The sequence below is a fragment of the Lissotriton helveticus genome, chromosome 3_1, assembly GCF_964261635.1.
Source record: "Lissotriton helveticus chromosome 3_1, aLisHel1.1, whole genome shotgun sequence".
Lineage (NCBI taxonomy): Eukaryota > Metazoa > Chordata > Amphibia > Caudata > Salamandridae > Lissotriton > Lissotriton helveticus.
The window spans coordinates 1,147,512,535-1,147,656,713 of NC_136061.1; the positions used below are offsets into that span (position 1 = coordinate 1,147,512,535).

General features: G+C 43.9%; 1 protein-coding gene across 3 annotated transcripts; it reads left to right on the top strand.

Annotated features, from left to right (window-relative positions):
• Nucleotides 1-10,548: 10,548 nt before the first annotated feature.
• Nucleotides 10,549-97,157, top strand: MMADHC (metabolism of cobalamin associated D). 3 transcript variants are annotated; one of them, XM_078681756.1, is made up of 8 exons: nucleotides 10,549-10,619; nucleotides 12,593-12,634; nucleotides 13,186-13,330; nucleotides 16,474-16,691; nucleotides 25,522-25,630; nucleotides 44,602-44,732; nucleotides 68,570-68,656; nucleotides 96,447-97,157. In XM_078681756.1, exons 2-8 carry the CDS (start codon nucleotides 12,626-12,628, stop codon nucleotides 96,639-96,641), a joined length of 894 nt encoding a protein of 297 aa, XP_078537882.1. In that variant the 5' UTR covers nucleotides 10,549-10,619; nucleotides 12,593-12,625; the 3' UTR covers nucleotides 96,642-97,157. The 3 variants fall into 3 exon arrangements, with proteins under 3 accessions (XP_078537882.1, XP_078537884.1, XP_078537883.1); XM_078681758.1 differs by having other exon boundaries at nucleotides 10,550-10,619; nucleotides 44,623-44,732; XM_078681757.1 differs by lacking the exon at nucleotides 10,549-10,619 and adding an exon at nucleotides 10,866-10,887.
• Nucleotides 97,158-144,179: the final 47,022 nt, after the last annotated feature.

A 144,179-nucleotide genomic window follows, 5' to 3' on the forward strand; every position in this document is an offset into this window, starting at 1 on the left:
GTCTGTACGTCAGTTGTGACGACAACGATGTCATCGGCATAAGCTAATGCTCGATAACTTGTATTAGCCAGACAAATTGGTTTAATTCTCTCCTCCAAATTAAAGCGGCAAATTAATGGATCTATATAAAGTGCAAAAAGTAAAGGTGAACAAGGGCACCCTTGTCTGGTGCCCAGAGTGATGGAAAAAAAGGAAGATACTTGAAGATTAATGCGGATAAACGCTTTGGGGGCTGTATACATAGTTTTTATAGCCGTTAAAAACCCAGGACCAAATCCTCTTCTGGCCAAAATATTCCATAAATAGGGCCAGGCAACCCTATCAAAGGCCTTTTCAGCGTCCAATAGCACTACACCAATATTTGATCGGGTTGCCTGGGCCCAATCCAGGAAAGCAATAAGGCGGCGAATATGATCGGCCGTGTCGCGAGCTGGAATAAACCCATGCTGATATTTAGAGACCAATGGAGTAATAACCTTGGAGAGTCGTGAGGCGAGAATCTTGGAAAAAAATTTACTATCTGCATTTATTAATGAGATAGGACGAAAAGAGGATGGGGAAAGGGGAGGTTTATCCTTCTTTAGAAAGACCGTGATAATTGATTCTTCCCAAGAAGAAGGAGCAATGCCCTGTTGAGCCGCGTTAAATAGGGGAACTAAGTCAGGTTTTAGTAAGGATCGGAAAGTTCTAAAAAACTCCAAGGGAATAGCATCGGGCCCTACTGCTTTGCCCAGTGCTAACGATAGAAGCGATAATTCTATTTCTTCCCAAGTGATGGGTGATTCCAATTGCTCCCTCTCCTCTGCTGCCAGGGCTAAATTAATAACAGGGTCAACGAATTCCGCTATCTTAGCGGCAAAGTCCCCCACGGCATCCTCTGTATATAAACTTGAGTAAAAGTCCCTAAAAACCTCCAATATCTCTGTAGTGTTGACAAAGGTTTTCCCTGAGCGATCCGTTATTTTGCCTATATTAGAAAAGGAAGCCTTCTGCCTTAATCTCTTAGCCAAATATTTCCCTGAGTTTTCACCAACTTCGTACACTTCTGATCTAAATACCGCTAGTTGTCGGGCAAGTTGCGTGGCAAACCTCTGGTGAATCTTCACCTTTTGGGCCAATAACGCACTGGAAATATCATCAGTACCCAATCCCGCACTACATGCCTGCATAAATTGTATTTCCAGTGCTCTCAACCTATTCATCTCCTCTGCCTCTCTCCTCCGAGTCTCCTTCTGTTTATTCAAAGAATAACTCAAAGTTTCGCCATGTACCCCACACTTGAACGTATCCCAAACAATCTGGGCTGGGGCAGAGCCCCTGTTATTATAAAAAAACTCAGGGATCCATTTACTCATATGCTCGATGTAACAGGGATCAAAGAGAAGTTTACGTTCGAAAGACCAAGGTTTTGGATTTTGTGGGAACTTTATATCGATACCCATAACAATGGGATTGTGATCAGAGACCACTTTAGGTAAGACATTATACTCTAGATTACCAGAAATATTAAATTAGCCCTGAAGCAGTAAAAAAGTAATCAAGCCTAAAATGCCTTTGATGAGGGGCAGAGAAAAACGTAGCCCCCAATGTGGCCCCTGATCTAGAGTGTCCCACATCTATTAATCCGTAATCTAGAACCATGCCTTTCATAGCTCTAAATACATTTCTCTTCCTACCAGCATAATGAGTACTACTAGCTATGTCAAATGTCCCTTCCAAATGTATATTAAAATCCCCACAGATAATTAGCAGAGGTGACCATGAGGCCAGCTCAATACTTAGTTGGTCTAGGACAGAAGAGTCGTCAACATTAGGGCCGTAAACTGAGCAAATTGTCAATATCACAGTAGCAAGTTTAAGTTCAATTATTACCCAGCGACCCAAAGGGTCTTCTTTAATTCTTCTAACCTGTCCCAGACCAAATCCCTTCAAAATTGCAACACCTCTTATGGTAGAGCTCTGTTGAGAGCATCCCACAACCTCTAACCCAAGATCTTTAAGGCAGCCTCTGTTCTTCCAGGGAAGGTGGGTCTCTTGAATGCATAATATATCCACTCTCATCATTCTCAATATTTGACCCATTATGCCCATTTTTCTTTTATCATTAAGCCCGCACACGTTCCATGAACAAATGCTAATTTTTCCCATTTTCCTGTATCAATAAAAGTTCCCTACACACCCACAGACCATAGATGCCATTAAGTGAGAAAAATACATTAAAGCAATAACTCCCAGAAAGGAGCACCAAGATTTGAATATCAATCTTAGTTTAACACGGTCACAGCCTTTGCTTTTTTTCCTTGCCCCAGAACCACCACCCCTACCCCCCATACTCCCCCTACCCCGCCACCCCTCCCCTTCCTCCCCCCACCCACAAAGAACCCACCCAACAGAGACGTAAGGACAAAGGTCCTCATTGATGGCGAGAAGTCGTGAACCTGGCGTCTCCCACCCGTGCCAACCAGCACCTTATCGTTAACTCACCCATCAGAGCATCAACATCTAAGAGAAAAAAACATAATCAATTACCTAAGCCTGCGACTAACATTTTCCTATGTAAAGATTACATTGAATTGACAAATTCCTGTGCTTTAACTTCGGAAACAAAGAAAGATGTTTTTCCTTTATAAAGAACCTTCAGCTTTGCAGGGTTTAACAGGAACACCTGCCCCCCCTTCGCCTGGATGGGTGACATTAGCTGTCTAAGCCTCCAGCGTTGTTGCACAGTTACCTGGCAAAAATCAGGCCTCACAAAAAATTCACACCCTATACCCTTCCTAGGACATAGAGGTTTGGCCAAATCATACAGAATTTCACGCAATAAATAATTGTGCAAACAAATCAAAATGGCCCTGGGTTTCCCTGCGTCCCCAGCCCGGTCTAGTTTCTGCGAGAAGGGGAACCGATGAGCCCTAATAATCTCCTTATCTCAGTCCCACTACTTGAGATCTGGGAAGGCCGCTGTAAAAAGTTCAACTACAAAACGTTGGGCATCTTTTCCCTCGGAAAGTTCTGGTATGCCCAAAATGCGCAAGTTGTTACGTCGTGCCCGGTTCTCCAAGTCAGTAGGCTTCCAATCAATATCATGGCCCATCTTTTGCAGTTCACTAATTGATGCTTTTTGAGTAACAACCTCATCCTCGACAGTGGAAATCCGTTCTTCCACTTCCTGAACTCTCGTGGTGGCTTCGTTGCAGGACTTGGCTAGTCGACGGACCACGTTTTGTAGTTTGCGGACTGCTCCTTGGGTCCTGAGCCCCTCCGCTTTGGTCTCCTCTCTATGAGCCATGATGATTTTATACATGGATGATTGCAGCGTATAAATTGATTTCAAAGTGATTTCTCCTTCTGCTTCCAAATTATCCAGGACCCCTCCCATGTTGTCCTGCATGGCCGAATCCCCCTCCCATTCAGGTTGATTCATCCTACTTGGGGTGTTGCTACAAAGAGAATTCTGTACTTCTAAGTTCCTCCGAACTGTACTAATAACTTCTAAATTGGCAGGAGTTTCTGAATTTAAAATGTCATCTTCCAATGAAAAATTACCCTCCTCTGCTCAGTCACCTGAGTCATTACCTTCATCGATCTCCCCCTCTGACACTAGAGAGACATCCGACATTGAATAAAACTGGCCCCCCGAGCCTACTGACTCCCCATCATTGAAGGACACCACCGCTGGGTCAGCACCTTTATTTTCCTTGTTGAGATGTTGTTTAATTATGTGCGCAGCTTCATCGGAGCGCACAGGCCCACCAGAAATCCCAGACTCGGTAGCCGGGGGCGATACTCTAACTTCTCCTACGGCTTGACAAAGTTCTACCAACACATCGGCCATATCTTTTCCCTGAGGGGGCCCCAATTCTCCGGATGCATGCATTGCTGGCAGTTGGGGTGAACTCGGGAGTGAACGTTGTTTTGGAATTGCCCCTGGAACTGATAAGTTGACAGCTAAAGCAGAAGCCTTAGGTATGGCTCCTGTCGCAATGTTTTTTTTCTTAAACAGGTCCGGCACTGTCCGCTCCTTAGTACCATTCTGGGTGCGTGAATTGGAGCCAGAGGGCACCGACAAGTTCGCTGTTTGCGTAGTGACTGTAGAAGCTGCGACATTAGATGTATTAGCAGCATTATCGGCAGCGTTAGCAGCATTGACATTTTTTACTTTAACTCCCCTGCCTTTCGGAGCCATGATATCACCAGAAAAAAAAGAGCCATGTCCGATAAGAGCTGATGGTGCAGGTATTATAGATATTGCAAGCGGTCAATGAAAGAGAATATCAAAAGCAAAGGCACGGTCACAGTCTCAGTACACCCCCCAGCTATGAAGTGGTAAGTGGCAGTCTTATCCTATCAATAGCAGAGCTGCATACATGTAGAATAACATCTAAATTTATATATGTCCTCACTACTCAATAGTCTGCAAAAAGTCTGTAACTTTGCATGTAGTGCCACAAAAACCAGCAAAAAAAATAGGCAAGCACTCACGCTCTGCTCACGGGGGTTAAATCATCCAAATATTCACATCGCTGAAGAATCGCGCCTGCACCCAGTCAGTCAATACGCGGTAGCCGCCGAGAACCTCCGCTGCTCTGCTTCGCTCAGCTAAGCTCAACCGCCACTCATCCGCTGGTCCGCTCCGCTGCCTTCCTAACCGCACTTCGCTTCTCTTTCCAAGCCGCCACTATGAAAGCTTCTTTTCGATCACCAGCCGCTCCGCAGAAAGCCGCCGAACGCCACCCACAGAAGAGCGCGAAATCCAGCTCCGCTCCGCTACGAGGCAACAGCTCCGCTCGTTCTGGTCAGCCTCGGGTAGGACACTTCACTCACTCCTCTCACTCGGCCACAGTTGCGGCCGCCATCTTGTCTCATTGTCAACATGTGCGAAAACAATCGGGAGTGTTAATATACGTGATTCAATCTACTGCTGTGCTATAAACAATCATTCACTCAGTGAACATTCTGAAAACAGAATTCATACTCTTCCTTCCTTTTCACACTGATCTCTTGTTGCAATTACTCACTGATTCCTCAGGTCAGGGCATCTGAAGGGCAAATTCAGTGGCCTTGCTCTTCTGCATATGCAAATTTTATCAAAAAGCAAGCCAGCCCTATTTGACTTTGCTAATGCTTGTTTTTTTCTTCCTATAGTTCCTACCTGGGGACCGCTGCCAGCTTCCAAGGCCGCCCCCTGGATCGCTATATGCTTGTGTCCTCACAGGATGCCTTGCCTTACTCCAATATACTCAATACAGTGGTTCTTTCAGGAGTGTTGGGCCCAAAGTCCCGTACCTAGGGAGATATACAAAAAACGAAATATACAATAACATTTTGTTCACTGTATAGTCGTCGTGCTCCTTCTATTGCCCCTAGCACTTGCCTTTGTCATGGGGTGGTGAACACTCCTGTTCAGAGGCAGAGGCCTCCCTGCTGGGCCCTTAGAATAGGATTGGAGGAGACTCCCTGCATGCTGTGCCTGCTCAGCCGATCATTGTCGTTCTATACAGAATGACAATGGCCGGCAAAGAGGTTTTGCTAAGTGGGGAGCCTGGCCCGTCCCTGAAAAACAACATACTACATCTGGCCTCAGGAATCTATCGTCTGGCACCAGCAAATAACCCACCTTACAAATCCGACCCAGACTGAAGGCAGGTTAGCAGGTCAAAAGCAGGGCCAGGATATTTCCATACTCGTTCTGTTTACACGATCTTGTCAGCTTCAGTTTCCCACATTTGTCCGCAGCGCCCCTGGCTTCTCATGGCGGCGCATGGGGGTGCTGCGGCGCACAGTTTGGGAACCACTGCCATAGGTGAAGGCTGTTATCCCTTGGAAATGCAATCCTCCATTTGCTTTAGTATAGGTTCTGAGAAGCCCATAAAAGTTGGGCTAGTAGCATCCCATGAGAAATGGTATTCCAGAACCTACCTTAGTGAAATTACATTTTTGCCTAAGATCACACAATGTCAGCATGGAAGCCATGGTTTTATCCAGATGTTCTGGTTTCACTCTGTAGTGCAGGGAGAGGCCCCCGGGCAGTGAGAGTCAGTGCCCCCTTTGTGGTGGGTCCAAAGGCACTGTTGTGTGGTGAGAGGACCCAGGGCAGTGACAGTCAGTGCCTCCTTTGGTGTGGGACCAGGGGCCCTGGTATGCGGCGAGAGGCCCCCTGACCACCCTTGCAGTGCGACCTTTGTGATTCCGGCTTGCAGGGTTTACTGATCTGTTACGGTTTGTCTTCGAAGATCATTGCACCCCCATGGGCTCGCGCCCGTTTTGCTACCTCCGCCCTTCTTGACACAACAAGGTAGGTTTTGTGGCATGAATATTTCACCTCTATTGACTTCCATGAATTCTCTAGCCATAAACACTCAGTGCTACCCTCAGTGGAAACTCAAAAAGTTGAGAGGTATAGAAAAGTTGAGAGGTAACCAATGTCATGGACGGATCTGAAGGCTTGATGGGCTAATGAATTCTACTACAGTAATTTGGGTTGACCTCAAGATTGTAGGTCTCAACCTTCCGAGGTCAATCAAATGTGTGCCACTAATAAACATAGGTATTTGTCAATGATGGCAAGAGGCCTCCAAGGTGGTGACTATACGCTCTTCCAGTACATTTGCTATGATAGTGCACTGTTCCGAGTGGCACATAGCAATCTCAAGTATACTTGGGGAGGTGGGGAAGCATTCTACATTCTTTGCAAACGATGACAAGAGGCCTCCAAGGTGGTGACTATACGCTCTTCCAGTACATTTGCTATGATAGTGCACTGTTCCGAGTGGCACATAGCAATCTCAAGTATACTTGGGGAGGTGGGGAAAGCATTCTACATTCTTTGCAAACGTTTACACGTGCCTGCCAACCAAAAAACAAATTTCAAAGCCTATCTTATGCATATTCACAGATAAATACATGCATTCTAGTTCATTCCTGCGTTTAGATGTAGAACGGCTCCCAGCCCCCCTGCATGATTTGCTTCAGTTGGAATTAAAACTGTCTCTCTCACTTTATTAAGTGTGACGTTTGACCTCAGAAATACTGTTGGCGGGTTAAGGAATTTCTTCAGGTAAGGTCAGAAATGGGCAGCGAGGAGGCTACTTCGAAAATTAACATTTAATAAGAGCATGCATCATTCAAAGATATCTGTCAGAGCGTGTGTATGCCTACTCACAAACGGCAGCCATCTTGGAATGATTTCAAGATGTCTGCCAGTGCATCCATACTCAGGCGTATGCAGGGACAGCCATCTTGAAGAGGTTTTGGAAATAAACTTTACCAAAATACATAAGAATTGGTTAAGCCAGTAGCTCTATGCCTTATTTTACAAGGCAAGACCTATTGACCGTGCCAATGTTTGCTTACAATTTAGCCTTTTTGATGCTCCCTTGGTTTGGAGTACAGACCAACCTTTTATATAAGAATGCAATGGGGGTAAAAAAATGTCTTGCTCCAGACTCAAATCTTTAAGATATGGCCTTTTTATTTGCATTTGTCATGAAACAACAATTTGTACACCATGTCCCGAAATACCATTGTGTAAACATTAAATAGCACTAAATGCAAAACGCAGCCTTCAATTTTAGGTACGTTTTCAGGCACAGTTAGTCATGATGTGTGTTTCTAGGTATGCTGTAAGCTTATGTTTGTACGCGAGCAGTTAAGAGTTTCACCTTGTCTTTAATTTATTACTGTAAATGTTGATGAGTACAACCAAACAAAAGGAGATCTAATTCATAGCTGCCAAGGTTTCAGATTGCTACGTGTGACATTGTCATAATTTTAGTGTAATTATGAGTGACATTTCAATGACTGTGAGTGACACTTTTTCGGGTGCAAAATCAAATAATGAAGACGAGGCAAACACACACATATATAAATATATATAATATATCAAGGAGGACCACCATTAGGCATTGGATGCCTGCAGTATGGCAAGAATTGCAGCCATACTGCCAAAACCATCACTGTGCCGTGGCTGCTGACAATATGTACAAATAAACAAGAGTAACTGTGGGTCTAGGCAAAGAAAACCAATATTATGTCTCTAAAAGCTGTGTTTAGATACCTAGATGTATCAAGAGATGTGGTATGCAACATGATGTCCGCACAGTGTGACAATATGTGCCTAACCAAAAAATTAATGTGTCCCCTCATGTAACGTAACTGGTGCTATGTAAAGCGCTCTGATACCCGATTTGGGTCAAGTTAGCGCTATATAAAACTCTGCCAAAAAAAAACAAAAAAACTTCTGTTACTTTCTGGTTACAGCTATTCTGCGCTGGAAATTGCCTGACGATTTATCGCAGTTACAACTTAAATACAATGTGTCCTGTGTGTGAAGAAATAAACTGCCAGACTCAGTCTGAAATGAATGGGGTGCAGTAACTGGCATTGCGATCTAGTATTAATAAGCAAATGCTGCAGAGATCGACTTGACAGTACAGTAGTCTGTAGACCCGAAAATGAATGAATGACTAACCTGACTGCTGCTGGTAAACAGGTGCTGTGGATAATGCTCCACACTGAGCGCTTCATCGCTTGGTTTCGTCTTGGGCCTGAACTCTTCGGTTGGCTGGGCACGGGGCCAAGGGGGCACAAGTTGCAACAGCAGACGGCAGTTAAAGAGTGCCTGAACAGACGTCGCTGGAGACTGCCAAGCAGCACTTGTCTTCGCATAGAAGTGCTTTGTTCTACCTGGCTGGCCGGTAGTGGCACTTCATTTTTGCGTGCTGTTCACCGGCTGCTATCTGTGCCAGCCAGAGAGACCTCCACAGCACCGGCGAACCCCCTAAATAAAAGAGCTTACTGCATTGAAATCATTTCTTCGGGCAAGGAGAGACACAGCAAAGATAAAGGGGTCCCTCTTGCACCATTCTGTGTCGTCCTCCGCAGCGGCAGTAAATCTTCCTACGGACCACCTGTGAGCCTGGTGCACTAACAACGGTCAGCACAATCCTCATGGCGCCACTTTGAAGGGCGGCCCGGCACCTGTGACGGCACAACCCTGTACTGGTCTTTTACAGGCGCGAAATCGAAGTGTTTGGGGGCCTTCGGCTTCCACAAGTAGTCACGTGATCAGGTCAGATGTTACACTCCACTGTCTGGCTCTCTTATCAACTGTTGCTGCATCGAGACTCCCTGCCTCCCTGGGCCATTGAATCACTGCGGCCGGGGTCGTATTTACCATAGCTGCTGAGACACGCAGTGGGACACCCAGAGGAAAATGTAACCTGCCGCCCGCCTCCCGAATGGCCTCTGCCTTGCAGCGAAAGGGGCAGTACAGGGTAGCGGCCTTCATAAAAACAACAATGATGAGCTGCAAAATACATCTTGGATGTGCTGTGTTGATTCACCCGGCTGTGCTGCACTCCCGTTCACCATAAGTTGCTGACATCGTCAGACACATGCACGCTTTCCTTACCACAGTGAGCTCGCTATTGCAGCTTCCAAGGCTTCTTGTTACAGCATGCCTGGGGCTGGGCAATCAGGGGGGTCCCTAAATATGCGTGACAAATGCATTTTGTGCGGTGATGCGGACACCAGCACTGAAATGCAATAGCGTCACGCTTGATGCGTGACACTTGGCAGGGCTGCTAATTGAAGCACCATTATGTCCATAATTTATTATATTAATTTAATGCATGATTAATTGATGAGTGTGATTACCAAACAGCACAGAATTTCTTGATGGACCTTATTAATAGCAAACTATTAACTGACAGCAATCGTGTCCTAATGCAACCAATTCAGATTATATACTGACCTTTACCAATCTAAGTCTGAACTCAGGCAGGCAGACATCACCTTCCGATTTCGCGGGCACTTTTGTAAAAATCGCAGCATTTTTCCAAAAGTGCCGATTAAATCGCGAAATCCTGGAGGGTCTATACTGTGGTGATGCAGTCTCACACAGAATGTTATTGTGCTGTTCACTTGCATGGAAGCACTTATCTTTTTATGTCTGTGCAGAAAGCCATGGAATGTGTTCATAAATGTTTCCTGAGGGAAGCATGTATTCCTGAGTCACACTGCATGGCCCAGTGTGTTGTAATTGTATAACTCTTCAATCCCTGCTGGCACAGCACCCACATAATGTGCTGCATAGCTAAACACTTCTAAGGTCCGAAAGGCGCGACCAATTTATTGGCTACGCCAATTGTCATTGGTTGGTAGGCACGGGGAGATGAAGCGATTTGCCAAGAATCACAAGAAGCTGAGCCGACACTGAGGATCGAACCTGGTTCCCTGGCTCCAAAGTCGGAAGCTCTGTTTCGTTAATAACATAAAATTAACAAATTAAAAGGAGTCGCCGTTTTCAGGCTATGAAACTAACAACCTTACATAAAAAAAATACTAACAACCGACCTCTTATCTCTTTCAGGAGAAATACAATAATAAATTAACATAATAAAATAGTCACTGACGTATTTTTCCTCTCCAGCTTCCGTTGGACCAATTGCAAGAAACATTTCAACTTCCAATCCCAAATACGATATACTCAACCAATAGCCATAAGTATTTCATACATTCCTCCAATCACGTTGAAGATAAAGGATAGGTTCTAGCCAATCCGCGTACCAGTTGTACACATCTCTACATATCCAAGATGGTGACAATCAGTTGACAAGGTGAGTGTTGCTAAACTGCAATGTTATCGCTAATCTCGCTAATTGACATGATAGTGGGACCCCGCCCACGACCCCCCCCCTGCGTGCCGCGACTGGCAGGTGCTACGGGACACGAGTTCCTGATTCCCCTCCTCACACTCGAACAGGCACACAACAGTTCATTCAATGGCCAGCTATGCTTATTTGTCCACCCCGCTGTGCGGCTTCACCCAGTTCAGAGTTACTGCAGGGCTGGTTGTGTCGCATGGTTCAGATCGGGTTAGCTGCGGTAAGTGCGGGCCATTATACCGTCCCTCTATAACACCGTGGCTCCGATCCATTGGCTGCCCGTGCGAGGGGCTTTGGGTTGTCCTGAGTGCCTTGGCCCAAACTGTGACGTGCCGGGATATATATTGTTCAGGTCGAGCTCCCGTGAGCATTACCATCAGATGTATTAAATAATGTTTACGCAAAAGCAATGTAGGCCTCGGACTTCACGAAACCTGACAAGTGACACCTCCTTCGTGTTTATTGTAAAGCAGAAACAAGGCAGTCCTAAGGTATCTGCCCGTGCGTGTTTTCATGTTTCCGTGGCCTTCACTGGCGGTGTTTGTTCGGTGTCAGGTCTTTGTCTACTAGTCTGTCTAACAAGTTGTAAACTTTTAGAAGGCACTGTTTATTATCGCAGCCCCTTTAGCTCCTGCAAAATACGTTTAGAGTGTGATATACAGTGAACATACATACATTAAGGGAGAATATAGTTTAAAAAAAACAATTTGTGCACCGGAACTCTGTAAAGCTTAGTTCTGGAGGTAATTGGTGTTGTCCTGTACAGTGTTCCTGTGGAACTTATTTCTATAGCATCTACCCTGGGCACAGTTACAACATTAGGCACCCAGGGAACTCTGTGGCACAGTAGTTGCTTTATGACTTGTTTCTGACTCCTCATGAGCTGTCTGTGGTACAGGAACACACCACACTGGGGCACAAACATGCTCGCTGGATGCACAGGGGTCTCCATGGATGCTGCCTGGAAGCTGTTAGGAGCTTTGAGGGGAAGAGAAGCAACTACCGGAGGCTTAAGTTCCATGTGCCTATTAAGATGGTCGGCCTCGCTCCCAACGCTCGCTCGCCATAGGAACTCCCAACTTTTACGCCCTCACCACTTTCAAATGTCACCAGCCGCCCCTGGGTTTCAATATTTCATGTAAAATCCTAATCAGTATACACGTGTACTGTAATGTAGGTACAATCTACACACTACTCGCAGTTGAGCCGCATAACAAATGAAGAAAGTTCTTTGAAATTAATGCTGCCCCACAATTAAATAATCTGGTCTGGTCTTCGAAAACATCCGTAATGCAGGTACAATCTGCACACTACTCGCAGTTAAGCCGCTTCACAAATAAAGACAATTATTTGAAATTAATGTTGCCCCACAATTAAATAATCTGGTCTAGTCTTCGAAAACATCCGTACTGGGTCCATTTCCTCGTCGCCACTGTTGCCACAAACGTAGGATAATCTTCTAAGTGATGCTTTTTTTCAAGATTGAAGGTAAAATCAGCCTTGGCAAGTATCAAACAGCAACTGTCTAATAAACACTCCAATTGCGCCAGGACCACCACTTCTAGACTATTTAATTTCGAATACCACATAAGCAAACTAAATTTAGTACAGCTAACATGACCGGATGGGTAAAATACATTTTCCAAATTTGAATACCTTAATTTTAAAATACGTCTGTTCCTGGACAATTGTGCTTACAGTACAGCACCGACATCACAAAACCAAACTACAGTAACAATAGTTATTTGTACTTGTACATTTTACAGAAAATATACAAAGGGCGCCTGTCTTATCTAGTTCCTCCTTATGATTGCCTCGCTGAACCTTCTTTTACACGTTGCAAGTAGCGGATTCCTGATTTTTCTAGCCAGAGCGTATAAAATGCATTATATTCTTTAATAAAACAGTTTTCTTCTTTGTTTCAGAATACTGGGTTTCACAAGAAGTAGCCCCTGAGGATGGCCTGTGTGAGTAAATTTAAAAGTAGCTTCGTGGACAAGCACTGTTATTCCCCGATATTTTAGGTTTGTTCTTGCATGCATATGAATGTATGTACATGTTTTAGTTTAGAATACTTCCAGTAGGCAGTTTTCCAATAGGAAAAGGCATTGCCAGTCAAATGATGCTAGGCGAGCATGGAAACTAATTCCTTTAACTATCTCATTCATTTTATAAGGACGTTATGCATTACTTACTTTTTTTGTGTTGACTGAATAGTATTAAAGACATTATGTTAGCTTCTTTGTTTTGAAATACAATTTGAAGATATTGTGTGTGTTCTCATGTTTACTGATATGGTTGGCTGTGTGAGGATTTGTGATTCTTTGAGTATTTCATATGTGTACCTGTAATGCTGGGATGCACCTCTGTGTATGTTCCCTATGCGTGCCTGTAGTGTTTACTTCTCAACATGCACTACAAAAAACCCCTAAAAATAAGACATTGGTTTTGCCAGTGCTTGTTTTAGAAAATATTATCTACGACAAACCATCTATGTCCACTTTCTTCTCTTTTCTAGGTGCTCTGTAATAGAGCCAGGCTGGTGACCTACCTCCCAGGGGTCTACTCCCTTGTTAAAAAACTAGGAACTACCCGTTCATTTTCTACAGCAGGCTCTTCGGGCTCAGATGAGCCCCGTGTTGTAACCGTTCCTCCTGATATAAGTAAGCGACTTTTGAAAAGATATTGGCTTCTTTATATAATACAAACTCAAAAACAGTGAGTGTATCGTTTGTTTTATTATTGAAACTAGAACATTTATATTACACAGCTAAGTGTGTTATTTAACGTTTGTGCTCTTGTCTATCAAAACAATACAAAATGTTTAATGTAAAATATTCAGGTATCTAGAGTACTGTCCTGCCATCAAAAAAACAATGGTGAAATCTTCAGCAGACAGGGATATCACAATTATCGTGGCAGAGGTTGTTGTAGTTAAAGCAAGTTATACAAATCGAATGAAGCGTTGTCCAGTTCTTTTGTCAAGAGTTCCCAATGACTTGGGAACACAGTGAGCAAGGGACCCACGTCCGGACAATCCCATCACACTTAGGGCGAAAAGTGCTACGCAAACAAATGATGGACGGATGGCTGGGTCCAAACTGGGGTGGCGTAGTGGGCAAAAGAACGATGGATTTAACACAGATCTCTTGACTGGGGGAGAGTGTTTGAATCATTCAGCATTCCGTCCATCATTTGTTGCAGTCACACTTTTCGCCCTAAGTGGGATGGGTATGCCCAGATGTGGGTCCCTTGCTCACTGTGCCACTGGATTCAAGCTAGCCTGGCTGATGAAGGGTAAGATACCCTGAAAACGGTCCCGGGATGTTTGTTTCCGGTCCAGGGAGGACCTGGGTTGGCAGTTCGGTCTGGACTGTTCCCATGACTGATTTGCATATGGCTGGGTCCAAACTGGGTTGGCGTAGTGGGCAAAAGAACAATGGATTTAACCCAGATCTCTTGACTAGGGGAATATGTTTGAATCATTCAGCATTCCATCCATCATTTGTCGCGGTTATACTGAATCAGTTACAGTCCAGTTATCTAGTTGAAAAGATATTGATTTTTATGTAATACAAACTCAAAAACAAGTGTTATTCATTTTATTATTGAAACTAGAATGTCTAGATTACTCAGCTGAGTGTTTTATTTAACATTTTCACTCCTGTTGATTAAAACAATACAAAATGTAAAATATGCAGGTACTTAGAGAATTGGCCTGCCATAAAAAAAGCCATGGTTGACTGACAAAGTGCAGATGTTTGCTCTATCTTTACACAAATAAATTGTCGCTACATATCCTTCAGTTAGCTATGCAAGTAATTCTAGTGGAAACATAGAAGCTATTTTTTTCTAAGTTGAATTAAATGGGACACTATTCTGTAAGTACTGACGTATCCAATCAAAAATGTAAAGAAATGTGATCAAATTACATTGGATACATCTTGTAATGTGTCAAAGTAGCTGGTGAGAAGGTCTCTATTGACTTCCCTCTATTCACTTAAAGATAAAGAATATTGTATACAAATGACCCGTTCAGCCTACAACGGATACTGACAGAACCATATCAGGAGAAAATACGTGATAAGGGACTATGGACAAGCCACTGCTGTGTGTCTGAAGTCTGTGGCTCAAGGCCAGGGCCTTGGCAGTTACTGTTTAGTCAGAATGAAGGGCAGAAAATTTGCTGCTTGACACGTAATGGCAGACTTAGACTAGAAGATTAACTTTCTAATGGAGAGCGAAATATTATCTTGCATTATATACGAATAATTAGAGTATGCTTATTCGCTCATGTTTGTTTCAAGTTCTGTGTTCTATTTAAAAGAATGTGCAAAATTGTTGCGAGTTCTTTCCAGGTTCGAAGTCAAAATATTTTGTCCTCTCAAATTTTCTTTTCCAAACTAGATTGATAATACTCTTACAATTATTCTATACTGTGTCGTTTATAGTTAAAGTAGCAGCACTGATTTCTGTAAAGATCACACTTGCAGTACTGAATGCTACGGAGTCCCTCATTATGATTCCGTAAGAAAGTATCCACAAGGGAGGACACTACCATGGCAAACTCTTAGTGGTCTGTTAACAAATCTGAGAGTACCTGTTTTACTGGGTGTGAAAATATACTGTTATAAAAGCATATGCATACCTTCGGCCTTTTTCCTCTTACTCAGAGCAGGTGGATAATGTCAGCATTAAAGGACTCAAAAATAGCAGCTACGTGTAAATAAGCCAATAATTCCACGTTTCAGGGCTTCAACTTGTAATGCCCGGATTTAGGGGGAAGTACAGCTCAGAATTGTTCATTCTGGCCTCACTATTTTAGCCCTATATACAGCTGACTCATAATAACACAAGAGTCGGGAGTTTTCATTAATTATGTTGCTACTTGATATCCGACTGCTCTTAATAATCGGAACACATATCTTTAAACCTCATTACTTGTTGGGTACTGTTAGCATAAACCCTACTGTATTTTCCAGATAGTCCTTGTCGTGGCAGAACAAGTGGTGGTTCCCTACTTGCTTGCTGACTACACTTGTACAGCATAGTTATTTCTTAAATGTGAGGGGCTGTTAGGTGATGGGAGACCCAGGTGATGGGAGACCCAGGATATATGGCACTTTCATTTCATCCATTAAAAAGAAATGGGGAAACCTATGCCTAAAATATCAGTGAGATACTGACAATTCGACTGAAGTTGAAAGTGGTTTGGTAGGAGGTGTTGAGATATTGTACTGCTGACTGAAGTTATGAGGTGGAAATCATACCTGTAATAGTCATGCAGAACGATTTTACTGATGTACATGTACATGAAAAATGCTAAATACAGATCTTTGCTGACTGACTAATAACAAGCAGGATTATTCATTGTGTATCCAGTATTTTCTTAACTTACGAGCTTGCTTCGTGTGGAAGATATGAATTGCCTTAACTAATATTGGAGAAGAAGAAAGGAAACCTCCTGTAAATTGAACCTCCCTCTCATTTCTACAGTAAGGAAATGCAATTTTGTGAGGTTAGATTTAACCTTTTTTCACCTAGATGTTCTTACCAGAGCTGATGCACGGTTTTCTTCTCCTTTGTTAATCAAGTAAGGATAATTGTAGTGTAGATAGCTCAGTCTTTGAATCTGTCAACTAGATATACTTTCACATGTGATGTTCTAAGTTAATGTGTATTTCCAATAAGGTCGATAGGAACATTATCGTTATAATTGCAAAGAATAACTTTTTCATTGGGCAATTTTGTGTGGAAAAAATGTGGTTTCAAAGTGGTATACCAGTCAAACTTTTGTTTTTTTTAGGTCCAAGAACAGTTTGGCCAGATGAGGTTATGGGCCCATTCGGTCCACAAGATCAGAGATTTCAGCTTCCTGGTAATGTTGGTTTTGACTCGCATGTGAATGGCACTGCCTCGCAGAAAAGAAGACAAGGTCATAAATGTTTGCCTGATATTTTAACGGAGCCTGCAGCAAGTGAACGCCATGAGTTTATAATGGCACAGTATGTAAATGAGTTTCAGGTAAGAAAGCCCTTATTTGTGAAAGATGCTTTGCAATAATGATGTTATGCATTGTCCAACCACCAGAGTTTTTGCTGCCACTTTACCCTCTGTTTCATGTGATAATTATGAAAGTTGTGTCCTGTTTTTTAAACTTGCAATGAAATTGAAACCATACATGCAGAGGTCTTCAAACTTTTTTGCTGTGAGCCTCCCCATAAGCTAAATATTTTTAAGTCTTCCCCCCCGCCCCCCCCTCAAAAAACTTCATGGCAGTACTTGGGAGAGTGGAAGGGTCACGGCTAAATGCAGGGAGCAGGAGTATAATTTCAGGGTACTTTTTATGTAGCTCCAATCCACAGCAAATATGAGACTTACAAAAGAGCAAGAATATATTAAGCAAAAGCACTAATATCTAGACTTTGGGTGTCGTGAGCCCCTCGCACTTTGGAACCCTATGCAACTGCACTGGTTGTGCTAATGATAGCCGCAGCTCTGAGTCGCAAACTGTGTGTCCTGTGCCTCTTTCTTCCCTTTCCCTCCATGCCTGACCATCACTCCAATCTTGAAACAGATTTTCTGTCTTTCGGAATGGAATGAAATGATATTCCACATGTTGCCCAGCACTTAGCAGCAAGGGCGCACTCAATCCTAATGCTAACCAGGAAAATGAGCCTCCAATCCTCTTTTATAAAATAAGGCAGTCATAATTGTTATGTGGTGGGCCTCTCAAACTCATGGCCCTGGTGCCATTGCACCTGCTTTAGTAATGAGAGCAACTGACTGACAAAGAGGGCAGTCTACTCTAGACCTTGTTGAAGACATTGGCCTCCATCATGCCCCATTCTCCGCTCTGCCATCTCTCTGAGACTTAAGATAAGAGGTCTCCCCCCTGCTTAAATTTTCCTCTCTTGGGCCGCTGGTCCAAAGCACAAAGCAACACTGGCACAGCAGTGGTGCACTGTGTCCTAAAGTAAGCAAGGAAGGATATTAAAACCTACTAATTGGGGTTTAGAAGGTGCCTCACACGCCTGGACCCCTGTGACACTGCATCTGCTGCACAAATGATACCTACTCCTCTACCCGTGCCACTGGCCATCACTTCTAGGCCTGAGTACCAAAGCTGGCTCCCTCTTGAAAAGGGGAGGAAGCACATAGCTTAGCCTCTGTTGCTTTGGACCTCTGCCCTTTACAGCAAGGGTCAGTTAGCATTATGGCCCAACAGCGAAATAGCATTTCCACCCATATCTTTGCTAGTAGCACAGACATAATTTGGGTGCAGTGGCCTCTCATAGCATGGCCCCATTGTCACTGCACTTGTCACACTGATGCCAGTGATGGCCATTTAAAAATAAATCTCTTCCTTCCTCTGGAGCCATCTCCACGAGGAAGCTGTGTCTGTCTGTTTGTAAATGAAATGGTTAGCCCCCCCGCCCACATAGCACCCTCTCCTCTGGGTCATCTCTTGGATATTATCCATGGCTAGGGAACTAAACCAGAAACGGGCATTCTCAACGGGGTACTTGCTATCTGAAAGAAAGGTAAATGTGTGCAATTGGTTAATCACCATATGCAAAGGCTGCTCGAAACGAGTACAGGGTTTAGTTTATGGAGTCACTAGAATCTTCATTGTGATACAGATTGATTCTTTTTGAGAGTTTACCTAAGGGTATTAAGTTTTGACAAGCCTTCTCTTAATGGGCTTATAAAACATTTCGCACTAGGTACAGTGTATTACCTATTACTAAAAGATATTCTTTGAAAACACTTGTTATAGCTTAAAAACGAAATAATTTTGAGCAGCCTACATAATTATGGATTTGCTGCATAATCAACCATCTGCTGTATAATCTGCAGATTTTAACCCAAAAAAATGATTCTAGCTCAAGCGGATACAGAGATAATAAACCTGCAACAATGCGTCCTGCAGCACAGGCTAAGGCCCATCGCAAAGTTTATCTAATCACCTTTCTGTTGCATATTGCTGTCTTTGGGTGATAAACTGGACTAATGAGGAGAAACCTTTGCCCAGACATTGTTAGCATGTGGAAAACTGGCAAAATAATGAAGTAATTCTGTTCCAAAAAGAGCCACATTTTGAAGACCTCTGCTCTAGAGTCCCATAAAAGCATGTTAGAGTCTCCAAATATTATTAAGCCCAAATGATGTTATGTAATAAATACCTTTTGTATCCAAGTGGGTCTAGATTGAACCTACTGTGTTTTTACTCAATGTGTTACATGAGAACAAGAATCCATTGACACGTGTGTCAGAGCCATGACATCTCAGAAACATGTTTTTTCCAAAAACTTAGTGTTATGATGTACACGAATCTGGGAGTATCCGTTTTACTGAGGGCGAAAAGAAAACTTATAAAAGCTTATGCAAGTCTTATGGCATTTTCCTCCTGCTCAGAGCTGGTGGAACATGTCAGCAGTAAAGGCCCCAAAATAGCAAACTTATGATAAGTAAGCCAGTAATTCCAGAGCTACAACTCAGTTTGTTTCCAAGAATGTCTAGATTGAACCTGCGGTGTTTTCACTCAATGTTTCGTGAGAGGACAGCAATCTATTAGTCTTATGTAAATGTGTGTTTCAGAGCCATGTCGTCTATCTATTTATCTTTTTGTTGTTTTTGTTTGTTTATTTAAAGAGTTTTATATAGCCCTGGCTAGACCTGAAGGTATCGGAGCGCTTTACATTAGTTTCCACAATGTAACCGAAAATGATAACAATTACACATTATGTAAAATATAAGCAATACATTGAGAGAAGGCGTGACATAAATAGAGAGAGGGTGTGGGAAGAGACGACAGGAGAGACAAAAGGACATCACAACCTCCTCAGATGAGCCAAGAGATCATCCTTCAAAAACTACCTGGACAACAACGCCCACGACAGCAAAGAGCTCTTCAGCATCGTGAAGGAACTCTCCAACCCCAGCTCTAACACCGACATACCTCCCTCGCAAGAACTGTGCGACTCGCTGGCCGTCTTCTTCCACCACAAGATCGCTGACATCCATGACAGCGTCAACACCACAACCGCCGCAACAAAGCCAGACTCCTCCAACCGTGCGAACAACCCCCGCACCAACCGCCTGGGCCAACGTCAACGACGACAAAACACGCAAGATCATGAACTCCATCCACTCAGGATCTCCATCAGACCCCTGCCCACACCACATACTCAACAAAGCAGATGCAGCCGTCGCACCCCAACTACGGAAAGTAATCAACATCTCCCTCGAGACAGCCATATTCTCGGAAAGCTGGAAGCACGTCGAGATCTACGCCCTTCTCAAGAAACGAAAGGCAAACCTCAAGAACTTCCGGCCCATCTCCCTGCTCCCGTTTCCGGCGAAGGTCATAGAGAAAGTAGTCAACACGCAACTGACCTGCTACCTCGAGGACAACAACATCCTTGACTCATTCCAGTCCGGATTCCGAAGATACCACAGCACCGAGACAGCCCTCATTGCCACCACGGACGACATCCGAATCCAACTAGACCACGGTGAAACATCAGCCCTCATCCTCTTGGACCTGTCGGCCGCCTTGGACACGGTCTGAAACTGCACACTAAAGATACGCCTCCAAGAAGTCGGAATCCAAGAGAAGGCCCTGGACTGGACCACCTCCTTCCTCTCTGGCAGAACCCAGAGCGTCTGCCTCCCCCCTTACGCTCCAAAGCCACAGACATAATCTGCGGTGTACCCCAGGGCTCATCCCTCAGCCCGACACTGTTCAACGTCTACATGGCCCCCCTCGCCCACGTCGCTCGACAGCACAATCTCAACATCATATACGCCGACGACACCCAGCTGATCCTCTCCCTCACCATAGACCCGCCCACCGCTAAAACCAACCACCACAAGGGAATGAGGGCCGTCACCGAATGGATGAAGAACAGCCGACTGAAGCTGAACTCAGACAAACGGAGGTCCTCATCCTCTTGATCCACTCCTTCAGCCTGGGATAACTCATGGCGGCCAACCGTGCTGGGAACAGCACCGACACCCACCGGCCACACACGCAACCCGGGAATCCTCCTCGACTCCTCCCACTCCATGTCGAAGCAGGTCAACGCCGTCTCCTCTGCCTGCTACAACACGCTCGGCAGAATCTACAAGTGGATCCCCACCGAAACAATAAAAACGGTAACCCAGGCCCTCGTCAGCAGCAGGCTGGACTACGGCAACGCACTCTACGCAGGTATCCCGGCCAAACACTTACGACGATTGCAACGCATTCAAAACTCATCTGCCCGACTGATCCTCAACGTCCCTCACCACAGCACCCCCACCTGAAGAACCTACACTGGCTTCCCGTCGAAAAGAGGATCACTTCAAGCTACTCACCCACGCACACAAAGCCCTCCACATTACCGGACCAGTCTACCTCAACGGCCGACTCGGCTTCTACACCCCCACCCGACAGCTCCGCTCTGCCAGCCTCTCCCTCGCCGCTGTCCCCCGCATCCAAAGTACAACCTTCGGCGGCAGGTCCTTCTCATTCCTCGCCGCCAAGACCTGGAACACCCTCCCCACCCACCTATGACTGACCCAGGACCTGCTCATCTTCAGAAGACACCTCGAGACCTGGCTCTTCGAGCCGTAGCAGCACCCCCCACCCCCACCCACATCGCCTTGGGACCCTCATGGGTAAGTAGTGCGGTTTATAAGTACTATGATTGATTGATTGGGCCCGTCTCCCCTTTAGATAAACCAGGTAGATCCATCAGACAAAATAGCTAGGTCTCAATTGATGGGGGAAAATTCACAGATAAACAGGGTGGGGACTAAGGGCCAGGACAGGTGAGGGCAAAGGTCAGTACCTGGAAAGTGGAAAGGAGTAGAGCAGAGAGGGGTAGGGGGAGGAGGGAGATAAGGTCGGCAGTGACGCAGGAGGGTTTGCTCAAAGACTGTCTGGGTAGGTGATGATCAAAGAGGGAATCCATAACCCATCTCCCCTTTAGCTCGTGAAGTAGCTCCACTGGGCATCAGTCAAAATGGCTTGGTCTTAGCTGTCAATGGAAAGTTCTCAGAGTAAAGGCCTTGGTGGGTGAGCGGGAGTATGGTCGATTGAGAGCTGGTCGAGGTCCGAACGAAGGCCAATGATTTTAGACCTGGGGAGGAAAGAGTATCTCGAAGGGTCTCACTGAGGTGGCCAACTTGAAATCCGGCAGGGGGGACGAGTCCATGAGAGTTAGAAATTCAGTCTGCCCCCATGATTCTCTATAGCCCAGAGGAAAGTGGGAGGGCGGCCATCATGAGATCAGGTCTAAACGTTGGGACAGAGATTGTTGAGCCAGGTCGACGTTCTTAAGATTAGTAAAGATGAGTAAAGCCCTGTGGTGCAAGGGAGGGTGTGTCCGTGGTCTGGGAGGAGGCCCCCTTCATATGGATGGCCCGGGTCACTCTCGTAACTTCGAGTGGTCATAAGTTACCGGGTGGCAGCCATCACTGGGTCCAGCCAATCAAGCAATAGAGTGGTGAACTTTCCTGGATGCGTACCGACTGGCCGTGAGATGAGGGTGAGTTGTTTGACGTTGAAGATATTGAGAGTAAGGTGCAATCCGCGTCTGGTTAAGAGGTCTCAAGGGAGACAGAATCACAGGGGTGGAGGGACCGAGCCGGCCATCTTCGGGTCAGGCAGTCTCAACTTACGAGACGGTGCTCCTCGTAGGTCCAATAGCCAGTGTCTTCAATCAAAGGACTCCTACGGTCTGGGCATAGTGGGAGGAAGTCTGGATTTTCTCCTCTAGGTGTTCCGGTGCGTGGCGGGGCTTATTATGAGCTGTGGGGAGAGCTGCGAGTGCAGCGGGAGTAGCCATTTTGGGGTAAGTCAGTCGTCCCTCTATCGGGACGGCATTCTAGGGAGAACCGGCGGAGAAATGCACTCCGAACCAGGCTCCCAGCAACCTGTGCCCAGGTGTGGCCCACCGTCTGCCTCGCAACTCACCGCAGGTCCAGATCAGTGCTGTCCAGGGGTCGTTTGGCGGGCACCGTCACGACAAAGCCCGCAGACAGGAGCGAGAGCCGTCCTAGATGCATCGGGCACTGAGCTCACTCCGAATACAGGCTCGCTGTCACCCCGGTTCTTCTCCTGATCGGTTCTGATGAGTCCTGATTCTTTTGGTTTTGTGGATGTGGGGGGTCGGTGGGATTTTCAGATTGTTTATGACCCCCAGCTGGGAGCTCGAATTCCGAGCTCCTACCCTGCGGCAATCTTGTAGCTATAGTTAAAAATATATATATATTTTGATAAACCACTGTGTAATTTAATTCCATTTATTGATACTTAAATCCGTGCAGTGACGGTAATGGCAAAGGTTGAGAGAGTTTCTTTTCAGGTACAAAAATAACTTGGCTAATTCAAAACAAGCATTGCCCTTTTTGAATATGTATGCATCTTAAAGTGGCCTTGCGTAAACACTCATATTACGAAACTCTAACTTTTTATTCTCCTGAGATATAGATAGATATTTTTTTTTTCACTTGTTTCAGTATTTTATTTTTCGGACCCTCCCTTTTTTTTAACACTTCCTTATTGTATTTCAGCAAGAACTTCAATAACCACAACATGTGTCTCTATTCTAAGACCATCCCAAACGAGGTGACACAAAGTAGCCCCATCTGATTGATTTTAGGGCACCCATGGTTCCTGTTGTAGACACTCCTATATGGTATTATTGATGTCATGTAGAATCGGGACATTATTTTAAATTGTGCCACTTTAAACCAAGTATTAGAAGTCGCGTTTCTAACCTGCATGCCAATTCTCCCCCATTGCTGTTCAAAGAATTTCGTTGTGTAATCCTCCTTTTAATTTTATTTCAGTTCAGTCTTTGCAATTTTATCTGAGCATCATTTACCAAGTATAGATGTGTGGCTGCCTCTGGTGGTCAGTTCTATCATGCTTGTTAAGATATTAGCCCCACAAATGTATTTCTGAAACTGGGTGCAATGTAATGCTTCTGTTTTAAATCTCCCCGAGGGCACCTTGGCCATTTTCCTACCCCTACCCCATCTGCAAGACCCAGTTGAAGAAGAATGCTCTGATAGTACCCTCCGATGATAGTAGGGACTACCGATGCCTGTGATCATATTCCAAGATCTGTTCCATTCCAGCCTCGTAATTACCTTAAGAGCCATTGAGTACAAAGATTAGCGCCTCTCCTTGGTATTTCTCACGAAATATTAATGAAGCCAAGATCATGTATAGCCATACTCTGACTCCTGCCTGTTAATTTTGCATTCGTTCCAAACACCTACAAAAAAATGACCAATGCATCTTTTGATGTTGTCGCTCTATCTTTTCTATATTTAATGCAGCAGTTTTGGGAAATTGTTTTGGCATTGTGTTTTTTGCTGGCAATCGTGTTTTGTTATGCTGTTAATTGGAAAAAAATGAAAAGAAAAATCTTATGGTAGTTACATTGGTTTATGTTGCTTGTAATATATGCGCACACTCCACGCCCTGTTCACAAAGTAAAATTTACAAATGTCGGTTTATTCATGCGTGAACTTACTGTTGCTCCTGGTGATAACATTACATTTATTTTTTACTATTCACTGTTTCCAAGTGCAATTTTTTTTTAAAACTAGATGCAGACTAAGTTGCCTGTACCCCCTCAAACTAATAACTTTGCACACATAGCCAGAGATATCTGCCACCAGGACTTAGATATCACTATGTTAAACTATAGAGAAAAATAATAAAGTTAAATTATTAAAAAAAAATTGTGCTTATTTTAATGTAAAATAGAAATGTAAATTTTACTTCAAATGGTTAATAACCCAGAACCATTTTTTTATAGTACCACTCATCAAAAGAAGGGTCCCCTTACGTTGTCGACCGGACCGGAGTCCGTCCAACATCTTTGGGAACTGGGTTCGAACGACCTCCTGTCGTTGGTCATAACCCAGCTATTAGGATGCGACCGAAGACCGTTTGGTTGCGTTCCTATTCTTTACTGTGGGAGCATGCATTCTGAACCGAATGCATGCTCTCATTGTAAAGAGTTGAGGTACATTTCATCCCTGTATCCCGTGGCAGGTACCTTGAGGTGCCTGCCATGAGGTGTAGGGATCAACATGGGGGCCCCATAGGTGCCCCCAAGGCTGCCATCCGGAGGCCTTGTACCCATGAGGGCCCTCAAAGTCGGATTTCCAAAGGTTGTTTGAGTCTGCCGTTGTAATCCCTCGGACTGAAAGAGCCACCTGAGGGATTACTGGAGGCTTTCCGAATGGCAGACGTGCTCTTTGAGCCAGTCGAGAGGCTATTCAGAAACCCCGTTTGGATTACTTTCCGAACGACCCCATCAAAATGGTCAGAAAGGAATCCGAACAGCCGATTACGATGGCATAGGAATGGCTCCAACCAAGGGTCGGAGCAGTTTCCGAAGGCACCACAATTGGGCTCTAAATATTTAAAAATATTGATTTTCATTTCTATTCATTATTTCAATAATTTAAAAACCCCTCCCTATCATATTTATATTTAATATTTAGTAAATTGTATTAACATATTAGTTTAATTTTTTATTTTCTTATTTAAAGTTAAGACCTTTGTAAATGGAGAGGAGAGCACCAAATAGAAATGATAGGTGAAGCTTAGGGCTCCACTTAAGTTTGTGAATAGCATTTTGTAGTACATGAGTATTGTGTTATAATTGCATTTATATAGCACTATTTTAGTACTAAAAATGTATTCCAAAGTGCGGTTTGTGAACGGAATAGGCCCTTATGTTCTGTCTTTTGGAGAATGAAGATTAGTGAAATATAGCTGATCTCTGTGATGTATATCTTGAAGTGCCTGTAGTCAAAATTCCTATTTATTTTTCTTTAGGGTAGTGATGTCCCAGTCAGACAGCAGCGGATTAACAGTGTTGCAGCTTACTTTGAGAATGCAAAAGTAGAATGTGCAATACAATCGTGCCCGGAACTCTTACGAAAAGGTACCTTTTTAATTGTACCCAAGCCATCCACATGTAATCTGTTAATTTCATTTAATGTTTAAAAATATGTTTTGCTTGGCCCTCACAAATTGTTTTGCGGGTGAGGGGTGGATTGACCAGATTGATGAAAGAGCATTGGGTGTGTAACATTTAAATTCGGAAAACTTGAAAATAACTTTTAGAAGTCTTAAATGAGTTGCCCATTCTCACTCTCACATTTGTGTAAAATAGTGACAAACAGCAATTTAAATTACACCATTCTAATCACTTAAGTAAAGCATGCAAATATTTAACCCCTTCCATGCTCATGACAAGGTCAGCTCGTCATGCAGTGCACTGATCCTGTGCTAATGACGAGCTGACCTTGTCATGAACAATGGGATTTAGAGAATATCAGCATGCAGCGGGAATTGCCTTAGCACCAATGTGGTTTTAAAGACCACTCCAAAGGATAGATGAGGGGTTTATCTCCCAGGAGTCTTTGTTAAGCATAGTACCCTATGGTGCATATCAGGCAAGTAGTCCTGGCAATGGTATAATGGATTTACACACTGCTTTCCAAGGGTTCTAGATTTCCTCCAAGATTGTTTAAAAATATTGATTGTCAGATTGTGTATGTGTGGGGTACACTGGCAAAACTACAAAGGAATGACGGCCATTTCATTGGCGGCTTGGGGATTACCCCAATGGAACTTTGAAAATGCAGATCGTCCCCACCAAACACCTTGCAACCGTAAACCTGATTGGTCACAAACTTGACTGGAATAAAAAAAAAAAGTTACCGGGGTGTTTGTACCACTAATTAAACTGTGGTGAGATCTAAAGATAACTTTATAGATGGTTATTTAACTAAATAGAATTTTAGAGGCATGATTTGTATTCTTTCCATTTTATTTGTCAACTAAAACCGATATTTGCATTCATCATACCTATGAGCGAGTATGGGCAATTTACAGGAACTGATACAACCAGCTTTCAGGTAGATAGAAATGTGTCCGTTCCCACATGCACAGCAAAGGTTATTTGCATCCTCTACAAGCCTGTGATGGGTGTATTCATCCCCACAGTAAAACATATAAACAGCATCCATGTGATCCGCAATATATGTATGGCCCTCACCCAAACGGTCAACTTTGAAATGCTCGACATCAGATATCGCCATCCTCCACATGTCTATCAGCTTGTATAATGAACTTCCAAATGCTCAGCAACTGGTATCAGAGGCTCCAGTTGCACACTAGGTATTTGCCAGTCTCCACATGCACAGAGGTATTCCCTTTTTTACATGAGTAGTGCTTGTTTGGAAAGCTTCCGCATGCCCAGTGGATTTACTGTTGTGAAAAACTCTGCATTCCCAATAAGTCCTGTTGGCCATGTGTAGGAAACCATCTCTTTGTGATCTATCAGAAATCTTATATTTCATGTAAAGAGTCCAGGGGTCTCCCTTATGAGTGGACAGGGGCCTGCTGTGCAAACCTGAGATGCTCTATTAGAGGTAGTGTGGGCGAGCAACCTAAAGCTTAACACAGATGAGTGCAAGACTGTTGGACTTGGCCCTTTTTGCAAGGTCATCCTTGAACCTTTTGCCTTCCGCCTAGTTTTTTTTCTGACCTGGTGTTGGTGGTTTTAGGACTCTGGGCAGTTTATCACTGCTGTCTAGTATAAAGTGCATGTGCTCTCTATGGTAAAACGTGGTAAGATTGGTCTACATCTGTTTGGCTAATTTAATTTACCAGTCCGTCCCTTGTAAAGTAGTATCCCAGATACCCAGGGCCAGTAAATTAAATGCTACGGGTGGGCTTGCAGCGCTGATTGCACCACCCCGCAAGGAAGCCTTTCAAACCGGTCTCAGGCCTCTGCCATTGAAGGGCCTGTGCATGCAGTTTACTGCCTCTGTGACGTGGCACATAAAATGGGTGCCATGTCTATGACCCCCCTTTTACTACACATCAGTCACCCCCAAGGGAGGCCCTAGCTAGCCCTATGGGCAGGGTGCATTGTAGGTAAAAGGTAGGACATGTGCCTTAAATGTGTGGCATGTCCTGGTAGTGACAAACAGCCATTTTGGTTTGTCACTACTGTGAGGCTGCCCTCTCATAGGAATGCTTCGGGGATTCCCTGATATGTGCTTCAGTGGTAATTCCTGATCTGAGAGTAGAGTGGTCAAGTTTGGTATGTTTGGAATAGTGGTAATAAATGTTGCGCAATGGTGTTTGCAGGTTTATTATCACTATTTTCGAAATGTACTTTTAAAAGTGGGCATTTTGTGCTATGTGTCTTTGTGCCTGCCTGATGTGTATTGCATGTCTGGCTCTGGAGTGACCGGGGCTGGGTGAAGCAGCACTAGGCTGAATAGGCCAATCTGCGTTTGGAGTGGTGGGAGGAGTAGCATCTGGGTCTGAATGAGACTGTGCCTGCCTTCCACAAGGCTGGCTCCGCCCCCCTGTGGTGTGTCTGAGGCCAAAGTCTACACTGACACTGGTGCACCTTTAGAGAAAGGTGTGAGTGCCCTCAGAACTGGTTTGGACCACTCGCACTCGCAGAGCCCTGTGGAAGGGGGAGAACAGAGACAGTAAGTATTGGGGCTGTGACCCCATGAGCTGTGCTACTATGTACCTGTTTGGGACTAGAAGGACTGCTGGGCAAGGAGGAACCACCGTGGGACCCATCTGCTGCTTCCTGGTGGTCCCTACGTGCTTGCCTGCCTGTGCCCTGCCCCTCTGCTTTTGGTACCCGTGTGCCAAGAGCGCGTGATGGGCATTTCTGGATTTATTCCCCTTTGCCCTGAGAGGAGCGTTGTCCGATCTTTGGGTGGCCGACCGGCTGGCTGCAGCTGGGGCCACCAAGAGCATTGTGGCATTGCTGTGCTCCTTGCTCTGTGCCCGTGGATCAAAAGCGCGTTGTGGGAACTTGTCCCATTTTCCTCCTGCAGAATCCAAGCAGGGGACTCGTGTTGCACCGCAGCGAGAAGGAGCCACCAACGCCAACCGAAAGCCAGGCAAGGAGCGCCTGACCTGGGGCGTGGCCGAGTGTGAAGTGCCGCGCCAGAGGAGGAAGTCAGGCAAACCTGCTGCCTGGAGGTGTGCGGGGCTCCTGTGCTGGTGGAAACCCCACGTAATGCCAGAGACTGCTGCGGGAGAAGGTGAGAGGGGATCAACGGAGACTTCGCTCTGTGCTGAGGTGATCCCCCCTGGGTTTTGCCAGAAGGAGCCTCGCGGCAGGAAGTCAGCCAAGCTCGTGCCTGGGAGAGGGTGGGGCTCCCCACGCTGAGGAGGAGAGTCCCGCGTGCCGACAAGTGGAGAAAGATCCTTGCGGGCTCAGTGTCCCAGGAGAGGAGGGCCGGAGCCTTGCAGGTTCCCTCAGTGACCGCCTCCATCCTGCTTCTCGCATCTGCCGCTAGGACAGCCCCGGAGAGTGGGGCTGGGCGGGTGCCTATTTGAGGCGGCAGTTGCACCAAGATGAGCCCCGGGAAGGAGGGGCTCCCTAGGCACTATTGGCGCCGGTGCTGATTCTTCACAGCTGCACCACCAGGGTGCGGGCAGCTGCAACAGTGGTGGCATTCCTTTTTTTTGGGGGGGATTTTTTTTTTTTTTTTTTTTGCCCCACAATAGAAGTCCCGGTGAGTGGGGCTGGAGAGGCACTGTTGGTGCCTAGTATTGTGCACACAGCTGTTCTGCGAGGTTGCGGGCAGCTGCAACAACGGGGCATTTCTTCTTTGGTATCAGGGAAACAAGGGTGAGTTGCACCCTCGCCACATTTAGCTCCGTGACTTTTGTTGACATAGGGCATTGCGGGGAAGGCCTGTTGGCTGGTGAGCACCTGGTGTGCTGGGAGGGAGCAAGGCCCTAAGGTGATGTATGCACCTAGGGAGTATTACTGTGTTACACTTCTAAATGTAATGATGCATAATGTGTTTATGCCTAATGCTCATGCCTAATGATTATGCTTTATGTGATATATGCAAGGAATCGGAACCAGTAGTTTCTGGTGGTTTTTATTACTTACCTGTTGTAATGGTGATGACAGCGGCCTGATTGGCCCTGTCCTTTTTATAATCCCCTGTAAAGTATAACCTAGTGCCAGGTGGCACAGTGTACATTTGTGATCATGTTCTAATGTGTTTACGGATAATACAAAGGCTATTTTATTTATATAACCTTGTTTTCTGTTTCTTTTGTGGTGTGGCTAGTGTGTGTGTGTGTGTGTGTTGCGCAAACGCTTTACACATGGACTCTGGGATAAGCCGGACTGCTCGTGCCAAGCTACCAAGGGGGTGAGCTGGGGTTATCTTTGGTGTGTAACTCCCTTGCCCTGACTAGAGTGGTGGTCTCTGCCTGGCTTAGGCGCATGCCCTAGCCAACCAGAAATCCCACTTCTAACAAAAACATTTGCAAATACAGACCACGATTAATAAATGGCACACACAACTTAAGAAGGAGAGCCACACCAATCTTTAAAAATAGCAAGTATTTTAAAATATGCTTAGGCATCAGAAAAAACGTTCAGGTAAGTACGTTTTTAAATAGCAATTCTTTTCACTTTAAAATGTTGGCACTTATGGCAATTTCTGAGTTCTGCAGTGTTATCCTATGGAAGGAAGAACAAGTTCTGCAAACAGGTAGAGTACAGCGACTTAAAAGACTAATCTCCAGGTGTTAAGGTGAGTGGTGGGCAAGGTCCAAGGCAGCACAAACAGTTCATCACCACTGGCACAGAGGCAGCTGGGTGCAGGGTGCAAATCAGCATCGATAGCTCAATGTATTTCATTGAAGATCGGTCACTGAGGAAAGAGGCTGTAGGCTCTGGCCAGTCTGGCTGAACCAGCAGGGCAACTCGAGCCTCACGATGCTCTCGTACGGAGGAAGATGGGGACACTGTTGGCCCTCTTTTCCAAGGCCCAGGGATGATGAGTTTAGAGATGTCTTTAGGTGTCTGGTTTGTCCTTACTGCAGCAGTCGTGGTAGAGGGGGGGGGGGCATGCGCACAGAGGCTGCAGACTGCGTCTGGGAGTCCAGAAGGGGCGAAACTACGATAGACTCCAGCTCTGGAGGGCTTGGGGAGCTTGTTGACACCAGTGGCCCATTTCAACTCGAGTCAGAGGCAACGTGTGCAGTGGTGACTTAAGGAGTCCGGTTTTGACGTATCCGGAGGCCTTCGAGTCTACCTTTTGGAGCTTTTGCTGAATAGGTCCACTGTTCACAGGAGATCTTGAGTCTTTTTTTTAAGGCAGTCAGTTTACCCAAGTTTCAGGAGCCCCAGCTGCAAGACTAGTCAACTTTGACGCAGTTTTTGACGAGAGATGCAGTCAGACCGACTGGGTTGATACCAGGTCAGCTGCTTCTTCTCTCCTCTTCTGCAGCTCTTTGGTGTCCTCTCTCTTCTGGTCGTTAGGATCTGCTTCTCTGGTGCCAGGGACTCCCCTAAATACTAGAGTAGTAGCCAATGGGCTGCTGACCCTTGGGGTCACTACGACCCTTATATGATCACTTCTTTTAGGAAGTGGACATAACTCTGCCCCAGAATTCCTTAAAAAGCCAATACAAAGATGGCTACCTCTGGAAAAATCGTGTTCAACTCGCAGTTGTCCACCTTGGGGGTGGTACTAGCCTGGAGTTGGCATGCCTACCTGACTAATTTTCCAACCTGTCCAGGTGCCAAGGGAGCTCTGGACAGGGCGAGTGACTTCCACTCCTATGAGGGGAGCCAGATTCTCATTCCAAAAGCAGCAACTTCTTCGAAGCTCGCCAGCCCAAGGAGGCTAATCAGCAAATCATCCTGTGGGAGGGGGTGTTACACTCTCTTCCCAGACAGGCTTTTGTTCTGGGCCTTCTGAGAGCAACGGCTCTCACCCTAGGAGGTCAGAACAGTGTCTTTGGTGGCAGGCTGGCAGAGGCCAGTCAGCAAGCCCATTAGAGGCTGGCATGTTTTCAGGAGGCACATTTAAGGTGCCCTCTGGGTGCATGATTGGTAAATCCAACCCTGGCATCAGGGTGGGTTTACCAATACGATATGTCTGTTACCAAACATCCCTATTTTCAGTGAAGCCATCCTATAGCCAGGGAATTCGTTTTCACCAGTTCATGGTTTAAGATGGCTTCCCTGGTCACTTGCACTGGTAGTAATAGAACTGACCAGTACTGGGGCTTATCTGCTCATGCAGATATGCTCTCACATATAATATTACGCACCCTACTACAGGGATATCAGGCCTAATGTAGGGGTGACTTACATATATCATATACAATGGTAGGTGACATGGCACACATGGGTGTGTGACATATCGTGTTTTCACTTTTGTCAGCACCCAAGATACGCAGCCTGCAATGGCAGACTTACATGTGCTTAGCGAGGGGTCCCTTAGAGTGGCACAATTTGTGCTGCAGCCTTATGGACCCGCTTTAGTACCCCAGCCATCGCCTCCCACACTAGCGCACCATCACTTCGGACAGGTGGGAATTACAAATAGTCCGAAGGGGCTACTCACTCCCCTTCGAGACTACCCCTCCAGCCATGCTGCTTCTGTACCACCGCATTTCGGGTGATCACTTAATTCAAAAATTCTTTATTCGGTTTTCTGATACAAAACCATAAAAGTTCATAGAGCAAGATACATTTCACGATTTCAATTAAAATACATAATACAAGGTACATTGATATTAAAATAGCACATTAAGGAGAGCCTCAATCTGGTGGTTACTTATTCAGTTCTAGGTGTCCAAACATTTTCGATACTTCAATGAGCTTTTTAAAAAACCGGCCACATGGGGTATACAATCCGGTTTTAACAATTGTAAATAAAATAATACAGGACGCACTTGTACAAAATTCAGCCTTTTTAAAATAGGTTTAAGATAAAAAGCCCTGAGGAATTCATAATATTTACAAAAAAACATAGTGCAACAAATCCTGTGGAGATAAGTTGTCGCAGCCACAGGGTGCTAACACTATCCCATTATGACACCCCCTTGGGACTGCTAATAATAGATTAAACAAATTAAACCTAACCTGATTAATAAAAAACGCTCATAAGCTGGTAGTGGCCAAAGTAAATATGGTTCTTCATCAGGCGAGGTTTTGAGCATCAAATGGAGGCGCACATTGGGCTTCAACAGATCCTTTTCCTCCCTTTCCATTTTTTTGCGTGCAATAAAGGACTGTTTAATATAGGTGTTGTCTTTACTGGTGATTCCTGCCGGTTTTAAAAACAATTCCAAGCGTCCCTCCCTGCTAAAGCTAATTTTAAGATATTTAATCCAAGGGATTTTGGTCATACAATCTAGGCTTCAGATCTCTTTTAGGAGGCAATGAGTAAGGCCAAGCTGTTTGTTAAGCCAACATTGTAGCCAAAAAGTGAGGGGTCGCAAGGACAGGGTATCCCTAATAAAAGGCGTGCCAGTCTCTTCATGCACAGACATGTTCAGGGTCCCCTGGGGGACACACAAGAGCTGCTTTAGGAATTTATTTTCGACCACCTGGAGGCCCTCTAGGTTGCAGTATCCCCATAGATCGCTTCCATAGCTGGCTATCGAGATACTCTTTGCACGATAAACCTTCAACATGGCCGCCACTGGTCTGTTACGCATTCTCGCGGCAAAATCGAAGAGCGCTGCATTAGCCCTGGTAACTTCTCCCATTTTCTTATTCAAGAGTGTGGCCCAGTTTAACTGATGATCTAGAAGAATACCCAGGTAGGAGAAAGAAGTACATGTAGGCACCCTGATACCATTAACCTTAAAGGGGTACTGTTTTTTAGCTCCTTTCCCCACCTGCATCACGTAGGATTTTGTGTTTATGGATAGGTCTCGACTAGCCATAAACCCGTGAAAGGCATCGAGTAGGGTTTGTAGCCCTTTCGGGGTGTAGGCTAAAAGGACAGCATTGTCCGCGTACAGCAGAAAGGGCAGTCCCCGTCGTCCCACATAGGGATAGTCAGCCCCTGTCTCAACTAATAGTTCTTCAAGGTCATTTATATAGAGGTTAAAAAGGAAGGGGACCAAAATGCACCCCTGCCTGACCTCCCGGCTGGTAATAAAATTTCTTGTTACCTTAAGATCTATGGTGTATCTAATGTTTGCCTTGGTGTCTCTATGTAGATCTTTTAGGAAGTTAACCAAGTATTGTTCTACCCCCATGGCCTCCATGGACTGCCACAACTTTCCCCGGTTGACAGTCGAAAGCCGAGGACAGGTCCATGAAGGCCATGTAGATAGTCCCCGGACGTGAAAGGGTTTACCAAATAGAGATCAAATCGAGATTTAGGCATTGGGCCATGGTTGAGTGCTCTGTGCGGATCCCGTACTAAATATGAGAAATAATTTTTCTCCTCCGCCCAGGTAGTCAACCTCTTTAATATAACGCCCCCTAGAACTTTTACGATAGAATCAATTAGGGAGATGGGCCTTTAGTTTATAGTACAGTTTAGATCTCCCTTCTTGAATACAGGTACTACTGTTGATACTCCCCAGGAGGTTGGACAACCCTTTTCCGCTGCGGCGTTTCCCGCTGCTGCCAGGATGGGGGCCCACTTGGTACTTCTCCAACAGGAAGTTGCGGCTCTCTTGGCCAAGGGGGCCATCAAGCGCGCTCCGACGCCAGAAGTAGGTTGTGGTTGTTACTCCCACTACTTCCTGGTTTCAAAGAAGGACAAGGGCTTGCGTCCTATCTTAGACCTTCGGAACGTCAATTGCTTCGTCCCGAAGGAGAAGTTCAAGATGCTCACACTTGCTCAGGTCTGGTCTGCCCTAGACCCGCAAGACTGGATGCTTGCGTTGGACTTGCTGGACGCTTATTTTCATATTCCGGTCCTTCCGGCGTTAACTGCAGTTCACGGTAGGTCACAAGCACTTTCAGTTCACCGTGCTCCCTTTCGGCCTTACCAGTGCCCCTCGGGTGTTCACGAAAGTGAATGGCGGTGGTCACAGCTCATCTGACCAGTTCAGGGGTTTCAGTCTTCCCCCTATCTCAACGGCTGGCTGTTGAAGGCGGGCTCGCCCCAGGGAGTAGTCTCCCACCTCCAGACTACGGCCGACCTCCTGCATTTATCGGAGCAGTTCTGGACACGGCGCAGTTTCGGGATTATCCTCCCGAACAGCGAGTCCGGGACATTCAGGCTATAATTCTGATCGTTGGGCCCTTGTCCTGGGTTTCGGTCCAGATGACCTTGAGGCTGCTGGGCCTCATGGCCTCCTGCATCCTGCTGACCAATCATGCCAGATAGCATATGCAGGCTCTGCGGTGGGATCTGAAGTTCCAGATGGCACAGCATCAAGGGTACCTGACAGAGCACGTCCAGATCTCGGAGAGCACTGCACAGCAGTTGCAGTGGTGGCTCACAGACCAGCATTGGGTCAGCGGCAGATCACTCTCCCTTCCCCAACCGGAGCACACTGCGGTGACTGATGCGTCCCTCCTGGGATGGGGCGGCCATTTGGGAGAGGCAGAGCTCAGAGGCCTCTGCTCTCCGGCGGAGTCCAGGCTCCATATCAACTTTCTGGAGCTCCGGGCGATCCTACTTGCACTGAAGGCATTCCTTCCCTGTATCAAGGGGAAAGTAGTGCAGGTGTTCAGACAACTCCACCGCCTTGTGGTATTGCAACAAGCAAGGCGGGGTGGGGTCGTGGACCCTATGTCAGGAGGCTCTGGGTCTCTGGACATGGCTGGAACATCAAGGCATTTCCTTGACGGTTCAACACTTGGCAGTTTCCTTGAATGCCAGGACGGACTCCGCCTCGGGTGCATGATGGATCACGAATGGCGTCTTCACTCGGAGTTGGCACAAGGTCTCTTTCAACAGTGGGGAGAGCCTAGATCTGTTCGCCAACGAAGGGAAACACGCAATGTCCTCTCCAGTGTGTTGGAATTTCCAAGTTGGCATTGCTCGGCGATGCTTTTTGTCACCAGTGAAGCTGCGGTCTATTGTACGCCTTTCTGCCTATACCACTTCTTCCCAGAGTGCTGAAGATCAGGCGCAACCGGGCCCAAGTTATTCTTGTGGTTCCGGACTGGGCTCGAAGAGTTTGGTATCCCGAGCTACTCAAAATGAGCATGGATCCCCCGATCCGACTGCCTCTTCGGGAAGATCTTCTGTCGCAGCAGCAGGGGATGGTTCTCCAACTGAACCTGTCCAGTCTCCACCTACATGTGTGGAGATTGAGCGGCGACAGTTGAGTCCATTTGACTTGCCTCCTGAAGTCTGTAATATAATTCTGGCAGCCAGGCGTCCCTCCACTAAATCGGTGTACGTCTGCAGGTGGAACAAATTTGCGGCATGGTGCACAGAAAAGGCTGTGGATCCTCTTTCACAAGTCCTTTTGTTCCTTTTTTCTCTGGCACAGCAGGGCTGTGCTCTGGGCACTATTAAGGGCTTTCTGCGATTTCAGCCTTTCTCAGGCTTCCTGAACAGCCCTCTCTTTTCAAGTCCACTGTTGTAAATAGATTTCTCAAAGGCATTGCACACCTTTTCCCTCGTATTCCGTTTGTTATGCCGCAGTGGGACTTGAATCTAGTTCTTACTCATTTGAGCCACTTCACAACTGTCCTCTTCGTTTATTGACTATGAAGACTGCCTTCCTGGTTGCCATCACCTCCGTTAGGCACGTGAGTGAGCTCCAGGCTCTTTCCTGTAAACCTCCCTTTCTGTCGGTTCATCCGGATAAGGTTGTGCTTCACATTCCTCCTTCCTTCTTGCCAAAGGTTTTCACTGCCTTCCACATCGGCAAACTATCACCTTGCCCACTTTCTTCCCGCCTCCGCACCCTTCCAGAGAGGAAGAGAGGCTCTATCTACCGTCTAGACCCAAAATGTACGCTCTCATTCTACCTGAATCGCAGACCGTTTCGGGTCGATGACCAGCTCTTTGTTGGCTAAGTAGGCGCCAAGAAAGGCTGGGCTGTACACAAAGAGGATGATCGTCTTGTGTATCGAGGCCTGTTATTCTCTGGCTAAAAAGGAACCTCCAATGGGGTTTGGGCGCCCATTCTACCAGGGCGACAGTTGCTACTACTGCATTGGGACAGTCCAGTCCGGAGAGATGGCTTATTTGACTGTTCTGTTCTCCGTGACTTTTTGATGTGATCTTCGGTTGCAGACATACCACCGGGGTTGGTATTGCTGGGTTATCTATTCTAAGGTAAGGAATCTATCACTAACGTGTTTCTTTCAGATGAACAAGTTACTTAACTTGGGTAACGATATATCTGCAAGAAACATTAGTTAGTGATGGATTCCTTACTTCCCCACCCATCCTCCCCGTTCTGCAAACTGATTTCTAGCGTTAAGGTCATCCCTTTCAGGGTCCTAGTTTCAATGCACCAGTGGTCAGTATCCTGCATGGCTCTCCATTCCTGGCGCCAAAAGTCGCGTACAGAACTGAGGTCAGTCGGCGCGTATAAGTAGCGCGGATGACGTAATCTCGGCGACTACGACGGCAACGACTTACGCGGAGCTGCACAATGACGCCTACCGACGCGCAGGGATACTGCTGACAAACTTTCTGGATCCAGTCTTGCATCTGGGGGTAATTCTAAGGTAAGAAATCTATCACTAACTAATTTTTCTTACAGATATATCGTTACTGAAGGTAAGTAACTTGTTCTTCTCAGCTATTCAGTGCTAAAGTGCAAGTGCTCCTACTGTAAATTGTTATGATTTGGTTTTTCGTGATTGGGACATTTGATTTACTAGTACAGTGCACTGTTTGTGCCCAGGGCCTGTAAAGCAAATGCTACTAGTGGGCTTGCAGCACTAGTTGTGCCACTCCCACAAGTAGCCTTTCAAAGAGATCGACCTGCCTCCACAATATCTGCGAGCACTTTTTACTGCCATGTTGACCCGGCAAGTACTTGCCAGGCTATAACCCCCCCCCCCCCTTTCTTACATGTAAGGTACCCCTCCGGTAGGGTCCAGGTACACCAGTACATGTCCTATCTTTCACATACACTGCACCCTACTAATTGGGGAGATTTACATGTTCTGATAATGAAATACAGTTTTTCATTTTTCATATTGAAAGGCTGTCTGTTCCGTAGGCTATTATTAGAGCTGCCCTGTAACATTTTACAAGCGTACCTTTCCATTGGGACAAGATGGAGAAATTGAGTTTAGGCTTCTAGGACTCAGAATTCAAAAATACATCTTTTAGTAAAGATGATTTTTATATTGTGTTTGAAAATGCCACGCTTGCTTAACCATCCAGTGGCTCTGCATGTTTGTGCATTTACTGTCTGGGTTGAGAGTGACAGGAGCTGGGGGATGTGTATTCACACTATGCAGATACAAGGGGTAAGTTGAGGTGTGTTCTGCTTTTCCTGGGAGACTTATTGCCAGGCTAAATAGACCTAGCTTCATTTAGAGTAGTGGGATGAGTGGTCGCTTGCACCTAAATGGATTGTGGCTACCTCTCACAAAGCTGTCTCCCCCTCCTGGAGTGAACCTGGCCTGAGAGCACGGTTGCCTTTTCGGAAGAGCCACAAAGTACTTCAGATTACAACATGTGGACAATTGAACAAACACGAACAAAAGACCAAGTGGCATAATATAAATAAATAATCAAGAAAAGGACAATTGAAAGAAAGCAGAATAATACTCAGCAAGAGACAGCGACCTGATAATAAAGATTAGGAGCCAGGAACTGCACAATCAAATATAATTACCTTCCAAAAAATTTAAGGAGATCGATTTTATTAATACATAATCGTGTCAGACAGACCCACGCAACGACGAACCGTCAGAGGTCTTTAAAGATTGTTGTGTTTTAATTTGTCCTGAGGAAGGTGGGGCTATCCGCCTGTCCACCGAAACGCGTCGACAAAAAACCCCCTCTGGTTTTAATAAATTGTGTAAACTGTGTGATAAAATTATGATAATGATCAAAGTTTTTATTAACAATTGTATATGAGCATTAGGCATTGTATTAATAATCTATCACTCGTGGGGAAAGAGGTACAAAAGAGAACGTATGTTTGTTATCCCTAATGAGAATAGAGTTATATATATATATATATATATATATATATATATATATATATATATATATATATATATATATATATATTACCTACTGGCGATAGCCAGTAGGTATATATAGTTAGAATTTTCAGAAATCCCATAGAGAAAAAATCCTATGTCTAATAACTTTGGCGTTTGTGGACGGAATTGGCTGAAATTTTCAGGAAAATGGCACATTTAGTTTCTGAGCAGCCCCTGAAAATTCGGGGGGGTTTCGTTCAGGGGGGGCCGAGAAAAAAGGGGGGTCCCAAAACGTGTTTTTAACATTGAGTTTTCCATAGGGCGGTTGGCCTCACTTTTAGCTCGAACGGCTGAATGGATTTCCACAAAACTTGGCAAAATTGTAGGGACTGGTAGCCCGATGTGCCTTTGCTATGTCTCAAGATATATGCTCCAGTGGTTTTTACGAAAATTAACTTTGAAAAATATATATTGGGCTACATTGGGCTATATATATGTTGGAGCCCAAATGTAGCCCAATGTAGCCCAAAGATGGCCACCAGAGACAAAAGAGCCCAAATGTAGCCCAAATATCAGCCAGATGTAGCCCAACTATAGCCCAGTGACAGAATGTCCCAGAGTGTTCTGTAGAACAACTAGAGCGCTAACAGTCTTACTTATGACAAAAGTATGGCACACCTGAAGTCATCTTGATTGGAATAAAGTGTTAACACTTAAAACATTTAATTTGCAAAGGAACAAAATGAGGGGTTTCATTTTGCCATAGAAATGTCATATATATATATATATATTACCTACTGGCGGTCGCCAGTAGGTATATATAGTTAGGATTTTTTTGAATAGGGATTTCTGAAAATTCTATGTTGAATAACTTAGGCGTTGATGGACGGAATTGGCTGAAATTTTCAGGAAAATGGCACATTTTGTTTCTGAGCGTCCCCTGAAAGTTTGGGGGGGTTTCGTCAAGCGGGGGCCGAGAAAAAAGGGGAGTCCCATAACGTGTTTTTAACATTGAGTTTTCCATAGGGCGGTTGGACTCACTTTTAGCTCGAACGGCTAAATGGATTTCTATGAAACTTGGCAAAATTGTAGAGACTGTTTACCGATGTGCCTTTGCTAGGTCTCAAGATATGTGCTCCAGTGGATTTTGAGAAATTAACGTTCAAAAAAAAATATATATCTGTGACAGCGTCCCGGTTAGCGCCCCGGTTCGCGTACCAGACGCGTAACGGAACTTCGCGAGGAGAAGCGGATTGGCTCTCCGGTGACTCAACATTCTAAACAGTCCGGAGCGGCCACCATCTTGTCTCTCGGTAGGATCGAGAGACAATAGGTGGAAATAAACGAAGGGGGAAATGAATGAAAGGGGCAAGGTAGACCCCTCCTGACCCCCTAGGATTGATGTGGGGGCTATTAAAGGGCCCCGCGGGGCAAAAGAATAAAATACATTTTTTTTCGATTTTTCGCGGTGGAAGCGCTACCCGGTACGCGAACCGGGTAGCTCACCGGTAGCGTAACGGGAGTCCGCCATCTTGTGTTTCGGACGAATTTAGTCACAAGATGGAGGATAAACAATGTTGGGAATGGGTATAAGGGGGCACGGGAGACATATCCTGACCCCCTAGGTTTTCTGAGGGTGGCTGAGGAGGCCCATATATGTAAAAAAAAAAACAACCTTTTTTTTCAAATTTTCGCACGGTTAGCGCCCGGACCGCGCACCGGGTAGGGTTCCGGAAAGCGTAACAAGGGGAAAACCAAGGGAAATAGTAAAATAATATTTTAGAGTGCTTTGAGGTAGGGTAGCTCCGAATAGAGCTGTTGTGTTGTGTGGGTGATGTAAGTACTAACAAGTAGGTACCAATGAAGAGTCTAAAATTCAATGTACACCATCTCCTCTGTAGATATTTTGTATGTTCTAATATGGGTTATTTAAATGAAAATGTGTGGAAAAGCACTTCATGCTTTAAAGCAATTGTATTTTTGAACTGATTGTTCTTTCCTCTTAGTCCTCCTCTTTGTTTTTTTTCCCCACACTCTTCTTCAGCATGATAGTTGATAAATTTGTTCCCTCAAAAAATTTATATACATAAAAAAATTATATTAAATAGATATAAAATATATTTTTCCTTTAAAAGAAGAATACATTTTACAGCTTTTGATATTTGCTATTAAAAAACCATTGAAATTCACTGGAAAAAACCATAGGTTATAGACCATATATAGTTAGGAATTAGCATTTACAAAACCTTGAAAATTCACTGAAAAAAACATAGGTTATAGACCATATATAGTTAGGAATTAGCATTTACAAAACCTTATTTTACTCACACAAAACCATTGAAATTCCATATATAGTTAGTTGCACTAACTATATATCGCGCACCCGCAATCCACTGCTGATCATGTCACATATTACATCATTCATGACATGGTCAGTGACATCACTGATGACATCACTGATGACATCTCAAATGACATCACTGATGACATCACTGGTGACAACATCCAGTGACTGTATGTTTCTGTAAAGTTAAAATATGTCTTACATATTGAAGAATGAGTGGATGTATAAGTGTCTGGATGAAGGATTTAGTAGGTGCATGACTGACTGTATGAGTGAGTGATTAAATGTGTCTCACTGAGTGCATGGGTTAGTGACTAAACTGTTTTAATTTGTGCATCATTATGTCTGTTCTGTAAACTGCTGCATGTGTTGATCAGTAGCTATATGAGTAACTATATGGGTTATTGATTGGTTGCCCAAGTATTTGTATGGGAGACTGTGTGTGTGTGTGGGTGGCTGGGAGGTGTATGACTCTGTGCATAGATGTGTGAGCAGTTGATTCACTAGATATATGGGTTCAAAAGTGCATGTGGAAACAGCTGTATGGGCGGTTGACTGTGTGCATGAGTGTATTGGTGAGTGAATGGATATCTCAGTGCTACATGTCAAAGTAAGTACATATGTAAAACACAGTACATGTGAGAGTTGACATATATAAATAACTGTGCATAAGAGCCAGTGAATGTGTGAGTGGCTGTATGGATCATTGTGAACTTGTATCAGGGATTGTATAAGAGAGTAAATATGTGTTAGTATATGTTTGAATAAGTAAGGTGTGTATAACTGTATAGTTGAGGAAATGGAGGTGTGATTGATTCTTTGCATGACTGACTAGGTGTGTGAGTAACTCCATGGATGAGTGACAGTCTGTGAGTGTCTGTTTACACTGAGTGTATCTAAGGTTATATTAGAGTCTGAAGAGGTTCATCGTATTATCACATGAATGATGTCATCAGTGATGTGATCAGTAATGTCAAATGAGATGTCACCAGTGATGTCACCAGTGATGTCACCAGTGATGTCATTTGAGATGTCATCAGTGATGTCATCAGTGATGTCATTTGAGATGTCATCAGTGATGCCATCAGTGATGTCACTGACCATGTCATGAATGATGTAATATGTGACATGATCAGCAGTGGATTGCGGGTGCGCGATATATAGTTAGTGCAACTAACTATATATGCGAATTTCAATGGTTTTGTGTGAGTAAAATAAGGTTTTGTAAATGCTAATTCCTAACTATATATGGTCTATAACCTATGGTTTTTTCAGTGAATTTTCAAGGTTTTGTAAATGCTAATTCCTAACTATATATGGTCTATAACCTATGGTTTTTTCAGTGAATATATATATATATATATATATATATATATATATATATATATATATATTTGTAGATATTGTTTTTAATATAAGAAATAAAGTACAGTGACTTTTTTCAAATTTCAGTGCTTTTGTGGTTCTACTTATATGTAAGGAAAACAAGCAGATTGTGTTAGACTGACATACCCCAGGGGACAACTACGCTGGGAGGAGACTAGTGGGTTAGATTAAGCACAAAGTATAACAATAAAATACCAATAGGAACATTTTTCATTACGTTGAACCTGGCCTGAGCCAGGCAGAACTGGTGTATGTATGCCAGAGGAACTTTGTGCCAACTTCAAAGGGAAATGTGGTATAAATATTGGGTCCCTGACCCCAGAACTTTGGAACTCTTTGGGATCAAGAAACCTGCCAAGAAGAGCCAGATAAGCTGTGAGGAGGGACTACCGCTTTGCTGTGGCCTGTGCTGTGGTGGACTACAGTGGCTGCTTCTGCCTTTGGCAGTGTAAGGACTGGAGTGACCTTTCTACAACTTCTTCTTCTTCCGAGTATCTCCAAGGGCTTGAAGTAGACCTTTACCCCTGTTGAAGAAGACTTAGGAACAGCACAGACTTCGCCTTCCTCTGTTTATTGTTTCTGGGACAGTGGTTCTCAGTTGCCACAGAGGGAAACTGACGCCATCACCTTCCAGCTCCGTGACCTGAATGCACTGCAGAGGGCACCACCACACTTCGCACCGCAACCCTGGTCTCACTGATGACGTCTGCCACTGAGCTGCTTCTTGCATCGTGACCTGTGGGCACCGATCTGTGCACTGCCTTCCTTCACTCTGCCGCCCTGGTCTCCCCGATGCTGCGAGCTGACTTTGCCGCCTCTGATGAAATGAAAATGTTTTGCTATTTTGTTTGTGCTTTGTTCTCGTGTAAGGTTAGCAATCGAGGCACCATTTTATGTTTAGTCGCTATTTTGAATCATGTCATCAGCCATGTATTCCCTGACTCGAGAAGCATGCTGTGGAAATGTTCGTTTCTCCAAGGTTAGGTCCTTCTCTGCTAATGAATACTCTGTTCTTATTAACACATTCCTTTCCCATAGATGGAGGCCTTCTTCCACCTGTCTAGTGGTAGGCACAAACAGAATGACCTTGGTACAGAGATAATGTGTGCCCGGTCTCTGTCGATACTCCTCTTTCTGTACTTCTTTGTCTTCGCTGCACCTGCTAGTAGACTTCCATTATGGGTGGGACTTTCTTGGTTTAGACATGTACATAATGTATCTCTATGTTGGCTGAAGTCAATCCCTCTGCAGCAATCCCAGGATGCGTGTCAGACTGGACTCCGCTCGAGTGTACCTGAATAAAATATACTTGGTTTGTATTCTCTACTGTCTGACCGACTCTACGTTTGTATGGAAGGCTGAGAGGTGGTCGCCATTGACCCAGGTGGCCCTAATCGGGTCACTTCCTTCACCTCTGCCTGCACCATGGTTTTGGGGCACCACTCGTAATTTACACAAAGCACCGCCCCATCCCATACTGCAGTCTCTGCCCACCAGCACCAGCCACATCGATCCCAGATCACCAACCGACGCTGTGGCCTACACCGCTACTGTCTGCACCGCAACCAGCACCGACCCACTTTGCACCACAGCTCTTGTCTCACCAATGCCGATTGGATGACTGCCACCGAGCCACTACCTGCACAGCGACCTGAGGGTGCTTCACATGGCACCACTCTGTTCACATCATAGCCTTGACTTCGCTGCGGTCGCCCGACACAAAAGATATGGTTTGAGGGTCTTTGACACGGCAGCCTGGCCCCACCGCCGCAGTCGGACGGAACCAGGTTGGTTCACACTGCCGTGGCAGCCCCGGATGGAGCTATCCACTTCATGGAACTATTTCTAAAGTCTATTTTTGGGCATTTCGTAACTGATCCACTATTTAATAGTTGTGGGTGCTACATTAGTTCTGTTTCATGTATCTACTAATAATCATTCAAGTACCAAATTCATAACAGGAAAATAATGGAAAATGAATGTGAGTAAAGCTGGCACAATTATGTACAAATCAGGAGTAAGGCAGGCTGCCTCAGTTTTAGATGATTTCTGATGTTAAATCCGTGATCATGAGGTTTATTTGGAGCATAGACTGTATACATTTTCAAGCATCCTATTGAGGCTGTAACATGCGGCTCTAAAGCATTCAAATGTTTTGTATTCTTTTGCAGCAGGATGCTTGCTTACACTTAGTAGTGTATTCGATGCATTTATTAATTTAAATGACCAATTGAACAGTAAAGAGGTTATTGAAATCTAATTCACGTTTCTCCAGACTTTGAATCTATGTTCCCAGAATTTCCAGAAAATAATCTGATGGTGCTTACTGTAACACAGAGAACTGAAAACGACATGACAATATGGGGTGAAGAAGTGGAAAGTGAACGAGAAATGCTGCTTGAAAAGGCAAGTAATGCTAGATTTTTGATTTTCAAGAAGGTGATAAATTTAATGAGAAACAGTTTGTCTTGGTGCTGAACATTTAGTAGTCACCAAATGTTACAATTATTTTAAAATGTGCCTTCCTTTTATAAAAATAGATGAATATGGTTTTCATCCACAAATTTGAAAGCTAGGTGACGAATTGATGTCGTAATTGCCTAATTCGTAGTTTACAGTCAGTTATGTTGCCTCGTGTGAGCCCGTAACTGTCTTTCTTGGTTTTGAAGACCAACTGAAAATCGCTATTTTAATATATAAATATGCATATTGGAGTCGGATGTAAGACGTTACAACGCATACTTTTACAACGCATACCTTTACAACGCCACATCCATTACAACGCATGCCATTACAACGAATTTTTAAAAACTACCTTTACAACGCATGCCATTACAACGCATACTACCTTTACAACACATACCAAACGCTTAACCTTACATTGCATATATGGTAAGTATTGGATAGTGTAGTGGTAAAAATTACTATCCTGACTCCAGGGGGTGCAACAGTAGGGTAAGTGTTGGACAGTGTAAGGGTAATATGCATTGTAATGTTATGCGTTGTAATGACGCGTTGTAGTGGTATGCGTTGTAGTGTCATGCGTTGTAATGGCATGCGATGTAATGGATGTTGCGTTGTAAAGGTTTTGTTGTAATGGTAGTGCGTTGTAAAAGTTTTGTTGTAATTCCCATTGGAGTCAAGGTAGCAACTGTGTAATTAGGGTTTCACCAAACTTTGAATTAAAAAATATATATTTTTTGATTGCCTGTAAATTAGTCCCATATGCTGAATGTGCATACCCCTAGTGAAAGCGGCTTAGGTTGGGGATGCTAAGATTTGTGTAGGCCAATTCAAGGGAATATAATTTTTTTTTAAATTTATTTTTAATTTATTATTCATCACATACAGCACACTTTATCCTGTATACAATACACTTTAACAACTGCTACTTTTTCCTTAATTTCTATTGCACAAATTCAATCCTAGGTACATATACAATCCAGCATTCAGTAAGTTATCATTCCAAAAAGAAGAAGAAAAAAAAAACCCCAAGAGAAAAGAAAAAAGGGTAATCAGGGTTTTTTAACATTTCGTTCAATCAATAAAGGTAAAGAGCAGAGAGGGGGGGGTTCCTATTCATCATTACTTTGCGTCTCCTTCCATTTACTTAAGGGCTCCCAAATCCTTCTGCCCAAACATCTTCCTCTCCTCCCCTTCCGAGCATAGATGTTTTTCTCCATATTGTATGAATATAGCATATTTGACAACCAGGTTTGAAATTTTGGGGGATTTTTATCAAGCCAAGCCCTGGCTATTGTCAGTCTGTAAACAGCCATTGCCACAAATAAGAATTCCGCCTGCTGTTCCTGCTCCCCTTTAGCCACTCCTAGTATAATCCAGGATGGTGTAAGAGTAATCCATATACCCAAGGATCTTACTAAAAATCCCTCTATCCCTTAATCAGTGAATGTAGATGAGGGCAGGTTGCAAAGATATGTATGCTATCTGCCTCCAACGCATCACATCGGGGGCAATTAATTCCTGTGCTACCGCCCCATTTTGCTATCCTCGCAGGAGTAAAATAGAGAAAATATAGTGTCTTATAGTGCTGAGATTGCAAAGGGGCTGCACTCCAGATTGTACGTCCTAAATTCAGGGACTCAAAAAACAGGGTACTTTCATCTCCCAGTTTGTCTGCCCATTTCGTACTAAATTTCTCCAAATCGTCCGTCTTCCCCTTTATCAATATTGCATAGAAGGACCTGATTGTGCGTTCCCCCATCAGCTTAATTTTCTCCATTATTTAAATTTGATCAAAACCTGCGGGACCTCCCACTTTGTTTTTAAGAAAACTCCTAATCTGTAGGTACAAAAAAACCCTATTGTCCAGCCCATATGCATCCCGCAGGTTTGAAAATTGTTTAAATCCATAGTGAGAAAACAGGTCCCCTATTTGCGTGATCCCCCTTGCTGCCCACTCTACCATCGTCTGATCAGCAAAGATTTCCGTGGGGAATGATATATTATTAATCAGAGACACATATCTATTATACCTCCCCATTTTAGCTTTCTTTAGAAATGCGTTCCACACACTTACAGCCGCCAAAACCGTCTTGAACCAAGTTCTCTTAAAATAACCAAAATCTGTACAATTTAAGAAACAATTATGAGCATTTGTCCCAAGTACAACAGCATAAACCCCAGTAGACATGTCATGTACTCTTTTGTCATCGTTATTCCCTCCAATTAATCCCTGCATATATTGTAAAACAGTTGCCATATAATATAAACGAAAATCTGGTGCACCCCATCCCCCTTTATCCCTAGGAAGTGTCATAAACCTGTAGGCCCTCCGGGTCTTACGGTGCGCCCAGATAAACCTATTACATAATGCCTCTAGGCCATTAAACCAACTGGCTTCAAACAGGAGAGGTATAGCTCTAAAGAAGTACAAGAAATTTGGTAACACCATCATCCTAATGATGTTAGTACAGCCTACCAGTGACAGATGCAGATTGTTCATCCTCTCTAGGTCCGTTTTGACTTGGGCTATTAAAGGTGACATATTATTTTTTACTATCTTATCTACATCTGCTGTAATTTGCACCCCTAAATAGGTTGCCGCCCCCACAACTCTGTCATCATTACATACTGCCCAACGGTTTTTAACTATCTGGGTTTTTGTATTATTCAGGCTGTACCCTGAAAATTGCCCAAATCGAGTAGCTTCTTCTTCTATTGCCCTAATGGCGTCTGTAGGATTTGAAGTCAAGATGGCCACATCGTCTGCATATGCCAGCGTTTTGAACCGACATCCATTTAAAACTATGGATCAAGGTACAGTGCAAAGAGCAGGGGAGAAGATGGACACCCCTGCCTTGTTCCTCTATTAATGTTAACTGCAGTTGATTGCCCTCTATTAACCCTTATCCTAGCCACCGGGTTTATATATAATGTCTGCATAGCCTTAATAAATCCTGCCCCTATGCCGTTCCACCTCAATATTGCCTTGAAGTACCTCCAGGAGACCCTTTTGAATGCTTTTTCGGCATCTAAAAACAAAGCTGCCATAGGGTCTCCTAGAGTACTTGCTGCATCAAATGCCGTAATTACCTGCCTAGTGTGTTGAGTCGTTCCTCTACCTGGAATGAATCCATGTTGGGAGGGCGTTACCAATGATTCCACTACCCCTGATAACCTTTTGGCCAGAATTTTCGAGAATACCTTGACGTCCGCGTTCATCAAAGTGATAGGGCGGTAGGACCCCGGGACATTTGGAGGTTTTCCTTTCTTAGGTATTACAATGATATCTGCTCCGCCCCATGATTCTGGGACGAACTCGCCCTTTTGTGCTAATAGCATGACATTGAACATTTCTTTTAAGAGAATAGGTTGAAAAGGTTTGTAAAATTCAACAGGAATCTGGTCCGGGCCAGCTGCCTTCCCGGATGGTAAATCTCTCAGAGCCGCGACCAGTTCATCTAACCGGAAAATCTCCTCCAATCCATTCCTGTCCTCCTCTATTAATTCTGGGGGCGCTATCTCTTAAATACCTACTTATGTCCTCCTCTCCCCCTGGGCCATCCGTTGTATAAAGCTCTGTATAGAATTGTTTAAATACCTCTCTAATCTGTTCAGCTTCCGTTACCATAATGCCCTGGGCATTTTTGATCTCCTTGATATCAGCCATCCCTTCCCTTTGCCTAGCACGTATAGCCAATATATGGCCAACTCTCTCACTAAGTTCATATACTTTTTCTTTATTTACTATATATCTCGCTACTGTCTTTTTAGCCATCCCGTCCATAGCTTCTGCTTTAAGAGCAATTATTTTCAATAATAGCTGGTCGATTGGAGAACGTAATTGTATAGCTATAGCAAGTTCTTCCTCTGTTTCCATAATTAATCTCTTAGACTGTTCGGCTTTTACCTTCTCTATCTTTTGATCCTTGATTACATAGCTCAAGGTCTCCCCTCTTACTCCGGCTTTAAAAGCATCCCACACTACCCCTGATGTTGCTGTGCCTCTATTTATCTCCCAAAAATCCTTAATCCAATTTGTCATAGTTTCCATATAGCTCTGATCCTGTAGGAGTGTTCTTTCAAATGTCCATTGTCTTATCTCTTTTTTCCTCCCTTGCCCAATTCTTAATGTTAGAACTAACGGGCTATGGTCTGAAATGATTCGGGGTTCCCTATCTATTCTTACCCTATCCATCAGCCCTCTTGAGATTAAAAAATAATCCAGCCTGACCAATACCTGATGGGGGGCTGAAAAAAGTGCTTCCATCCAAATTTGGATGATACTTTATCCAGGGATCTTCCAGAGAATTATGAGATGCCATATCTGCCAGTGCCCTATAGGTCCTCCTCTTCCTTCCCGAATATTTTCTACCAGGATCTATAAAGCTGCTGTCACTGTCATGGAGGTTAAAATCACCGCAACAAATAATCGGTTCTGGCCACTGCGCCAGTTCTATATCTAGAAATTGAAATATATCCGGGTCATCCCCTGTGGAGCCGTAAACAGAGACAACGGTGAAAGTTTCCTCCTTAAATCTTAATTCTGCTATAACCCATCTCCCCCACTGGTCCTCCTTTTTCCTCCTAACCACAGCATCCTGCCCCCTACCTAAGATCGCCACTCCTCTTGTCTTAGTGTCTTGATTAGTCTTTGCTAATACCTTAAAGCCAAGCTGCTCCAACAGATACGCCTTAGTGCCTTCAATGTGCGTTTCCTGAAGACACACTAGATCAAGCTGTAATGACTTTAACAGGGCAGCCACTTTAAGTCTTTTATTTAACTCATTTAGTCCACAGATATTTATCGAGGCTATCTTACATGTCATCCCTGTTCATTTTTTTTTCCCCCTTCCCTGCTTGTACCTGTGCCAATTAGCTTCTATAAGCTTCACTTCCCCCTCTCCTTCTCTTCTTCTTAACATAGCGTACTGCATTTCTTGCTTTGTATCCCCACGTGTGCTGTGTCCACAACCATATCCTAAGTGTAAATCCTTTTTTCCCCCTCCCCCCCAACCCCCCTCCCTTTTGTATCCCACCTCCCCCAAGCTACAGGCAAATAGGTCAATCTTGACCTATGTGTAGCCCCTGTAGTCTGCAGTGTCGCTACTCCCTCCTACCCTGCTCTCCTATCAGTCAGTTACAGCTGTATTTTCCTTTATAACATTTCCTCTACGGAGTTTTTGGTGGGGTTTTTCCTCTGCTCTCCTTTCCCTTATTTTTCTCTGATATCTCCGTCAAAAAATCCCCCGCTTTTATCTCAGAGAAGAACATCCTAGTATGCCCCTTACTGATAACTTTCAATCTTGCCGGAAACAGTAAGTATGCTTCTGCACCCTGTTTCTGGAAGGGCCCTATCATCTGCCTTAGCTTCCACCTTCTTTCGACCGTAACATGGCAGAAATCAGGCCTGGCGAAGAATGTATTTCCATCAGCTGTCTTTCTGGACTCTGGTCTAGCCTTATCCATGATCTCTTGCCTCGCTAGGATGTTCCCTAGAAAGACCAGCATTGCCCTTGGTAGTGCATTCTGCTGATCCCCCACGGTTTTTCCTTACAAATAGAGGATATCTGTGGGCTCTTTGCACTTCTAGTTCCCACTGCCATTGTGATTCTGGAAAGGCCTCTTTTAACAATTTGATCACATATCCCCTCGGATCCTGTCCCTCCCGCCCTTCTTCAAGTCCCAAGAGTCTTACATTGTTCCGCCTTTGGTGATTTTCAAAGTCCTCGACTTTCCACTGCAGGTCTTCCACTGCCTTTCCTTGCTCAGCTTTGAAGGTCTGCCAGTCCGTTACTTCATCTTCCACTCTGCTGGTTCTTTCTTCAACCTGGGTTACCCTTTCCTCCACCTCTTCATACTTTCTATTTACCTTCCTCAGCGAGGCTTGTAGTTTTTTTGTGTCACGTTTTGCTCTCCGACTTTCTGCCCTAGCTTCGGATTGCATCTGCTTCAATGTACCAAACAGCATTTCCAAGGTTACGTTCTGTGATATTGGTCGCCCGGCATTGTCTCCCTCCCGCTGACCACTTTCTTGGTAAGTCTCTGAAGTAGCAGAATAGTCCCACGATAGTTTTTTGTTCATACTACTTCTGGACCCTCGCCCATCTCTTCTCATTCCGCCTTTCCTTCTTTTTTGTGTTGCTAGATCTCTGGAATCCTTGCTAGTATCTGAGCCAGTAGTATGGTCTGAGTAACTCCCCTCCTCATTTTCAGGGTTGCTTATATCCGTTGTGTCTGATCCCTCATTAACTGAAAAAAATTGGGGGGAACCTCCTCTGTTGCCTCTGCCCTCCCTGCGATCCTTAACACTGGCCTGATCTTGCTCAAATTCTCGTCGCCCTTCAATACTCTGTGTGCTCCCCCAGCTCGTCTCAGAATGTTGCCAGGTTTTTTTATTAAACCCTGCATCCACAGTTAGCAGTGCGTCCAGCATTTTTTACATTGTTGTGTCTTTCAAGCTCCTCCAGAGCTTTCTGACCTGCAGTAGCATTCTCCTTTGCCCCCTCGCTCACCTTCTCTGCTCCGGCGCTCTGCTCCCCTCGATGCGTGCTGCTTCCTGGAACGTCTGATGGTTGCTCGGCAACTGGAGCTTCAACGCTTACGTCCTCGCGGTCTGCTCCCTCCGTTTCCTCGGCCCCTGCGTTCAATGCGGCTGGAAGCCGCGGATCACCTTCCTCGTTCTGTGATGCCTCCGGGGGTTCGCTCGGCACACCAGCATGCAGCTCATCATCCGCACGCTTCTGGAGCATTGGGGGCGCTTTAGATGTAAAAGATTCAGGTAACGTAGATTGCCGCATCTGCTCCTTTACAGTAGCCGTTTGCGATCGGTATGATCTCCCTTCGGCTCCTGTGTCGGCTCTTTTACCCCTTTGCTCGCTGCTAATCTGGTCTCTGGTTTTGTCTCAGCCTTTCTTTCTTGTCTGTCGGTTTTCTTCTGCAGGGCTCCCTTTGAGGAGCGGCTAATATTTTCCGTCTGCTTTTTAGCGGCCACCAGGACTTTTGGGATAGTTCCTGTGCGATTTTCTTCTCGCGCTGATGGGCCTTTGATCGACCCAGTTGCTGATGTTTTCTCTTTGTCTTGCTTACTTCGCTGTGACATATTGAGAAATAAATTATCACTGGTAGTTATGTTCCTCCAGCAGCTCCACCAAGCTTTTCTCGTTGCAGCAATTATTCTTTTGAGATGTCCAGACTCAAGCGCTTCAGCAGAGATACGGTGTAAGAGAGCAACAGGGCCCCACATCCCCGTATTCAATAGTCCAATATCCTACTAGGGTAGGGGAGAGGAGAATGCGACTTTCCTCTACAGAGCTACGGCGGCCATCTTGCCTCTCGAATCTAAGAAGGGAATATAATTTCAATGGGTGAGGTGTGTCGGTAAGCTTGCTCTCCTTGTCAAACTCCCATAAGAAATATTGCTGTCTGCTACAGCGAAGTACTCCAAATAGACTTGCGCTTTAAAAAAATGTGCTGGGCGAGCATTGAATAGTTATAATGTAAGATTTCTTGTCTGTTTAAACGCATGAGCTCAAGTTCAGTGAATCCTATTTGAATTTTTTAAGAAGCTGAGTGGATAATCAGTGACTACAATATATATATTTTTTCTGCCCATCAAAATTCAAAGATTAGGTGCCTTGAAACAAAATTCAGAGAGGAGGCAAAGCATGATAAATTTTTCCAATGATCAAAAGGGGTTGGATATAATAACAGACATGGCAAAAATTGTAAGAATAGTAAAAAAATTAATTTAGTGTATGGTAAATTTGTGTGAATTTATGAAATCCGTAAGCACATGGCCAACATTTTGTAATCACAAATTGGTTCAATTGTCCAGAATTTGCGAGTTTTTAATAAAAACAAACCAGTGTAATTTTGCAAGTTTGCATTAAATCACAATTTTCATAAAGTTAAAAAGGTAGTAAAACAAGGATCTTGTTGGATGCAACTTAGCTCAAAGGCTGTGTGCACTGTAAAATGGGTATATGAAGGTAAAAGAAGTACATACTTAGGAAACCTCCCAGAAATTCCTGAAGAAAGTTTAAGGTTTGTTATGGCTCAGTAAAACTGATAACCATCTAAGATTCTCTAGTTGCAGCATACGGTGCACATAGCACACCATAACGGACCCCTAATGATGATTTCCTCTGAAGGATACCTTTTTTTATTCCGTGTGCCATTCGCAACTCTTGTGTACTGAGGATAACCGGGAGGTCAGTTAAGGTGTGCATTGAAAGTTATACCTGGAAAATTTCAGTGGGTTTTGTGTTTGTTCTCAGAACTATAACATTGTACTTACATTTTTTTTGTGAATGTGTGTGTCACCAGTAGGCTGTTCTATTTAGGACCTAGTTTCCATAGGAAAAGCAATGTTTTTTTTCTTTTTTGATTTGCCAATAACTTTGACACCGTCTGACAAACCTTCGCAAAACTTTCAAAACTAATGTGCCACTCACTTCAGCTGCTGTGTTGAAAGTTTTGGGGTGATCCGTCAAGCTGGGTCCAAGAAAATGGGTGGGGGTAGGTGGGGTCCCAAAATGCTTTTTTTCCATGTTAATTTCCATAGGAAACTTTAGACACGGCTACATCCAGAACTGCTGTATAGAATTACACCACATTTGGCAGAAAGGTAGCTCTTGGCCTGGAAAGCACTCTTTTTTTGTTAAATGGTGTAAATCTGTTCAGTAGTTCCTGAGGAATGTAAAGATTTATCAGATATACAACTGTGGTCGCGGTGGATCCCCGAACCTTCCCGATCTCATGCCTAGAAATCTGATTGGCTAGCAACACTTCAAACCAGGAAGTGCTGGCAGCCATCTTGTGACTCGGTTGAACCGAGTCACAAGCAAAAAACATTCAAAAGAAAGGGGGACATGGTAGAAACACTCTGACCCCCTAGGCCTTTTTAGAGGGTTCCCCCCAAAAAAGCATGGTGGGCTTCAGTCCCTTCCCCGTGCAGCCCTAGGGACCACCGCCCTCCCAGGGCTATATTTTATTATAATGTGTGGGGGCTCCATCCCTCCCCACGCAGCCCCAGGGACGCCACCTCCCCAGAGCTAATTGTGTGTAATGCAGCCCCAGGGACGCCACCTCCCTGGGGCTATAGTCTAAATCGGAGGGAGGGGGCCACGCAGCCCTCCTCCTGCAGCCGTAAATGGCCCTGGGGACAAGCATCCCCCAGGGCCGGCACCAGCAATGTCCTGGGGTGCCCGCCCCGGGACATTGCATTGTGCACTTTGAGCAAGCAAGAGCATTTTGCGCTCTTGTGTTCAAAGCGGAGCACACTTTGCTTTTTACATGCAGGGAGCTGCATTTCAGTAGCTCCCTGGGTGTAAAAATGAATGCCGGCTCAGCAGCTCCTCTGCAAACTAGTGACTTTGCCGCTTATCTCTGTGTCTGTTGCTGCCCAAAGTGAAGGAGGAAGATTGTACTTGTATCGTGAGTGAGGCGGTACTTACAGGGGCCGGGACTGCGAGACCCAGGGTCCAGCGCACGAGCACCGGAGCGCACCTGGAGTCTCTTCCCGCCCCTGCTCCTCCTATAAAGCCACACCCCTGACGCTAAGCGGGACGCGTGCGGGACGCCGGGCTAAGCCCGGGCAAAGGGCGGGCCCTCTGTGGCCCTCAGTGGCTGAGGTAGGCTGGGCTGGGCCCGGTTATTTTCATTTTGGTGTATAAGTCATCTGGTTATATTGCACACGAGGTATCACTCTGCGTAGCGATTGTATCGTATCAGTTTGGTGCTCCTTTGACTTCTACTAGTGGGCTCTTGCCTACTTGTCTCCTCACCTTAAACCCTCTGCATATTTTATTCAAGTTATAATTACATTCGTGGATATACACTTTTATTCTTGACTTTCTCTTGGAAATTTATTTCAAGGATGACTAAGAAACTTCGCTCTGGGAGACTAGTGGGGGGAAGGTTTTGTGCTAAAACAAAATCCAACCCCCTAAGAAATAAATCTGTCATCAATCCATTATTAAAGGGTCAATGCCAGCTTTTTGATCTGTGGGATAAAACTATGGATAAGAATGTACCTTCTGGTGAAAAAGACGTTTTTCTATCTGAGGCATCTATGACTCCTGCCCCAATGGTTGGCGTGCCGGCTCTTTCTTCAATATCAGACCCTCCTCAAATTGAATCCACGGCGAGGTTCAGCCACCCACTTCTTGAGGGTGATGGTGTTTCTGAGTCTCAAGTATACATCTCGGAAGAAAAACAAATTATCAATTCTCCCGCGCCACTTGCTCCTACAATGTATGTTAGGCCGGGTGGAGAGCTCTCCCTCTCATCTATCGACCTTGAACTTTGTGGTCGCTACATGAACTCAGGTTGTGTGAATCCCTCAGATGCTATCAAGCCGCCAGTGGGTGCCACTGCATCTGGGTTATTGCTTTATAGTAGCACTCCTTCAATAAATGTGCAGGATATGTCTGAGCTACTAAATGCTTCCATGAATCCGGACCTCAACCTATCTGGAATTTGCCCCTCTGGTACCGTGCGTGAAAAACCTATATCTGAATCTCTGATTGCCCTGGAACATTTGCTGTCTTCTATACTTTGCCTTTTGGGCAAATTTGTGGGCAGTTCTGATTGTATTCTGGACTCTGTCACCAAAATATTGAATTCAATGCTGCAAAAGGTTCCGGAAACGAGGAGTGTTCCATCAACTGTACCCGATAACTGCATGACAACAGAGAGTGCAAAGGTCCCAACAGTGATATCTGGTAGTATGCCTTCAGTAATAGCGCAAGAAAAACCCGTCTCGCCACAGGTTGTTCTCGCAGCGTCTAACTGTATAAAGAACTCTATCCTGGAAATAGAAGAAGAAAATTTGTCCTCTTCAGATTGCAAAGTAGTACAGGAACTTTTCCCAATTTTTATTCCGGAAAAAAAAGGGCAACAAGATGACGCTCAAGAAATAAAAGAAAGATCTAGTCACTACAAAAAGAACAAAGGAAAAAAAAGGAAACCTGTGCGCAAATATAAGAAGAAAAGACAAAGGCGGATCTGTTTCCAAAATTCAATTTTCTTAACAGAAAACGAAGATAAAGTTGTTGACTTGAATCTGGTGACCACAAAATCGACTGAAGAGGAGCTTTGTCCTCCAGCATCTAGTTGTGATACTCGACCTGCGAATGTGGAAGAGCTATTCCAGAACGTTGTGCATGGCCAGATGGCCCACCCATTGGTAGAGACTAGATTTACTGTGCCGGTGGAACAGGGGGCTCTTAATCCTTTGGCGCCTGCTTTTGCTCCCACGGATGGGGTCGATGTATGTCCTTCTCTACCTTCCTATGCTAAATCTCCAATCTCTTATGTGGATACTTTGGTGTTGGACTTTCTTCCTTTATTTGATGTAAATTTGCCCTTAAATAGATCTTGGTTGCTCAAATGTTTTAGTGATTTGGAAAGTCTTCAGCTAATTCAATCTAGTGATATTGAGTTGGTTACTTTGTTAGGTGGAGACATTGTATCAAGTATAAGGGTCAAATTTTATTCTAAAATAATTGTGAATTTAATATTACAGCAAGCGGAGAATTTCCAATGCAGAGGTATTGATGTTTTGCCTATTTTCTGTTCCGGCAAACTCTTGCCACCCCACAGGCTGCCCTGTAAGGGCGATGGACAAGATGGGGTATCCTTTCCTTTTGCAGATCTAAAGATTTGGGTCTCCAAGGGGAAACGGTTGGTATCACAGGCAGCGCCCCTTCCACCAAGTCAGAACTCTGTCAACAGAGGATAATCATAGGTGGGATTGGTTGCATAGTGCCTTGTCTACCAAGAGCGTAGATAACTCCAAACTATTCCATCATCTTTAATAATCAATTGAAAATTATCTCCTGGAATGCAGCTGGGTTACATAACAGGCCAGAGAAATTTGACTTCCTATTCTCGTTAGGAGCTAATGTAATCTGTATCCAAGAAACATGGTGTGTCAATAATTTACATGTAGCAAAAGATTACTATGTATTGGAAGCGCCGGCTGCTCCATCCAGGAAAGGTCATGCCAAAGGGGGAATCGCTTGTTTATTATCTAACAAAATGGATTGGAGATTTTCCCATTACACTGACCCAAGCAATCTCTTTCAAGCCATAACAATTGCAAATCCATCTAGTTCTGCAATTAAGTCTCCTATTGTAATTATTAACGTGTATATCCCTCCCGAAGAGAGTTTTAACATTTTATTGAAACAGGTATTTCATTATATTGGACAGATAAAAATGTGCCAACTCCACCCGAAGTTATCTTAGTTGGAGATTTAAACTGTAAAATATCTAATGCCAGTTTAAACCTATTTAGAAATAAGCCCAAAGAAGAGGCATATGCTATCCCTCAACCTATCTTTCCAGATAAAATAATAACTAATAAAAGAGGGAAGATCCTATTGCAGGAATTATCAGCGATTGAGGGGATTATCGTAAATGGAAGATTTCCCTCTGATGTGCCGGCGAAATTCACTCACAGATCCCCTTTTAGCGTCTCAATTCTTGACTATGTGATCTCAGACTATGCTATTGTCACACTTATTCAAGATATTGAGATTGCTCCATCAGCCTTGAGTGATCATAGCATAATCACCATAACTCTTTCTTTAAATCCCCCGTTCGCCGAGTCGTGGTCCCTTAATAGTAACAATGTCACTTTCCATGGTTCTTCGGGCAGATGTTTCTGGAACCCTGCCGCCATTACAAGTTTGCATGATATTTTATGCAAAACTATACTAGAACTTAGTGATTGGTATGGGTCCGAAATTGACAACTTCGAAGGATTTATGAAAAGGGTCATTTTAAATGTAAAAAAGGTCACTTGCTCTAGGAAAAAGGTCTTTCTTCCTAGTGCATTGCGCACCCTGAATAAGGAAATAAATAAATTGGTGCGTGTCCAATTTCTAGGTAGATCTGATGATGACCTAGCTAAGGAAATATCGCGGTTAAAAAGGAGAACCAGATTAAAAGCGAGATTAAAAAAGGAGAAGGAAGACTCAGTATGGATAAATTTGCGGGAAGCTGTTACATATGGCAAATCCAGAGAATTTTGGTCCATAGTTGGGAAGGGATGTGGTACTAGAGTGAGTCCTATCCCCATACCCATCCCTGAAGAAGTATGGTCCTCTTACATCCAGGAGCTGTACTCAGGGAATATAACATCTTTAACTGATAGTGACCCGTATGTAATATCTGAGACTCCAGCCATTTATCCGTCAGAGAAAACAATAGAAATGGCCATTAAGAATATGCGCTCTTCTGGCGCAATGGGACCAGATGAAATACCTATGACGGTCCTGAAGCAGGAACCATTGCTATGGAGTAAGATTCTCTATCCACTGTTCAAGTCCTGCTTTGACACAAAAAGTGTCCCCGCCTCATGGAGGGGAAGTATACTGGTCCCTATTTTTAAGAAGGGAGCTAGGGATAATCCTATGAATTACCGTTTGATTGCTCTCCTCGACTCAGTCGGAAAGGTGTTTGCTAGGTGTATCTTAGATTTACTTGACAGCTGGATCGAGGAGAATAATATTTTACCGCTCGAACAAACGGGTTTCCGCAGGGGGCATAGTACTCTAGATAATCTCTCCACTCTCCATGTGATTGCCGATAAATATACACGTGTGAGAGGGGGGGTGGTGTTCGCGGCGTTCATTGACTTCTCCACGGCTTTCGATAGAGTTGACCGTCGAACGCTGTGGAGAAAGCTAGCTGCCCTGGGTTTACCCTCTTATCTTTTGGACCTGTTGCGTGCCCTCCATACGGATACGTGGTGTAGTATCCTCCAAGGTGGTGAAAGGGGGATCTCGCATAGAATTCCATCTGCAAATGGCCTCAAACAGGGTTGTCTCTTGGCCCCACTATTGTTTTCCTTATATACTGTAGATCTCCCGGGGATTTTGACTGCTAGTGCTGGGATAGCCCCGGTGGTTGGGGGATCCCCTATCTCTTGTCTGATGTATGCAGATGACATTCTTGTATTAGATCTGACTCCGAAAGGTCTTGCCAATCGGCTACAAGCTTTACATGTTTTTGCTGATTCTCATTATATGAAGATCAACAGCTCTAAAAGCAAAATTATGTGTATCGCTGGGAAAAAGAAGTGCCGCTCTGAAAATTTTGGCTGGTGTATTGGAGATCAGAAATTAGAGGTTGTGAAATTCTATTCCTTTTTGGGTAAAATTGTAACGGCTAATCTGAGCGAGAAACCCCACATTGAGCATTGCTCCCGTAAAGCCCTCGCACATGGCAAAGGTTTAAATTCACTTTATTTTTCCACCGGAAAGAGGCATTTTGCCTGTCTGTTAGAGGTGTATAGGGCTAAGATTCCCGCTACGCTATTATATGGCATTGAACTCATAGACCTGAAGCATTGGGTTTTTTGCCATAGAATTGAGGGGAAGCTCTTAAGATCCCTATCCACTCTGAACACAGCTTGCTCCCTGGCCGCATGTAGGCTTGATCTCGGCCTCAGGAGCAGTTGGGTCCAGGGACTATGTGCCCTGGTGAGATGGGTGGCCTGCTTGGGAAGAGCAGAGTCAGGGACTCTGAGCTCTCCTCAAAAAGGAATTGTTGGGCAACTTTAAAGAGTTCTCTCGATTAGTAAAGAATTTTAGATGGGCAGTGTCCTTTCTTAAAGCTAGATGAAAGTGGGCTGTTTCTTCATTCGCCCTCCCACCTAAAATTCTTGTTAAAACAGGCATCGTGGGAATTGAGTTTTCAAACCGATAAGAATTCAATACAAGGAAAAAAGGGTTGTGATCTCCTCCTTAATTCTTATGCTATTAAGTTGGCCCAACCTTACGCCATATGGAATATGCCACACTGTGTGCGTAGATTTTGGTTTCTTTTACGTTATGATCTTTTGCCATTAAATCTCCTTTTGTCTAAGTGGCATGGAACATCTTCTCTGTGCAACTTCTGTAATTTAAATATTCAGAATCATATGCATGTCTTGTTGGTTTGCCCTGCACTTCGCCAACTGCGGCTTAAATGGCTAAAACCAATATGTTTCCAACTTGGTATTTTTAATGTGAACACTTTCCTCCAATACTTGTACTGTCCTCCAAATGAAATGTTTTGTTTTTTTATTTTCAATTTTTTTAAGGGTTTTTTATCCATTTATTAGATGTTCTGGTGAGAATTGACATCGTTTATTCCTGTGTATTTGTCAATGGATGCACTTTTGCTTTTTTCATTTTTGTATATTGTTTGAATTTCTCCCTTGTAATGTAATTTGTATTTGAGTTTTATGTGGCCCTCGTCGAGAGCCAAAACATAATAAATAAAATTGAAATTGAATGCCGGCTCAGACGGGGGCCTTTAGACTCACTCTGCGGTCCCCAAAAAGAGTCCATGGAGTCCCATGGCCGAAAATGGCCTGGGGAGTGGGGCCACGCAGCCCCTCTCCCTTTTTAAAAAACCTAAATGGCCGGGCCCGAGTGATGAGGTCCCCAGGGCCAAAATTGGCATGTGAAGGGGGGAGGGTGTGACCCCCTTACCTTCCTTTTTTTTTTTTTTTAAATACCAAATGAATAAAAGCCTAGTCTAAGGGGATGGGATCTCTGTGGCAGACATCAGCCTTGGGATGTGTCCCCGCAGTCCCCCCTCCCGTTTTAATTTATTGAAATACAAAAGATTGGGCTGGGGAATGGGGTCCACGGGGCCCAAAAGGGTCCAGGTAAGGGGGATCCACACACCCTCCCCCCCCTCTTCCAAAAATAGCGTCACTGGGGGCAACTAGCCCACCTGTTACTTCCAGTAAGCCCCACATAGTGGGATTGCTAAGAAGTGCTCTGAGACCATGCCCCTTTTTCCAGCACTCTGCAAACGCGCCTCTCAGCACACTACTGGTGGGGCGATGAGTTCCCTGTGCCTCCGAGAGCCTCAGGACTAAAGTTGACTTAATCCCCAAGCAGCAGTGCACCAGGATGGGTCGTGGTAGAGTGGTTGAGAAAGTGGGCTCGGCCACCGAAATCCTCTCAGCAAACCCACTGTTTTTTTTTTTTTTGTTTTTTTTTTTTACACCTTTAAAATGTGTGTGTGTGTGTGTGTGTGTGTGTGTGTGTGTATAAGGTGTAAAAAAATAAATACGGCTTTTGTTTGCTGAATAATTTTACAAAATCCTCTGCTATCTATCATATTGTAACTGATGTATTTGTGGCGTGTTAAAGTTGGTAATCCATTGAGATATATGAACAAAAAAAGCTTGGCATTGATGATGATGTAGGTAACCTATAGAAAATGAGGAGCGCCATCAACAAAAAGTGACTAGTCGCTAGAGATTGAAATGTTCTATATAGATCCATAAAGTGTTCTTATTGTTTGGAAAAAACATCTATAGAAGCTGTCTGGGCCTTTTGAAAACCATGATACCTTTTCTTAGAATTGCCGCTCTCTTTGGTAGTACTTCCATTCTGAAATATTTGACTTCACTCTTGCCATTCTTTTAGTGTCTACTATATCCTGCTGACTGTCTTTATTGAATAAGCAGTCCATGTCTACTTAGAAAATCCTGTACTGGTGGCATGTGCTAAACCGAATTCTCTGTAATATCTTCAAGTAAAACTGGCATGCCAATAGCTCTGTGAAGCAAGACATAGCACAAAGTTTGACCTATTTTGGTGGCAAAATCTCCCTTGTGCCTTTGTCAAAATTCTGTAATATTGGACTCTGTTCCATTTCCTATATATCATGTGTGATTGACATAATTGCAAAACAGTCAAATACTAACGCGGAACAGTAAAGCATAACAAACCTATATGATAGACTTTAGTAGCCGCCTTACTCCCATACACCAAAAGCCAAAACACAGTAGAATCTAGCCTGTTCTGTACATTGTTGGTTTCTGATGGTAAGTAACAACACAATATGACCTTATGAACAGGGTTGTGGAATTTAATAAAATATCTACATGTCCATGGGGCAGGTTGCTTCATAAATCTACTTGTCCTGTAATAAAATCCACTTACTCCTTTGGTGCCATGTAGTGCAGTGACAAATTATGACAGTAATCTCATTATATAGGAGCTCTGAGATAGCCTCTCTGATCATGCCAGGGCTCATACCATAGTTGTGTTCGCAGACTTGCAATACCCTTATGTTGCCATGTTTCTGCAGATCTACAACTGGGGCTGAAGGTAGTGGTAAGCAATAGTTACAGGGTTAGAATGCCCATTTGAGTCTGTGAAAACCTACTAACTTGCAGGTTTTAAGGGTTTTCAACAACTCTTCTCTAATCTTTTCCCGCACTGAGAAATGTTGGAAATGTACTCCTGAATATGGCAGATGTAAACCTTGTTCCAGAGTTGGGGAAAAAGTGGTTGGATGGAAATTGCACTTGCAAACACTCAGATTTCGTATGATCAAATCTACACATGCATATTTGTTCATGCTAAAATGCAGTTCACAAATATTTTCTAGGTGTTCTATTTCTTGTCCTACTTCTGTAAATTCTTGGAATTCACGAAAGCTGTATAGCTGCACTTAATGCAAGGACATATACCATGGGTGCACTTTTGAGACTTTTCTTTAATAATTGGGCCCCTAATTTGGTCTGGCGTCAGTGGCCTTTTGTGTACATTGAAATTCTCTCTCTCTCCCCTCCTCCTCCCCACACACACACACACACACACACACTGTGCTGCAAAGAAATGGTACCTGAAATGTTACCGTAGTTTAGCAAAATGTTTTTTTCCCTTTTTTTTTTATTTTTTTTAAGCAAAGAATCCTCAATCTTGCTTTCAAGCTTTGGTAAATATTTGCATCAAATCAGAGAGCATTCTGGGATAATTATACATTGCCTGCTATTGCTAAACTTTGAAAACATGTGTACACATTTTTATACTTGAACCACTGTCCGTAGTGCAGTAGGACCTTACAACATTTACTTAGATGTTCATTCTAATAATAAAGGCTTTCAATTAATGTACCATAAACAGAAGTTTGAACAGCACTAACATATGGGCAAAAATAAATATTACCTTAAGTGCAAACAGTGCCCTTCCCTGATCCATAATGTGGTACTGCAAACTGGCAGCCAAAGGGTTGGTGCTGCAGGGGGTTGGACCTACTTGTCCAGTGGACAAAATACACATGAAAACTTGTTGCTCATGCCCCAAACAATATGTCCTGGGTGTCCGGCTATAGTTCCACATACCTGCTTATGAATTCTACCTAGTGTTTGTACCAATGATTAATAGGTTATTTTTATATTTTTGTTTAACCACAATGTCTATGCACATTATTTTAACAGTGATTAACAAACTGTAGAGCAAGAACCCTTCATGAGTTGAAACAGTTCTCAAGGAACTTACGTAATCAATTAATCTGCCTCGCACTTGAAAATAACATTTGAATCCTTGTGAGTGCAGGCTTCTTGTGTCCTTTTGTCTCCGGTTAGAGAAACCTCCACCCTCTGGATATCCTCTACTTACCTTATGGTATCACTAATACAACATTCTCTCATTTAGACCAACACACACACTTTCATACCTATATCACCTGTCCTGTTAAACGCAGAGTTTAAATCACTTGTGTTTGTGCTATTCAATCCGATTGACTCTTCCCTAAAGTTTGTTTCTTAAAGCGGTGGCCTTATGTCAATAGACTTCTTCGGTTACCAGTCCACTTGTGTGAGTTCCCTTTACTGCGACTTCACTTCAACACTAGTTTGGTTTGCCAAAAAGGTCCACTCTCATCCTATCCTGTCTGCAGTGGAGATTTATAATGCTCCGATCTGGGTTGCTGCATTGGATGGTGCAGGCTTGTGGGGCCATTGTAACACGTCAACTTTGGGGATAGACAAAAATAACTTTAGCAGGCCACTTTTAAATCTCGCTCATGGTACCCGTCTGCTGCCCTTAAGGCTAGATCTCACTTTGAAACTATTTATTGGAACATGCGAAATATAAGCCCTATCCTGTACTGTAGTTGAATATGAAGCACTATACAGCTGACACCCTTGCAGGCCTCATTAGTCGTTCTAATAGGAAGAGGATCCCTTTGTTGGCTAATGTCAAACAGGTTCTGCTTGACCTAGGATTGAGAGAGTGTTGGAATGACTCGTCGTCAATCTGTGCATCATAGAAGGCTGTTGCAAAGAACAGATTTTGTGCCAAGTTTGAGCAAAGTGAAACTGCGGCCACCCCGAGTATCCGGTTCAAAGATTTTCTCTGTCACAAAAACGTATTCTAGGCAGAGGAAATTCTAGACTTCATGAGTCCCACACTTGTGAGGCTCTACGTCTTGAAGTTTAGATAAGGCATTTTGCCTACTCTGACCTTTACTTCATCCTGGTCATCATCTATGAGCAACGATGACCTGCCTGCTGTGCGACTTCACTGTAGAGACAGAGGAAAGTTATTTGGTTTTTGCCCAACATGTTTTAAGTACAGATCAGGTTGGATTAAGCCTGTGTGCCGACTGTTGGGGCTAACCAATTGGGTAAATGCACTACGAATCTGCAAAGCAATCCAATCGGCCTGGCTGATTGGAATGCTCATACTCTCGTTCTTTCCTCCTCAGCATTCTTCTTGTAGCTCCAAGGTTGATTAATTGGTGTAAAAGTTTTAAAACTGATCTTAAATTGTTGCTGGTTTTAGTTTGTGTGTTTTTAAATAGTTTTTTTTTTTTATATGCATGCATCCGCGTATCTCGGCGCTCGCCTGTGTGAATACACAGCTGATCCAGCCCCCAATTATAAGAAATATATACCCATTCGCACACCTACTCCCACATCCATACACCTACTCGGACCCAGAGAACCACCCGTGGGCGCGCACCCCAACAGTCACACACCTGTACCGCCGCCAACACAGGCACTCAGCCACCCGCACAGCCATGCAGCCACCCACACAGCCATGCAGCCACCCACTCAACCACTCCACACAGGCACGTAGCCACTTACACAGCCACCCTTGCAGACACTTACACAGCCATCCATAAAGCCACCCACACAGGCATGCAGCCTTTTAAGCAGCTCAGCCCCCCCCAGTCTTTACAGTGCAGCCCTAACCAAGACTTCCTGTGTTGCTGTCAAAACTCGTTTATTGGATCCCACCAGAAGTTTAAAAGGTGCAAGGAGATTTAAACAAGCATACTGTAAAGCAGATCTGGTGTGGTGAGTAGGAAAACTGCATCCCCAAATGTGTTCAGAGACATTACTATGTCTTGGAGCAGGCAGGGAGGTACACCACCCTTAACCATGTGGTAGCTGACAGTCTCCGGAGCTATGATCCTACCTTCTCTCCACATTGATCTTTAGGGGAGCTTCCGTGCTGCAAGCAAAAATACAACTCTCCTATCGTAAACAAATCCACTTAATCAAATGGCATAAGTGCACTTGTCACAATTGATGCCTGAAGGGTCTATTTCCCTTGAAGGCCAGGCTGAGAAACTAGTATGTGCTAGGAAATGTTGCTCCCCAATTGGTAAGTAAAAGATGCAATAATAATGTAGCACTGATGCTTGGGAATGACTCTGCTATTCTGCTCATGAAACCTCATGGAGCACCTTGCAAAAGATATAGTGAGCACCAGGTAGTACTAAATTCTCTACTTCTATGATAATTTGAAGGGGATCCTGGAGGGTTTGAAGGGCACATTCAACAGTATTCTTTCCTTGAGGACTGTATGACAACTGGGAGATGCTCCCCTCAATAACTGGGATAAGAAATTAAGCAGAAACATTTCTGTTCAGTTACAAACAAGTAATTTTCTTTGTCTTGTTTGTCTTGGTCTTTCCACAAACAGGACTGACTTATTATGGAGACATGACTTAATATAGGTATTTTTAAGTCCGGATGATGGTCGCTGACCGAGTTTGCGCACCATGGAACCACCAAAATATGTCAACTAAGCAATCATTTAGAGTTGCAGGCCAATACTAACTCATTACCATCCCGTAGAGTTCTATTTTGAATCCTTTCACAGCTAAGAAGAATCTTAGTGTGGGCACATGTCTTAGGTAGTTTTAACTATTGAAATATTCTAATCTCTAATTATAGTACCCTGTGCTCCCACTACGTGTAAGCCCATCCAGACACATATATATATAATGATGGGAGGAAAGTGATGATGAAGCATGTCACAAAATGTTGGTGAATGCTTCTTTTCCTAAAAGAAAATAAATCTTTATACCATCATAGTTGTGTAGAATTTAGTACTACCTGGTGCTCACCTTACCATTTGAGTGATCTATATTCTGTAAGGGAAGAAGGATTAGTCCGCTTTGTGAACTCTCACCCCTCTTTTATATTGTAGACTTCATGGAACACGTCCTCACATTCACAAAGAATGAAGTGATTGGTTTTATCTCTAGGAATCTGTCTGTTAATGAGCCTAATTTTGTTGAATTCATTAATTTCCTCTCCTCGTGCTCAGAAAAGAGACTTTACAATTCTGATAGAGGAAGAATTAATCGAGACTGGTCTAGTCCAAAAATCAATGAGGCCTAGCGCATTCTTTTTATGTTTTAGCTATGGTTACCTCTCCACTCCCCTATGGCTATCCAGAATGTCGCTAAGACATACCTATTGGGTTCCACCTCGTCAGTTTATCACGTTCTCATCCAGTTCAAGTTTGGTTTGAGTCTTACTTTTAGAATAATGGTTTGCATACCCAAATCTAGGCAAAAAACTATGGGGTACTTTGAGGGAGTACCTTCCTTAAAAACGTATTTTCTGCGATTTGTATTTATTTATTTTCCCCGCTTTTTTTTTTTTTTTTTTTTTTTGCCCCCCACCAATTCTGTACTACAGTACCCCCATAGCTCTGCCCCATATACTGCAACTGCCACTGCTTGAACTCTCCAGAATTGTAAGAGAGAGGAGATCGGATGAAGGGTGGTGTTCTTAGGCAATCTCAGAGTAGCAGTCGCCCTACGGTTTAGTACGAGTGTGCTCTTTGTGAACTGACTAACCCAAGGATTACTGCTAGAGAAGCGGATTTCCACTTTGTCAAAATCTGAAACTCTTTCAAGGTTGTCCCCCTCCAGTCTTATGACCCCCCCTCTAAAATGCCTGTGCGGATGAATAGCCATAAACTTTGTTTTGCTAGTATTAATATCTAGACCATAGTTAGTGCAAAAGAATTTAAACCTAGTTAGTAGGTTTCCTATTCCTTTTGGTGTTTTAGACACTAGCTGGTTGTCATCCATAAATAATAAGGCCTGGCGTTTTCAAGCCACCTTAAACTGGGGAGTCATCGCAGTCCAGAAGTAAATCTACGCAACCATTTATTTAACAAAAATAATTAAAAAAAGGTGTTGTGGCCTACAAAGCCATGTAGAACGTGTTCTGAAAACCTCAATAAATGGGGTAATTATTAGAGTACACACTGTATTGAGGATTGAGGTTGCTCTGGTGGAGGAAGTGGCTTGATTTAAGCATTTGGGACAAAAGTGAATCTTCTGATCAGCAGACTCTGCAACCACCAGACTATAACATATATTTTGGGAATACAGACAAATCTCTCCTGAGACGTAGAAGCGTGTTCCTGCAGGGAACATTAAAACTAATCAATGCCACAAACTAAGAGTAATTTACTTAAATGCTTTTTGTGCAAGAGGTTGTAGCTTAGAAAATAGAGTACATACCACTCAGTACCTCACAACTGATCTAACACATTCTTAAGGAATAAAAACGGATGGCTAAGTAAACAGATAAGATCTGAAAATTAGACTTAAGTTGTCCTCTGGATACCGTTATTGAGTCTGTTGGCACCAAGGTAGTTGTCTATTGAGCTAATTACTCATCCTTTTTACAAGTTATGTAAGACTTGTTCATTTGTGAGGTGGGTCAACCCGGCCTTTTCTCTTTTTATAACCAAACTAGGGACTTTCTAGAAATATTTCTGTGATACCTTACTATCTTATTTCGCCTTTTCCGATTGGTGGTTTACCTTTTGGGATGTTGCTGTTTGCATATACACATACACCTGTATGACTAAATCCTTGGGTAGACTTAACAATATGAGCATAGTTGAAGGTTTGGCCCTTTAAAGATATCAAACGTGTGTATGCTTAAGTAATTCTTCAAAGGTATCTAAGCATGAGCAGTGACAGATTAGAGACTTTTACCTTCAGGTACACCTCTGTTTACCCAAAGTGGCAGTTTGAAATACACATTTGAATGCTCAGGGCATTTGTGTTGCTGTGCAAATGTTCACCAGATTTGCTATTTGCAGTGGGACAGAAGACTTACATGGATTCTGAGAGCTACATCTAAATATATTAGTAGCCCAATCACACTTAAAGCAAACCTCTTCCATCACTAGGAATTCGAGTTAATACAATACCACAGTTCCCCCTGAAATTGGCACACTTCAATGTTTACTTTATAGTGAGAATGTCTAACTCTAACAACGTACCTGTGTATTTTGACACTCTATTCACTAGTTAGATATGTATTTAAAATGTTGGAATTGTGTATCGGCCAATAATTTATTTCAATGTTCACCTACGTTTTTGTTTTGTGTTATATTTTTAAAACATTGAAGTTAAATATTCGAACCGCAACAAGTTAGGTTTTATTGCACATGGTTGTACATGTGTGCAATCCACATGATGAGCCAAGACAATTCCTTAATTTCCTATGATCAGACACCTGATGGGGTGTCCTCATATCTGTGTAAATTGATTTAGAGCAAATCAATTGGTTATTGAACAAAATATTGATCGATTGTTACAAGTTTACACAGTTTATTTTTACATGTGGACAAATTTCCTGTATGAAATGTTTCTATTTAGGTGCTTTCTCTTTTTTCAACTAAAATATTTTGTTATTCTTTTAGTTCATTAATGGTGCCAAAGAAATTTGCTATGCTTTACGTGGCGAAGGCTTCTGGGCTGATTTCATTGACCCCTCTTCAGGTTTGGCTGTGAGTGAATATCTTATGCTGATAAAATAGATATGTGCAAACGATTTCTTAGTAACACTAATCCAATTTGTCTTGGTTACACTAAGCTAGAATGTGTGCATTGTCAGCTCCTCTTCTATGCTACCGGAGATACTAACGGCAACAGGTTTTGCTATAAACTATTGTACCTTAAACAGTTCTCGAAACATTCTAAGACTATTATGCCTTGAACAATATACCCAGTGTTCGGCAAGTTGAAAGAACAGTCATCTACATTTTTTTAAAACTCTTTCCCTTGAGTTGTATGATCACTGTTGTGGAAATAGTACTCCAACAATGTTTTGCTCTATGGAAGATATCTTTCTGTATTTAGTAACCATACTTGTGCTGTTGCAGCCTCAAAGACACAGAAGTAAGAATCATATCAGTGATGTAAACCTGTTATTCAAGATATGATTTCCCAGCAAGGGCAATTCTGAAGTGTGGGGGGGGGGTATGGATGGTGTTTCTCAGTGTATATGTGGGTGTCTCTATAGCTGCAGGACTGATTTGTTTTGCTCTCCATTACATTATTCCGCAGAACCATAAAAATGTGTTGCATGTTCTCATAGAATGTCTTTTGGCTCTTGTAGCAATACCTTGCTAAGATTCTGTAGTTGTGATGCTTAACTCTCCACTGCATCCTCAACAAGAAATGGTCCGTTAGATAACCTGATTTGAAAAGCCATCAAGTGGTGTAGAAGTTGCTGACACCACATGCTTCTGGGTTATAGTGTGACGATCAAGAACTTTGTTGCTTCCATCCAAATTGTAACACTGATCCGTAGAATCCAAGCAAATTATTATAGGCCTTTTTTGTGCTGCGTTTCTTCAGAATGACATTTGCTCAACCTCTAATCTGAGAACTTGGATTTAAAGACTCCGCCTTCTGTTTGCCAGTGTGTACAAATTGAAACCAGTTTATATATTCTACGACCATAGGGTGAAGCTTGTGCTCCTGTGGGTTTCGCTGTTCCTGCTTTAAACACTGGTCCTTTCATTTTGGACTCCTGTCAGTTGCTGTACTGAGACAGAGATAGGTTCCCTAATAATAATACGCCTTTACTGATTTTCTGATTTAGCACATGGGGTTTCTGTTGTCGCAAATGATAACTTCCTTACCGAAAAGATGAAACTAAAGTACTAGTTTGATAGCTCTGAACCAATGCACATTACTTTGAAAAAGATTTGTATTCTCCAATAACCATCCCTGACAAACTACTTGTGTAGGCTGGCAAACGCTTAGGTATACTTTTTCCACTAACTCCTGTTGATAGGCTACTGCCTTGAAGATTTGTCAAATAAGTAATGGTTTTTTTCACCATCTTTAAATTTGGTATCCTTCCCACTCTTATTAGTAAAAAAGATCTGTTAATTTCAAATTATAAATGTTTTCTCAACCTATTCAATCAGTCTGTGACTGGTACCTGTGTTTTCGCCACTTGACGTCTGGAATTATCAGTAGTACCTTCTATTACAGCATAATACATAAAGCAATGCCACCTTTATTTATTGCATATATTGTTTGGCAGTAAACAGCCTACATATTACAAATGCAGTAAAGACAATACCTTAATGTGCTCTCTGACTTTGTTAGGATTGCCAAACAAAATCAACTTGACAGATATGTAATTACTACTCTGAAGTTTATTTATTTCAATATTTAAACCAAATTCTCCTGAATCTGAGTGCATTGAGTGAACAGATGGCTAAATCCGCTTTGGCGTAGTGCATCCCCAACATTTGGAATCTTCTTTTAAATCTGAATGAGAAAGATTCAGTGCTGTATAATGTAGATTGTCTATTGTTTTAAAATGTTGGACATACATTTTGCTCTGTTGACCAGTGTGACTTTTGCTTTTCAGAATGTGGCTTGTCTTTTTGTCCATTGTGACTTTAATGCTCCTGATCTCAGAATATCTATTGGAACTGTCAACCATTGTTAAATTTGCATAATGATGTATTGCTACTTTTTTAGTCATAATCTCCATTAATGAGATGGTTTGCAAATAATATATATATTTGGGATCAAATTATCTTGATTTGGAAGTACTTTAAAAATCCTGATCCAAGAATTCTATTTTTTTTTATTCTACAGATAAGCAAGTAGCCCTGTCTACAGTTCTAAGAGGGGTACATTGCCATTTGCAAGTAGTATGTCTCCTATTAGTAGGATTATGTTATAGTGGAGTATATTTCATAACCGTAGGAACCTCTTAATAGTTTATAATTCCTGTCATTGAGCGATGGAATACTGTTAATGTTTTAAATCTTGCTTTTTCTAGTAAGAGGACTCTGAATAAGTGCAGCTGGAGAAAAACAAGCTTAATCTCCATGTAGCCTAACCCAATAATCCAGTTTTAAATTGAGGACACTGCAGATGTAAGGGCAGTTGCATGTATGTAGCAGCGTACTCTTCGGGAGTATGTGTATCCAAACAAAATTGCTCCATTCTGCTCTGCCTGTCAAAGTATAATAGTTGGAGCAAATAGTCGTATTTTTCTGAGCAGATATAAATTTATGATGTAGAACCATGGCATGACCCTATAATCTAGGCTGCCAAATGGACAGACTCTCTGCAAATTCCTTTATTATCAGTTCATAATGAATTTTTATCATTTCAGAGACTTAACCGCTTCCGTGCGGCGCCGATTCCGCCCCTGTGCTGGACATTCCAGAACAGGGTGCGGTTGTGACGGAACCATTCCGTCATCAGCACAGCTCAACCGTGACTGATGACGGAATGGTTCCATCACAAGCATCGAAGGGGTTAAATGTCAACTGTTGGGAATGATGTAAATCTATCTAGGGTCTCCACTAGTCATTTTTTTTTTAAACAAAAAATCATTTTTTGTTGTAAAATGTTTGGGTTTTATCCAAGTTAAGTAGGTAACTAAATAGCTGCCCAAACACCTGAGCTCCCTTCTCTATTGTGACCGTTCAGCAGTAAGTATGTTGGGCTTATTGCTTATGCAACAATTGTTCTTCTCCTTCAGCCCCCATCCGCTGTTAAACATTTCAGATGATATGATTAAGCCAATTAGTTTTGTATTTAAACCTTTATTTAAGATTTTAATTAATTGCAGACAAAAGCTCATGTTTCCCTTATATTTCTTTCTATAGAGAAAGGGCCAGTAGACCGTGCCAACTGTTATTCTGGCTTCCAAGAGAATCATTTTAGCCACTAAACTCTGATTCAAAAACATCAAATATTGTGGAGTCCATCTTGATGTGCCCAGTGGTGCCTCTAAAAAATATAAAGCTAGGTTTCATTGGGTCCAATAGGTGTGCTGTTTTAATAACCATCTGTTTTGTTCTTATTATTGCATTGACTTTAGTGTCTGAATTTGTCAGTGAAATGGGTTAAGACTCCTGGAATTTAGGGTTCTTGTTTTTTTTTTGTTGTTTTTTTTTGTTGTTGCGAACATAGCGCTATTAATGTGTCCCTAAATAGTAATTGCCAGGCGGTTAGTAATTAACTAGAATAGCCGAGCTAATTCCTTTGAGAAAGGTTTATAAAATTTGTATATAATATGTCATCCCAGCTGCTTTCCCCCATGGGAGATTCATAGCTGCTTTTGTAACTACTTACATTGTGAATAATTCCTTTAATCTTTCAGTGTCACTAGGTGACGTGCCACCGTTTTCTCTGGAGACCAATTCGTTAACAGTTGTATGTTTTCCTCCCTATACAAATCCGAGTAAAAATCACAATGTTGCCAATGTTCTTTTGGGGTCATAGTTCTCACCTCCGTTTTGATCAGTAACACTATTCTTCACCTTTAGTTCTAAGTGTTTCAATTCAGCCCATGGCCTCACTATTTTCAAAAACATGGTTTCTTTGCACAGCATGCTTTAGCTACTTTGTGCAGTCTTTCAGGAAGCTACGTGTGTGGAGATATGAGTTTCATGAGTATAAACTAATTCAGTACCTACCTGTCATTTTTCCTATTGTGCCTCCTTTATCTTGGCCGTTGTGTTCATCTCACCAACATAACATTTTAGTGAAGGTGTTATTGTGATGCTTATCTTCATTTCAGTTCATGAGTATTTATTCAAGAATGTATCTTGCTTACTGACAACATTTTTCTCCATGCTATCACTCCTTGTTACTCTCTCTCCTTCATCCTCTATGTCCCGGCTATGAGGTTGGGGTACAATACATTTCAGAAAATCAACCATTACCCTGGCTGTTGCTTACAGCCATTGGCTGTGGACCCACCTTACATCATAAGTGAACTCAACCGAGAAATAAGCGGTGCCTTAATTTATCTCCTTGTACTAGGAAACAATCGAGAGTAGTACATTTAGAAAGGATAAATCTCGTGGGGATCTTCTCTCCACTCTCTCATTTTCGTGGAGTGAACTGAAGGCATCTTTATTACTGAACAGTTAATGGAGGGAAATACCTTGAAAGCCTAATTTCCTGCCTCGTGCTGGAAGGCATTTTGTAATAACCTTGCAGCATATTTTGAACCGAAGGCAAGCCATTAGTGTGGAATGGATATATTGTAGATCCAATATACATATTTATGAACATGACTGTGATTAAATGGTTGCAAGACATCCATTTTGATCCCTTACCTACAAATGTTTTTATTTTTTCCAAATGATTATGGTACATATGCCATGCCCGTCTTTTCTGTTAGGAAAAACTGGAATATTCCCCCAATTGATATAACCGAAGGAAAATATTTCTGTTGCAGTATCATCAAGGAGGCTGTACACCTCTGTATTCAAAAGGCAAAACATATGGTACTGGCACCTACTTGTTTGTGAAGGAAATGTTCCTTTTTCCCCACTGCATTATCCTGCAGAGAGTGTGTTGTAATGTGTTTGCGTTTAGTGATTGATAAAGGAATTTTAGCCAGTACAAATTTTTTCCACGGGTCTTGGAATGTTCTATGTACTTTAGGAACTGTTGGTACTGGGCTGACTGACACCTTGCTTTAAAGGGTGCATAACATAACTCTGAAATGCAGTCCTGTGTCCGCAACCACACTCACATCTAGGTAGAACCTCTAGCCGCGTCTCAATTTGTTTCCACATTGCATTATGCACAACTGCTGCTCAGTTGTGAAATACTGGTAGGAAATTGTTTATTCCACCAAAACCTTGACTTATTTATTCTCATTTGAGACATGGTTCCAGAACACCTCACAATTTCATGGACATCCCTTTCAATTCAGCAATACGATGTGATCATGAAGGCAGGTCTGGCAGTAACTTAAAGCAATTCAATACTAGGAGATCACCACTAACTCGTACTCCTCTTTTTGTGTATGATTCTTGAAATCAAATCGCCACTGTACTCCCCAATTAGACTCGGGGTCATATTTATTCCTCCTGGTGACACTCTTACCCTTACTGAGGAATTTGGTGCTCCTAACTAACCATTTTCTCTGATGCAAACACCTTAAAGAGAATCCCAGCCTGGAGTGATCAAAGAGACTCTGCAATTCATCTGTTCTCTGTAAATTATATTTTTCATTACTGCTTTTAAGCTTGTAGACACTAAAGGATCTACGTTTTAATGTGTTTTGCTTATCTCCAGCGATCTAATAACCTGTTGAGTGGTCTGATCATGTCCCAGTCCACTGTTCCTTGTTCTTCATGCATAACAACCTTTGGCTACTTTATAAAGGAATTAATCTGGGTTTGAGGCACCAAAAATCATGATTGATGACAATTATTTTGCTGCACTGTCTTTGAACAAACTCCACCTTATTAGTACTAATGATGTCAATGCCTCCACCTGCAGAATTAATGAATGTATGTCTGAACGTTCTTAACGGCTTACTTTCTCTTAAGAGCAAAACAAGAACACCCACACACTCTGCTCCATTTGGTCTAAAGGTTAAATGTATTGACAATCTTTGTCCCACCTTTGAGTCACAGGTGAACCTAAAGCTTATATGTAAATCCAAGGTCAACTGGGTCGAATGGTTTGGTGCTTCTGGCTAATTTGTCCTAGCTCCTCGAAATCAACAACAGCTTTTCTACTTCATTTGCTTTTACACAGGGAAGTCAGACCTCCCCTATTCTGGCCCCAACTTTGGTAAATCTTGTACATAGATCCACTCGGGGACTTACTCAAGAACTCTGGAATTTTTATCATCCACTTAAAGTTTACTTCTGCCAATAGTGTCCAAGTCTTGCCCAAGCTACACAAACTGTTCTAGATTGTGTGAGTGCTCTCTGTTTAAACTCAGTCCTTTAAAAAGTGTGTTTTCCTTATCTCATTAGTCTCCTCCTTTCCAGCAAATCTGCCATCAATAGTGCATTGTAATGATATCTAGGTATCATTTTTGATAAAATAATCCACACCAATTAACTCCATAGCTAAAATACTGCACTTTCAACTATGACTCTTTGAACAGTTTGTCAGTTTATCCCAGAACAAAACCTCTATATTCTTGTCCCATCTCTTCTGACGGAATGTTCTTCACCTAGATTGTCTGGGCCTCCGTGATTTGCACAAAATGTGGAATTCCTTAAAAGACCGTAGTAGTCCTAGGATTGATTTAGTCTTGATGCAGGGGACTAATTTATTACTAACTAGTGTCGAAGGCCAGTTGTAGTTGTCCTTTAGTACTCAATCGTATGGTATCCACTTCAGAAGTACATGTGTGCTCATTTTGCAGGAAGGGATACTTAATGGAGAGGCGGTAGCTTTCTTAGAGTGCAGGCTTGTATTAACACCACCTATGTCATGATGGTTAAAACATATTAAGACCAATGTGAGCAATCCCATGCTATATTTGGTGGTGGGGGGGGGCTCACCTTAACAATGTCTTGAAACTACTACTAGACCAGTCCAAGACCTCTACAAGGCTGGTTTCATTGTCGAGGGCACTAATACTATTAGTGCTGCAGCAAGGTCCTGATAGATATCTAGAGCAAGCAATATGTGCTAACACATTTTCAAACTTTACTCCTCTGCATGCAATACTCAATCAGGAAGGGCAGTTTTGGATGCATTTAAAGCCTACATCTTCGTCTTAGCGTTGCAAAATAGTTTGGAATGCTCAAGGAAGTTTTTCTCCATGCTAGCCAGGTGAGAGCTCTAAGTTTGGAGCTGGAGGATGAATATGCAGGCAAATGTAGTGGCCATCATGGGAAGATTGAACTACAACTTTGCTTGAAAATCCTAAAGAAATGACTATGAAAAACATTTAGATAGATATGCAGTGTCCTGGCTATATGCGGAGGGAGAGCTGCACCACAGGACAATGTGGTTCTGTCGGATTCACCTATTGCATAGAGAAAGAAAACCTTTCAAGAAAAAACAGAAGTACAAAAGTCATTGTCCGATGACAATTTATGAGAACATTTCACCAATCAAGTTTACAGTGATTTCCTGCTAAGGTGCTCTGCCATAAGTGCAAAAGTACTCATGCAGTGCCAAAATAGGTGTATAAAACATAAACAAGAGAAATCCATGTTTAACATTCACAAATCATTTATTTAAAAGCATGGTCAAAACACAAAGGGCCTAATTACGATGTCTTGTACGGAACCAAACAGCCATAGGTCGACTGTACCGACCGCGCAATGGTGCGTTCGCAAACTTCAATTTTTTAATAGGAGCTTTTGCAGCAGGGTGAAACCACCCGCTGCACTAGCTCCCATTGAAAAATTGAAGTTTTAAGACATCCCTGCACCATTGCTGGGATGTTTACTGGGGCACCATAGGTGCCTCCGAGGCCAAATGCGGAGGGCCAGTAAGGACGGTGGCCCTGCTAAGGGCCCCCAAAATCAGTTTCAGACAGCCAATCCATGTTGGAAAGGCCAATAAGGTTTGGCTGTCGGAAACCAAAATTATACTCCAGAGAGCGGAAACGCTGTCCTTAAGGGATTATGGCTTGCCGACGGGCTCCTTGAGCGCGGTGGAGTCCCCATCCGGTTGAAACTCTGACCGCGGTCATCATAATAAGACTGTGGACTTTAAACCTACCACCGACATCGTAATCCGGCCTAAAGTTTATAGTCAGTTGTGTTTCAAACGACTGTGTTACCCTAACCTAGTCCTTTTGACACAGGCATAAATTATCGGTGCTGTTTTGACCTACTGAAGTAGCATGTCAGTTGTGCATCAAAGGGCAAGCTAATGTAGGATAGGCAGTACTGCGTACCCTTATTCAAACAACCGCAACATCAACTGGAGGGGGAAAGGAGCATTTCTAGTTCACTTTACTCCCTTGTCTCACTTGTGCCCCTGGGGTGTGCATGAAATTGATGGTGGTTGCAGTACATCTTCGAAGGTCAGGGTTCTCAGTCTTCCCCCTCCGCGATGACTGACTACTGAAGGGAGTTTCACCTCCGGCAGTAGTCACCCACATACAGACTACAGCAAACCCCCTGCACTTGCTGGGATTCATTATCAACTTGCCAAAGTCACAGCTGACTTATAAGACACCACTTTATTGGAGCTATTCTGGGCATAGTGCAATTCCATGCTTATTCTCCGGAGCAGAGAGTCTGAGACTTTCACGCTATGATCCCAATGTTTTAGCTTCAGTCTTGGATCTCAATGAGACTGACTCTGAGACTCATGTGTCTAATGACCACCTGCATCCTGCTGGTGAAACATCAGGTGGCTCATCAGGATCTTCTTTCACATCAACAGGGCAGGGGCTTGCATATGAACCTGCACACTCTTTCCCCCCCCCCCCCCCCCCCCCCCCTCTCATGTTTGGAGATTGAGCTGCAAAAGTTGAGTATTTAATCAACCTTCCGAATTCTGCGATGTTATTCTGGCAGCTAGGTGTCCCTCAACAAAGTACATATAGACCTGCAGTTGGGACGAGTTTTTGGCGTGGTGCTGCTCATGACAAGTTGGCCCACTTTCTGCCTCTCTCTCGAAGGTGCTGTTTGTGTTTCCTTTGTCACAGTAGGGCCTCACCCAAGTCACTGTTTAAGGTTACCTGTCTGTCATTTCAGCTTTTTTTACGGGTGCCGAATCAGCCCTTTCTGTGACCCATTGTGACACATTTTCTTAAGGGCTCACAGTATTTGTTCTTGCTTACCCTTTTGTTATGCCCCAGTGGGACCTTAATTTACATTTCTCATGTGTTCTCCCTTTGAACCAGTGCACAGCTGACCTTTGAGATTTCTGACATTTGTCAATCTTCTTAGTGGCAACTACTTCAGCCAGGAGAGTGTGTTTCATGCTCTTTCTATTATCCCCAGTAGAGAAGCCTTTACCCAGACAAACAGTTTTTTGGGACACATGCCTCCTTCCTGTTGATGGTGGTGACACCGCACATGTAGGCCAAAACATCACACTGCCGGACATTTTTTTTCTCTGCCTCACCCTTCCTAGGAAGAGGAGATACTCCATTGTTTGGATCCAAGAAGAACCCTTTCCTTTTACATCGTCGCATCAAAGAATACTGGGTGGACGATCAGCTCTTTATTGGATTTGCTGGAGCCACAAAAGGCAAGGCAGTGCAAAAATGGAACCTGTCTCAATGGATTGTATGCTACATTAGCTAGGAAGCAGCCTTCTGAAGGCTTATGGGCTCATTCCACCAGAGCCAAGGCAGCTACTACTGCATTAGCATGTAATTTGCCTGTCCTGAACGTCTGTCAGGCTGCTACATGGGCATCAATTCTCACATTCATGAAACACTACTGCCTAGACAGTCCGGTCCATCTGGACAGGCATTTTGTCTGTTCAGTTCTCCAGGACTTTTTTTGTTTATGGCAGTTCGCAGACCCACTTCGGGGAGCTATTGCTCTGGTATTTATTTTAGGTTGAGGAATCTACTGTGAGAAGTCTCTATCAGAAGAACAAGTTACTTACCTTCGGTAACAGTTTTTCTGGTAGACTAACCGCAGATTTCTCACCACCCCTTCATCTACCCAGCTATGAAATGCTCTTTACCTCAAAGATCCTGTGAGGCTGCACGCTGCCCACAAATCATTCTGACATGGCTCTACGTTTTTAGGTCAGAAATAGTCACAAAAGAAACGGATGTCCGAGCACCGGGGTGGCACCTATATAGGAACCATGTATGTAATTTCCAACGTGGACATTGTCGATGCAGAGCCGCTGGGGTGCACAGGTACTGCTCAAGGTTTTCTGGATCCAGTCTGATGCCTGGGGAATATTCTAAGGTGAGGAATCTGCCATTGGCTCGAGTCTCTACCAGAAAAAGCATTACTGAAAGTAAGTAACTTGTATTTCCTCATTGCGATTAGTTCAGCTTCCTGTGTGTGTGAATTACATGAACTCTGTACTGCAGCCCCACACCACCTTCCCGGACAAGCTAGTTCTCAGTGCGAGGGCAGAATTGCACGCCCTTCCTGATCAGATATCACCCCGCCACACCTATCTAAAGAGGAAGAAAGACTTTATTGTCTATGGCACAAAAATTGGTGAAAACTGTTCCGATAAAACCCATTCCCAAATGGATTGCCTTGTGTATCCAAATCGGTCATGGACTGTCCCATAAACAGCCTCCAGAGGGCCTACTTTGTCATTCCAAACAGAGCAAAGGTAGCTACCACTGTGTGTAGGAAAGTGCCTCTTTTAGACATGGTCACCCCCACTTTTTGCCTACTGATGCTTTTGATTGGAAGTGCAGTGGCTCCCTGTTAACAGGGACCCAGTGCCCGTGCTCATTCCCTAAAACTACACAAGTTGATTGTAACCCAGTTTGCAAGGACTTTGGCGCCCTAGTAAGACGTGGGTAAAGGATACCCCTGGTACCCAGGGCATGGGTAGTAAAGGGGATCCTCAAGGGCTGCAGCATGTATTGTGCCACCCAAAAGGTCCCGGACACAAACTACATGCAGCCATTTTGAAAACACAACATTGCCCACTCCCTGTATGCAATGGCCATGTACACTGATTGCACTATATGTAAGTCACTCCTACAGCAGGCCTTCATAATCCTACGGTAGGATGCATTATATTGCACGTGAGGGTGCTTGTGCACGATCAGGTGTGCCCCTGTGATGTCTAGTTCCATTGCAAGTGCTCAGGAAGCCGTTTTGAGGACAGTGGTCCTTACGTGTTACCCAGCTACATAATGGCTTCACTGAGAGTAATGATGCTTGGTTTAAAACATGTCTTATTAAAATGCCAGTATCCGATTTGGGACGTGCACCCAGAGAGCCTATTAGAGATACCCCCTGTAGCCCAACTAGTTTCTTACTGTGTTGAATGACTGGTATTGTCCAGCCTGCCACCACCGACTGGTTTCTGACTCCCTGCAAGGGAGAGCCTGTACTCTCAAAAGTCAGAAACAAAGCCTGTTTTTCAGAAGGTGTTCTCACCGCCTCCAGAAGGATGGCTAGCAATTTAGCTTATCAATGGCAGAGACTTCAAGGCCTCTGACGCCTTTGACCTGCAACTTTGGCTTCCCCCCCAGAACTGGGGAAATGCCACACGCTGCCGTGGGGCCCATGTGGCATCATAACCATCCTCTGATTACCCCTCATAACCCGGCAAGACACCTCGGGTCATCTTTTTCATCACTGACCACAGTCCCCAGGATTAAAAAATCCAGAAGTAGAGGCCGTTCTTTTTCTTACAACGCCCCTGAACTCTGGAACTCCCTCCCCCTCAATCTACGTTCAGAATCCAATCTACTCCGTTTCCGCAAACAGTTAAAAACTTTACTATTCTCTCACCCTGACTAATCTTCCTTGCACTCAGCTTGCAGAGTCTGTAGCGCTGGGACGCCTCAGGGTAACCCCTGCGCTTTATAAATCTTCATTTCATTCATAAGACAGGAGATTCGTTATTCAGGAGTTGTTTCACCTGCAGGCCAGCCACATACCTAGAGTGGGCGACATGAAGTGAACATCCAGAGAAGGGTTTTACCCTCTTGTTTTGGTGAAATGAAGACTACTGGTTCAAGAGTATGCCCACTCCTCACAGAAAGTGGTCATGGAGGGGTGTGTGGTCACCCTATGCTTAGGTAGCCCATTGGCTAATACCTCGTAGTCACCCCCAAACACCCTTAAATTTTGTATTATGGAGTCCCCCGACACCAGGTCCGCAGATTCGACTTTCTGAGAACAAGGACTAAGAGACAACACCGCGAGAACCAAGGATACCTTGAGTACCAGGGCACCTGCACTAGCCAAGGCTTGCTTCACGTCTAGCCTGGACACCACCAACTTGGAAGCCTTGCTGCACGATAAGAAACATCAGGACAGACGAGACCCACGACCAGAGTGGCCCTGCTGGCTCGTTTTTCTCTCCTCTGCAGGTATACCGTCAACCGTAAGAGCCTCAAACTCAAGTGGCCAGCCAGCCAAGCACCTTTGTACCTGAGCTCCCCAGTCCGGGTCCTTGACTTTTGACTGCGTACCCTTGGCCTAGGTGTCCCCATGTCCTGAGCCCCCCTATGGGTTCACCCAGACTTGCCACCGAGTCCCCTCTTGGAATCTTTGTTTCAAGCACCATTGACCTTATCGATGTAGAGTTCGAGGCTACCATCCCCTCTATACCTGGAAAAACCAGAACAGGTTAAATGAAACTGCTGGTGGTTCTTTGGACCTTGGTCCCCTAGCACCTTAAGTCCCAACGGGCACCTTTGAAGTTAACTTGCACCTGTTTGGTATATGTGATTTTCTCCTATAGGGTAACATTGTAGTGTTCGAGGTGCTTGCCTCCAAAACCATTGTTTTAGCTATGTTTCTGTTTCACTTTAAAACAGATATCTCCCTTGTACTATAGATCTTGGTATCTATATTCTTATAAAAATCTGCTTTGTTGTTATAAATTGGTCTCGGACTTCTTGAGTGTTTGTGAACCATTTGACTGTGTGTGTACAACAAATGCGTAACACCTCTGATAAGCCTAAGCTGCTCAACCACACTCTCAGAAATAGAACACTAGGGATTTGTTGGAGGGATGGTCGGAAGCAGAAGCGAAGAGGCCGTATGGGGTCAATAATGAGAGGTTTATTAAGGACAAAGTATAAATGAATGGCAAAGAAATAGTCCAGATAAATTAAAAGGTTGATTTCTGGAAAGGAGGTCTGTTAATTCACGACTACCAGGGCACTGTAGTAGTGTTCCTTAGGGTCTTGATGGCCGTTCTCCCCTTGCGCAGTTAAGAAACCTATTACGGGTTTCCCTTCTCCCTCTTTGCACTCCAGAAACCTATTACAGGTTTCCCTTCTACCTCGTGGTACTCCAGAAACCTATTACGGGTTTCTAATGCTATGCCGGGGTCCCGGAGTAAGCTCGAAAACCAGCAAAAGAAAGCAGCGGTCAGAACCTGTTCCTTTTAATCAAAGGCGACTGTCACCACACCCCGTGGAAGAGTTTAAGTAAAGGCTGAACTTTTACTATTGGGATACGCAGGGTAATTATGGGGTACCGAGGGAAGGGTCAAGGCAGTGAGGCTTCCGGCTGGGTGTGCATAGGGTTTTAAAACAATGGTGGCGCCTGTGAGGATCCCCAGTAAGAGCACTCCCCTATCCCTTGATTACTATCGCCTCCCGCCGCCTGTTTATCCTTCCCACCCCCTCCCTGAGTCCCTTCATCCACCACGTACCGCTACGTGCCACAACCCTCCTGAGTTGTGGCAGCTTGCACGTCCTCTGGGATCCACCACTCTTCTGTCCACGTCTCGGGGCTCTCGTCTTCAGTTTCTCCCGATCCGGCCTCTGCGTCGTTGTTTTCCAACTCCTGGGTCCTTAAGCAATCTTCTTCCAGCTCCTCTCCTGCGGTTGCGCCTTCCTTTCCGGATCCGTCCTTTTTTCTGCCGCTCTTAACCTCCCAGTGTGGCTCCGGATTGGTTGAGGGTGTATTCCGCCCCGCCTGCTAGCTGCCATACTGCATCCGGGTTGGCTTCCTGTGGGAGGAGGGAAGAGTCGGCAGTTAGTGGTGGGGATTCTGCTGGTTGGTAGTTTTCGTCAGGGTAAGGAATCCAACCCGTACTTTGTGGGGTTTTACTGCTATTGGGGGGAATGCGTGCTCTGTCTTCCTCACAGGATTGTTAAAGCAAGCCCTATAAAACATGTAAGGGTCGTCTGAGCCTTTTACATGGTGTACCCTTACATTGGCATCACTACATAAAAAGCCAACTATTAAAGTTCAAAGAAAACGTAGACTCCAGAGCAGGTAAGAACTGGAACTTTTAATCTGATCATCCACTCTCCTCGTCAACACAGCAAGAGTTCCCAACATTTCTATCATGAACTCCCCATGGAGGGTTCTAAAGGACAGGGGAGGGGAGGACGGAATGTACCACTGGGGGAAACCATGAGGTTACAACACATCTCCCTTATATAGGGAAATGAAAAGGTTTAAAAACATTACGATATGTCCACCAGTCTATCATGAATCCAAGTCTGTCCATTCTCTAGGTGAACTACATTCTTGCCTGCTTTGTCCACTAGTAGGGGATCAAAGTACTTGCTCGACCCGGGTTGCACATGTATGGGTTTCTTGACAACCACAGGAGTATCTGGTTTGAAATCACGATTTTTGGCCGCATGTTTTTTGTCATACCACATTTGGGGCCAGATGTAGGTGGCCAATTACCGGTCGGTAACGGCTGAATTCGGCCGTTACCGACCGGTAATTGGATTTTGAGATGTAGGGCATGCATTTACAGAATCGGTATTTTACCGATTCTGTATTTACCGATTCGGTAAAAATACCGAATTGGTAAATACAGACTCTGTAAATTACCGATTCTGTAAAAGCAGATGTAGCTGGCACATGTCAGAGTGCCACAGGGCTTTAAGAATCGGTATTTTACCACCCAATCCAATTGGGTGGTAAAATACCAAATCCAGGTGTGCATGCACACCTGTGCCATGTGACACACAGACATGCCCTTAGGGCATGTCTGTGTGCCACATGGCGCACATGCCTATTTTTGGGGTGCCAGAGGGTGTCAAAGTGACGCCCCCTGCACCCTTGCTAAAATCGGTATTTACCGATTCTGTAATTACAGAATCGGTATTGCCCATTGATTCCTATGGGCTGCAAGGCCCATAGGAATCAATGGGCAATACCGAATCGCTATTTATAGAATCGGTAAATACCGAATCTTAACGATTCGGTATTTACCGAACCTGAAATACCTACATCCCCCCCCCCCTCTATTTTACCACCTCTTAAATACCGATTCGGTATGAATCGGTATTTAAGAGGTGGTAAATTAAAATTACCTACATCTGGCCCTTTGTATTTTTGTTGATGTAGGTGGACTTTCTCATTGCTTTGGTCTAGAGCAGGAGCAACACTTTTCCCAACCTCCAACCACCTGGGGTTCATTTTTGTGCTAGGTTCCCTCCCTCTCAGGAAGTCAATGGGGGACCCTCCTGTGACGCTGTTGGGTGTGTTAGGTGTGTGCGATTCACCCTCTCTACGATACCGTTTGCTTTCGGACAATAGAGTGCAGACTTCTCATGTTTTATGTTAAGTTCATCCAAGAATTCTCTCATTGTCTCAAACAAATTGCACTCCATTGTTCGTTACGAGAGTTGCTGGAATACCTTCATAGACAAAAATGTTCTTTAGGAAAGAGATGAGACTGATCGTTGTGGTGGATGACGTAAACCTGAAACTTACCCAATGAGAGGCGTAGTCCACGAGAACAAACATACATTTTTTCTGGGGACCCAGGGCCTCCATTGGACCAATAATGTCTATGGCTAATTTGGTCAATGGTACCATGGGGACATCCACAGGGGAGAGAGGGGCTTTGTGAAGGACTTTGATCTTGTCGCTTTTGGAACAGCTGGAGCATTCTTTGGCCTGTAGTTCAATCAGTGAGTCCATTTTAGGAAACAAAAAGTACTTTCTAACTTTGTTTTTTGTGAGGCTCCTGTCTAAATGTCCCTCATGGGCCAGATCGATTATTTTGTTCCTCAATTCTATGGGGGGGGGGGGATGATCTTATCACCTCGCTGTATACGACCAGTCATGAGGATTAGTTCAAGTCTCACTTCCCAATAATCCTTAACGATATCAGGAACTTCAGAAAGGTTTTTAAGCCATCCGTTGATGATGAATTCTTTGAGTACCACCATGACTTTGTCTTTCTTCATGTTCTCATCCCATTCTTCTTCTGTTAGTGAGGGAAGATGCATTGAAAGAATGGGGACATCCAAAGGTTCCTCACTGTGATTGCTCATGAGGTGACCTAGATAAATAGTCTGCAACAACATTCTCAGGACCTGGTAAGTATTCTACTTTAAAGCAGAAGTTCTCAAGGCCCAGAACCCATTTGTTTATCCGTGGGGACACATTTTGGATATGTTTGGACGCAAACATGAAAATTAAAGGCTTGTTGTCAGTGTGTATTACAAATTTTATACCCCACACATTTTTTTTTTTTTAAATGGTGCACTGCCCAAAAGCATACCCATGCCTCCCTCTCAATAACTGAGTAGTTCCGTTCTGCTGAGCTCAGGGACTGGGATGCAAATGCTATGATAGTTTCTTGACCGTCTCCTTTTTGAGAGAGCATGGCTCCTAACCCTTTACCTGATGCGTCTGTAGTTAGAACAGTTTTCTTTTTAGGGTCAAATGTGCTTAGAGCAGGCGATTCCAAAATGCGTTGTTTTATCCTTTCAACCATTTCATTGTGTTTCTCTTCCCATTCAAGCGATGTGTTTTTCTTGAGGAGATCGCGTAATCCATCACCTAGATCCGCAAAGTTCCTCACAAATTTGGACATATATTCTACTAGCCCAAGAAAAGATTTAAGTTCATCTTTGCTAGATGGATATGGAGCATCTTTGACTGCTTGGATTAAACTGTGTTTGGGCCTAAAACCCTCCCTGGAAATGGTATGTCCCGTATAGTCAACAGATGTGACTTTGATCTTACATTTTTCCAGTTTCACTGTCAACCCTGCATCCAAGAGTTTATGGCATACCACATTTAGGGTTGCATCATGCTCCTCTTCTGTTGCTCCGTACATTAGTATGTTCTCTTGGAAACAGAGGGTGTTACTGACACCCTTCAGAATGTGTTGCATCACTTTTTGGAAAATGGAAGCCGCTGAGGCTAGGCCGAACGGCATTCTTACGAACATATAGTCCCCAAACGGTGAAGTAAATGCTGTCAGCGGTCTTGTTTCAGGGTGAAGTTCAACCTGATGATAGGCCATGGATAATTCGATGACTGAAAAATAACATGCTTTGCCCATGGTACTTAACATCTCGTTTATGTTGGGGAGAGGGAATCTCTCTCTATCCAGATGTTCTCATTGAGACAGCGATGGTCCGCGCAAAGCCGAATACCAGTTTCAGTTTATAAACTTTATTTTGGTTGTTAAAAAAAAAAAACCATAAAAGTTAGCCTAAATATACAATGGGCAAATAACAACAGCCAGCTTATTGATAATACAGACATAGAATACATACGTTTGACACCTGGAAACGACAATAATTTGATAATAAATAAGTTATAAAAACCCTTAAAACCAGTCCACAACAAATTCATTATAAAATAAGATAAAATCGGCTTCAGTTTACAAAGGTACACTAAGTATGGATCACATGTAAGATTATTCAGTAAATTAATAAGTTCACATGATATTATGAAATCAAACACATAAAGAAATGACATGTGTTTCACATTTTTGCATCTAAGCACCCATACCCAGCCTAAGAATGTAGCAGTTCCAACCACAATTGGGCCTTCAACAGAACATTTTAAAATTCTGAAGGCCTCTAGGCAAGATCTGGTACCCATATTGGCACATGTAGGTTTAAGCCATTTTTTTCTGGGTGCGGTATATGCTTCACAAACAAAAAAGACATGGGTCACTGTTTCTTTAATGTCTGGACAGAAGGGACAATCACTAGACTTTGCCGTACACCATTTAGAGGTGAAAGAATGTAAAGGCAAGGTTCCAACCATGAACTAATGAAATAGTTTTCTGTCGCGAGTAGACGTGATGAGATCCCAGTAACCCTCCCATTTACTTTCGTGTATTTTATCAATAAAAGCCTTTGTCAAGGAACCATGTGAACAAAGTGAAAACCGCTTCATGGTGATATGATTCCAATAAGCTGCCTTCAGCTCCATTTTACTAGGAAAAATACTTCCCGTAGGGGTATCCCACAGGTGTTTCAGCTCTAAATCATATAACAGGTTCTTTATAGTAGCAAACCAAAGGATCGTATGTTTAGTGTCCATATCCCTCATCACTAGGACTGCCTGGGCATAATGCTCAAGTTCAGGAGTAACCCAGAGCCGCCTCCAGTAGGCTAACAACCTGTATCTGGCCACATCTCTAATTGATTGACAGCCCAAATCCAAGAGGAGAGGAACTGTCGGTGTAGATTGGGGAGACCAATGATGGACCTCAAAAATTGGTTCTGGCCCAACACTAGTTTGTTCAGATTGGAGTGACCCCACAACTCCTTATACTCCATATAAGATAGATGCGCCTATTTTGTTGTTATATATCTGTAGAACTGGGGCTATTGGTTTGGTATATGACCGTTTTTGCTCTCTGAGCAACACACCAGAAAGTTGGGCGTGTTTTACAGTGAGACTATCTAATTGGGCTTTCCAATTAAGTTTCCTATCTATTAGAACCCCTAAGTATCTAAATGTTTCCAATTGTTCAAGAGACCCATCACTCATCTTTACATCCCCGATGACATTCTTTGAATGTTGCAGCACCATGTATTTAGTTTGGTCGACGTTCACTATTAAGTCATGGTCTGCACAGAACTCTTCAAACCTTGTGAGGGCTCGCTGGAGGCTCTGCCTAGTTTTTGATAATATGAGTGTATCATCAGCGAACATTAAGAGAGGGGTCTTATTGCCAGCTAAACACGGAGCATCTGTGGGATAGTCTTTAAAATAATTAACCACCCCATTTATGTAAATGGAAAAGAGAGTTGGTGCAAGGTCACATCCCTTCTCACCCCCTTCTCCACCAGGAATTTTCCGTAGTACGACCTGCTGCGTCATACCTGACCTGCGCATAATTCTCGGTATGGAGTTTAACCACAGGGGCTAAAAGCTCCAGTGGTAGGCCCGATTTCAAAAGGGTTGACCAAAGCTTAGGACGGGGAACCAGGTCGAATGCTGACTTCAAGTCAACAAAGGCAGCATAGATCACCTTTTTCCCCCAATGTAACAGTTCGCCAATCTATTAAAAATAAATTTTAAAACCTGGTCCACAGTGCTAATTGATTGGCGGAACCCTGCTTGGAGATTGGAGATTGGAGATGATATTTGAATCCTCCAACCATTCCTGAATTCTACCTAAAACCACCCTGGCAATAACTTTCTGAACACAATTAATCAAGCTTATGGGCCTGTAATTGCCGGGGTGCGAACGATCGCCTTTTTTAAAAACCGGTAAGATAACCGCACCTGCCCAGGAACATGGGAGAGAAGCACCTTGGGCAATAGCATTAAGAAGCAATTGAATATACAGTGCCCAGGAGTCGACAGCATGTAAAAATACGTCAGCAGGGATACAGTCAGGCCCCGGAGCTCTACCTCTTGGGACCTGAAGGAGAGCAGTTTCTACTTCTTTTTGGGTAAAAATTGCTATAGGGACATGAGAGGACATAACAAAAGGAGCTAAATCTAGTTGACTAACTGCAAACTGGCCCTTGTAATGGGCTATCCATAAATCAGGGGACACATTGTTAGATGGTATATTGCTAAGGTCCCTGTTACCCCACTTAACTATATGCCAGAAGGCAGTCATGTCCCTTCCCTTGCAGGAACCTAGCAAGTCCTTCCAATGTTCTTCGTCCCAAGCCCTCTGGGCTAGAGATTTTACAACCTTATAGGCCCCCCTTTTCTCGCGTATCAAAACTCCATCCTTGCTTTTTATAGCCAAGGCTAATTGTGCATAGGCAGAGCAGCAGGCAGAATTATACCAGACAGCAGCCTTTTGGACTATAGAGGTTTGTATTGGTTTTGAGTGGACAGTAAAACATTTTTTAAGATTAGTAAAAAAAAGTTTCATGGACCTCAGTAGCCGTAGACAAAAGGGGACCCTGTAATTGATCATCCTGTAGGGTAACTATGGCTTTAGCCAGCACGCTATCCATCAGTTCCAATTAGTCCGCCTTTCTTGCCACAGTTGACCATTTAAGCCTGTGTGAATCGTTTGTTAAAAAAACTTCTGGTGAATCTACCTCTGGTTCCTGTATTAAGTTTTTATTTGAGATTCTCACCTCCAGATAAAGGAGTAAGGGATTATGATCACTCTCCAAACGTGGAATGACCTTCATATCTTTCATAAAAACCCAAAACTCCATAGATAGAAGAAAATATTCAATACGACTGGAAGGCGAGCCTGAGACAAACGTGGGTGACCCCTTTTTGTCTGATAAGGAACGACCGTTGGCAGCTCTCAACCCGTGTTCAAGGCACAATACTTTGAGTTGTTGAGTGGCCCCGGACCATCTCTTAATAGGCTCCAGGTCAAGGGGCGGTATTGACCACTTGGCATCCTCCTCTACAGTTAAAAACATGTCATGATAGTCCAGTGGTTCAAAAGTACAGTTAAAATCGCCAGCCATTAGTCTGAGTTCCTCCTCCATAACTAATTAAGAATTCATCAAGGAACACCACAGTTTGGGTGGCCTTCCCTCCTTGTAATCCTCTAGAATAAACATTTAATTAGGAGGAAGTCCGGAAATATACATTTGCTAACCTTTATAATAAGAACATCGCGTGAGTCTGTGCATATCTCGTCCAACCTCCAATTTAAACTTTGCCGGACCCACGTTGTTAATCCTCCTTTGGGGCGACCCCGCTCACCTTGAACAGCTTTTTATAAAAATTAACATAGCCTAGGCGAACAACTTGATCTACCGCCCAAGACTCTTGGAAACACAAAATGTCAAACCTTTCAATAAAAGAGGACCATTCACTTGAAACAGTCTTATTTGTTAAACCCGCTATATTCCATGATCTGATGCTCAACCCTGCAAGTTGAGACGACGAATCAGGAATAATTTCACAAGGATCAACACTATTCCTGGTCAAAACACAGTTCAACTTTTGGGACATATCGTTCCCAATACAAAGTATACCCTGAGCATTTACTAGGCAACCAATGGGCACATCTAGATTACCGCTTTGTTCAGGGCCTCCAGCATCAATTGCCAGGGACTGGGCACTTTCCGTATGCAATATTACATGGGAACCATTAGTCACAGGAACTACTGATGGAAATGATACATCATTGTGTACGGGATTGCCCAGTCAATCATTACTGTCCAAACCGGAAAGTGAGCTAAAGGCATTATGTGTTGGTACATTATATTCGTACGGTCCATGGGCTACATAGGTGGCCTGTGAGACACCCTGTGGGATAGGCAACGGTTGATTCTTATAGAAAAAACCAAGAGGTAAGATACTTATATCTGCTTCGTAAAAGAGCCTGGAACCAGCTCTATCTAAAATCGTTTTAACTATGGAGGGAGAGCCAAAGTTAAGCACCACACAATCACCCCTGCAAGCTTTGGTTGACCTGTCAATCCACGAAACCTTGCGAGCCATTTTAAACTCCCTAAATAAATGGTCTCCTAGCCCTGTTTTGTTATTTAGGTAGAATAGTGACTTATTTCTCAGTGATGCCCAGTGTTCATCCTTGTCTAATGATAATCTGGGAACATTAGTCAGTACCACAGTATATGGAGTGGCTTCGGGCACCAAGTTAAAGTGATCTTTTGAATCAGCCTAACCACCCCGGTCATTAACATTGTTTGGTCCTACTATTCTCACCCCTGCAGGAACCCCTCTTGAAACACTGGGTAGTGGGGGAGAAGGATCATCATTGGGTAAGACTGGCATGCTTTGAGCGTGCCCAGGGGCAGAAGTAGTGTCTTTTGGAATTGTTACAGAGTGTGAACTTACCCCAGAGGCAATCTGACCCCTGTTTACTTGAGTTATGGGAATAGGGTTGGGCACCAATAGACCTTGCTCTATATTGTCATGTCTCTGTTCAATCTCAGACAGCTGTAATAATAATGGACTGAGCAATAACCGTAGCTTGTCTTCTATTTTACCCAATAAACTGGCAGTAAAGTCACCTGATAACCCGCAAGTCTGTACAGTTTTCTCAGTAGCCGTAGATGTACATGATTCTATATTTCCCTGCGATTTCCCACCCACCACTCCCCTGGTCTTAGCAGGCGAATAAAATTGCCGAGTAGTGTGCGGCAGCCCCCCTGCTTTCCTTTCTTTGACACAGGGGCAGAGACAGGGGTCCTGCCCTTGCCCTTACCCTTAGCTTGACACAAGTGCAGGTTTCTAGTGAGAATTTTAGCTGCGGGTGACGGGGAAAGAGTAGACCCACTAGTAGAGAGTGTTAGATTGGCTGGTAAGGCTATAGGAGGGGTAATAGGCAGAGTTTGCAAGGGCTCTAGATGGTCTAGAGTTGAACAATGAGCCTGCAACAAGTGCTTCAGATGAAACGCGACGAGGCTCTAAAGACAGTCGCCTTTCTGTAAGTATGATTTCTTTGTTTAAAACAGACGCTGCCCTCGTCAGAAAAGCGTCCAGTGTGCCTACAACACTGGAACCACCTACCCCCCTACGACAATCATTACTCCTATTGGAAGATCTATAAAGGTGGAGTGCTTCAAGTACTTCAACTTGGATATGCAATAACACAATAGCTGTACTGGCACCAAAAAGTCACTGACCATGAGGTAAAAATAGTGTCCGGTGGGTGCTGAGGGGGAGGTGGCCCAGTCCAACCACCTCCATGCTACGACCTGTAAATAAATGTCCAAGCAAGGAGTCACTTTACAGAATCCTCAGGGCCCAGAGTAATTACCATGAGTTCTAATCTCTCAATAATCAAAGTCCCAGCATACAGCCAAAAGGGGTGGCCCAGCCTCTGGCCCCGGATGACCACAGATTGCCCGCCCTTTGCCCGGTGAGGCCCGCGCGCGAACCCGCGGCTGTCCTCTCTTTAAAGCCCCTTCGGGCGCGGAAATGGCGGTGGCGGCTTCCGCCGTAAAGGAGCCTGGGGGATGTAGTCTGCCTCCACACAGCGGCCACGAAGATGGAGAACTGGGCGGCGGGAGGGAGACCAAAGTGACCAGCGGTGAAGGCAGGGAACAAGGTTAGTAAAAAATGCCCCCACAAGTGACCAGACAACGCCCGCTCCACCGTGGCTGTCCTCTCTTTAAAGCACCTCCGGGTGCGGAAATGACGGTGGCGGCTTCCGCCGCAAAGGAGCCTGGAGGATGTAGTCCCCCTCCACACAGCGGCTGCGAAGATGAAGAACTGGGCAGCGGGAGGGAGACCAAAGTGACTAGCGGTGAAGGCAGGGAACAAGGTAAGTAAAAAATGCCCACAAGTGACCAGACAAAGCCGAATACCTTGTCCATTGGCCTTCGATGCAATAACCAATGGTGCTAGCCATTCAGATACTTCTATGGGTTGGATGACCCCCCATTTCGCACAATTTGCCCAATTCCATTTTAAGGGTTTCCTTAAGGCATAGTGGTACAGGACGTGTCTTGTGCACCACCGGCTTGGTACCTTGTCAACTTTGATCTTATGTTGGAAGTCGCGTAATTTACCTAGTTTATCCGTAAACAAATTGGGAAAAGTTTCTTGCAAGGGCTGCTTGTTGTTGGGTAGGTCAACAAGGATGACTTGATTTTTGTCATTGGGATCCAGAATGATACCTAACTTCTTCTGATGTTGCTATCCTAGAAGGTTCGCTCCACACTCAACTATGTTAACATTGCCTACAGTGGATGAAATCTATTTGGTTGTTTACCATGCCCACGAGAGGAATGGGGTCTCTAGTGTATCCTTCGGGTGATATATCTGGAGGATTTAAGGTGGCGTTGTTACGGCCCAGCAAACTCTCAAAGTCCTTAAGATTTACCAAGGTGAACGGTGAACAGGAATCAGCGTATACTTCTAATGGTTTGTTGTCAAGGAGTATTGTACACTTGGGGTAATTAGGTTTTGCGCTAGAATCACTGTCTTTTACTTGAAACACAAATTTGGTCTGTGGTTCTTCATTAGAATGGACTATGTTGACATTACTCACACCATCTCTACACACTCTGGCTAGATGCCCTCAGCTTTCACATTTTTTACACAAAACATTTCGTGCTGTGCAAAAAAGGCTGTTGGCCAGATGGTTGCTGCTGCCACATCTAAAACATTTTAACCCGTGGCCCTCTTTAGTAGGTTTAGTGGACAGTATTTTTTTAGTGGCCCCTTTGTTAGATATTTTAAGTACATCACTGCTAGTGGCCTCAACTTGCACAGAAACCACTATTTCTTTTCTAGCTCTCATTTCTTTTACACACTTCGCCGTATGTTCAATAGATTGTGCAATAGAGATAGCATCTTTAAGTGTGGGTTTTTTTGCAAGTAGTTTCTCTTGAACCTTGCTGTTGTTCGTGCATCTGACGAGTTGATCTTTATGAGAGTCATTGAGATCCTCAAATTCACATAACTGAGATAGACCTCTCAACGCTGCGATGTCATTATTAATAGATTCATTTTTCCCTTGTACTCTGCTAAAAAGTTTATGGCGTTCAAGTACCACGTTGACCTTGTCCCCAAAGTGTTTCTCTAGCTTCATAAGTGTGATCTCATACACATCAAAATAATCATCATCCTCCACTTTGGGTTCAGGTAGAGTTTCATACACTTTACGCCCATGAACACCCAAGTTATGCAACAGTATATGTTGTTTCCGAAACGCTGAGAATTTTTCACCCTCCATAGCGATCAGGTACGATTCAAATAACTTGGTCCAATCCTTCCAGTGGATCTCGGGGTCACCACATTCATTCAGAAAGGATGGTGGTTGACATATACCAGGAGTACCCATACTGGCAAGTTTGAGAGGATCGCACTGGGGAACAGCACACTTGGGTATAACCAATACAAGAAGCAGATACAAGGAATATTACTTGCAGCTATACAGGGCGATGTCAGAGTGTGTGTGTCACAGATGATAACACACAATGGAGAGGATCCTGAGAGAGAAATAGAAGACACACAACCGATACTGATTGAAACACAGTTAGGTAACCAGTATGTCAGGATGCTGCTGGAAATGCATTAATTACTGAAAAAAGCGGTGCAGGTCCCCACAAAGTACTCTGCAATACCCTTACTGGTGGGTGTCCTCTAAACGGTATAGTCTCTGAGTAGAGGAAGCAAGGATGGCACGCAGGGTGCAAGCGTGTCACCTGGAATGGCACTGAAAAATGACCCACGTGACCCTGAATGTAAATTAGAAAAGGACCTTACTTTGAGTGGAAGGCGCTTCAAAAGTACTGTCACAGAAAATGGGCAGAGGGAAACAGGAGGTGACAACCGTGTGATGGTCGTGTTCCTAGGCTGGGGAAGCGCTGTGGAGGAAAGTGCGCTCCGATGACCTAAACTTACCAACAGGAAACCGGACAAAAGAAGCTGGGGCGTCAAAAGGAACAAACTAAGAACGGCCCTCACATTGTTGATGCGCCAGAGCCTGCGATGAAAGGACTGCCTCCCGCTGATGATACGTCGAGCCGCCGGAGGGAAGTCGTCCCCTTAGCTTGCAGAAGCGGCGGAGGTGGTGACGATAAGAAGGCCGTGAGGCTGCGGCGGCCAGGACGCACAGGTTCCTCGAAAAAGACTGCACGGCAGAAGTAGCGGTCCACAGGGAAAAATCACTGAAACGCCGCTACCTGAGGTACTGGTACGGCAGATGACCTCCGCACGCCCACGCAGTTTCAGCAAAGAAGGAAGTTCCGATCTACTGAGGGCATGCGGTGAGACTCATGAAGGAATCCTGGGTCAGGAATACGGAGGCAGGGAACTTTTACAGCTGATCCTCCAGCATACGGAAACTATGCAGGGTGTCAGCAGGGCTGCGTAGTGACAGAAGAGGGAGGTTGAAGAGTACTTCAGGAAGGCACCGGCAGCCGGCTACATGACACGAAGGGACAGGAATTCAAGCGGAAAAGTTGGCAGTCCGAAGGCACAGGGGATATCCCAAAGTTCACCTCCGCTCCCTGAGACTCACGTCAAGGTGGCAGAGAAGTCTTCACACCCCTTAGGGAAACTCAGCGGAGCAACGGGTAACGATCAAAGTGTGCCCTGTGGCCGATACGCTGATAGGGCCAGTAAGATCCACCATAGCCTTGGATTCCAAAGATGGAGCAGCGAGGGTGGCACTCCCTCTAACTCAGGCAGCAAGCAGGACCAGCTGGACGGAGATGGACGGATAAATCTATGCCAGAACAGCACGAGGAGAGAGTAGACAAAGGGGGGATGATCAGCTGCCCCCTTCGCAGCACGTCGCCAGTGTTAAAGTTCAAAGAAAACGTAGACTCCAGAGCAGGTAAGAACTGGAACTTTTAATCTGATCATCCACTCTCCTCGTCAACCCAGCAAGAGTTCCCAACATTCTATCATGAACTCCCCAAGGAGGGTTCTAAAGGACCGGGCAGGGAAGGGGACGACAGAATGTACCACTGGGGGAAACCATGAGGTTACAACACCAACTTCCTACGTCGTGCTGGTGTGCCAATCTCTGACATTTGCCAGGCTGCTGCGTGGGCATCACCACTCACATTCATGAAGCACTACCACCTAGATAATCCGGTTCGGCAGAGCCATTCTACAGGCTAACCACTTCAGGTGATACTCCTTTGGTTTGTATTCATAAGGTGGGGAATCTGCGGTTCGAAGTTTCCATCAGAAGCACAAGATGCTTGCTTTTTGGTAATGCTTTTTCTGGTGGATAACGTTTCTAATATCTGATTTCTCACCGACCCACCCACACACCCCTCCAATCTGTGGAATGGACTTGTCTTGTCCATACTGATAATGTTCCCAGTCTAGAGATCTGCACACTGGCTCAATCTGGTTATTGATGGCTTTGTGCCCAAAGGCGTGGGCCGATATCAGAAAAAAACTGAGGTCAGTTCATGAAGGTGGCTGCTATGAAGGGATCTGCGGTCACATCTGAAGCAGGACTAACTTGATTTGAAGCTGCACGATGTCACTTGCCATTGCGCAAGTGAATTACTGAGAAGATTCTCTTGATCCAGTGTGGTGCCTAGCGATATTCCCAAGTTAAGAAATCTGTTAGAATAACAGTAAGATCATTACCAATGGTAACATTTTCTCATAGATCCTCAATTGAACTTTAATGAATAAGGAACCCTTAACCAATTTATACTTGTTCTCCTAAGTCCCATTGGTATCTGGATGCAGATACCAGCCTGAGACAGACAAGAGTCTCTTCTCTCAACCTGTACAAAGGTGCACACATGCATGTGCTTATGTGTCTACGTTCATGTATTACCTATTTAGAGCTCTTTAACCCAACTGTGCAGTAGTGGAGCTGATCTTAAAAGGTGGGCCCTGGATGATGAAGCTAAAATCTGTTTTTTAACCAAAGTTATTATTAGGTGAGACCGCACGAAAAGCGGTCTACAATAAAAAAAAAAGTATGATCCTTGTGGTTCAGAATCTTCTTCCCTACAATCACACGTGCTTATCTTTAACTAACTGTCAAATGGAAATATTTTCTAAATTAGTCATTTATAGCATTGAATTTACCCACATCTACTCAGTAACAGTTGAAGGGCATACCAAAATAACATATTTTGGCATCCTTCCAAGTCCCAGGAGTTTTTGGTTAAAATGATCTTGTCACTGTATGTCACTTAAAGCATGAGAGGTACATAAAGTATAACATTTGTCCAAATTATGTTGTTTTTCATAATAAAAGAAAGCAGAATCAAGCAACGGAAATAGGATATATACCGGAGTATTGTAGGTGTCTAATGTTTTTTTTTTTTTCTTTTTGTTTCAGTTTTTTGGACCCTACACCAACAACACGCTCTTTGAAACAGATGAACGTTATCTGCATCTAGGATTCTCTATTGATGACTTGGGTTGCTGCAAAGTTATTCGCCATAACCTCTGGGGAACCCATGTGGTTGTGGGAAGTATTTTTACGAATGCTCCACCAGATAGCCAGGTCATGAAAAAATTGGGAGAAAACTAGAAGACTTTGGCATGCTTGCTGTTCCAAGCTTGCCTAATTATCCATTATGATTGACAATTTGATTCACAAAACATTGGGGGATACATTTTAATTTTAAGCATCTGTTTATTAATATAAATATTAAAACGTTATATTTATTTTTGTTATCAGAATATTTAAAATACCTCATTAAGCAAAGCGAAAGAAATCCACTTAGTGAACCATAAAAATTGGACCATTCATTTGAGGAGTGGGCTGCCACCAAGCGGAGTCATTTCTGAAGGATTTATAACAACTAGGCTCAATTGTTATGAGAAATATCTGTGTCTACTGACAAGTTTTACTTGTTAAAATATTATCAGATTGTATGTGATACATATTTCTATTGTTATAGTCTAGGGGTTATAAAATCATCAGGAGTGCCTAAAATGACATTTTTTCAATCCTTAACGTTACCTGTTTTTAGATGGATAGATGTTGACCTAGTACATGTTTTAGTGTCCTGACTTGAAATTAAATCTGAGTTATACTATTTTATCCTGTGTACTCTACATGCATTAATATGACTTTGCAAATCTCCTTGTAAGAGTGTTACTGTGTCAATTTGAATATGTCCTGTTACACGATTTTCAAAATACTGGACTTTTTTGTTGTTAAAAACCCACATTGATTTACTGTGGAACAGAAGTTGACAGCACTCCTCTCTACTAGCAAGCCAATTTTGGTTTTAATTCACCGGTGGCCATATCTGTCTGTATGTTGAGGCTTCTTATTTAACATTACTGGTGAAATTACTCCTGAAAAATAAAGAGAAATTCAGGGGACACGTTTTGATTAATTATACTTAAAACACCAATCCAAAAATGACACTAACATTAATTTAGAATAATGACATTTACGTTTAAGTTTATTGTACAAGGATTGGATTGGTGAATTTCTGCAAGGTATGTTTTCTGCTCACTGGCCGTTGCAGTTCCCAGCTACTTTGCTCACCCAGGTTATCAATAAATGGAATCAAAAGATGGAATATTTTGCAAAAAGGCCCTATTGACTGAGTTTTAAATTGAAAGTAAATAACACTTGTCTTTATAAATGGGATTTTGGGTGTAGGGGTGGGTGAAATATTCAGGCAGAATATTGGCAACTGTCTTACTCTTGTAACGTGGCATTCAGTCCAAATTCTGCCTATCACCGAAAAGTGGAATTTTTTTTGTACCTGCGGGTCCAAGACGGTAAGTTGGCAAGCGAGATTTGGCATCCCCTAGCGCGCTTTCTTGGGGCTAGGAGGACATCCAGCGACATTTTGCTAACTCTGGCGTTCATGACTATTTCCGATCAGAAGGCTGCCGCTCAAGTAGAAAATCTACTCGAGCAGCAGCAAAATCACCTGGAGTACCTACGCCATGTGGCGCGTTGCATGCTGCTGTTCGTGCTGAATTTTTCAGCGCAAACTGCTCTTTCTGCACTAAATCACAGCGCAGACAGCCCGATGTGCTTATTTCCGTTCGTTGGCAGAACTCCTTTGTATTTCACAGATTCTTTAGGTAACTCAGCGGAGTCCAATTCCACGAGTTCCACCCACCCTCAATCTAGAGCAGAGTGGTGCAACAATCTCCATGTTTTAGGAAGCAGTGGCTCTCAGCCCAGGCACTTGGAGTAGTAGCTATCCAAATCGGTGGCATTCATTTATGCCTTCTTGCTTTCTCTCTTTTTCTCTCTCTCATGCACACGTTAATCATTCTCTTTCCCTCTCACTTTATGTCCATGACTCTACAGTTGCTTTCTCTTTTTCTCTCTCTCATGCACACGTTAATCATTCTCTTTCCCCTCTCACTTTATGCCCAAGACTCTACAGTTGCTTTCTCTTTTTCTCTCTCTCATGCACACGTTAATCATTCTCTTTCCCCTCTCACTTTATGTCCATGACTCTACAGTTTGATTCATTCTATAGCGTACCCTGCACTGTTGTCATGTCTGTGAATGAAGGAATGCCAGGCATCTGTGCTGATTTCAGGAGCAGCTCCTGGCTTGTAGCGAAGACTGTAAAGTATGTTATGTATTTATGTGAGCAAGTATGTGTGATGTAGTGTTCTTCGCCTGCAGACAGTACCTCTCTTTCTCCAGCATTGTATCTTGTTTGTTGAGTCACGTGCTGAATCTTCCCCATCATCATGGTGGGACTCCCACAGTAACAGTATTTTTTGGGGATGTTTTATATATCGCATACTCAACTCAAAAGTATCAGAGTGCTTTACATGAGCCCCCGTTGCGTTACGGACAGACAAATTCATTTTGAAGGACACAGGGCGATAAGTGATTAGCGCAGAATCACAGGATGTTCAGCGTCCCTGCAGAGACTAACCGGTTTCCTCTGCATCCAGGTCGACCGCTCTAGCCGTTAGGCCACATCCTCTTCCCTATTAAAAGTAGTGCTAAAACATTAACATTAAACTCAATTGAAAAACTCATAGTAGTTAGTAGCCAATTCATATTGATTTAAAACACCCACATTTCAGCCTCTCACAGCCAAGACCCTGGACTCCTCATCCCCTGCAGAGCGACTATACCTTCGATTTCTTACCGCGCATTGTGATAGGGAGTCTCCCGGAGATCTGACAGCTCTTGAAACTTTATTTCGATTGTTAGATCATAAAAGTACAATAAACAAAGTACAATAGACATAGTACATACAACTAGAGGGGTAGTTCCTCATTCCATATAAAATACCACAGTAACCAATGGGAAAAACATTACAAGCTTGACATGAGCATGTTCACTCAAAAGATCCTTATCTGTCGTCAATAAAATACACAATTGTGCAAAGGCTCACTAATTTGATCATTATTAAAATTTGGTTCTTATCAACCAAAGAGAAAACCAGTATCTCGATAGACCAAATACCACAACCCTACTGGTGTCAGTACTCAGGGTTCTAAAGACCTCTAAATAGTGGGCAGGGCCAATAACCCTACATAGATGGATTACCCATTTTCTCCTCAGGCCTTTGTAGATTGGGCAAAACAACGGGTGTACAATTGTTTATGCATTTGATTTACAGGCAGTATAGTTCTTAGGGACTTGAACCAGGGTATAGAAGTGGTTCTTGGAAAATTTTAGGAGATCTAGAATGAGCTCCCTATAAGAATATAGATCTTCCACAGTCCACAATCTATACCAAAACATCAGTAATTTATAGCTGATTTTAAATGCTAACTGTCTATGAGCTAGATCAAGGTATAGTGGTACTAAGGGAGTATTTATAGGTAGGCCCAACATAGATTTTCTATTGAGGATAGAGAGGTAATTGAGCCAGTGCCCCACAATTCTGCCCCATAGAGAATACCCCCCAAGATTTTTACATTATATATCTCAAGGGCGGGTGCTAGCTGCCTAGTCTCCGTTTTACTATGTATCTTACTCAGATTTACAGTTTGATGAATAAGCTGCATCTTAGCTTTTTCTATATGAGGATCCCATTTTAGGGCAGATGAGAGGCGTATACCCAAATAGTCAAAAGCCTCAACTCTTTCTAACTTACTATTCCCCAAATACACCTGTCTTAAGTATGATTTTAACTTTCCCTTTCTAAAGATCATGTATTTGGTTTTACTCTCATTCAGATCCAAACCACGGTCACTGCAAAACTTAGTAAAATCATTTAGGATCTGCTGTAGTCCTTGTGGAGTCTTTGACATTAACAGCGTATCATCAGCAAAAAGTAGGGCAGGAATTCTCATACTGCCAATTTTTGGGGCATCACACCCTCCCCTATCCAAATGAGATATGACATCATTAATAAAAAGGATAAAAAGGGTGGGTGCAAGTACGCACCCCTGCCTGACACCACACTGGACGGGAAAACCATCCGTCAATTGACCATTTCCTCCCCATCTCACCTGTGCTGTCTTATGCGAGTATAACCTACTAATGATGTCTATGAGGTTCAATGGCCTTCCTAGATCTTTGAGAACCTTCCACAGCTTTCCACAAGGCACTGTGTCGAATGCCGAGCAAAGATCGACAAAGACCACGTGAAGCTCACCTCCCTTCAGCTGATCTTCCTTCCAATATATGCAAAGCAGGTGAAAAATTTGATCCATAGTACTTATATTAGCTCTAAAGCAGCTTGAAAATCACTCAGCACTCTTTTCTATGAGCCACTGCTGTACACGGGCTAATAACTGTCTACAATTTTTTTTTGTATAGCATCCATAAGACTAATCGGCCTGTAACTGGAAGGACTGGCCCGTCACCTTTTTTAAATATGGGAATTATTTCCGAATTTTTCCATGATGGGGGTATTGGGGCACCTCTCCGTATCGAATTAGATAGTATGTTAATATATCGCCCCCATAGAAGCCTTATATAGATCGTTTGGGATACGGTCTGGTCCTGGGGCATGGGCTGCAGTACAGGCTACAATTGCTCCCATTGTCTCCTTGAGTGTAAGGTGTATATGATCAGCCCCAGCCCCTGTTGTGATCTTACATACATATGGTACCAGTGGTCCCTGGTCTTTTGAAGCATACAGGTTGGCGAAGGGGTTTACCCATTCTGCCAGTTGTACTGTAAACACCAGTTCACACTTGCTTCCCTTAAGCCAATATGTGGCTTTACTGCAGAAGGTTTTAGAATCTTTGTTGTAAAGAGTCCTGTGTAGGGTTCCCATAGGGAACCCTCCCATGTCTTTTTGGCAGAAGTTATAGCTAGTTTATATTTGGCTCTGCAGGTTAATATTTCAGGGCGAAATTTATTCTTGACAGCCCTTAGTAAATCCTGCTTACTTTACCTGCAGTCCTTATTAAACCAAGCCTCTGCCTTACCCGAACCCTGGTACTTTTTCAATTGTTCATTGTTCTGGTTATTGAATTGGCGACCCAGCACATCCCTTATTTCTTTATATAGGAGATCATGGGTTGGGCCTATATTCTCATCAACAGAGTGGCCATTTTCTCCAAAAGTAGTGTAACCTTGCCCTTCACTAGACCTAGAGCCTCTGGATGATCCTCATCCCATTCCCATTTAATTCTTTTCTGGTTATTGCCCAATGATAGATCCCCAAATCGGGGCTGCCAGCAGAAATAAACTCCGGTGTCGCTCTATTGATGAGGGAAAGCACAAGAGCATTGTGGTCACTATCTACCCTTTTTACAACCTGCATATCCTCAACTGCATGCCAGTAATTTAGTGATACTAAACAGTAGTCTATCCTACTTTCTTGATCTAACCTATTGAAAGTAGGTTCCCATTTGAGGTCCGATAGAGTCCTTCCATTTGTGGCCCGTAAGTCGTGTTGCAAGGTAAGGGCCAACAACTGGTCTCCTCTCTCTGTCCTCCTCACCATATGTAAATCCAATGGTGGAACCTGCCACTCGTTATCCCATTCTTGTGTAAAGTCAGGCGAAAATGAGGCTTGGGCTTCATATGTACAATTAAAATCACCGCACACCAGCAGTTGGGAATTGTTGGAATACCGAATTAATGCATGGTCAAGTATGCGTAGGGAATCTGTTTCTTCGTTCAACTTATTGACCCTGTTATAAACATTATAAATCCTTGTTCTTATGCCATTTTGGAAAACTAACCCGACGGCCAAAATGTCCGCCGAATCAACAGGAAGTTGTCGGCCATTAATTCCCAGGGATGTCTTAACCCATATGGCCAATCCACCCGAGGGATGCCCCTTTCCTTTTTTGATGGCATCTTGCGCGTAGCTTGAAAAGCCCGTTCTAAACGGGGGACAAATACTCCCAAGTCTCTTGGAATAGAATGGTATCAAAGGTGTCCACAAATAAACACCAATCTATATCTCCCATTAGTCTATTGATCCCCGCCACATTCCATACCAAAATGTTAAATGATTTTAAGTGCATTGACTTCACTTGCACTTAAACGTAAGGGCCCTGATATTTCCCCTATTTGGTTATCCACCACCGACGCGATTATGGCATGGGAATCACATCCACTATCGATTAGGGAGTCTTGCACTAGTTGATTCAGAGAAGGCAGCTGAGCTATTGGTGTTGGCTCACTGGTTTGAGTTGGGACTATGGGAAAAGTGGCGTCTGGCCTATGGTGGAGAATTCTAATCTCTTTATCTAGGGGTCAACTGTCCCACCTCCTACCAAACTGATTCAGCGTGAAATATCCAGGATAAGCCAAACTAAAGGTTCAACGAGGAAGACTAGGACTGTGAACAAACTGTGGAGCTACACAAGGTCTTGGGGGTGCTCCTATCGAGGGTCTATATTTAATAGAGATGTCCAGAATTAACTGGCGGAAATGTGCGGGAATCAATTGCAAGAAAACCAATAATTATTGCAGGATCCTTGAAACTAACCTCAATCGTATCCCATATTGAGTTAGACATTGAGATTCTATGGACTTTTTCTATGTCATCTCTGATGACTGAATAGCATTGACAAGTGGTCCTAATCAATATATAACCTTATTTTTCAGAGACTCATGATTTTCAACTTGGCCAATAGATAGTTTAGGCTCTTCAGTAAGAAAGAGTACTGGCATGTAAGTTTCCACAACATCGGGTCTCTGATAGACTCCATCTCTAACTGACCCTTTAACATAAGTTTGGATGTCTTTGGTGTTTTCCTGTCCTTAGTGGCTATGCTACAGTTGTTATGACCCCCTTTGTCAGATACCATAGGGGAGCTCATTGGTGGGGTTCCCATGGTGAGAAAATCATTCAGCCCTCCACTACCCTTCTGAGGGTTGGATAGCCTCCCCTGACGATTTTCTTGGTATATGGTACCTTTACTAGAAACCACCCTAGTACCTTCCCTACTATTTATCTCTTTTTCCGCGGAGGAATGTTTGGATACCATATCAGTCTTGGGATTGCAGTCAATCCTACCCAACAGGCCGGTGAAGGTATCCTTCAGTGAGCATATCTCAACTCTAAGGGATTCTATATGATGTTTAAGAGTGATAATCTCACCCAGGACATTTGTATCAGTCTCCGTCAGGTTTGTCAGATCTATGGGCTCTTTACCCACCTCCCCGCCTATTTCTTCAACCTCCAGAGCAGCAAATCTATTTTGGCACACAATCGTTGGGGATAGGGGTTTATTAAGTGGAGTATACATCTGACTACCAGTTCTATGACTTTGGGCATTTAGCCCTTTGTTAATACTTCTAGTTTTCTTGGATTTACTCATTTTCTTTTTATTTTTTTGAGGAGATGGAGTGACCCTCTGTATTCCTTCAGCAGCAAGAGGTTCAGTTGAGGTAGCTATAGGGGATTCAACTACCTGAGCTACAGTGCCCCTTTTGTTAGTCCTTTTAAACGAGGAAGGAATTCGTTTTGCAGGTTTTTTCGCTGGGGGTGGTCTAGGAGAGGGGGAAGCAGATGCTGATCCACAGGGAGGGGGACTGCCACCGAGGGGATAGGGTGTCTGATAATCAGAATTCGCTATTTCCTGACATTCCTCCAGCATAGATTCAATTCTATCCATTACCTTATGGCAGACAGAGCTAGAAGATCTATTCAGGCCCAGGGCAGATTTTGACTTTGCTTTTCCCCATCTCTAGGAAAGGTAATTCTCAGATGGTTATCAAGTGTCGGGGACCGGATTATAACTTGGCTTTCCTAGCTGACCATGGAAATAGCTACATTTACAAAATATCCCCTCCCCTATATACTTTAACCCAGGAGGATTTACAGAGGGGCGCAGATATCTAACAGGGATATATAAAAAAAACTGAAATAAAAAGAGTACAGGTATAAAAATAATAAAACAATCGATCTAAATATTCGTTCCAAGAATACTCGTGTTAATACAATATATTAACTCATGAAGAGTGGAATATAATTATACATTAAAAAGAGATATCGGTCTCCCTGAGATCTCGGTCAGTGTTTCGCTGCTACCTTTTTGATCTGCAGTTTCCTGTTCATCTCCAACTCATATCATCATCGGAGGTATAGTTGGGAAGTGTATTTGGCTGTGCTTTCACTCAGAATGTCTGAGACTAAAAAAGGGCTTTTTAGGCCTGGCAAGACTTGGTGAAAAGCCAGAATTTTGTGTTGCCTTTATCTGTATCATAAGCCCAGAACTGCTGTACTTTTTCTGCAAAAACCCTCCAAGATTTGGAGGGTAGATTGCTTCTGATGCTACAGAAAAGGAAGGCTGACAAGTACTCGGGCTCTGAGTGTGAGGAGAGAATTCATAGCTCCTCTATCAAAAGGAAAGACTGAGAACAGTCTTCTCATAGAGACACTCAAAAATCTAGGTCTCAAAGCAGAGACGCTTCTGAGGAGGAAAGATCAAAAAGGAGCTGGCAGACCCCCCTTTTCACATCAGAGATCTGGTTCAGCACCTCCAAGTGCTCCTCAAACCCCCTTCAAGGAGTCCTCTTCTAAAAAAAATATTTTTAAAACCAGTCCATCAATGAAGCGCTCACAGTCTACAGCCTCTATGTCTCCAGTATCAGGCACATCGTCAACGGTCTCGTCTGCAACTTCCACTATGTCGCTGATCAAGATGGCGATGGTGGCCACGTCATCAAAGGAAGTAATATTGGCAGTCGCCTGCAGCATTGAGGAAGTCTCTGACGATGATTTCCTTGTTGATCACCTCGAATGTCGAATGTTGCACTCCCATCTGCTCAGACTCAGATTCCTCTTCACACCGCATCATCGGCGTTGCTGTCGGCGGACCCGTCGATGGGGGACAAAGATGTTACACTTCTCTATCAAAAGGCACCACTCAATTTCTGCTTCAGGTTTTCTCCATTGCCCCCAGCGCACCTCTTGGCTTTTCAGGAATTGGAGGAGGAGGGTCAATTCGGCCATGCATACAGCCCTTCACAATAAGAGTCAAATGTCAGGAGTCAGAGGAAGATGAGGCGGAGGATGATCTATCAGCTTACCTTGAAGGCCACTCTGCCTCTGATATGGGTCATCCCTACCTACGCTCAGCACTTGGATATCTTCCAGTAACATTACCCTTACAAAGACCAAGAGGATGAGCACTGTCAAATCCAAGAACCTTCCATCAGTGTTCCAAAAAAATTAAGTTATAGACTTGCCTTTGATGCTAGATGATTACTGCAAAAATGCCAGAAAAACTGGCAGTGTGTAGGCTCCTCAATAAGAGGCTTCACTTCTTCAATGGACACAGATGAAATGCAAGAGTTCCAGCACAGAAGCTACTTCTCCCATGAAGCCACAGGACTCCTGAGAATTTCAAACATTCGCCACAAATTTGAAGTTGGCAAGTATGAGCTCTGAATGGTTCAGAATGCCCTTGCTAGGCAATTCGTATACACTGTTGACCATTCACAAAACAATTTTTAGGTCTCGCCTGGCATTGTAGCGCGCATGCGCTGCTCGTTCGAAGTCGTGTCTCTGCTCCGCCTGTCATTTTCATTGGCGTGCGTCGGTTTTCATCAGTGATTATGCTGAACATAGTTTGTTGACTGTACCGGAGGGTTTTTAGTCCCTCCTGTTTGCCACCGGGTCCTCTTTTGACCCCGCCCACCCGGACTGAATGTTTTACTGGCAGCGTGAGATGGGTATTATATTTACTTTCGGCGTTTTTTTTTTTTTACTATTGCATGTGTATTGCGTTTGGGGTGTATTTACTACTACAAATACAGGGCGCGCTGTGCTTTTGCTTGTTGATTCTATTTTCATGTACGATTTTAATATGGTGGCTCTGCGCCCGTCACTGCTTCCGCTCTCCCACACAAATACAGGGCGCGCCATGCTTTTGCTTGTTGATTCTATTTTCGTGTACGGCCGTACTTCACTGGCAATGTTCCCTGATAAAACAACACAACAAACCGGGGGTCTAAAAGCCTAATCTAGATGAAAAGACCAAACACATCTCCCAATGGTAGAGTGTATCTATGTATACTACGAGAAATGCTAAATTTAAGGAAACTCACATCAGAGGAACCAACAACTTATTAGTGATAACGTGGTTGGGATCAGTTATATAATCAATCTGGATAACCATCAACTATTCCAAGTGATCAGTTCTATCATTTGGTCAACCATCTTAAAGGAATGGTGAACCACTTGATCATAGAGGACACCACGCCTGTATGCGCAAAGGCTAGAAACCAACCAAAAAATCACTAAGACAAATCCAAGGGGCAATTAGTTTTCATTTGCCCATTGGAACAATAGAAAGAAACACGCAGTGCATAAAAAAGTGGGTTAAAATAAGATGATGTGTCCTAATAAAGAATATTTTTATTAAAGACGGGGACACAACCCTTCATTAAAAACAGAACAGTGCAAACTGCAGCTTAAACAAATAACTGCCATAAAGGGGCCAACATGTTTCAGCCAAACGGGCTCTACTTCCCTTAGGCTTTCTTCAGGGCCTCTGTTCGAATGTTGCACTCCCATCTGCTCCGACTCAGATTCCTCTTCACACCGCATCATCGGCGTTGCTGTCGGCGGACCCTTCGATGGGGGACAAAGATGTTACACTTCTCTATCAAAAGGCACCACTCAATTTCTGCTTCAGGTTTTCTCCATTGCCCCCAGCGCACCTCTTGGCTTTTCAGGAATTGGAGGAGGAGGAGGGTCAATTCGGCCATGCATACAGCCCTTCACAATAAGAGTCAAATGTCAGGAGTCAGAGGAAGATGAGGCGGAGGATGATCTATCAGCATACCTTGAAGGCCACTATGCCTCTGATATGGGTCATCCCTACCTACGCTCAGCACTTGGATATCTTCCAGGAACATTACCCTTACAAAGACCAAGAGGATGAGCACTGTCAAATCCAAGAACCTTCCATCAATGTTCCAAAGTCTTTAGTTATAGACTTGCCTTTGATGCTAAATGATTACTGCAAAAACCTCCCTGTTGCCAACTCTGCTCAGCGGCCTCCACCTAGGCAGGAAATCCCGATTGCCATTCCTGCTCCGCAAAGCGTGCCTATACTGCAAAAAAGATACAATTATACCACCTCCTACAATTGGAAGAGTGTGAGCTCCAAACAGATCCTGATGCTCATGATGAATGGGATGAATACGTCGTGCCAATGCCACCCTCTCCTACTCCACCAGTAGCCGATTTACTGCCTGCGGATATCGGTGGGTTTCACAACCTTGAGCAAGTTTCGAATCGCTTCAATCTTCCTATGCCTGCTTAACAAACTGAGCGCTTCCTATATGGTTTTAAGGCTGGAATACAACACATCACTTATGCTATCCCTATTGTGGATTTTGTTATGACAGGAAGGTCTCAAATTAATTAAGACACCAGTGTCTATTCTGGCTGTCATGCCAAAGCTCAACAAAAAGTACAAAGTGCCTGAGAGTTCCCCAAGTGTTCTCATTGGCCGTCCTCGAACTTATTCAGTCATCATACAGGCCACACAGAGCAGAGCGAAGAATCCTTCCTCGCCATACACAGGCACCACTGGATAAAGAAGGTCGCCAGCTCGACAATATAAGCAAGAAATTCTCTGTGATGGTGGCTATTTCCATCAGAGCCTCCAATGCTATGGCTATCATGGGGAGATGCGACCAGCAGATGTGGTCTGACATCTCATCCCCTTTGGAATGTCTCCTTGAGGACAAGAATAAAGAAACAAACAACATCCTGTCGGAAGGTGAAATGGCTTCTGAGATTATCGATGTGGCCATGGATATTTGGTGGTTTTGAAACGCCAAGGTTGGCTTAAAGCAACCACATTCCTGCCAGAAGTACAAGCCAAAGTGCTGGATATGCTGTTCAACAGAAAATGCCTTTTTGGTAAACACATTCATGATACACTACAGTCTATCAAATCCAATACTGACACGGCAAGATTGCTGAGGAGCTTGCAGCAGAGGAGGTTTTTGTCTTTTCAGGGCAGGGGTAGAGGCCAATATCTCGCCTAACTGCAATTGAAGCAGCATTTTCAGCCCAATTCCTAAAAGGGGTTTCGATCACAATATTCACCTCAGGCTTACCGACCAAACACAACGCCCTCTTATTCTATGGTTTCAGGCGCTGATGTCAACCAGAAGGAGGGAAGTTTCAGGATGCCAACAGGAGACAATCTGGGATCACCGGACCCTGTCACTGCAGTCCCACATAACCTCAGTCCAGCGTTATCCAAATTCTTCAATCCATCGAAGCTCATATCTTTCAACAAATGGGTGATAGAGGTATTCCAGCTAGATCACACCCTGGAATTTGTTTAACCCCTTCTATGCTGATGACGGCCGGGAGCCGTCATGGCACACAGTGCTCGTGTGCTGATGACGGCTCCCGGCCGTCATGACGGCACCTGCGATCGGAATGTGCCGCACAGGCGCTGAATCGCGGCCGCGCCTAAGGGGTTAACAGCCTCCACGTTTCCCTTTGTGGAAGACGTCCCATCGTTATCTTCCTGTTCTCAAAAAAGAAATCCAATTACTCCTCTCCAAACAAGCAATCTAAGGTACCAAGCGATTAGCGCAATATAGGTTTTTACGCTCATTTCTTTCTGATCAAGAACAAGACATGAAAGTGGAGGCAAATTATGGACCTCAGGTTATCAAATAAGTTCATTAAAAGCAGTCCTTCAGAATGCTCTCTCCCCAGGAGATTCTATTACTCATGGATATAGGAGACTATCCTCCCTCGTCTTCTGGATGCATATATGCACATCCTCATACATCCAAGCACCAAAGGTTTCTCTGTTGCTCGGTGGCAGGCTAGCATTATCGACTCAAGGTGCTCCCCTTTGGGTTGAAGTCAGCACCCAGGGTGTTCACCAAGTGCATGGTGCCAGTGTTTCTCCGACAGTCTGGTCCACTACCTGGACTATTGGTTAATCAAAGCTCCATCCTTCCAGATATCCAAAAATACACAGAAGCCTACAACTTCTCTTGTCTCCTACAGGTGACCAGCATTTCTAGGAGCAAACCTGGACACGATTTCCAAGGCCTTTCCCACAGAAGAAAGGGTTTCACACCTTCAGAAAATAACGCAATTATTGTCTTCAAAAAGGTGCGTTTCTGTAAGGGCATACAAATCCATGCTAGGGATGTTGTCATCCTGCATCCTGTTAATCCCCAGGTGCCGCCTATGCGTAAGACCTCTTCCGGAGCAGCTCGTGTGCAGTGGGCTCAATCTTGGGGCTCTATTGACATCATTTTGATAACTTCGGAAATTTCCTTGGCAATGCCCTGGTGGATGGTCAAAAGCAACATCTCTCAGGATCTCTATTTCCTCCTTGCAATACCACAAGTGGTGATGACATCTGACGCCTCCATGGAAGGATGGAGAAGCTTACCTACATGATTTATAGATTCACAGCAAGTGGCTCAGACAGGAAGCATTATGTCACGTAAATCTTCTGGAGTTAAAGGCAGTTTTTCTCAGTCTTCGAGTCTTCCTTCCAAGGATCTGGGGACTGTCGGTTCTCATCCTAACGGACAATACCAGCAGCATATTTTATCTCTTAAAACATGGGGAGGGGGTGAGATCTCAGACCCTCTCAGCCGAAGCACAATTATGATAAGTGGCTGATAGCCAACGGGATCTCATTAAAGATGGAGCATGTACCAGAAGTCCAAAACAAGTGGGCCGTCTACCTCAGCAGGGCATCAAGCAGTGTCACAAGTGGGAGCTCAACCGTAAACCAGTTTTGGGGGTTTCCAACCCTAGATCTACTGTTTTTTTCAATGGAGTTTAATGCTTAAGCAGCATTGCCTTTATTACTGTGGGACTTCCACCTTGACGACATGGATGATTCAAGCATGTGAATCTATAAAAGATCTTCATACTGGAAAACCAGTGTACAGGTAAGTAACTTGTTTCTTCTAGTGCACCCTCTGACTTCTAGATCTAGTAGCTCCCATTGCATATGAAGATGATTCTTGGCAAAGTGCCAAAATCCTTTCCATGATGGTAGATGTTCTTGACATAGCTTGATGTATTTTGAGCATTCTTGACCTAATCATAGTTATCTCTGGCAAAATGGTGTCCTCCTTTGATGTATTGTGAGCATCGGTGAGCAAACTGCATCCACCACTGGTACAGTAGTGGTCTTTTGCCATACTGATTGCAATTCTTGTGGGCATCCTTGGAGTTATACAGTCCATTCCTGGTATAACAATGGTCACTGTTGTCATACAGTGGGAATTATTTGTATGATGTTATCCATCACTAATCTAACGATGGTCATCATTGGCATATTGCACCCATCTTTGTAACTAGAATGGCCATCCTTGTTGTGACATGGTAATGCATTGGCCTGTGAGGCAGATTCTGCCACTGGGAGAAAGTTGTATTTTAGTGACTTAGATTAAAATGAGATACTGACATCTTGGGATATTAGAAAGTGGATCATAAGTTGGGGTGGATGACCCTGCCAATTGAATAAAAGTATCTTGTTAGAACTGAACTACATTCAAAGATACTCTGCTTAATTCCTGGTAGCTGTAGTACAAAACATTGGTGGTTTGCCAGAATCATTTGTGATCCGTTCATGCAATTCCAAACATCGCCATAAAGTTCTCACACTATTGTAAATGAAATCAGAAAATAAATAATGAGCAAAATGACACAAACCTGGTTAAAGATAGATCAAAGGAACAGGAGATGTGAAATTTTGAGGAAATGTTAAAAGCTCACAGGAACTTTGTGGTTTAAAAAGTAGTTGTTGGTCTATGTGGATTCCTCAAAAATGGCCATGTGACGTCTTTCCCGTCTGACAAAAAAACAAAATAACAATGCAAATTTACTATCTGTCTGTATGTAAGATCGGTCAGTTATCTCCCACGCTAGTACACTACTACTTCCTAGTGCAAGGATGCGACAGACCTCTTTCGCACTGTTCTTTGCTGTAATCAAAAGTCCCAATTTCTTGAGGGTTCTCTCTGGTTTCCTGCAGCTCCTAGCCTTTAGCTCATTAAGTGCAGAGCTTCCTCCATCCAGGGCTCACAAGGAAACCTGTGTAGTCCACTCCTAACTGGGAAGCTAGATCTATCACGCATGATGGAGTTTTTATTCAGCCTTTTGTGTCCCTGAGGCTGAGAACAGGAGGCCAGAGAGGTGAGGTGATTTTTTTATCCACTGCTGCAGTAGCAAACACATTTCTGAGACACCACCTTAAAGATAAGGCTTCTGTTAATTGAACTGTGTGTTAACTGGTTATGAATGGGGAATATTGCTGTAGTTTTTGATATTGTCATGATCCATTTCCTATACATACCTCCTCATTCACGAAGCGCACAGAAGTGCGATATTGTGTACTGACGGAATGTGTATGCATTCAAATGCCAGAAAAACTGGCAGTGTGTAGGCTCCTCAATAAGAGGCTTCACTTCTTCAATGGACACATTAGATGAAATGCAAGAGTTCCAGCACAGAAGCTACTTCTCCCATGAAGCCACAGGACTCCTGAGAATTTCAAACATTCGCCACAAATTTGAAGTTGGCAAGTATGAGCTCTGAATGGTTCAGAATGCCCTTGCTAGGCAATCCGCATACACTGTTGACCATTCACAAAAAAATTTTTAGGTCTCGCCTGGCATTGTAGCGCGCATGCGCTGCTCGTTCGAAGTCGTGTCTCTGCTCCGCCTGTAATTTTCATTGGCGTGCGTCGGTTTTCATCAGTGATTATGCTGAACATAGTTTGTTGACTGTACCGGAGGGTTTTTAGTCCCTCCTGTTTGCCACCGGGTCCTCTTTTGACCCCGCCCACCCGGACTGAATGTTTTACTGGCAGCGTGAGATGGGTATTATATTTACTTTCGGCGTTTTTTTTTTTACTGTTGCATGTGTATTGCGTTTGGGGTGCATTTACTACTACAAATACAGGGCGCGCTCTGCTTTTGCTTGTTGATTCTATTTTCATGTACGATTTTAATATGGTGGCTCTGCGCCCGTCACTGCTTCCGCTCTCCCACACAAATACAGGGCGCGCCATGCTTTTGCTTGTTGATTCTATTTTCGTGTACGGCCGTACTTCACTGGCAATGTTCCCTAATAAAACAACACAACAAGCCGGGGGTCTAAAAGCCTAATCTAGATGAAAAGACCAAACACATCTCCCAATGGTAGAGTGTATCTATGTATACTACGCGAAATGCTAAATTTAAGGAAACTCACATCAGGAACCAACAACTTATTAGTGATAACGTGGTTGGGATCAGTTATATACTCAATCACGATAACCATCAACTATTCCAAGTGATCAGTTCTATCATTTGGTCAACCATCTTAAAGGAATGGTGAACCACTTGATCATAGAGGACACCACGCCTGTATGCGCAAAGGCTAGAACCCAACCAAAAAATCACTAAGAAAAATCCAAGGGGCAATTAGTTTTCATTTGCCCATTGGAACAATAGAAAGAAACACGCAGTGCATAAAAAAGTGGGTTAAAATAAGACGATGTGTCCTAATAAAGAATATTTTTATTAAAGACGGGGACACACCCCTTCATTAAAAACAGAACAGTGCAAACTGCAGCTTAAACAAATAACTGCCATAAAGGGGCCAACATGTTTCAGCCAAACGGGCTCTACTTCCCTTAGGCTTTCTTCAGGGCCTCTGTTCGAATGTCGAATGTTGCACTCCCATCTGCTCCGACTCAGATTCCTCTTCACACCACATCATCGGCGTTGCTGTCGGCGGACCCGTCGATGAGGGACAAAGATGTTACACTTCTCTATCAAAAGGCACCACTCAATTTCTGCTTCAGGTTTTCTCCATTGCCCCCAGCGTACCTCATGGCTTTTCAGGAATTGGAGGAGGAGGAGGGTCAATTCGGCCATGCATACAGCCCTTCACAATAAGAGTCAAATGTCAGGAGTGAGAGGAAGATGAGGCGGAGGATGATCTATCAGCATACCTTGAAGGCCACTATGCCTCTGATATGGGTCATCCCTACCTACGCTCAGCACTTGGATATCTTCCAGGAACATTACCCTTACAAAGACCAAGAGGATGAGCACTGTCAAATCCAAGAACGTTCCATCAATGTTCCAAAGTCTTTAGTTATAGACTTTCCTTTGATGCTAAATGATTACTGCAAAAACTTCCCGGTTGCCAACTCTGCTCAGCGGCCTCCACCTAGGTAGGAAATCCCGATTGCCATTCCTGCTCCGCAAAGCGTGCCTATACTGCAAAAAAGATAACATTATACCACCTCCTACAATTGGAAAAGTGTGAGCTCCAAACAGATCCTGATGCTCATGATGAATGGGATGAATACGTCGTGCTAATGCCACCCTCTCCTACTCCACCAGTAGCCGATTTACTGCCTGCGGATATCGGTGGGTTTCACAACCATGATCGAGTTTCGAATCGCTTCAATCTTCCTATGCCTGCTTAACAAACTGAGCGCTTCCTATATGATTTTAAGGCTGGAATACAACGCATCACTCATGCTATCCCTATTGTGGATTTTGTTATGACAGGAAAGTCTCAAATTAATTAAGACACCAGTGTTTATTCTGGCTGTCATGCCAAATCTCAACAAAAAAGTACAAAGTGCCTGTGAGTTCCCCAAGTGTTCTCATTGGCCGTCCTCGAACTTATTCAGTCATCATACAGGCCACACAGAGCAGAGCGAAGAATCCTTCCTCGCCATACACAGGCACCACTGGATAAAGAAGGTCGCCAGCTCGACAATATAAGCAAGAAATTCTCTGTGCTCGTGGCTATTTCCATCAGAGCCTCCAATGCTATGGCTATCATGGGGAGATGCGACCAGCAGATGTGGTCTGACATCTCATCCCCTTTGGAATGTCTCCTTGAGGACAAGAATAAAGAAACAAACAACATCCTGTCGGAAGGTGAAATGGCTTCTGAGATTATCGATGTGGCCATGGATATTTGGTGGTTTTGAAACGCCAAGGTTGGCTTAAAGCGACCACATTCCTGCCAGAAGTACAAGCCAAAGTGCTGGATATGCTGTTCAACAGAAAATGCCTTTTTGGTAAACACTTTCATGATACACTACAGTCTATCAAATCCAATACTGACACGGCAAGATTGCTGAGGAGCTTGCAGCAGAGGAGGTTTCCGTCTTTTCGGGGCAGGGGTAGAGGCCAATATCTCGCCTACCTGCAATTGAAGCAGCATTTTCAGCCCAATTCCTAAAAGGGGTTTCAATCACAATATTCACCTCAGGCTTACCGACCAAACACAACGCCCTCTTATTCTAGGGTTTCAGGCGCTGATGTCAACCAGAAGGAGGGAAGTTTCAGGATGCCAACAGGAGACAATCTGGGATCACCGGACCCTGTCACTGCAGTCCCACATAAGCTAAGTCCAGTGTTATCCAAATTCTTCAATCCATCGAAGCTCATATCTTTCAACAAATGGGTGATAGAGGTATTCCAGCTAGATCACACCCTGGAATTTGTTTAACCCCTTCTATGCTGATGACGGCCGGTAGCCGTCATGGCACACAGTGCTTGTGTGCTGACGACGGCTCCCGGCCGTCATGACCGCACCTGCGATCGGAATGTGCCGCGCAGAATCGCGGCCGCGCCCAAGGGGTTAACAGCCTCCACGTTTCCCTTTGTGGAAGACGTCCCATCGTTATCTTCCTGTTCTCAAAAAAGAAATCCAATTACTCCTCTCCAAACAAGCAATCTAAGGTACCAAGCGATTAGCACAATATATGTTTTTACGCTCACTTCTTTCTGATCAAGAACAAGACATGAAAGTGGAGGCAAATTATGGACCTCAGGTTATCAAATAAGTTCATTAAAAGCAGTCCTTCAGAATGCTCTCTCCCCAGGAGATTCTATTACTCATGGATATAGGAGACTATCCTCCCTCGTCATCTGGATGCATATTTGCACATCCTCATACATCCAAGCACCAAAGGTTTCTCTGTTTCTAGGTGGCAGGGTAGCATTATCGACTCAAGGTGCTCCCCTTTGGGTTGAAGTCAGCACCCAGGGTGTTCACCAAGTGCATGGTGCCAGTGTTTCTCCGACAGTCTGGTCCACTACCTGGACTATTGGTTAATCAAAGCTCCATCCTTCCAGATATCCAAAAATACACAGAAGCCTGTCTACAACTTCTCTGGTCTCCTACAGGTCACCAGCATTTCTAGGAGCAAACCTGGATAGGATTTCCAAGGCCTTTCCCACAGAAGAAAGGATTTCACACCTTCAGAAAATAACGCAATTATTGTCTTCAAAAAGGTGCGTTTCTGTAAGGGCATACAAATCCATGCTAGGGATGTCTTCATCCTGCATCCTGTTAATCCCCAGGTGCCGCCTATGCGTAAGACCTCTTCCGGAGCAGCTCGGTGTGCAGTGGGCTCAATCTTGGGGCTCTATTGACATCATTTTGATAACTTCGGAAATTTCCTTGGCAATGCTCTGGTGGATGGTCAAAAGCAACATCTCTCAGGATCTCTATTTCCTCCTTGCAATACCACAAGTGGTGATGACATCTGACGCCTTCAAGGAAGGATGGAGAAGCTTACCTACATGATTTATAGATTCACAGCAAGTGGCTCAGACAGGAAGCATTATGTCACGTAAATCTTCTGGAGTTAAAGGCAGTTTTTCTCAGTCTTCAAGTCTTCCTTCCAAGGATCTGGGGACTGTCGGTTCTCATCCTAACGGACAATACCAGCAGCATATTTTATCTCTTAAAACATGGGGAGGGGGTGAGATCTCAGACCCTCTCAGCCGAAGCACAATTATGAGAGTGGCTGATAGCCAACGGGATCTCATTAAAGATGGAGCATGTACCAGAAGTCCAAAACAAGTGGGCCGTCTACCTCAGCAGGGCATCAATCAGTGTCACAAGTGGGAGCTCAACCGTAAACCAGTTTTGGGGGTTTCCAACCCTAGATCTACTGTTTTTTTCAATGGAGTTTAATGCTTAAGCAGCATTGCCTTTATTACTGTGGGACTTCCACCTTGACGACAGGGAAGATTCAAGCATGTGAATCTATAAAAGATCTACATACTGGAAAACCAGTGTACAGGTAAGTAACTTGTTTCTTCTAGTGCACCCTCTGACTTCTAGATCTAGTAGCTCCCATTGCATATGAAGATGATTCTTGGCAAAGTGCCAAAATCCTTTCCATGATGGTAGATGTTCTTGACATAGCTTGATGTATTTTGAGCATTCTTGACCTAATCATAGTTATCTCTGGCAAAATGGTGTCCTCCTTTGATGTATTGTGAGCATCGGTGAGCAAACTGCATCCACCACTGGTACAGTAGTGGTCTTTTGCCATACTGATTGCAATTCTTGTGGGCATCCTTGGAGTTATACAGTCCATTCCTGGTATAACAATGGTCACTGTTGTCATACAGTGGGAATTATTTGTATTATGTTATCCATCACTGATCTAACGATGGTCATCATTGGCATATTGCACCCATCTTTGTAACTAGAATGGCCATCCTTGTTGTGACATGGTAATGCATTGGCCTGTGAGGCAGATTCTGCCACTGGGAGAAAGTTGTATTTTAGTGACTTAGATTAAAATGAGATACTGACATCTTGGGATATTAGAAAGTGGATCATAAGTTGGGGTGGATGACCCTGCCAATTGAATAAAAGTATCTTGTTAGAACTGAACTACATTCAAAGATACTCTGCTTAATTCCTGGTAGCTGTAGTACAAAACATTGGTGGTTTGCCAGAATCATTTGTGATCCGTTCATGCAATTCCAAACATCGCCATAAAGTTCTCACACTATTGTAAATGAAATCAGAAAATAAATAATGAGCAAAATGACTCAAACCTGGTTAAAGATAGATCAAAGGAACAGGAGATGTGAAATTTTGAGGAAATGTTAAAAGCTCACAGGAACTTTGTGGTTTAAAAAGTAGTTGTTGGTCTATGTGGATTCCTCAAAAATGGCCATGTGACGTCTTTCTCGTCTGAAAAAAAAATAAAACAACAATGCAAATTTACTATCTGTCTGTATGTAAGATCGGTCAGTTATCTCCCACGCTAGTACACTACTACTTCCTAGTGCAAGGATGCGACAGACCTCTTTCGCACTGTTCCTTGCTGTAATCAAAAGTCCCAATTTCTTGAGGGTTCTCTCTCTGGTTTCCTGCAGCTCCTAGCCTTTAGCTCATTAAGTGCAGGGCTTCCTCCATCCAGGGCTCACAAGGAAACCTGTTTAGTCCACTCCTAACTGGGTAGCTAGATCTATCACGCATGATGGAGTTTTTATTCAGCCTTTTGTGTCCCTGAGGCTGAGAACAGGAGGCCAGAGAGGCGAGGTGATATTTTTATCCACTGCTGCAGTAGCAGACACATTTCTGAGACACCACCTTAAAGATAAGGCTTCTGTTAATTGAACTGTGTGTTAACTGGTTATGAATGGGGAATATTGCTGTAGTTTTTGATATTGTCATGATCCATTTCCTATACATACCTCCTCATTCGCGAAGCGCACAGAAGTGCGATATTGTGTACTGACGGAATGTGTATGCATTCAAATGCCAGAAAAACTGGCACTGTGTAGGCTCCTCAATAAGAGGCTTCACTTCTTAAGTGGACACATTAGATGAAATGCAAGAGTTCCAGCACAGAAGCTACTTCTCCCATGAAGCCACAGGACTCCTGAGAATTTCAAACATTCGCCACAAATTTGAAGTTGGCAAGTAAGAGCTCTGAATGGTTCAGAATGCCCTTGCTAGGCAATCCGTATACACTGTTGACCATTCACAAAAAATGTTTTAGGTCTCGCCTGGCATTGTAGCGCGCATGCGCTGCTCGTTCGAAGTCGTGTCTCTGCTCCGCCTGTAATTTTCATTGGCGTGCGTCGGATTTCATCAGTGATTATGCTGAACATAGTTTGTTGACTGTACCGGAGGGTTTTTAGTCCCTCCTGTTTGCCACCGGGTCCTCTTTTGACCCCCCCCACCCGGACTGAATGTTTTACTGGCAGCGTGAGATGGGTATTATATTTACTTTCGGCGGTTTTTTTTTTTACTATTGCATGTGTATTGCGTTTGGGGTGCATTTACTACTACAAATACAGGGCACGCTGTGCTTTTGCTTGTTGATTCTATTTTCATGTACGATTTTAATATGGTGGCTCTGCATCCGTCACTGCTTCCGCTCTCCCACACAAATACAGGGCGCGCCATGCTTTTGCTTGTTGATTCTATTTTCGTGTACGGCCGTACTTCACTGGCAATGTTCCCTGATAAAACAACACAACAAACCGGGGGTCTAAAAGCCTAATCTAGATGAAAAGACCAAACACATCTCCCAATGGTAGAGTGTATCTATGTATAGTACGAGAAATGCTAAATTTAAGGAAACTCACATCAGGAACCAACAACTTATTAGTGATAACGTGGTTGGGATCAGTTATATACTCAATCTGGATAACCATCAACTATTCCAAGTGATCAGTTCTATCATTTGGTCAACCATCTTAAAGGAATGGTGAACCACTTGATCATAGAGGACACCACGCCTGTATGCGCAAAGGCTAGAACCCAACCAAAAAATCACTAAGAAAAATCCAAGGGGCAATTAGTTTTCATTTGCCCATTGGAACAATAGAAAGAAACACGCAGTGCATAAAAAAGTGGGTTAAAATAAGATGATGTGTCCTAATAAAGAATATTTTTATTAAAGACGGGGACACACCCCTTCATTAAAAACAGAACAGTGCAAACTGCAGCTTAAACAAATAACTGCCATAAAGGGGCCAACATGTTTCAGCCAAACGGGCTCTACTTCCCTTAGGCTTTCTTCAGGGCCTCTGTTCTTATAATTGCTACTGCATTTATTTGTGTGTTTAATTTGAAAATAAACAAAACAGTGGAAATACTTGCTGTGATACAGTGAAAGAATACACAGTCTGTTCCTCCACATCAAGGGATGTAGATTACATCAATTGATGGGGGGCTGGACCACACTCAGGATATTGAGGCCCCGCTCTACTCCGTCCGTACCTCGAGACTTCTTCCGAGTCTTCACGGGATGTGAACTCGGGCTGGTCTCAAAATTTCCCTAGGACCCTATGTCTCTGAGTGTTTTTGTGAATGTTCCCTGATCACTGTGTACATTGCCCGCATTCCGCGCTCTCCAGAAAGCAAAATTATCGGCTTGTGTGAGCTCTGCAGGAACTTGTGAGAGGTGAGATTTTGTGAGCTGCGTGGATTTATCTTTACAAGAGCAGCTGGTGGCTGGACTACGGGGGTGGGTCTGGTAACTTTATTTTAAAATAGTGGCTCTGCGCCCGTCACCGCTCCCATCCTCCCATACAAATACAGGGCGTGCCATGCTTTTGTTTCCTAATTCTATTTTTGTGTACGGCCAAGCTTCACGGACGATGTTCCCCGATGACAGTGTACACTGCCCGCATTCATGGACTCACTTTATTTGAAAGCGAACCAAACAATGGCTTTCATAATAGCAGCCGGGACAACAAAAAGAGAAAAAATCCCACATTTCCATGCAGAAGCGGATAAAATGGAGGTAGTGGACTATTTCCCCTATTTGGGGATTCATTTCGATAAAGACCTGACATGGGCTAAATTGATTGAAGGAAGAAAGATGGTGATGGAGAGGGGTATTACTGCTGTAAAATCCTTTGCTAGAAAACTGGGTGCTAAACCCCTATTACCAATAAAAACATCTACCAGGCAAGAGTAAAGTCAGCAGCGATCTATGGAGCCGGCGTTTGGGGTGTGGTGGCACCAACACACCACAAATGATTGAAAATACATTTTTTAAATCTATAGTGGGCCTCCCTTCATCGATTGCAAATAGTATCCTACATACGGAACTAGATATGCCCTATATTTCAGATTACATACAACTAGCCCCACTCCACCTTTGGCACTCGATTTGGAGGAGAGATACAGTGCCACTTACTCAATCAATAATAAGGAGCTGCTTAACCATGGTTAAGTGGAAAAGGTCTAGGTGGCTTAGTTATGTAGAGACAGTGCTAAGGGAGATTGGCCTTCATGAATTATTTAAAGATCCAATGACCTGTAAGAAGGTCTCCAAACAGAAGGTTGCCAACACGTTCCTGTTAATGCCTGAGTACAAGCGTAGAGAACAGCAAAAAGAGAAACACACCGTTCGTATATACAGCCTCAATCCACCATTAACAGAAAGGGTGGTTCTCCTTTTTAGTGAATGTAAATAGGACCCAGCACAGATTCATATTACTCAGGTTCCGCACTAACTTGATCCCTCTTATGCTAGGTTATCCGGAAAATACATATAATCATTCTGAGCTTAGCGCGTGCCCTTGTGATAATCTGTCATCCCAAACCGAATTGCATTTCGTTTTATTCTGCAGGCTATATAAGAATGAAAGAAATGATTACTTTAAACCAACTTTAAAGAAAGGGCATTTTAAGCAGTGTTGGGTTACACTCTACTTTTTAAAATCATTACCTGACCCTTTGGTTTGCTACTCATCGTCATTCTTATGGGTCTGTATGAGGAAGAGGATCACATGTATATGAAATGGTTTCTTTTTTTAAAGATGTTAATGCATTTATGTCTTTATTCTAGAATCATTGTCGAAATATCTGTAATTTTTACAAACAAAAACTTGTACAATTTTATGATGATGTATTTATTTGTACTTTTATGATCATTTTTAACTTGATCAAATAAAGAAATGACTACTGACTACTGCCCGCATTCCACACTCTCCACAAAGCAAAATTATCAGCTTCTGTGAGCTTTGCAGAAACTTGTGAGGTGAGATGTTGTGAGCTGCGTGGATTTATCTTTAAATGAGCTAGCGAGTGGCTGGACTACGGGGGTGGGTCTGGTAACTTCAACACAAATACAGCAACGGAAAATATCAAAGAACGTCCGGATTTAGCAAAGACATACTGCATATCCCATCTGCTTTTGCATTTTATTCACTCTCCGTTCTATTTTAATAAATTATGTCTAATTAAAATATGTGTGCATGTGCTGCCACAATACTTCAGTGTTATTAGCGGCACACACAAACTTGTAATGTTCACATAACAGTGTCGTACATGTGCTTGCTTCTTTTAAAAACATCACCTGAGGTCTACTTTCATTTAAAATAAACTTGTGTCATGTCTCTCTGCCTTAGCAGTCTTTGGTTTACTTCAACACAAAGATCCCAACACTTGCACTACAGCTAAACTAGCATAGAAGCATGAACACTTCAAGCTAGCCATTTGTATGTACTACCAAAGATTTTTGTTTGTTTTTGTTTCGCTCTGCTGTTATGGCAGCTATATATTTATTTATTGTTGATGTGAAAATCCCTTAAACCATTTGGTGGAAAAAGGACACAAAACACTATTTATGATCGCTCTTTTATTATTCTACCAATTGCAATTTACGTGAATAATACACTTAAAGTTAGAGTGCAACATTTGCATAGCGTTTTGTACTTTTTAAAATAAATAATCTGAACACTAAAGCAAGTGACTTATTCATTTTTAAAATTCCATAGTTTGTCTTGCATCGCTGCACACGTTCTCCTTGCGGATGATTTTTCAGGAATCCGGGGGCTTTTAGTGCACTATTAAAGTATTTCTTACCCTTTAGGTTCTATTTCACACAAGCATGGATCTTAAGGTAGCACGCATCTACAGGATGCCACCAATTGCATGGACGTGTCCAAAGAACGGCAGGAATATATGGCTTTTTTTCAACTAGGCAATACGCTTATGGATGCAAGCATCACTGCGAAGGTGCTGCATACAGGACTGGTGGTTTCGGGCTCGTGTGCAGGCCACGGTGCTCAGATCCAGTGGTGTTGTGCCCTGCTCTACACGTGCCCTACTGCCATCAGTCCCTTCATCCTACATATTTGTTATAATTTTGCTATACAACACATTACTTTTATTTTTGCAGGTTTGTACCTGCTTTCAGCGTTACTACTTTCAATAATTAAACACTATGTTATTTTTCTATCTTAAGTGAAATGTGAAGTACTTACCACTTTAATAGGACACTCAATTATTTAAAGTGTATAGCACCTACTCCACAAAATTGTTGCTATTTTATAGCATGTATTGCTGAATGAGACTGCATGACCCAGTGTGAAATAATTGTACAGCTCTTCAATTTCTGGCGGCACAACACCCATGAAAATATGCTGCATAGCTAAACACTTCTAAAGACACAAAGGCTTGAACTATTGGAAATGCAATAGATCTCGCCTTTGATTAAGTTAAAGCCATTTGCTTTGCTAATGGTATTGTATTGTATTCTAGCTTTGCATCATTTAGTGTATATTTGTGATATGTTGTAGTTCTATGCAGTTAGAATTATTTTGTTATACTGTGTAGTAGTTCAAAGCATAGAGTTAGTAGGAAAAGAGCAGTGTTTCAGATTTGGGAGGTGAATTAATGGAAGAATAGTATGTGTGTTCATTTTGTATAGTGAGTATTACAATAGCATGAGGCAGAAGAAAGGAGCGAGGGGAGAGCACATATATGCAAATATATGCACATGTCACAAATATACACTAAATAATGCAAAGCTAGAATACAATACCATTAGCCAATGGCTTTAACTTAATCAAAGGCGAGACCTATTGCATTTTCAAGGCTTGTTATCCTTGAAAGTAAGTGAAAGACTGAAGTATTTTAGGAAACTGTTTAAGAATTTAGGCTTCTATTACAAATACTATTTCAGAAGTCAACCTTAAAGATTTTTGAACTTCAGTATTGTGCGTATTTTGTTTCTAAGACTTTATTACCCTGTCCTATGAAACTCAGGTGCTATAAAGGTATTGGCAAAGGGTGTTAATGTGTTTACTCTCTGTCAGGGGAACTTATACACATGTATTAAGTTGCAGTTTATGAACCTGTCACTTGGAACATAATATGAATCACAAAGCTTGTTCATATAACACGGAAGTAGATATAGTGCAAAATGAATAACAGACCTGTAGACTATTTGCATTTGTTTAATGAATGGCCATTGTGAGTTTGCTGTAGAACGACACACGGGTATATTTATCAAGGTTGTGTGTCGTTCTTGTGCCGTGCAAAGGGGTGCAAGGGTGATGGAAAACCTAAGTGAGATATCAAGCCTTGCAAGGCCACCTGTGTGGCCCTGTATGGTTTGATAAATCTTGAGTAATACAAGGCAGCACAAATCACTGCTTTGAATTACTCTGCAGCAGTGGGGGTGTTCCATCGTTGGAGCGTGGGTGTTCTCACGCATACACCCATAGATTTTGGTGCACTCTCAGATTTACCAGAAGTAGTAGACCTGGGAATGCATCAAAATACTACGCCTGCCCAGGTGAGGCTTAACAAGAAGAAATATCTATCTTTATTTTTCCTAATTTATTCCTCTTTCTACGTGTGATGCATTCTTCAGCACACATAGAGGAAAATGCCTCTCAAGATTAATTTTGTGCAGGAATTTGTCCCTTCCTGCACTAACACAATACTTCCTGCAAACCAGCCATCCTTGCAACATGACGCAAGGGTGCCTTCCGTTGGCACTAGGCACCCAAAAGTGTGCTAGTGCTAGGAAAGGACAGAAGGACAGGAGGGTGCCGTATAATGTTAAATACTGTGCATTCCTGCCCTTTCACACAGTGCAGCAATGTGTCTTACTGTGTGCTCCTCAGTTTCATCAATCCTTAGAGCGTTGGAGATACAGAGATTATTTAAAGGCATGTAATTTTAGAAATTGGGTGCTGTAGCAAGGTTGATAAAATTACTAAAACAACGTCCAGCTGTGTGACAACAGAGAGTGGCCATATATGGTGTTTTTGTTTTCTATCTTATTCCACTCCACTCTTCCCAACAAACATATCATTCAGTGTGTGGTTGGCAGTGGGTTCAAAGAAGTGTGGAAGCACAAATCTCTCCCACTCGTTTCAGACTGCAAGATTAGTGCACTTGGACAGGTACTATCTCCTGTCCCTTCCCAATTACTCATCCCAGCTATGTGGTCATTATTTGCAGCAAAACATTCTTCCTGGAGTTAGAAGTGAATGTATTGCCTTCTGGCATCCCTACAACACAAGCCTAGTAAGAATGTCACCTACACCCACTTGGCAGATTCAGGACACCATAACTGGTTACCGTATTTGGCTTCCAGGAATCACAAACTCTGCTTTTGAAAGTTATTTTTCCGATGGCTTGCTACTGAAGGCAAGATGGCGGCTATGTGATCTGTGCGGGTGTCACTCCCCGACCGCTATGCTTACTGAGCGGTATTACGTGGTGCTTATGCCTTGCCGAGCCTGACCCTTCGCGGTGAGCAGGATTTCAAAACCCCCCGGATGATTATCTCCCAAGAATTAAGTGATTTTTGGCAGCGTGTGACGGAACTCCGTCCGGGTTCCACAAAGTAGGACGTACCTGGGTATCTGGCGGGCATGGATAGCCGGCAAGCTGCTGGGAGAGAACGCATGGAGTAGGATGGCGCCACGGAAAGTGGCTCCAAAGGAGGGAGTTACCAGCACGAAAGCGAGTGTGGTGTCTAAGAAACTGCCCACGAAGCAGTCCCCACCCCTGCACAGGGAGACGGTGAGAAGGCGGTGGAGAAGGATGGGAGTAAGAGCGGGACTCCCGACAGTGAACGGCATCTTCCTGACGTAAGAAGAAAGACCCCGACAAAACCGGGGATGTTCTCAGGCAAGCTGGTAAGTGGGAAACAGAGCAACCTGCCTAAACCACTGTCAGAAAGAACACCAATTCAATTGAGAAGTACAGGTTCTGTCTCTACCACTGTAACGGTTGCTACTGCTGTTACCAGTAAACTAGGCAACACTGTATCAGAGTCGAATGGGGTAGGTACACAGGACTCTTTTGGCATTAGAGAAACGGTCATTGCGCATAATATCTTGGAAGTCGCTGACATTCAAGTGGGGGAGCTAGAAGGATCTCCTGTAAGGGGAGAACAGGAGGGGGAGCCAGGTGAGATTGCTATTCTCAATAAGGTGATTGGTGAGCCATTAGAATTGGGGGATATGGTGTCTGGCACTCCGGATGGAGAGAACTTTTTCTCAATGGCTGAAGAATCTGATTTAAACATTGCCAGTGAACCGGATAATACGGACATAGATGCCTCAGGGGGTGACAGTGACAGTCCCCCTACGACTGCAGATACTTTTACGAGGGTTACAAATCACACTAGGAAGACAAGTCAAGCTGGCTCACGGCATGAGAGCTCGCATTCTGTTACCAACATACATCCCCAATGGGATTATTCTACCCCCAACCTGGAAGCTGAGGGGGGGGACAGGTCCTGGATTTCAGGAGGAAAATGTCTGTGCTTCTGAGAGAGAGAATGAGCCGGTTCCCTCAATCACCTTAATCTACGCAACTCTTAAGGCAATGCTACTAGAAGCTCATCAGGAGCATAAAAGAGAGCAACTTGCGACTAAAAAAAACCAGGGCGCTATCCGTAAAACAACTAAAGCTTCCACAGAGGTATTGGCAAGAACTACGGCCCTGGAGGAACAGGTAGTGGGATTGGAGGCTGGTCTGGAGAGCACTGAGCAAAAAACATCAGCTAATGATGCCAGGATGATGGATATTCTGTGGAAACTGGAAGAATGCAAAAACAGACAGCGGAGGAACAACCTGCGTCTGCTGGGCATCAAAGAGCAAGCCGAGGAGAGTGATATTTGTGGTTTTGTGTTAAAACTCTTCAAATCAGCTTTTCCAGAACTATCACACTGGAATTGGGATGCAGAGATCCAGCGTATGCACAGATTCCCACTAATGGCAAAAAGCAACCCAGGCCCCAATCCAAAACAACGAGCAATTTTAATATTCTTTGGGAAATTCTTATTGCGGCACGCGATATTTGAAAAAGCCCGACTGGACGCCAAGAAAACAGCTTAGTGAGGGGTGTGGGTGCGTTGGGCGGGTGGGGGATTCCATTCAGGGCAAAGGGGACTTCATGTGATATTCTTTTTAGGGTGTTTAGAAGTGTGTTTTCTTTCTGATGCTCTGGGCTCTTGGTCATTCAGGTCTGCTTACTATATATAATGGGATGTGTTAGGATAGCCACTGTTAATATCTGTGGACTAAACGACCCTGCTAAACGACGTAGGGGTAAGGAAGGTATTCAGATCTTGAAGGCAGATATTATATGCCTCCAAGAGATGCATATTGAAGCCAGCAGAAGTAAAATATGGAGCTGGGTGGGTTTCAATTAATTTTGTGGACCAAGCAGGAGGTCAAGACAAAAGGTGTGGCTATTTTTGCCCGTCAGGGTATAGCAAGCTTTACCCGTTCCATCTCCAATGAATACGGTAGATGGGGAATTACATGATGCTCAAATGATAGCAGCATGTTTACTCTTTGATCTGTTTATGGAACGGAACGAGACGACCCTGAATTGTACAATTGCCTGAGAGTAGAACTGGTGGGCTGGCCAGCACCGGTCATATTGTGTGGTGATTTCAATATTAACCTCAGCTGTGCAATATCCAATCACCCGGAAATAATATATCGGGGGCGTAAACCGAAAGTTTTTAGGTCTCTAAGCCAATTGAGGGAGCTGCACTGGCTGGTAGATATGTGGGCATTGACAGAGGGCTATGATCCAGGGTTTACTTTTTTTTCTGCCCTGCACAAATCACACTCAAGATTGGATTCTTTTTTATTTCTTAATGTCTGGTGCAGGGCAGTAAAATTACTAAGTTTCCCAGGGTTATGTCTGATCATAACCCTTTGGAACTGGAAGTGAATATTACATGTCAGAAACAAGTAACCAGCTGGACTTTTAACAGGGTGCTGCTGAGTGATAATGTATATATAGAACATACGGCCATGTGGATCACTAGATTTGTAAATGAGAACTTGGGAAGTACTAGTATTCAGAATGTTTGGGACACCCTAAAAGCGGGTATCAGGGGGTGAGACCACGCAGTTTGGCTGGGAGGTTCAGAAGAAAGAGAGAAATAAGCTAAAGGAATTGTACGAAGTGCTGATGAAAGCTGAGATTAATTTGGTTAAGGTAATATCGGATGGGGGATGTCGAAATGGCTCAAACAGGAATCTTAATTGCGAAATCTGCTATAACGGAGATCTTATTTGCTAAATCCACGGACAGATATTTAGCCTGGTGGTCTAAGTTGTATGAGAGTAATGAAAGGGTGGGACACATGCTAGCTGTGCGGATCAGAGAAAAAGAAGCTCAAACTCGGATTACAGGTATTTTAGATCCAGATATCGGCTTAGTGTCGGACTCAGGTGCAATTCTTACTTCTTTTCAGAAATTTTACCAGAAGCTATATTCAGAAGATGTGGGAGACAATTCTGGGCTTCAGGGTGAAATTAAGAGATACCTCGAGGAGGTGAAACTGGATCAATTGTCTTCTGAGGATCGGGATATGTTGGATGCTCCGATTAGTCTGGGAGAAATTCTTTGCGCGTTAGATTCACTGCCACCAGGTAAAGCAGTCTGGCCGGATTTCCTGCCAGGCTAATTTTATAAGATCTTCTGAACCCAAGTGCCACCAATAATTCTGGAGATGTTTTGTATAGTACAGAGTGGGGATACATCTCCAGTGTCCTGGAGGAACGCAAAGATTGTTCTATTTTTAAAGAAAGGGAAAGTAGCCACTGACCTGGGGGCATATCGGCCTATCACATTGATAAACAGCGATATCAAGATCTATTCTAAAATGTTTGCATACAGATTGGCGTCAGTCATTAAAAAAATGGTTTCTCCTCAACAACATGGCTTTGTCCTTGGTCGGGAAACCATTGATCATATATGACAGACAATAACATTGTTTGATTACACCAAGGTTACAGGAGACCCTATGGCCTTAATTCTATTAGATGCAGAAAAGGCATTCAATAGGGTCTCCTGGTCTTTTTTATGGGCTGCTATGAAGCATTATGGGATCGGGGAAGGATTCCTAAGAGCAATCCAAAGTATGTATAAAGACCCAATTGCGAAAATCGCTCTGATGGGTGCACAGTCAGGAGAGATTAATATAACACGAGGCACGAGACAAGGGTGCACGTGCTCCCCCTTGTTATTTGCCATTTATATTGATCCTCTAATTAAAAAGATCCAGGAGAATCAAATAATCCAACCTATTCATGCCAAAGGGGGATACATTAAAATCTTAGGTTATGCAGACGATTTAGCTATTACAACCGCAGCCCCTCGTCTGGCATTTGAGGAAATAACCAGTTTAACTTCGCAATTCAGTAAGATCTCTGGCTACCATCTGAATGATAGCAAAACACAAATAGTTGTTAACGATAAGGTCTCACTAGCTGACAAGCGCATCGTGTCCAATGTCAGGTATTTAGGTATAGGGATAAGTTCTAAACCCGAAGATATTGTTGAGATGAATCTTCAACCGCTACTACAAAATATTAAAACAGATTCCCGTAGAATGAATAATTTACACCTGACGTTAATCGGGAGATTAATGTTGTTGAAATGATTTCCTCCCCCAAATTTTATAATATTTCAGAGCAATTCCTTTAGAAATTAATAAGATATGGTTTCAGAGGCTTGATCAGCTAGTCTCATGGTTCTTATGGGTCGGACAGCGCCCAAGAAGGGCGCTTAGATATATGACCTTACCTAGAGACCGGGGAGGATGGTCCGTCCCCAACTTTCAAATATATTATTGGGTAACTATGTTGAAACAGATGGGGGAGCTGCTAAATGGGGGGAATCTTGGAGGTTCTGAAATTTCAATTGATCATTTAATTTATGGGGAAGAAGCTAGGGGACTTCTTATGCTACAGATAGATTTCGCTTATTTCAAGAGGGTTACATTTAAGGTTCTGTTAGGCGCCTTCAGGGTTTGGACTGCCGTTAGGAAACAATTCGGGATTGGGCGGCTACACTTATATTCACCTCTAGTAAATAATACGTTACTCCTGGAAATTTTCCAAGACGTATACTTTACAAATTGGGCAGAGAAAGTGATTCAATGTATAGGGGATCTTATATCGAGTGCTGAGTTGCTTACTTTTTACGCTATTAAAGAGAGATTCGGTTTTGAGAATAAATATTTTTTTAATATATTTACAGATAAGGGATTTCGTTGTTAAAAGATGTATCAATCGGGACCGAATCCCTCTACTAGATCTGGTCAACGGTGGCCAACCCACAGTATATGCTTTATATAAACTAGTTAATGAAAGAATGGGCAATGATTTGGCCAAGCATTTCAATAGATGGCAAACAAGCTTACAAGCTGGACAGGGGGAGTGCGAAGACCTCCTGCTGTTTAGTCAAACAACATGTGTTTCAGCTGCTTTAAGACTTGGTGTAATCTTTTTATTACTCCGGCACGTATCCATCGATGGGGTGGCACTTCGGGTACACGCTGTCCTCGGTGTGGGAGGTTGGCTGCAGATAGTACACACGTTTGCTACTTGTTCTGGTCTCTCTCAAGTGTTGGTTAAAATTGAACAGTGTGTGGAATCTATATTGGGATATTCAGTTTCATTTACCCCCCAGGTTATTTTGTTAGAGATTTCTAATCAAGAAATGGAAGAAGCAGACAAGAAAATGGTGTACATAGCAACGGCGGTATTCCAACTGTGTCTGGCCACGGCTTGGCTTGACCCTCCTTCTGAACATGTCTGGTTCAGTAAATTACTATTTACCTACAACTGGGAGATCTCTGTGTTTAGAAGAAGGGGAAGTAGGGCAAGGGCAAAAGGGGAAAGAATATGGGATTCCTTAACCAAATGGTTAAATAAGGACAAGCTGCTAGTTCGACCGGAAGTATCCGCATGCTAGTGTCAGTAGATATATTTTGTTTTCTTGAAGTGGGGATCCACCTGGGGTGGGGTATAAACACTTATATAAAATTGGGGCATCATACATGTTTTTTTATGTGAATATATGTTACATTGTTCTTTTTTTTCGTATTTGATGTCCTAATTAAAAAAAAAAAAGAAGTTATTTTTTCATTACAGATATCTACTTTCAGCATTAAGCTAGATGTTTGATATAAAGTCAAAAATAAAAAAATAACTTTCGGTCAAGTATTTTCGAGTTTCTCTGCGGAGGTTACAACATTAGACTTTTATTCACATTTAGGCCTTCTCAGTAAAAGTGTGCGGGTATGTCTGTAACCGTACATATCAAAAAGACCAGCAATGCAGAGAAAATTGAACGAGTAATTACCCTTACAATATTTCCCAGCTAAATTTCAGGAGGTGACAATGTACTGATAACTAGTTGTTGATAACGTTTCAATGTGAAGAAATAGTTTTCTTTAATATTTAGCATGTGCCCGTTGTATTCATTAGGTGCCCTACTTTTTGGATGATCACCTAGGGGTGAATTAGGGAACGTACAATTTAGTTTTTATGCATTACAGGTTTGGTATTTGTTACTGCAGTGTTATAACCCTCAGCCATCTAGAGCACTTTGGGTGTTCAATGGAGCCATGCATTTAGAGAGACACAAGGGCTCAGTAAAAATATACTACAGCCCATGCAACATTTAACTTGCGTATCACTGGTGCTTGTCCTGCAGCAATTTACTACTTTGGCCTTACTGGAGCCACCGGTGTAGCCAGTTTTATTTGTCGGTTCTGACCAGCTTTAACCTTCCTATAATTGTTTATTCTAAACCATTCACTTTTTGAATCTTTTTTTGTGGGTCTCACTACTTGAGTGGGTCACTGTAAGCCCTGCTAAGATGGGGAATGAGTGCAGATTGCGAGTGACCGTTTTTAAAAATCATGTCATCTTGGTAAAGAGGTTCTGCACTTGTTGCATGTGATGTATGCCTCAGTGTGCGGGCTGAACGAGTGGGTCTACAGTCTAAAGCAGCCTAGTAGCTGTGTACAGGTAGTTTGTTACAGATAGGTTTGTTTATTAATTGTTATCTTATATTGAATTGTATAGCGCATAACTACTTATATTGACTTATATAGTGCATAGCTACCTTAAGGCTTCCCAGCACTGTGTGAGTCAAAACATGCACCTTCAAATCTGCAATATAGTTGTGCCAGAAAATTAGTAGAGTATAGCCAGGTTTTGAGACGTTTTCTGAATTTGGCCTTGACAGGCTCTGTTCTTAAACCAATTAGCACTGTATTTCAAAGTTTGATGGACAAATAGGAGAAAGATCTTCCACCCCATCTGGCCTTCTGAATACATGGGACCGTAAAAAGATCAGTGTTGTAAGATCTTAAAGTCCGCTAGGAATGTTGGAGGTGAATGGGACTCTAATCATACAGTGGCCCTTCTGATTTATTGCCTTGTGAGCCAAACACAGTGCCTTGAATTTATGTCTCTTCTCCTCAGGAAGCCAGTGCAAAGAGATCAAGGATTTCTTGGCTGAAGAGCCTTTGGTTATCTTGTAGATGGTTCTGGCTGCGGGCGTTTTGCAACACTTGGAGCTTTTTTCAACTGATTTTGGTGAACCCACATATAAAGAATTGCTTAATTGCAGGTCTCTAGCTAAGCATTGTCTAGAAATCTCCTTGCTCTTAGATGAACATTGACCGAGACTTGGCTATGCCAAGACTCTCAGCCGGATCTGGTGCAGGCCATTATTCCTGGTTACCAGATAGCGCGGTTAGATCGACCTCAGGGTAAAGGCGGTGGCCTTGCGATTATGTATAAAGAGAGCTATGTTTGCCGCTGCCTGACGGAGGAGATTGAGGATTGCGAAAGTCTTCCTTTCGTGATCGAGTTTTCCCCTAACACCAGCTTCACTTGAGAATACTCAAACCCTCCTGAGGCACAGCCGGGAGCTAGAATTGCGATATTTGCACATTTTGTTACCTTTTAAAAACTTGTGTTCTGATTTTAAATTAATATCTTTACCTGCACCCCTCTTGCCTGAAAGCACTCCTATCAGCGGATCTAGCGCCGAGAGGGAGAGCTCGTGGGCTTCTTGCCAGCCGCCATCGCCCACGCTGAAACGAGGGACACGCCCACCTCGAGGCCACGCCCCCTTCAGCTGAGTTAAAAGCGCGCTGATCTGCGAGCGCGTTAGAATACTCAAACCCTCCTGAGGCACAGCCGGGAGCTAGAATTGCGATATTTGCACATTTTGTTACCTTTTAAAAACTTGTGTTCTGATTTTAAATTAATATCTTTACCTGCACCCCTCTTGCCTGAAAGCACTCCTATCAGCGGATCTAGCGCTGAGAGGGAGAGCTCGTGGGCTTCTTGCCAGCCGCCATCGCCCACGCTGAAACGAGGGACACGCCCACCTCGAGACCACGCCCCCTTCAGCTGAGTTAAAAGCGCGCTGATCTGCGAGCGCGTTAGAATACTCAAACCCTCCTGAGGCACAGCCGGGAGCTAGAATTGCGATATTTGCACATTTTGTTACCTTTTAAAAACTTGTGTTCTGATTTTAAATTAATATCTTTACCTGCACCCCTCTTGCCTGAAAGCACTCCTATCAGCGGATCTAGCGTTGAGAGGGAGAGCTCGTGGGCTTCTTGCCAGCCGCCATCGCCCACGCTGAAACGAGGGACACGCCCACCTCGATGCCACGCCCCCTTCAGCTGAGTTAAAAGCGCGCTGATCTGCGAGCGCGTTAGAATACTCAAACCCTCCTGAGGCACAGCCGGGAGCTAGAATTGCGATATTTGCACATTTTGTTACCTTTTAAAAACTTGTGTTCTGATTTTAAATTAATATCTTTACCTGCACCCCTCTTGCCTGAAAACACTCCTATCAGCGGATCTAGCGCTGAGAGGGAGAGCTCGTGGGCTTCTTGCCAGCCGCCATCGCCCACGCTGAAACGAGGGACACGCCCACCTCGAGGACACGCCCCCTTCAGCTGAGTTAAAAGCGCGCTGATCTGCGAACGCGTTAGAATACTCAAACCCTCCTGAGGCACAGCCAGGAGCTAGAATTGCGATATTTGCACATTTTGTTACCTTTTAAAAACTTGTGTTCTGATTTTAAATTAATATCTTTACCTGCACCCCTCTTGCCTGAAAGCACTCCTATCAGCGGATCTAGCGTTGAGAGGGAGAGCTCGTGGGCTTCTTGCCAGCCCCCATCGCCCACGCTGAAACGAGGGACACGGCCACCTCGAGACCACGCCCCCTTCATCTGAGTTAAAAGCGCGCTGATCTGCGAGCACGTTAGAATACTCAAACCCTCCTGAGGCACAGCCGGGAGCTAGAATTGCGATATTTGCATATTTTGTTACCTTTTAAAAACTTGTGTTCTGATTTTAAATTAATATCTTTACCTGCACCCCTCTTGCCTGAAAGCACTTCTATCAGCGGATCTAGCGCTGAGAGGGAGAGCTCGTGGGCTTCTTGCCAGCCGCCATCGCGCACGCTGAAACGAGGGACACGCCCACCTCGAGGCCACACCCCCTCCCTGCCACATAACAATGTGCATGTTCCGGAAGCGCAGCGGACGAGCGCAGCGGGCGCGACGATTGCGCGCCAAAGGCGCGCATAAGGCAAGCTCGTCTGCGCTCGTCCGCGCCGAGTGCGGGCCTAGGGCCGGTCCCCCTGCAACTCGGCCCGCAGATCCCATACACTACAGTGCTGAAACCCTCCATAGCCTCAGGCCATCTACCAGCATTTTCAGTCGACATAGTTATCAAGCTGACACTCTGCCGCAAGCCTGCCCCAAATGCTAGCACCCCCTCAAACCCAAAATAACTACTTCCACATGATCTTATTGAACTGCCGTTCTCTACCTAAACACAGGGCTGAAATTACGCTTTTAATAGAGGAACACACGCCAGACATACTGTTTTTAACAGAAACCTGGCTCTCCTCTGACGCCGACCCAGCGGTCATAGAAGCTCTTCCACCAGGCTTCCAAATTTCTCGGCAAGACCGACTTAAAGGGAGAGGAGGAGGCCTGGCAATCATTCATAAAGAACAGCTTCACTGCCGAGTTGTCCCTGAAACCATCCCGGACTGTGAGAGCCTCGCTTTTAACATTGAACTCTCACCTAATAGCTGCTTCTCAGGCACTCTCATCTACCGCCCCCCCGGCCCCCTGAAGCAGTTTCACGTGAGTCTACCCTTAAGCGTGGCTGAACGGGTCAGCACTACACCCAACTTCACTCTGCTAGGCGATTTTAACCTTCATTTCGACTCCTCTTTAGACCATACAGCCTCGACCTTAGCAGATGATCTAGCAGCTCTGCAACTTACCCAACGTGTTACTACCCCCACGCATGTGAAGGGCCATCTGCTGGACCCTGTCTTCAACAACTGCTTAGATCTTCTAACAAGTTTACCTAATCCCCTGCCCTGGACGGACCACTTTTTGGTCCCCTTAAGCTGGACTGCGCCTAAACCCTCACCGCCCGTACCTATCACGAGATTCATGCGAGCTTGGTCCCGCCTAGCAGTTGACAACTGGTCTAGCAAACTAGCTAGTAATCCACCCCTTATCAACAATGACCCTTGCCTAGCCAACCAGGCATATGCTAACTGGATTACTCAATCTCTAGATGACACACTCCCCAAAAAGAAAATTACGCTTAAGCGCTCCCAGAAAACTGCACCGTGGTACACGGAGGCTCTCAGGGTCAAGAAACACCTATGCAGAAAATCGGAAAGACGATGGCGTTCTGACTACTCAGCAAACAATAAAACCTGCTACCGAGAAGCCATCAGTGAATATAAAATTCTAGTAAAAGCGGCCCAGGCTACATATTTTTCCGAGAGAATTCTGCTCGCAAAATCAAAACCCAAGGAAATTTTTCAAATCATTAAAAAACGAACGAAACCTTCCCTCAGCCTGCAGGCGGATAAGTCCATCACCCACTGCAATATTTGTTGCGGAATTCTTTCATCAGAAAGTAAATACCATCTACTCAGCCTTTACCCCCAAAAACCTGACCCTCTTAGCCCCACCTTTGGATCCCACATTTTCCCCTTTCAGTCATCACCTACCCACTCTGACTCACTTCCCTCCTCTGGATCTCGCTACCCTCGATTCTGTAGTAGGGGATCTCTGTGTATAGTCATAATCTAGTGAATAGTCCCGCCCATGTGCGTGGACCCCGGAGCAATCAAAAATAATCTCTTACAGTGTCAAAAAATGCAGAAATGCATAGACACCTAAGAGAGAATTTAAAGACAGATAATGCAGCCAAAAAAAAGGCTACACTGTCCAGTACTTCAACTAGAAATTCCACCACAAAACAGCAAAGCCTGTACAGATTTCCCTTGCTTAACAGCAAAATCCCTCAGGAATGATAGAGAGAAGAACCTGGACAGACAAGCCCCATAGGCTGCCATTATGTGGCTTAAATAGGATACTGTGCCTTTAAGGAACCTTCCAGAACCTTCTCCCAGTATCCCAGAATGCATAGCAGATCCAACTTAGTTTCAGTTCTTTTTGAAGGCGTAAAAAACGCCAGACCTGTAGCATTATGCACCTGAACAAATCTCCACCGGGGAGGCGGGAGGGCGCTTATGACTATAACAGAGATACCCCTACTACAGAACTGAAGTTACAGGACAGAAACTACTCCTTCTGTAGTAGGGGATTTCTGTGTATAGTCATAATCTAGTGAATAGAATGGCAAGCCCATCCCCACATCAAGCGGCGGTGGAGAGTATGAAATTACGCCACTATTGTGCGAACAAATTCCGCAGCGAAGCCTGCCCAACCTGAGCGTCTGCCCTGGCATCAGTGTCCAGGCAGTAATGCTTAGCAAAGGTATGGACCGACTTCCAAGTGGCCGCCTTGCAGATCTCTGCAAAGGGAACATTACGAAGCATAGCTGTCGTGGCAGCTTTGCCTCTGGTGGAATGAGCCTTAGGTTTACCCCCTAAGGTCTTATTAGCTTTGCAGTAACACAATTGTATGCAGGACACAATCCACCTCGAGATGGACTGTTTAGAGGTAGCAAGACCTGTCCTGACTGAGCCATAATTAATGAACAATTGGTCTGACCTACGAATATCTTTAGTCTTATCAAGATAAAACTTCAGCACCCTCCTCACATCCAGGGAATGTAAAGACCTTTCCGCTGGAGATGACGGATTCTGAAAGAACGTAGGCAAAGTGATAGTCTGATTGAAATGAAAATCAGAAACAACCTTGGGAAGAAACTTAGGGTGAGTACGCATAACAACCTTAGCAGCATGAAATACAGTATAAGGTTCTTGGCAACACAACGCCTGAATTTCACTCACCCTGCGGGTCGATGTAATGGCCACGAGGAACGCCGCCTTCCAGGACAGGTGCTGCAACGAAGCCTTATGAATAGGTTCAAAAGGCTCCTTCATCAATCTGGACAGCACCACATTCAAGTCCCACGAAGGCGAAGGAAGCCTGACAGGAGGGAATACTTTCTTCAAGCCTTCCAAAAAATCTTTGATCACAGGGATCTGGAAGAAGGAAGTGTGTGAAGGGCCTTTCCTGTAGGCAGTCAAAGCAGCCAGATGAACCTTAATGGAATGGACATTAAGGCCCGACTGCGCCAGATGCAGTAGATATGGAAGGATGACATCTTCCTTGCATGTCGTAGGGTTAAAGTTCTTAGACTTGCACCAGATGCAAAACCTCTTCCACTTGTAAGCATAAGAAGTCCTAGTGGAAGGGCGTTTAGCCTCCTTCAGTATGTCTATACAATCCTCTGGGAGATTCAGATGGCCATATTGCACTATTTCAGGAGCCATGCCGCCAAACTCAAAGACGAGAGGTTGGGGTGCACCATCCGCCCCCGAACTTCGTGAGAAGGTCCGGCCTGCACGGCAGCTTCATGTGAGGAAGGAGGAAGGCCACCACTTACTGGATCCCACCCAGACGGGCTTCAGACCGAAACACGGGACTTAGACCACCCTTCTCATGGTCACCGAGGAAGCCAGAAAAATCCTGGATCAAGGAGGATCAGTGGCAGTGATCCTCCTTGATCTCAGCGCGGCTTTTGACACGGTCAGCCACGACACCTTGCTGTACCGTATGTCCCTGGCCGGGATCAAGGACAAAGCCTGGTCATGGTTTAAGTCCTTCTTAGAGGACAGATCCTTCAGAGTGCTCGAGGGCGAGTCTGTGTCCACAAGCAGACCTCTGAAATGCGGAGTCCCCCAGGGCTCCTCTCTAAGCCCCGCTCTTTTTAACCTGTACATGAGGCCACTGGCTGATGTCGTCCGCCCAGTTAAGATCATCTCTTATGCGGATGACACACAGCTGGTGGTCTCACTGGCGCAGGAAGCCAACCTGCCTGTACCAGGCGGGCTTAGGGAGTGCCTAGAGGAGGTGAAGACCTGGATGTCCCTATCGTCCCTAAAACTGAATGGGGACAAAACAGAGTTGATGCTCCTAGGCCCCCTAGATCTTAGCCTGCCCGCCTCCCTGTGGCCGCCTTGTCTGGGTTCCCCTCCAATTCCAAAAAACAATATTAAGAGTCTCGGAGTCTGGTTGGACAGATCTCTGTCCTTTAACGTACAAGCCACAAAACTCTCAGCCACCTGTTTTGGCATCATGAGGATGTTAAAGAAAATCCTCCCTCTTCTCCTCATGGAAGCCAAACAGGTGGCCATACAGGGCTTAATACAGTCACGCCTTGACTTCAACAATGTGCTCTACCTTGGCGCCCCAGAATATACTCTGAGAAGGCTCCAGATAGTGCAGAACTGCACAGCACGCATTCTGCTCGAGCTCCCCCGCAGACAATCAGTGAGGGCCGGGCTGGTAAGCCTCCATTGGCTACCGGTGCACCAGAGAGTTATGTTCAAGGCAATGTGTATAGCACACCAGGCCTTCTGGAACACTGGCCCCAGGATTACTCGTGATCTAATCACCCACTATACTCCTAGCAGAAGCCTCCGTTCCAGTCAGACCTTCCTCGCAATGGCCCCCAGAATAAAAAGGTCTAGATCTGGAGGCAGGACGTTTTCCTATAATGCTGCCAGGTCCTGAACGCCCTTCCACTGCACCTCAGAGCCAACCCCAATCTGTCTGCGTTTCGCAAACAGTTGAAAACTTTTCTATTCATTCTGCCCAACTAACTCTATCCTAGCCTCCCTATATGCTCTCTTGCGGGTTCATGGTACTCTTAGCGCTTGGACGCCTCCGGGCAGCAATTCGCGCTGTATAAATTCTCATCCTATCCTATCCTTATCTACCGTCCTCCTGGAACCATCTGACAATTTAATACATCTCTGTTGTCGGTGGCCTCCGAATTGGTTACCTCTCCCTCAAATTTTACTTTACTTGGAGATTTTAATGTTCATTTTGATAATTTGTCAGACCCCACAGCACTAGAGATGATGTCGAGTTTAGCCGCCATCCAATTAGAGCAATTAGCTCCCTCTCCAACGCATGAAAAAGGTCATCTTTTAGACCCGATCTTTAGTAATAGCGATCAACTCAAAGTGGGCACTATCAGTTGCCTACAATGGTCGGACCACTTTTTGATAGCCTTCACTTGGACCACAAGCAAACCTCCATCATCCATCTTCACATCTCGGAAAACCCGAAACTGGTCCAAACTCTCTGTAGATAACTGGATGAAGGCCCTTAGTACCACTAGACCTCTACTCTCCCATGACCCATTGGTAAATAATAACAAATATAACGATTGGATCACCACCACTTTAGATTTGGTTCTCCCCTCATACCTATCTGGGTCAAAGAGACAGAGTAAATCAGCACTGTGGTACACAGAAGAACTTAGGGATAAAAAGCGCTCCTGTAAGAGATTAGAGAGGAAATGGCGCATGACCTATGACCTCACTGATAAAGCCACTTACAGGGACGCTATTAGGAACTATAAACTCGCAATAAAAACTTCACAAGCAGCCTACTATAACGATAAAATAACAATGGCCAAATCTAGGCCGAAAGAAATATATCGGATAGTTAATTCTCTGACAAAACCCCCCCCGCTCGCGGCAGACAATAGTAACTCTCCTTCTAGATGCAACGAGTTGGTTGATTTTTTCTTTCAGAAAGTTAATAAAATGTATCTCTCCTTTCCAGACTCAGCCATTGAATTATCCGCCCAATGCTCTGATTCAGCTCTGGATACAGTAACTCCCCCTCAAAACAAGCTAGATTCCTTCCCATTGTTGAATCTGGAAACATTGGAGTCTCTGGCACAACAAATAAAATCTGGCTCTCCGTGTGACCCTGCTCCTCCGGGCTCGCTGGGGTTGGCCAGCAAAACCATTCTCCCTACTCTCATGGAGTTGCTGAACTCCTCCATTATGAGTGGGATGGTACCTGTGGCATGGAAGCATGCAATGGTACGGGCCTTGCTAAAAAAAACGGCCCTTGGCCCAGCTAACCCTAGTAATTACCGCCCGATCTCCCTGCTCCCATGGGCAACGAAGATCCTGGAGAAGCACATTAATACCATCCTGATGAAGTTCCTCGAGGAAAATCATCTCCTCGATGCTTCCCAGACGGGCTTTCGCCCAAAACATGGGACAGAGACTGCTTTATTGGCTGTGACAGAGGAGGTGAGGCGGATCTTGGATCGGGGGGGGTCAGTGGCAGTCATCCTGTTCGATCTGAGTGCCGCTTTTGATACGGTGAATCATAAAATTCTGATGAACCATCTCGCCGACCTAGGAGTGTCCGGAGAAGCCCTGGTTTGGTTCAAGTCTTTTTTAACGGATAGAACCTTCCAGGTCTTTGACGGCACATCCGTTTCATCGAGCAGGCCTCTAGGGTGTGGAGTTCCTCAGGGTTCATCACTGAGCCCTACGCTCTTCAATACATATATGAGGCCGCTGGCTGGGATTGTTCGTCCGCATGGTATTAACATCATTTCCTATGCGGACGACACCCAGCTGGTGGTCTCCCTCCTGCAGAAGAGTGGCCTCCAATCACCGCCTAATTTAGCAGTGTGTCTGGAGGAGGTGAGGAGATGGATGATGAGCTCATGTTTGAAGCTCAATGACGATAAGACCGAGCTCATGCTCTTGGGCCCGGCTGCCCCTTCTACCTTGGAGCTGCTATGGCCCGCGAGCATGGGGGCGGCCCCTGCCCCCAGAGATAAAATCAAAAGTCTGGGGGTATGGTTAGATAAGTCGCTGAGCTTCAATACACAGGCTACCAAGGTGGCGGCCACCTGCTTTGGCCTCCTTAGGGTGATAAAAAAAATCCTTCCCCTCCTTCCATTTGAGGCCAAGCAGATAATTATACAGGGCCTTGTTCAATCCCGCCTGGATTTTAATAATGCCCTTTATCTTGGAGCACCGGACTACACCTTACAAAAACTTCAGCGCACCCAAAATTGTGCGGCTCGTGCATTACTTGGAGTCCCACGAAGCACTTCAATAAAAGCTGGGCTAAGAACGTTGCACTGGCTGCCAGTCAAGGACAGAGTAAAGTATAAATCTCTGTGCATCGCTCACCAGGCCTTCTGGAAAATGGGCCCAGAAATCAACTGTTCCTTGATTTCCCCTTATCTGCCCAATAAGGTGCTTCGTTCCTCGTTTGCATCTCTGGCCAAGACTCCTAGAATCTTTAGAGCCAGAGCGGGAGGACGTTCCTTCTCCTATAATGTATCAAGATTATGGAACACCCTCCCTCTGCACATGAGAAACAACCCCAATCTAACCAGCTTCCGCAAGCAGCTTAAAACTTTTTTGTTTCAGTAACTAGAATCCTTGTTTTGTCCATCTGAGGGCACTCTCGTTTAGTCCTAGCGCCTGGACGCCTGAGGGCAGCTGTAGCGCTTTACAAATTTTATTTTCATTTTTCAAAGAATTGCCGTAATCCAGGCATGAAGAAATAAGTACCTGCACCACCACTCTTCTACAAGGAATCAGTAGTAGAGACAGAATTTTCTTCGGATCCTCACCATGGCGAAGCAGGAGAGGAGCTAGTCAGCTTTTTAGTTTGGGCTTCCATTGACTGTGAACATAAAGCCACATTCCTAAGCTTTTTGTAGGAGACAATGGAAAGGGTAGAATCCCCAAGCTGTTTGGCCAAAACTAGCAGTGTCACGGGGTGAATTGTTTCCTAGTGCCATCAGTTCGGTTTTGTCTCTGTTAAATTTCAATGAGTAGCTTGCCATTCAGTGAGCCACTTTCTTAAGGCTTGGGCCTATCTGGTGCTGAAAACCCTCATTTGGAGCGAGGGAGACGACAAGCTGCGGATTGTCTGCATAAGAGACAATAGACACTCCAAATTCCTTGACAATGGGGGTCAGCGGTCAGATGCAGATTTTAAAGAGAGTAGGGCGGAGTACTGAACCCTGTGGGACCCCACACTTCAAAGGGGCTGCCTCTGAATAACAAGGCAGTTCCCAAATCGGGAAAGATCTTTCTTTTAGAAAGTACAAGAGCCATTTTAGAGTGGTATTCCTAACACCAATTGCCCTCAATCTGATTGCCAAGGTCTCATGGTCAACCATGGCAAATGCTGCACTCAGGTCGAAGAGAGTAATGGCTGCTGCTCCTACCTTATCAAGGATTCGTTTTACCTCCTCAGTTACTATCAGTAAGTCCGACTCCATGCTGTATTTCAAACGCAAGCCGTTTTGGGTATCCTCAATAAGCAAATGATCTTCTAGAGGCCCAGAAAGATGCTGGTTGATGTGTTTCTGTAGGACTGTCTGTACAGTGGAAGCAGCGATATAGGTGCCTGGATAGGCAAGTTCAAGATTCTGCTTTTTTTCTTCTTCTAAGCAGAGGCTTGACCACTGCATGTTTCCATTCTTGGGGAACTAGACATGTGGAAATTTAAATATTTACAGGCATATGCATCAAAGTAAATACCGGGAGCAAATGGGCAGATTCTCAGAATCTGCCCCTTTGCTCCCGGTATTTTTGCATTTGGGATGCATCATCCCAAATGCAACAATCGCAATTTAAGGAATCTCTAAATTGAGATTCCTTAAATTATGATTGCATTTAAGGAATCCCAAATTGATATTCCTTAAACGCAATGCATGAAAGTCAAAAAAATAGCGAATTCGCTAATAGGGGGAGCAAATTACCATGAAGTTGGACTTCATGGTAATTTGCTAAAACTTTGAAAAAGGCACTTTTGTGCATTTTTCAAAGTTTCATGTTGCGCACACACATGCTCTTAGGGCATGTGTGTGTGCAACATATATGCATAGATCAATTTCAGGGGCGCAACAGGGTGTCATTTTGACACCCTTGCTCCCTTGAAATTGCATGAGCAATTTGCGAGTACCTACTGGTACTCGCAAATTACTCATGCAATCTCCAATACATTCCTATGGCCTGTAGGCACGTAGGAATGAATGGGACAGCATTCCTTAATTGCGACTAGCAATTTGCGAGTAGCAATTAAGGAATGTTTAGGAATCGCTATTTTAATAGCGATTCCTACATGCATAGGCTTTTGCTATTCCTAAACAGAGATTCCTTAAAAATCGCTATTTAGGAATAGCAAAAGGCCTCATTGATGCATCTGCCAGTTAGTAATTCCTGGAAGAGTGGAAAAAAATGGTGGCGTCTGTGTGAGAGAATGTAAGGAGGGGCAGGTCTAATGGAGAGCCTGGTTTCACCTTCCCGAACTGAACTGGGAGAGCTTCTTCCATTAGAGGAAAATTATAAAGACAGTCAGTCAGTCTTTTCAACTTAAAGCAGTGTCTCTGCACCAGTGTATAAAACTTCCCTACTCTTTTGTAGTTCACTATAAATGTTGGGCACTTTGTTTTGGAGGTAAGCTGCTAATTAATTGCAGCAACTTTTTGAAGGACTAGGCAATGATTTTACGCTTTTAGGAGCAGTAAGATATTTTATAATGCGAAATAGCTCCCTAGGAGCATTGGCTGCCTTGCCCAGGAAGTCTTTATAAAATGCAGCTTCCATCCTTGTTATCTCTGGATGATAATACTGGGTGGCTGCCCAATACACAAGTTTTGTATTCTGATCATTGTTTTGTCTCCATTTCTTGCTCACCTTTTTCAGGTAGATTAAAGACTTGTTGAACCAAGGTGCAGATTTTTTTTTGCTTCCCTTTTTAGGTCTTGTCTGAGCCAGCACATGCACTGCCCTGGCGAGACATTTAGTAAGCGGCTTTTGGAAGTGCTACCAAAGCGGCCAAGCGGCCACCAGCTTGCGGTCAGGGGCACAAGTGCGCGCGCCATGTTTTCTTTCACTTTCGCGCCGTAAAGCGCGGGTGCCGCGATTATAGCAAAAGTAAAGAAATAGATGTTCTTTCTATTTCTTTACTTTTGCTATAATCGCAGTACCCGCACTTTACGTTTAACATTACAAGTAAAGCGCGGGTGCCGCAATTATAGCAGAAGTAAAGAAATAGAAAAAAACTTCTATTTCTTTACTTTTGCTATAATCGCGGCACCCGCGCTTTACTTTTAACATTAAAAGTGAAGCGCGGGTGCCGCGATTATAGCAAAAGTAAAGAAATTGATTTTTTTTCTATTTCTTTACTTTTGCTATAATCGAGGCACCCACGCTTTCCTTTTAACATTAAAAGTAAAGCGCGGGTGCCGCAATTATAGCAAAAGTACAGAAATAGAAAAAACTTTTATTTCTTAACTTTTGCTATAATCGCGGCACCCGCGCTTCACTTTCATCATGGTTACGATAGAAAACCAGTCAGCCTTTGCGAAAGGCTTTCCCCTGAGCTGGAACATGTGTTGCCACATTTTTTTGTAACTTTTCAATCGGAGTTAGAAACAACAATTATTTGTTGTATTATATGGTAAATACAGCAAATCCATCATTATGTGGAAAACGCCACAGTTGCCCCTAGCCATGAAACAGATGTGCATACACATTATGTACATCGATGTCCAG

What these genes read in the sequence shown, in the direction of transcription:
- MMADHC (XM_078681756.1), top strand. An exon ending in GAGAAATGCTGCTTGAAAAG is followed by an intron (nt 44,733 to 68,569) that starts GCAAGTAATGCT and finishes TTATTCTTTTAG; the next exon opens with TTCATTAATGGTGCCAAAGA. An exon ending in ACCCCTCTTCAGGTTTGGCT is followed by an intron (nt 68,657 to 96,446) that starts GTGAGTGAATAT and finishes TTTTTGTTTCAG; the next exon opens with TTTTTTGGACCCTACACCAA.